General features: G+C 44.5%; 3 protein-coding genes, 3 long non-coding RNA genes and 1 pseudogene across 11 annotated transcripts; 6 read left to right on the plus strand and 1 right to left on the minus strand.

Annotated features, from left to right (window-relative positions):
• Positions 1–7,707: 7,707 nt before the first annotated feature.
• Positions 7,708–75,889, plus strand: kcnq3 (potassium voltage-gated channel, KQT-like subfamily, member 3). Its single transcript, XM_017310044.2, has 16 exons — positions 7,708–7,998; positions 8,220–8,653; positions 64,652–64,742; positions 64,878–65,004; positions 66,134–66,306; positions 66,686–66,859; positions 67,119–67,229; positions 67,506–67,601; positions 67,680–67,774; positions 67,879–67,905; positions 71,514–71,713; positions 71,793–71,898; positions 74,242–74,373; positions 74,459–74,554; positions 74,632–74,719; positions 74,962–75,889. The coding sequence occupies exons 2-16, from the start codon at positions 8,334–8,336 to the stop codon at positions 75,601–75,603; spliced, it is 2,478 nt and encodes an 825-aa protein (XP_017165533.1). The 5' UTR covers positions 7,708–7,998; positions 8,220–8,333; the 3' UTR covers positions 75,604–75,889.
• On the plus strand, positions 27,638–46,817 carry LOC145548151 (uncharacterized). The gene is made up of 3 exons (XR_014084443.1): positions 27,638–28,494; positions 29,198–32,870; positions 46,679–46,817. It is a non-coding gene; the product is annotated as an uncharacterized LOC145548151 (long non-coding RNA).
• LOC145548136 (tripartite motif-containing protein 16-like) lies at positions 39,805–43,857 on the plus strand (annotated as a pseudogene).
• On the minus strand, positions 47,450–49,357 carry LOC103480030 (uncharacterized). Its single transcript, XR_536030.3, has 2 exons — positions 48,881–49,357; positions 47,450–48,784 (listed from the first exon to the last, which is right to left on the minus strand). It is a non-coding gene; the product is annotated as an uncharacterized LOC103480030 (long non-coding RNA).
• Positions 62,422–63,440, plus strand: LOC103480031 (uncharacterized). The gene is made up of 2 exons (XR_536031.3): positions 62,422–63,265; positions 63,357–63,440. It is a non-coding gene; the product is annotated as an uncharacterized LOC103480031 (long non-coding RNA).
• An 11,119-nt stretch (positions 75,890–87,008) lies between the features above and the next one.
• On the plus strand, positions 87,009–103,057 carry hhla1 (HHLA1 neighbor of OC90). Its single transcript, XM_081598523.1, has 13 exons — positions 87,009–87,252; positions 87,344–87,478; positions 87,716–87,772; positions 88,930–89,331; positions 91,080–91,163; positions 91,306–91,540; positions 93,405–93,461; positions 93,625–93,701; positions 94,469–94,501; positions 95,394–96,422; positions 99,392–99,533; positions 101,811–101,893; positions 102,347–103,057. The coding sequence occupies exons 2-13, from the start codon at positions 87,388–87,390 to the stop codon at positions 102,388–102,390; spliced, it is 2,334 nt and encodes a 777-aa protein (XP_081454649.1). The 5' UTR covers positions 87,009–87,252; positions 87,344–87,387; the 3' UTR covers positions 102,391–103,057.
• Positions 103,058–110,626: 7,569 nt separating this feature from the next.
• Positions 110,627–135,785, plus strand: LOC145548056 (NACHT, LRR and PYD domains-containing protein 12-like). 6 transcript variants are annotated; one of them, XM_081598525.1, is made up of 11 exons: positions 110,627–111,165; positions 113,672–113,871; positions 115,047–115,125; positions 115,231–115,435; positions 116,262–118,011; positions 118,992–119,171; positions 120,132–120,305; positions 122,760–122,933; positions 125,395–125,568; positions 126,084–126,236; positions 126,734–127,396. In XM_081598525.1, exons 2-11 carry the CDS (start codon positions 113,744–113,746, stop codon positions 126,747–126,749), a joined length of 3,033 nt encoding a protein of 1,010 aa, XP_081454651.1. In that variant the 5' UTR covers positions 110,627–111,165; positions 113,672–113,743; the 3' UTR covers positions 126,750–127,396. The 6 variants fall into 6 exon arrangements, with proteins under 6 accessions (XP_081454651.1, XP_081454650.1, XP_081454653.1 ...); XM_081598524.1 differs by having other exon boundaries at positions 113,725–113,871; XM_081598527.1 differs by lacking the exon at positions 126,734–127,396 and adding an exon at positions 134,872–135,785 and having other exon boundaries at positions 110,628–111,165; positions 113,725–113,871.
• The last annotated feature ends 7,021 nt before the right edge of the window (positions 135,786–142,806 follow it).

The raw sequence follows: 142,806 nt of genomic DNA on the forward strand, positions 1-142,806 counted from the left end.
CTTCTGCAGAAGCTTTGTCATGAAATTCATATACGTTGTCTGTGGTTCTTTTATGTAGGTTCTAGGAAAATACCTATCAGCGACGCTTCCAGATCTGTAAATATTCCTCAGCGTTTGTTCAACTTCCTGTTTTATTCGCTGCCGTTTTCTTCCCTCCGTCTCTGTGAGGTGAATTATTCAACCTGCCTGGCTCCATCTCTGCGTCCTGAGCTGCAGCCAAAGACGGATGCAGAGTCGCGACGCGGGGTTTCCTCTGCAGCAGCGCCATCAGGAGCAACCAATCACAGGAGGAGTCTGACTCCTGCCTTTGTTTTTTATAAACGCTGCCACAGCAAAACGTCGGCAAACTTACAGGAAGCTCTGCTGTTGCAGCTAGCTTTAGCAGTTAGCCAATCATTCTGCATTTCAAAGTTTCAAGTTACACACAAAGCACATTAGCATGCTAATGTTCTGATTAGCATGCTAATGTCTTTATGCAAATAGTAGCATTAAGATGCTAGGGTTAACATTTTGATGCTAACACCACCGTTAGCATGCTAAGCTTTCACTAAAATATTTTAATGCTAATATTTTAAGGCTTGTGCAGAAATTAACACACTGGTTAATATTAATAGTCTGAAATCATGCAAAAACAAACGTTAGCACACAAACAGTCCATGCTAACAGTCCATGCTAATACTGCCTGTTTCCATGGTAACACAAAAATTAGCATACTGAAAGTAGCATTCTTTCCTAGCAGTTTGCTAATAGTCTGCTTTCATGCTAGCAAAAAACTTAGCACACTAACGGTAGCTGAAGCTAGCTCATGCTAGCATTGCAGGCCAACAGTAGCATTAATATTTCTAATGTAGGTTATGGAAATGTTGGCACAAAACCCAAAAGCAGAAAGTTCTCCTGTGGGTCAAATCATTTCCAGAGAGCAGCGGATATGAAAACTGAATTCATCCCCTCAGATTGAAGGAAGAGTTTCTGCATCCTGCGGCCGTCGTCTCTGGTTTCTGAAACTCTGAACCGGGCGAGCTGCAGGTTTTATCTCCAGCAATGATGACTGGACACCAAGCACGGCAGCATGTTTGCTCACTTCCAGCTGCACTTACTGTTAAACACTGAGAGCTGAGAAACGCCTGTGAAGAAAAAGATGGTTGTTGAAACTGGGAGAAAATGGAAAATCAATGTTGACCAATCCATAAACATTAGGACCGTCTGGAAGACGGGAAGACTGAGCAGCCGACCGCCGGCTGGAGAAAACGCTCTGAGAGCTGGAAGAGCCGAATACGTCCGACTCTTTTTGTTCATTATCCCGTCTCATTGCTGCTCCAGATGGTTTCTGGGCCTTTATGGTGCCGTTTCTTTGGGTTTTCTGTCTTCTACACCTCTGAGCTCTGAAATAACATGAAGAAATCGAGATCAATGACAGTGAAGGTGTGAAAATATTTGATCTGAAAGTCACGCTGACCCTCGCTGCTCTCCTGATCGAAGCGCTGAACCTTCTGGGTTCTGGTTCCAGGATGTTCTGAAGCTGCCGCTGCTCTGAGGTCACACGTTGATTCATGCCGCTCGGTGTGGATTGATGTTTCTGCTGAATCGGCAGACGCGATCCTGCGTCGGTCCTGCAGAAGACGACAGCTGGACTCATTTTTCAGTTTGATTCATGGCGGCTTTACGTCGATGTTGGGCTCCACCGTCGGACTGAGCAGGAAAATCCACCGATCAGCTGAAGGTCGAGACCAAATTAAATCTGTTTCTACCTTTTATTTATAATCTAGAATCAAATCTGCAAACCAAGAAAATATTTATTTATATTTGACGCATTGTTGAGCCTAAACCGTCCATCAGATTTAATTCATCTAATGTGATGAAACTTGTAAATCACAAATGGTTTGATGCTGTTTTCCATCTGAACGAATCACAAAGTGACAGATTAGACCAAATCTCTTGGTATCAAAAAAAGCAATAAACAAATACAGACAAACTGCGTTAAGTTAATGAAACATTATTTTTTTAAATACATTAAGCTTTATTTTGTCAATTGAAATTATTGACATTTTATGAGTTGGTTGATTACAATATTTTGCAGGTTATGTATAAAGCTCATAAAAGCTTATTACCTCTTAATATTCGTTAAGAGAGTAAGTAATTACAATCTTAAGGGTATAGAAATGTTTGTAAAGCCGAAATTAACACACTGGTTAATATTAATAGTCTGAAATCATGCAAAAACAAACGTTAGCACACAAACAGTCCATGCTAACAGTCCATGCTAATACTGCCTGTTTCCATGGTAACACAAAAATTAGCATACTGAAAGTAGCATTCTTTCCTAGCAGTTTGCTAATAGTCTGCTTTCATGCTAGCAAAAAACTTAGCACACTAACGGTAGCTGAAGATTCTAACGGTAGCTGAAGAAGCTAAGATTCGAACAAATTTGAAGGACCGATGTACATCAGTACAAGGTATAAGATTGTGGAATAATCTGGAAAGTGATTATAAAAATGCTGGCTCGATAGATATATTTAAGAGAATGATAAACGTTAAGTTGTTGAAGACATATACAATTGTATAATGTGCAATCATAACAATTGTTGCACAAGAAGGAGCTGATGTTTCTTTTTTTGTTATGTTTTATTAATTGAAAACTATCATTGTTTGAATTTGTTTATTTTGGAAAAAAGGGGCAGATATTAATAAGAATTTTATTCTTCTTCTGCTACCTTTCATTTTATTTGTGTTTTGTATATTCTTTTTTTTTTGGATGTGTAGCATCTGTTTTGTTTTAAATGAAATGAATAAATTCTATTAAAAAAAACAAAAAAAAAAAGTTAACCCAAACATAATACAAGAAATGTCATACATGCTAACTAGCCCACTAATTAGCCAGCTAGCATGTGTGAACCGTTGGCAGGAGTCTGGTTGTCTCCTCATTTCCAGTAGCATAAACAACCAGGCATCAAAAACCTGGACACAAACTAAGTCAACTAAACAATAGAGTTAAATCAGGATCTGCAGCAGGACTGGATCTGAACTGAAGGGTTCTAAAGCTAGCTTAACTCAGGCTAACAACTCGTTCTGAAGAATGCCAGATTAATTTTGGGCTTTTACCAGAGCGTGAACGGTAATATTCCCAAAATAATAAAGACGATACAACTTTAAGGAATCTCATTCGGTCTTGAATATGAGCCATCAACCTGCTGAGTCTTCCAGCTTTTATGTAAAAACCAAATCTGAACTTGCTTCAGTTAACCTCTCTCCCGTCCACAATGGGAGGATTTCCTCGCCGTCTCCTCCTCAGCCGGTCGTGTCGCTGAAGTTTCTCTCCGTCTTTGGGTCTTTTCACTCCGCGCTGTGAAAGTTGGATGAGCTGAATGAATAAAACATGGCGGCTGAGGAGTCGGCCATCATGCAGATGTAACGCAGCGCCTTCAATTATTCACCAGCTGATCTCTGACAAAGACCCAGGAAGGATTTTCCTGGGGAAACAGAACCTGCAGTCCAGCCAGCAGCAGCAGCATGATGGGAAAACATTCACTCAGATGAACTAAACACATTTTACTACAAAGATGCCTTTTGTCTCGTGGTTTGTTTTGGTTTATTTAGTGTTTGGTTGAAGTGAGGTCTGTCTTCTACAGCCACGAAATGCCAAAACAACAACATTATGATGGAAATTAAGCTAAAATTGAAATCATGCTTTTAGCATTTTGTTCTAGCAAACCTGCTGCTGTGGCATTTTGTTGTAGTTTTCAGCCTGAATACATAAGATTAAACCATTTTGGCTCGTTTTCCACACAGTTCTAAAATGTAGTTGTTGCATAACTAATGAACTGCATTTTAAACTTTAACTAAATAAATAAAAATTTGTTTTTAATTCTTATAAGGTTGGTTTGGGCTACTTAACCACTCAGAGTCACTTGAATTCAGTTTATTATTGTCAACTAAATAGTCACAAAGCATAACTTAGCATTTAGCAATCAAGTCACTCAGCTTTACAAAAAGGCCATTTAGCTTAACCTACTTTAGTAGCAGGTTCAGTTACGTTGCTTTAGCGACATTTTTAGCTTTGCTATTTGTTAGCTTAGCTTTGCGATTTGATCAACAAACTTTGTTGATCAATAACGCCATTTAGCTTAACCTACGTTAGTAGCAGGTTCAGTTATGTTGCTTTAGCGACATTTTTAGCTTTGCTATTTGTTAGCTTAGCTTTGCGATTTGATCAACAAACTTTGTTGATCAATAACGCCATTTAGCTTAACCTACGTTAGTAGCAGGTTCAGTTATGTTGCTTTAGCGACATTTTTAGCTTTGCTATTTGTTAGCTTAGCTTTGCGATTTGATCAACAAACTTTGTTGATCAATAACGCCATTTAGCTTAACCTACGTTAGTAGCAGGTTCAGTTACGTTGCTTTAGCGACATTTTTAGCTTTGCTATTTGTTAGCTTAGCTTTGCGATTTGATCAACAAACTTTGTTGATCAATAACGCCATTTAGCTTAACCTACGTTAGTAGCAGGTTCAGTTACGTTGCTTTAGCGACATTTTTAGCTTTGCTATTTGTTAGCTTAGCTTTGCAATTTGATCAACAAACTTTGTTGATCAATAACGCCATTTAGCTTAACCTACGTTAGTAGCAGCTTCAGTTACGTTGCTTTAGCGACATTTTTAGCTTTGCTATTTGTTAGCTTAGCTTTGCGATTTGATCAACAAACTTTGTTGATCAATAACGCCATTTAGCTTAACCTATATTAGCAACTTTGCCAGTTAGCATATTTTAGCAACCATGCATCTTGTAAAATTTGCCTGTAGTTATTCACACTTTAAGATCATTTGTTTAATTCCAACAATGAAATTAAGAATCAGTTGTTTAGCAGCTGCTTCCACTGAAGCTGATTCTGGTTAAAATTAGGCCGAATTTAGCCGTTGTCACGCGAGAAAGTCATAAAGAGCTCCTGAAGTACAAGCTATGATCTTTTAAAGGTTTTTTCCTGCTCAGGTTTCTGTGTGTGATCAGGGAGGATCTCTGAACGCTCCTGTCACTCCGATGTCCAGCTCAGCCTCACCACTCGGCCGTGAAAGCCTCAGGAGCGGCAGCAGAATAAAACTTTCAGAAACCTTCTGGCACAGGACAAAGGTGACGAGGCGAGAAGGCTGGAAGACCTGGGAAAACCCAGAGGGACTCCGGTTCAGATCCGGCTGGTTATGAAACACACAAATCACAAACGTCCTACAGGAAATGACATCAATAACAAAGTGAAAAAAACACAGAACACATGAGAAACACGCTTTAAACTGCTTCAAAATTAAAGTCTTTAAACATTTTGTAAGTTTAAGAAAAAACTTTGAGCCAAAAGTTTGGAAAGTTGGGAATTCAATGTAAACGTAATTTATCTTAAATATACAGTGACCTAATTACTAGCAATGATAACTTAGCTTTGCAGTATGCTAACTCGGCTAAGGTTAGCAAAACGGCTGCCTTGCCAAGTTAAACATCAGGCTAACGTAGCCTAGCTTAGCATAATGGTCAGTTTATCAAAAGGTCACTTTAACTTGTACAGTCAGTTGGTTTTATTTAGGCAGGCTAAACACACAGCTAGCTTAGCTTAGTTTTAATGTAGCTAGCTCAGCAATATGGTGACTCAGCAGCATTTTATCTTCACTCACACAAGTCTAGAAATGTTGTAACTTTGTTCAATTTGGAAAAATAATTACTTAACCTAGTTTGGCAGATTAATTGATTAAAAAAAGTGTCGCTTATTTAACATCTAAAATACGGAGTCTGGATTTTTCTAACAACATTAAAGCCTTTTTGTTTGACCAGGAAGTCTGACATCTTGTTGTTTTTTAAAAACCAGCTTTGAATTAAAAATGCATAAAACACAGTAATTAATAACCAGCCGCATGTTTTTCAGCGTCACATAATGTTTGTTTGCAGAGCACAAAAACATTTTCACTGGATATTTATACCGTTTAAAACTGCATGACGTTGGAATATAGCAACCTCAGTCCAGTTCAGGGATAACCCCAGATTATAACCCCGGATTATGATCCGTTTCATAAAAATGAGTTTTATTCATTATTGTGTGCTGACAAAAAAGTCTGCAGAAGATTTAATGTTCCAGTTATTTATCCAGACTCCAAAACGACACAAGAACCTGAAGGACGACTTTAGCAAGAGATTCGCTGCAGTAAAGTCTAAAAACAGCCCGACTCCAGCAGGAGGATTGATTTTTATGAGAAGCTATAAGAAGCAGCGCGGACTCTGGATCCCATCTGTCCCCGGGAGGCGATTCGTGACTCACCGGGTCGCCCAGAACCAGCAGAACCAGCACACAGCAAATCACTGCTGTTTCCACTGCGGTCCGGCCGCTTCGCATCCAGATAGTTAGTCAAATCCACCGACCGGCAGCGTTAAGCAGCTGCAGGGCAAACAGACGTCAAACCGGGTTTCTCTGCTCCTCCTGGCGCAGAAAACACTCACAAAACGTTTTCACCTCTTATTAGATGTGAAATAATAAAAATGGAACAAGATTTTTTAAATTATTAAGGAATCAGAACAAGATCTTACACCTTCCTGAAAAGTTTCAAATTATTCGTAAGCTAGTTTTGTTGTTTAATTTAAGATTTTTGTACCAGAAACCAGACAAAAATACTTGGTGAGATTTTGTGTTTTTACAGTGCAGAAGGACTTTCATCAAAACTAAAAGGTTTGAATGTTTGGTGCTGAACTGAAACTTCACGGCTGAGGAGTTTAACTTTAGCAATGTTTCCTTACAATTAAATCTTTTTTCAAAATAAATGTCATGTCTTGATCTTTTTTCAACAGTTTCTCCATAAAACCCCTGAATCAGCTGAAACATTAAAAATGACTCAAACTGTAATAAATACACGACATGAATGTAAAACACTGTATAGAAACCTTACTGTATCAGTTACTGAGGATTTTACTGTTGTAGACAAAAACATGAACCATCGTCGTTCATGTGGTCATTCTCTGCTGAAGCTTAAATGGAAACATGAAAAATAATAACTATAAAAGCAGCAGACATGAGGAATGACTCCATGATTCATGTGTTTATAAATGATTTGATCTGAACAGAAAAATTAAAGAACATCTGAAGATTTTCAGGATTTTTGGTTTAAACTAATGAAGTGATGAAGAGTCAAAGTTTGGAAATTATTTTTCAGCGTCGTTTTGGCGCCCCCTCCAGCACGGCGCCCCCTCCAGCCCGGCGCCCCCTCCAGCGACGGCGCCCCCTCCAGCGCGGCGCCCCCTCCAGCGACGGCGCCCCCTCCAGCCCGGCGCCCCCTCCAGCCCGGCGCCCCCTCCAGCCCGGCGCCCCCTCCAGCGCGGCGCCCCCTCCAGCCCGGCGCCCCCTCCAGCCCGGCGCCCCCTCCAGCCCGGCGCCCCCTCCAGCGCGGCGCCCTGCGGCCCGCAGGGTTCTGTGGGTTCTGTAGGTTCGGTGGGTTCTGTGGGTTCGGTGAAGTTCTGATTTCAGCTTCTGAGGATTTTCAGCTGTTTCTCACTAAACGGACCAACAGTCTGGTTTCTGTTTCATTATCTCCATTGTTATGTCAGGAATTTGCTGAAATTTGGTAAAATATAGAAATTCCCCTACAGATGTTTACACCAGAGCGCGCGCACACGCACGTCACAATGCGTAGCAGGTCCTCGGGAGCGCGCATCCACACACATGTCTGCTGACGCGCGTCTTTCTGAAGAGGAGGAGGAGAACCGCAGCGATCAAGGTGTGAGTCGCGCTTCCGCGCGGGTGCACGCACCTGTCAGTGCACGCGCACGTCACGTCGACGCCGGTGCTGATGAAGGCTGGCTCTCCCCTCCTCATCTTCTTCAGTTTCAGCATCGAGCTGCTTCACGCAGCATCTCCGCTCCGCTTCCTCCTGCCTCCGCCCTCCTCTTCCTCCTCCTGTCCCTCCGCGGTTCCGGTTCTGCAGGTGGATGGAGGCTGGCAGCCCGGAGGCGCGCACCATGCTCGGACTCGGCCGCTGGTAGGGCTCGGTGTTTGGATGGGGTGTTTCTGGGTTGGACTCGCCGTCTGGTTGCTGCTCATGTTTGTTTCCAGAGTTTCCTCCTCGCAGCAGCAGCAGCAGCAGGGCGTGTTTTACGCACAGCTCGGTTCTGGTTCCTGTTGGCTGCAGATGCCGATGCTTTCTCCTCCTCCTCCTCTTCCTCTCGTTTCTTCATCGTCCCTCTTCCCTCTGTCCTCCAGGCGCACCGCTGAGGACCTCCCCGCCCCCCGGAGACCTCCTCCCGGACTGACCCGCGGCTGAACACCGGGTCCGGACCATGGCATGCTGCCCTCACCGGCCCTCCAGCGCTGACCATGGGGCTCCGGTCCAGGACCGTCGCTAGCGGCTCCGAGGAGCAGAAGAAGACCTCCGGCGCTCCTCTTCCTCCTTCCGGGGACTTACTGGACCAAAGCGGCGGCGGAGGAGCGGACAAAGATGGGGCCCTGCTGCTTGTGGGCCGGGAGGACTTCAAGCGCGGCGCTCCGGGCATCAGCATCGGGCTGCTGGCCAAAACCCCCCTGAGCTGCAGCCGGCCGGCCAAGAGGAGCAACATCCGCAAGAGGAAGATCCAGAACCTGATCTACGACACGCTGGAGAGGCCGAGAGGATGGGCCCTGCTCTACCACGCGTTCGTGTGAGTAAATGCTGGGTCCGGGTCCGGGTCCGGTCCGGTTCGGCTGAGACCCGCTGGGCATGCAGGTGTTTGCTGATCATGTCACTCATCTGTTGGTGAGAAATGAGGCTGAAGAGGAGCCAGGCCGGGTTCTGGGAAACTTCTGACCCAGCAAACTACGGAACGGGACGAGGGCCACTGAAAAACAGACACAAATTAATTCTGACTTTAAACTTTTGAAGTCAGAATTCCGAGAGAAAATTCTGTTTTCCGGTGGCTCTGATCCACATCCGGTCCCTCCAGGATGCTGCGATGTTTTTCTGTGATTGGTGCGATGCTGCTAATCATATCGGAACCGCCGGTTGCAGGGAGAATGAAATGCATTTCTCCAGAAAACCCAGATTCCTACATGATCTCAGAAACCTTCCAGGAAAAACGTGGAAACTTCCAGAGCAGGATGTAAAGCAGCAACGTCAGATTATTGGTAACAAGTTTAATCTGATCAGCTGGTTGGATTAACTGGTCATCATTTCTCTAACTTTTCCCTCCTGCAGCATCTTTATCTCACGGTTCGTCTGGAAGTTCGGTTTTTACCTTTTGGTCAGCAGCTGAGATCCCAACTTCCTGGAGAGACGGAACTAAACACGATGTGAACTGGTTCTGGACCAGTCTGATCTGGTTCTGGACCAGTCTGAGCTGGTTCTGGACTAGTCTGAACTGGTTCAGGACCAGTCTGAACTGGTTCAGGACCAGTCTGAACTGGTTCAGGACTAGTCTGAACTGGTTCAGGACCAGTGTGAACTGGTTCTGGACCAGTGTGAACTGGCTCTGGACCAGTCTGAACTGGTTCAGGACCAGTCTGAACTGGTTCTGGACCAGTCTGATCTGGTTCTGGACCAGTCTGAGCTGGTTCTGGACTAGTCTGAACTGGTTCAGGACCAGTCTGAACTGGTTCAGGACCAGTCTGAACTGGTTCAGGACTAGTCTGAACTGGTTCAGGACCAGTGTGAACTGGTTCTGGACCAGTGTGAACTGGCTCTGGACCAGTCTGAACTGGTTCAGGACCAGTCTGAACTGGTTCAGGACCAGTCTGAACTGGTTCAGGACCAGTCTGAACTGGTTCAGGACCAGTCTGAACTGGTTCTGGACCAGTCTGAACTGGTTCTGGACCAGTCTGAACTGGTTCTGGACCAGTCTGAACTGGTCCTGGACCAGTCTGAACTGGTTCTGAACCAGTGTGAACTGGTCCTGGACCAGTCTGAACTGGTTCTGAACCAGTGTGAACTGGTTCTGGACCAATCTAAACTGGTTCAGGATCAGTCTGAACCGGTTCTGGATCAGTCTGAACTGGTTCTGAACCAGTGTGAACTGTTTCTGAACCAGTGTGAACTGGTTCTGGACCAATCTAAACTGGTTCAGGATCAGTCTGAACCGGTTCTGGATCAGTCTGAACTGGCTCTGGATCCGTCTGAACTGGTTCTGGACCAGTCTGAACTGGTTCTGAACCAGTCTGAACTGGTTCTGGACCAGTCTGAACTGGTTCTGGACCAGTCTGAACTGGTTCTGAACCAGTCTGAACTGGTTCTGGACCAGTCTGAACTGGTTCTGAACCAGTCTGAACTGGTTCTGAACCAGTCTGAACTGGTTCTGGACCAGTCTGAACTGGGTTAGTGGTGTTTGGATCTCTGGTTGGGCGGATTTTGGTTTTAAAAGTCAGTCAGAGGTTTGAAATGATGAAAATATCAGGAATCAAACTGGGTATTATGGTCGTCGCCATGGTGACCTGGATACCAGACGCTGTTTGTAAAATTAGTCAGAAACTAACGGCCATAATTTGGTTTTTTTGTGTTATAATAAGTCAAACAGCATATTTAGTTTGAAGATATTTTTATATTTAGTTTGTGTTTCGAGCCTCAAGTGAAATATTTACATAAAAGCTAAATATTTATTTTGAAACGGACATTTACTGATAAATGAATCAGTAACGTGTTAAAAATTTGGCCCCGTTTTTCTTCTCTGATGATGAAGAAAAATCTTTACGGAGAATCACCAAAGCATTCTGGGAGTTTCTGCGATCGCTGGACGATCCGCCTGTTAAACGTCTGCGTGTTGACCTTTGACCCCCGTCAGAGAACCGGTCTCAGCGCTCCGGTCTCTGACCGTCTGCCTGTCTGCGGTGAGGAGGAGCGTTCATCTGATCCGAACCCAAACCGACCCGTTTCCTCCTCACATCACTGGAATCACAGAAAAATTAAAAAGCCTTAAAATTCAGCTTTGATTTTATCTGTCAGAAACGGGCTGCACAGTGGCGCAGTTGGTAGAGCTGTTGCCTTGCAGCAAGAAGGTTCTGGGTTCGATTCCCGGCCCCGGTCTTTCTGCATGGAGTCTCCATGTTCTCCCTGTGCATGGTGGGTTTTCTCCAGGTACTCCGGTTTCCTCCCACAGTCCAAAAACATGACTGTCAGGTTAATTGGCATCTACAAATTGCCCCTAGGTGTGAGTGTGTGTGTGCATGGTTGTGTGTCTCTGTGTTGCCCTGCGACAGACTGGCTACCTGTCCAGGTGACCCCGCCTCTCGCCCGGTACACCAGCTGGAGAGGAACCAGCACCTCCTGACCCCACTGAGGGACAAGGGTGTAAGAAAATGGATGGATGGATGGAAACATTTGTTTCACTTTGATCGTTTCTCCGCTGCTTCACTTCGTCTCCACTGAGCAGTTTGACGCCACGTTAGTCTGATTTCGCTGCTTTCGTATGTTTTTCTTCTCCTTCAGGATTTTGTGTTTGGTCCAGGGTTGAGGAATCCCTCCGGTTTCCTGCTGCCTCCACCTGGAGCAGAAACCTGCATCACGTGGCTCTTGCCGTATCAAAGTGACCTCATGTGTTGGTTCTGGTGTGAAGTCCTCTCGCCGCCACAGGAAGCGGCGAGGCGCCGCTCCTTTTCCCGTCCCTGGGATTTAATCTGCACGCACTTTTATGGAGAAATCATAAAAATGCATCCAAACATTCACAGTTTTCTGAGCTTATTCATAAAATATGTTTTCTTAATTGCACATGAAGGCGTAAAGACTCAGGTCCATGCTGCATATTTCCTTCGTCTGTCCCACTGGGAGTACTGGGAGCTGTGGTCTGGACCGTGGCACTTTTTCAGTAAAAAGGAAGAAAATCCTCCTCAGATTTGGCTGTAAAACGTTGGTGATGCTGAAAACGTCCCACTAAACTCGGACATGTCGGAACATTAACCTGCAGCTGTTTTAGAAATGTGGATGTTAGCGTTAGCTGCTACGTGTTAGCATTGAGATGCTATTTCAGGCTTGAGCACTTCGCTGACAGGCTAACTGCTCTTAGCACAATAACAGCCTTTTCCAGCGTCCAATTAGATCGTTTTAGAAGCAGAAATTAAACCTGATTGGCTGAGAGAAGCAGCTTCGTCGTCCGTTGCTGCTGTTAGCGGATCTTCCTGGTGTTAATGTGAAAATGAACAAATAAAGTTGCACTGAATGGAGGAAAACACTGAAGGAAACGACACAGAAACCTCTGAAGACTCTGAGTGTAACTTCCTTCTTCATGAAATGGAAACTAAAATGGAGTTTTAGCGGCTGGAGGATTTGGCTAAAGTCATTTCTCCTGCTAGCGCTAGGCTAGCATGTTTGCTTTGGTTGTATTTACCCAGAATGCCCTGGGCTTTTAGCGGCTGGAGGATTTGGCTAAAGTCATTTCTCCTGCTAGCGCTAGGCTAGCATGTTTGCTTTGGTTGTATTTACCCAGAATGCCCTGGGCTTTTAGCGGCTGGAGGATTTGGCTAAAGTCATTTCTCCTGCTAGCGCTAGGCTAGCATGTTTGCTTTGGTTGTATTTACCCAGAATGCCCTGGGCTTTTAGCGGCTGGAGGATTTGGCTAAAGTAATTTCTCCTGCTAGCGCTAGGCTAGCATGTTTGCTTTGGTTGTATTTACCCAGAATGCCCTGGGCTTTTAGCGGCTGGAGGATTTGGCTAAAGTCATTTCTCATGCTAGAGCTAGGCTAGCATGTTTGCTTTGGTTGTATTTACCCAGAATGCCCTGGGCTTTTAGCGGCTGGAGGATTTGGCTAAAGTCATTTCTCCTGCTAGCGCTAGGCTAGCATGTTTGCTTTGGTTGTATTTACCCAGAATGCCCTGGGCTTTTAGCGGCTGGAGGATTTGGCTAAAGTAATTTCTCCTGCTAGCGCTAGGCTAGCATGTTTGCTTTGGTTGTATTTACCCAGAATGCCCTGGGCTTTTAGCGGCTGGAGGATTTGGCTAAAGTCATTTCTCATGCTAGAGCTAGGCTAGCATGTTTGCTTTGGTTGTATTTACCCAGAATGCCCTGGGCTTTTAGCGGCTGGAGGATTTGGCTAAAGTCATTTCTCCTGCTAGCGCTAGGCTAGCATGTTTGCTTTGGTTGTATTTACCCAGAATGCCCTGGGCTTTTAGCGGCTGGAGGATTTGGCTAAAGTCATTTCTCCTGCTAGCGCTAGGCTAGCATGTTTGCTTTGGTTGTATTTACCCAGAATGCCCTGGGCTTTTAGCGGCTGGAGGATTTGGCTAAAGTCATTTCTCCTGCTAGCGCTAGGCTAGCATGTTTGCTTTGGTTGTATTTACCCAGAATGCCCTGGGCTTTTAGCGGCTGGAGGATTTGGCTAAAGTCATTTCTCCTGCTAGCGCTAGGCTAGCATGTTTGCTTTGGTTGTATTTACCCAGAATGCCCTGGGCTTTTAGCGGCTGGAGGATTTGGCTAAAGTCATTTCTCATGCTAGCGCTAGGCTAGCATGTTTGCTTTGGTTGTATTTACCCAGAATGCCCTGGGCTTTTAGCGGCTGGAGGATTTGGCTAAAGTCATTTCTCCTGCTAGCGCTAGGCTAGCATGTTTGCTTTGGTTGTATTTACCCAGAATGCCCTGGGCTTTTAGCGGCTGGAGGATTTGGCTAAAGTCATTTCTCCTGCTAGCGCTAGGCTAGCATGTTTGCTTTGGTTGTATTTACCCAGAATGCCCTGGGCTTTTAGCGGCTGGAGGATTTGGCTAAAGTCATTTCTCCTGCTAGCGCTAGGCTAGCATGTTTGCTTTGGTTGTATTTACCCAGAATGCCCTGGGCTTTTAGCGGCTGGAGGATTGGCTAAAGTCATTTCTCCTGCTAGCGCTAGGCTAGCATGTTTGCTTTGGTTGTATTTACCCAGAATGCCCTGGGCTTTTAGCGGCTGGAGGATTTGGCTAAAGTCATTTCTCCTGCTAGCGCTAGGCTAGCATGTTTGCTTTGGTTGTATTTACCCAGAATGCCCTGGGCTTTTAGCGGCTGGAGGATTTGGCTAAAGTCATTTCTCCTGCTAGCGCTAGGCTAGCATGTTTGCTTTGGTTGTATTTACCCAGAATGCCCTGGGCTTTTAGCGGCTGGAGGATTTGGCTAAAGTCATTTCTCATGCTAGCGCTAGGCTAGCATGTTTGCTTTGGTTGTATTTACCCAGAATGCCCTGGGCTTTTAGCGGCTGGAGGATTTGGCTAAAGTCATTTCTCCTGCTAGCGCTAGGCTAGCATGTTTGCTTTGGTTGTATTTACCCAGAATGCCCTGGGCTTTTAGCGGCTGGAGGATTTGGCTAAAGTCATTTCTCCTGCTAGCGCTAGGCTAGCATGTTTGCTTTGGTTGTATTTACCCAGAATGCCCTGGGCTTTTAGCGGCTGGAGGATTTGGCTAAAGTCATTTCTCCTGCTAGCGCTAGGCTAGCATGTTTGCTTTGGTTGTATTTACCCAGAATGCCCTGGGCTTTGGTCCACTTCCTGCTTTTGGAGAGGACTGTGGTCCGCTTGGCGTTCACATATGAATTCAAACCGAAGCAGAGTTCACTTCACCGAACCCAGACCGAGGCGACTCACCAACCGAACCGGACCTTCTTGTCAACCGGACTGGAGTTGGATCAAAGCGGACTGAGCATGGCTGGTGGGAAGGAACGCCTGGTGAAGCTCCAGGGTTTCTCTGTGTTTCAGCAGAAAACGTCTCATTAAAGACGGTGAGAGACTCGAGCTCTGGATCCCGGGTCGTTCAGCAGAACCGGGTGTAAACCCGGACGGCCTCCAGCTGACCGGGTCCAGCGAGGAACCGGACCGCTGAGCGGCCGGTGGGATCAGGAGGGAACGAACGAACGGTGAGAAAAGAGCAGGACGATTGAATCTCCGTCTGAAACACCGCCGGCGGCTCCCTGAGGAGACGGCGCCGCCGCCGGAGCAGAGGATAGAAACCGGACCGGCCCGGTTCTGCTTCCTGCCGCGTTAGAGTCCAGAGCACCGGGGGGTTCATGGCGCTGACGACCTTTAACCCCAACTGTCATGGAGGCGTTTCTGCATGAAGGGTTTTATGCTGCCGTCCTCCAATCAGGATGCAGCAACCCATCAGAACCCGGAGATGTCAGGATTCTGGTTCTGATCCGCAGGAAACATCAACATCCAGGCCACTTATTGTGAATTATTCCCTTAAAGTGGAACTAATAGGAAAACTTCACAGTCTGCATGTGTCGGTTCCTCGTTTGGGTTTAAACCAAACATAAAAACACAACCAGCTTTTTTGACAATAAGTTAGTTTTGCTTTTTTGATGCCTGGAAAATGAACAGAGTTCCTCCCGTTACCTAGCAACAACATCTGAGTCCCACTCGTTACCTAGCAACCACATCTGAGTCCCACTCGTTACCTAGCAACCACATCTGAGTCCCACTCGTTACCTAGCAACCACTTCTGAGCTCCATTACATTTGGTCATCTGGTTCTCCTGCGTTCTGCGCTGTACAATGGCTGCTGGAAAAGACGAGCGTTTTGTTGTTGACTTATCAACCAGTTGAGAGTAAATTTGAAAATGTCACTGGGTAAATATGTGTTATTGGAAGACATTATTAAAAATATTGAAACATAATTTATAAAGACTTAAAAAACAAAAACAAACAGTTCTCAGCCTGGCGGAGGGGAAATCAAGCCTGGTGGCCCGCCAGGCTGATAAAACACTGAGGGAAGCCTGGAGGGTCAACAGCCTGAGCCAAACCGACGTCATCATCCTCTGGTCCAGCCATCAGAACCGACGGGTCTGGACAGAACCTGCGACCCGTCGGTTCTGGACTCCCAGCGGAGAAACGGATGTGATTAGTCTAAACGGCCACAACCACAGAGTCTGGACCCGACCCACAGCTGGTCAACAAACAGAGCTGCTCAGACAGAGACTGGATCAGAACCAGAACCAGGTTCATACCCCAAACCTAAAGCTGCAGGAGACCTCGAATCTGTGGAAGAAATGAAACGGAACCGTTTATGGATCAGTCCAGAACATCCGGGTCCGGTCGGGAAACAGAAACAGCTGTAATGTGTGTGTGTGTGTGTAGCAGTGTGTGTGTGTGTGTGGGTGTGTGTGGTGTGTGTGTAGCAGTGTGTGTGTGTGGTGTGTGTGTGTAGCAGTGTGTGTGTGGTGTGTGGGTGTGTGCTGTGTGGGTGTGTGTGTGTAGCAGTGTGTGTGTGTGGGTGTGTGTGGGTGTGTGTAGCAGTGTGTGTGTGTGGGTGTGTGTGGGTGTGTGTAGCAGTGTGTGTGTAGCAGTGTGTGTGTGTGGGTGTGTGTAGCAGTGTGTGTGTGTGTGTAGCAGTGTGTGTGTGTGTGTGTGTGTGGTGTGTGTGTGTGTGTGTGTGTATGTGTGTGGGTGTGTGTGTGGGTGTGTGTAGCAGTGTGTGTGTAGCAGTGTGTGTGTGGCAGTGTGTGTGTGTGTGTGTGTGTGTGTGTAGCAGTGTGTGTGTGTGTGTGTGTGTGTGTGTAGCAGTGTGTGTGTGTGTGTGTGTGTGTGTAGCAGTGTGTGTGTGTGTGTGTGTGTGTGTGTAGCAGTGTGTGTGTGTGTGTGTGTGTGTAGCAGTGTGTGTGTGTGTAGCAGTGTGTGTGTGTGTAGCAGTGTGTGTGTAGCAGTGTGTGTGTGTGTAGCAGTGTGTGTGTGTGTGTGTGTGTGTGTAGCAGTGTGTGTGTGTGTGTGTGTGTGTAGCAGTGTGTGTGTGTGTGTGTGTGTGTGTGTGTGTGTGTGTGTGGTGTGTGTGTGTGTGTGTGTGTGTGTGTAGCAGTGTGTGTGTGTGTAGCAGTGTGTGTGTGTGTGTGTGTGTGTGTGTAGCAGTGTGTGTGTGTGTGTGTGTGTGTGTGTGTAGCAGTGTGTGTGTGTGTAGCAGTGTGTGTGTGTGTGTGTGTGTGTGTGTGTGTGTGTAGCAGTGTGTATGTGTGTAGCAGTGTGTGTGTGTGTGTGTTCTCTCTGTTCACAGTTAATTAATTGTGATTAATTGATCACTAAATCACAATGAAGGAATCAAACTTTCCAGATCAGAATAAAAGACATTTTTGTAAAATCTGCTTTCATCAACAAAAGTCTTCAGTCTTTAATTAAGAGGCTGAAAAAACATTTGATCTGTAACTTTGTTACTAGTTTTAACTAGTTTTCATGCACTCATGCGTAGAAAAGCTCTAAAAATAAACCAGCCTGTTGAATGATTTCAACAATCTGATGACAGTAAATATGAAAAATCCCAGTAAATTAAAACAAATGACATGAGTTCTGTTTAACCATCAAATAAAACGGGGGCAAATATGAAACTCTGTGGAGCTAAAGGCTTTAATCGCCAACCGTACGGCTTTCTAAACATGTTTTCAGAGAGAAAAATCAGCTTTTCCTTCAGGATCAAAGCTGTCAGGGGAAAAAAGCTCACGGTGAGATCAAACCGATTCTGCTGACTCAGCATCCAGTCAGTCGGAACATTGGAGTCGTTCTGAGAAACGAGTGAATCCGTCGCTAACGAGCCGCTCGGCTTCCTGCTCCAGTTTTATCCTGCTGACGCTCAGAAAACACTAAAAACTACAAACATGGCAGAACGTGAACTCAGAGCAGAAGCAGCTTTATTTGGAGTTTTACATTAAATTTACGACGTTAAAACATTTATTTCCTAATTATCACATGGTGTAAGTTCATGGTCAGTGGAAATTGGTCGAAGGTTTTCTGCTTTTAAACATTTTGATCTTTCCCATCAGCAGCATTTCATTTCATCGCACCTGATTGCTATAAAAGTTCATTGGATCTGACCAGTCTGAACTCTGCCCGGCAACTGCTGATGCGTCGTTTCCTGAGAGGGGATCCCGGTGAGCTGAGCGGCTCAGATGGTGCCTGGGAGACGGGATGGGATTTATCACCCGGAAGACTCTCTGCTTGTCGGCCTGGTGCGTCTGGACGTCTGCAGGGGGTCAAAGGTCAGCAGCGATCTGCCACCAAAACTGCTGACGCCCCAGATCTCCAGTTTCCCTTTCACTCCCTCTGCTTTCACACACAAACACGCTCGCTCGCTCGCTCAGGCTCCAACCCGAGCCGGTTCTGCTCGCTCTCATCGCTGCGTTGCCATGGAAACCGGTATTTGGGTACCAGAGTGAAGAGTTTGGCTCTGACCTGAAACGAACCTCCTGCATCCAGTGGAAGATTTACAGTAAAAAAACAAACAAACAAACAAACAAACAAACAAACAAACGATGAGAGTCTGAAACGAACCCGGCGGGAAAGCGGGTCCAAACCGGGTTCATTTAGCCCGGACCAGAACCGGATCCAAACATTTTGAACTGTTTTTTAACTGGTTTCAGTTGCGAACGCCTGGGTGGACGTAGCCCCGCCTCCGAGGCGAAGCTCCGCCTCTGAGCTGCAGTAAAAGCGTCGCGATGCGACGGCTTCCTGGAGGCGGAGCTTCAGAAAGAGCAGGAGTTTTTAAAGACACAAGGCGTTGCATTACAAAGTCACATTTCTTTTAGATTTCATATGTAGCATTTTTATAGCAACTCAAGCTAACATAGTTTGTTGATTATGCTATAAAATGGCCGTTCATTGTAACCAGTGAACAGTGTGTGCAGCTCAAAGTGTGCATGCTAAAACAAATGTTTGAAGCTAACAACAGCCTTGCTAACTCTAAAGTTAGCATTCAGCTAACATTTTAAGGAGTCTATATTTCATAACTCATTAAACATTCCTGCATTCCCCAACATTGTTACAATGCTAACTACATTTAGGCTAACATCTTAATGCTAAGACAGCGTTAGCATGCTACGGGTAACATTTAAAGCTTTGTACAGACGATCTGAAGATCCACCAGCAGATTGGAGTTGCTAGTCAGATTTAGCTTCATCTTACAGGGTAACGTTAGAAACCTGCTCAGTGTTTGCTGGTCATATTTCCTTCACTTATCAGACTTTCTGTGCCAAACAAACCAAAGAGTGGAACCTTTGCTCTCCCCTCCACCTCCTCGTGTTTCTGTTTCCTTATCGCAGCTCGTTGAACCGCTTCTCCTCTTCAGTTTTTCTGCGCGTGTCATGCTGAAGTGCTGCGTGTGCATCGGGATCTGTGGGTGCAGAGTGACTAATGTTTTCTCCTGCTGTCAGAAACGAGCCGCTGCTGAAGTGCCCTTGAGCAGCTCATCCACGAGCAGCGGGTAAAAACTGCAACCATGTCGGTTAGTCACACTTTCAGTCAAACAGATTCTTTTATTCTGGTCCAGTAAATCCTGACCGAGTGAATCTGTTTGTTTTTTTTTCCAGAGAGTGAAATCAGATCTGAATAAAACAAAACTCACGTCTGACGGCTTTAACCCAGATTCGGTCCGTTTGTCTGGAAAGTCCGGTTCGTTTGGGGAGGTGTGAATGTGTAACTCCCACAGCAGAGCTACTGTTGACTGGTTTTACGTTTCCTTTGACCGTATTACTGCACAATTTAATATTTAGAAAATAAATGTGCCGAGTGTGAAGCGGCCGGGATGAGGCTCAGTGCCTCCAAATCCGAGGCCATGGTCTTGAGCCGGAAAAGGGTAGAGTGCCTCCTCCGGGTCAGGGGGGTCGTCCTGCCTCAAGTGGAGGAGTTTAAGTATCTGGGGATCTTGTTCACAAATGAGGGAAGAAGGGAGCGGGAGATCGACAGGCGGATTGGGGCAGCGTCTGCCGTGAAGCGGGCGCTGTACCGGTCCGTCGTGGTGAAGAGAGAGCTGAGCCAAAAAGCGAAGCTCTCGATTTACCGGTCGATCTACGTTCCCACCCTCATCTATGGTCATGAGCTTTGGGTCATGACTGAAAGAACGAGATCACGGGTACAAGCGGCCGAAATGGGTTTCTTCCTCCGCAGGGTGGCTGGGCTCTCCCTTAGAGAGAGAAGCTCGGTCATCCGGGAGGGACTCAGAGTAGAGCCGCTGCTCCTCCACGTCGAGAGGAGCCAGTTGAGGCTCCAGCATCTGGTCAGGATGGACGCCTCCCTGGTGAGGAGTTCAGGTCCCACCGGGAGGAGGGGAGACCCAGGACACGCTGGAGGGACGATGTCTCCACTGGCCTGGGAACGCCTTGGGATTCCTGGAGGAGCTGGAAGAGGCTGGGGAGGGAAGTCTGGGCCTCCTGAGGCTGCTGACCCCACGACCCGACCCCGGATAAGCGGAAGAAAATGGATGGATGGATGGATGGATGGATGGATGGATGGATGGATGGATGGATGGATGGATGGATGGATGGATGGATGGATGGATGGATGGATGGATGGATGGATGGATGGATGGATGGATGGATGGATAAATGTGCTGAAACACGGGAAATGAAACCAAACGTCATGTTTTCAGTAAAAGGTTTTAGGATGAGGTGGTTTTTGTCCGTATTGAGTTTGTTTTATCGGTTTATTTCATCACTTGATCAACAACCGGATGTTACTGCTGGGGGAAACAACAAAGAAGACGACAGGAAGTGGTTGGAGGATGATGTTTTTTAATGACTTATTATGCGAACAAAACTATTTTCTGTGTTTATTTTGACATTAGCAGAATATTGACAAAGTTTCGTTGGGACATTTCGGTCGACTGTTCTGACGGAGACGGGCAGAACCGGGTTGTACTGGTGGAAACGGGTCCAGTTATTCTGACTGCATGATGATGATGATGATGATGATGATGATGATGATGATGATTTCTCAGCTTCTTCCTCTCAGTGACTCGGATGGTTTACGGCTGCACAGATGCATGCTGGGAAGTGGGAGCTGCAGTTTTCAGAGACGTTACTCAGTTTTATTCTGCGTTGACGTCAGCGGAGGATTTTATTGAGCCATAAAGAAGGGATGAAGGATGGAGGGATGAAGGATGGAGGGATGAAGGATGGAGGGATGAAGGATGGAGGGATGAAGGATGGAGGGATGGAGGGATGAAGGATGGAGGGATGAAGGATGGAGGGATGAAGGACGGGTCCCGTTGGTCCTCAGGTCACTCAGAGACGCCCTCACACTTTTCTCTGCTGGTTTCCATGACGATATTTTCAGCCTTTCTGTCTGTTTTCACTCGTCTTGGTTTCGGTGTTTTATTATTTCAGCTTTTCTCTGCACAGCGTTTCCTCGTCTCTGTCTGCAGCTGCTTGGTGTTAATCTGAAGCTCTTTGTGTTTGTTGTTTTGATCATTTTGTGGTTATTTTTCTGAGAGATGGAGTTACTTTGAATATTTACTTTGTTTAGTTTTTTACACACCAACAGGAAAATACTCAGATTAAGTCAAGTCTTTCTGTTGGCTCAGCTTAGTGTTGATGTTTTGCAGAATCCGAGTCTCACTGGGAGCAAACATTAGGGTGATGGCAGGGAGGCTGTCCAGCCTTCAAATGTCTGAATCAGTGGAAACCTGCAGTTTGGTCACAGTAAACGTTTGATTGATTGAAACCCATCCATCCATTTTCTTACACCCTCGTCCCTTAATGGGGTCAGGAGGTGCTGGTTCATCTCCAGCTAACGTTCTGGGCGAGAGGCGGGGTCACCTGGACAGGTCGCCAGTCTGTCGTAGGGCAACACAGAGACACACAGGACACACAACCATGCACACACACACTCACACCTAGCGACAATTTGGAGAGGCCAGTTAACCTGACAGTCATGTGTTTGGACTGTGGGAGGAAACCGGAGTACCAGGAGAAAACCCACCATGCACAGGGAGAACATGGAGACTCCATGCAGAAAGACCGGGAATCGAACCCAGAACCTTCTTGCTGCAAGGCAACAGCTCTACCCACTGCACCACTGTGCAGCCCTTGATTGAAACCATTGATTGAAAATATAATCAATATTTTTAGTATTTCCAGTCAATCATCTTTTATTAATTATGTTTGAGAGAGAAACTTTACACTTAATGAAAATTAATTTAAATCTACCAAAGTTCAGAATAATAACTTTTTAAAACAACTTTTGGTCTTTATGTCTCCTAAATCCGGCTATCGAGTTTTTTTTTGTTCTGTCCTTCTGGACCTCCAGTTGGTCCCAGAACCTCCATTTGGACCCAGAACCTCCAGTTGGTCCCAGAACCTCCAGTTGGTCCCAGAACCTCCAGTTGGACCCAGAACCTCCAGGTGGTCCCAGAACCTCCAGGTGGACCCAGATTAGAAACACCTGAAGCTGAGCCTGTAGCCGTCAGGAGAAACCCAACATGGTTTAGATTAGCGGTTCTCAACGTGGGCGGCACCGCCCCCCAGGGGGCGTTCAGAGGACGGCAGGGGGCGCTGGCGGACATTTTTACAAAAGGGGGGCGCTGGGATGCCTTTGGGGGGCGTTTGGTCGAAGGTAAACTTTACATCTTAAATCCACAACAATACCAGTTTAGACTTTGAGCAACTTGGTAAAACTGTATTGTGTAACATTAAACCATGCTTGGCTGCAGCTGTATTGATGGCAGCTCTTCTTCTTCTATTCAGTGTTTGTAGCTTCATGGCTCCGCATCAGTTCAGCGTTACACCGGCTGATGACGCTGCTGGGATTCACTTTGTCTGGTATTTATGTAGCTACATATGTTTAGGTAGTTCTGTGATCATGTCAAAGCAGCAATTTATATTAAAAAGTGTTATATTTCCGTTTGAAAGCTGCCCGCTTCCATGGAAGGACAACCTAAAATCGCTCTTATAAACATATAATTACTAAAATCATGATACCCTCACTTTGTATCCCTTTGAAAAATGAACATATTTAAATAAAGAAATCCCTCCATGGGTGATACCTCGATAGAGAGCGTTCATTTTATAGCGTTAACACCGGTGCTGTAAGTGGTCCAGTATGAAACGGGGTGATAGAACAACACAGCACTTTTAAATTTCAATCATCAGAATGCAGAAATTGTTTCCGTTGTTTTAAAATGTTCATGTCAGTCTGCCTTTTCCCCATCGATATGTTTCCCGACCGCCCTGCACCTTAGGGGCTTAAAACAACAACAACAACAACAAAAAACCGCCGCGCACATCGCGCAAAACTCTGAAACAGGAGAAGCGGGCAAAACGGAGCCACGAACTAGATGTGAATTATGGCATAAAAACAGAGAATCCGACGCTGAACAGTGAAAAAAAAATCAACACATGATGTGAAACATATGACGATTAGGCGGCGCAGCAGGTGATGAGTGAAGATTACTGATGGTGAATAAACGATAAAGTAAATGTAGCAACAGGAAAGAAACTAAAGTGAACATGGCAATAAACCAAGAGAGGATAAAACTAATCAAAGGAAACTAAATTGAAATGAATGAAGAACAAAATGCAAGAATAAACTAAGAAACTAAAGTAAATACAGAGGAATAAACTGGTATGGCAAGACCTTTCGAGCAATAATTAATACAGAGACTGTATGGCAAGAATAAACACACTATTTCCAGATAAAAGGTAAAATAATCTTGTTGAAATGTCATGGGCAGGGGCTTCAGGTGGATGCGAAAACATAAATTGGCGCCCCCCCCCACCCCCATCCACGAAGGAGCGTAGAAACATACGCTCGCCTCCCCCCCAACCCCCCTCCTCCAGACGCCGATATATGTAGGGCAAAACTCGCTACATTTACCCCGTTATGTGCGCGAGGTGAAGGAGCGTAAGGTGCGCAAAGTGTACGGGAAAACATAATCGGTGCGCCGATTCAAAACATCTACGATAATGATAGTATTAATAATAAAATAATTGTCAGTGCAAAGTAACCTACAAATTCTTTGGTGGGGGGCGGAGAGGGACCTGGATAAAGGCTGGGGGGGCGCTGACCCGAAAAAGGTTGAGAAACACTGGTTTAGATGCTTCTGAAAACGTCGACCATGAGATTCATGAAGGTGTAAAATCCCAACCTGCAGCGTTTTGTTGCACCTGACAGGTGATTTAGTTTTGGGGCAGCCCTGAACTCTGCGGCTCGTGATCCGGATCGATGGCGGACCCAGAGGAGGATGCTCTTACTGGGAGGAGAAACCAGACCCAGTAAAGGGAAACCCACCACAATCCCACTGCAGCTGCTGTGTGCGTGTGTGTGCGTGCGTGCGTGCGTGTGTGTGTGTGTGTGTGTGTGTGTGTGTGTGTGTGTGTGTGTGTGTGTGTGTGTGTGTGTGTGTGTGTGTGTGTGTGTGTGATGCAGTGGGGGAACTAGGGAGAACTGAATCTTTCCCGTCTGTAATTTCAGTTTCTCGGCTTCCTGCAACATGGAGGGAATATTTAAATATTTCCTTCTTCCTGTAGTTTATTTAACAATTCATGAAATGTTTTCTGTTATTTCCGACATTTTGTCTGTTTTTAAATTACTTAACTTTAAGTCACAAAGCCAGAAAGTTTTCTATTGAATTCACTTTTGTGAATAAAAAAAACGTTGCAGAAGAAAATTATTTTAAATTATTTTCTAGAATAATTGAGAAAACCAAAGACAATATTATCCGAACGTAAAACAAAATCTTTATGAATATATTAATTACACACCAACACGCATCTGTTTAGTTTCTCTGTTTTATTTTCCGTGTCACGTTTGGACCTGATTGGACGTTTTATGGTCAGTTTGAGGTGAAACCTTCAGGTTTTGCTCCTGACGTGACGTCATGCTGGACATTAACCTGATTTGTGTTCGTTTGGTTCTGAGACGGTTCTGTTCGGGTCGGGCGGCCCGGCAGTAAAAACCCAACTGATTACCTCATTAGAGTCAGTGTGAGTCTCTGCAGACGGAGCTGGAAACCGTCTGAACGTGGACGTCAGCTTGGTCCAATCAGAACGCAGCGTCACCCTTCAAAGAAGGAGGGAGGAGAGAGGGAAGGAAGGAAGGAAGGAAGCAGGGAAGCAGCTTGTGGTTGTTTGTGTGGGAGCTTCTGAAACTGTCTGGTGGTAACAATGAATTTGCACTTAATTATCTGGCGCAGCTGTTTTCTCCTGCAGCTCAGCTTGTGTGTGTTGGCGCACATTAGTGGAGTAATTTCCCTGTTATGTTGGGGCGGAGTGTGTGTGTGTGTGGGGGGGCGGACTGTGTGTGTGTGTGTGTGGGGGGGGGGGGGGCGGAGTGTGTGTGTGTGTGGGGGGGGCGGACTGTGTGTGTGGGGGGGGGGCGGAGTGTGTGTGTGTGTGTGGGGGGGGGGCGGAGTGTGTGTGTGTGGGGGGGGGGCGGACTGTGTGTGTGTGTGGGGGGGGGGCGGAGTGTGTGTGTGTGTGTGTGGGGGGGGCGGACTGTGTGTGTGTGTGTGGGGGGGGGGGCGGAGTGTGTGTGTGTGTGGGGGGCGGACTGTGTGTGTGGGGGGGGCGGAGTGTGTGTGTGTGTGTGGGGGGGCGGACTGTGTGTGTGTGTGGGGGGGGCGGACTGTGTGTGTGTGGGGGGGGGCGGAGTGTGTGTGTGTGTGTGGGGGGGGCGGACTGTGTGTGTGTGGGGGGGGGCGGAGTGTGTGTGTGTGTGTGGGGGGGCGGACTGTGTGTGTGTGTGTGGGGGGGGGGGGGGGGCGGAGTGTGTGTGTGTGTGTGGGGGGGGCGGACTGTGTGTGTGTGGGGGGGGGGGGGCGGAGTGTGTGTGTGTGTGTGGGGGGGCGGACTGTGTGTGTGTGGGGGGGGGGGCGGAGTGTGTGTTGGGGGGGTCGGACTGTGTGTGTTTGGGGGAGCGGAGTGTGTGTGTGTGTGGTGTGCGTGGGGGGGCGGACTGTGTGTGTGTGTGTGTGTGGGGGAGTGTGTGGGGGGTGGGGGGGGGCGGAGTGTGTGCGTGTGTGTGTGGGGGGGGCGGAGTGTGTGTGTGTGGGGGGGGAGTGTGTGGGGGGGGCGGGGGGGGCGGAGTGTGTGTGTGTGTGTGTGGGGGGGCGGAGTGTGTGTGTGTGGGGGGGGAGTGTGTGGGGGGTGGGGGGGGCGGAGTGTGTGTGTGTGTGTGTGGGGGGGGCGGAGTGTGTGTGTGTGTGTGGGGGGGGCGGAGTGTGTGTGTGTGTGGGGGGGGAGTGTGTGGGGGGGGCGGAGTGTGTGGGGGGGCGGAGTGTGTGTGTGTGTGGGGGGGGGGAGTGTGTGGGGGGGGGGGGAGTGTGTGGGGGGGGCGGAGTGTGTGTGTGTGTGGGGGGGGGAGTGTGTGGGGGGGGGGCGGAGTGTGTGGGGGGGGCGGAGTGTGTGTGTGTGTTAAACACAAACCTTTTAATCCTGACAGAACAAAAACAGAATCAAAGCTTCGTCTCTTAATGGGCTGAATCTGTTTTGGTGAATATTTATAGTTTTATATTCAGGCACTTTTTGGCCACCCGCTGCTGGAAACGCTTCACTTTGGAGGTTTACATTAACGAAATGGGACCAAACAGGGACGACAAGGACACCATCCATCCATCCATCCATCCATCCATCCATCCATCCATCCATCCATCTGTCCGTCCATCTGTCCGTCCATCCATCCATCATCCATCCATCCATCCATCCATCGTCCATCCATCCATCCATCCATCCATCCATCCATCCATCCATCCATCTGTCCGTCCATCTGTCCGTCCATCCATCCATCATCCATCCATCCATCCATCGTCCATCCATCCATCCATCCATCCATCCATCCATCCATCCATCCATCCATCCATCCATCATCCATCCATCCATCCATCGTCCATCCATCCATCCATCCATCCATCCATCCATCCATCCATCCATCTGTCCGTCCATCTGTCCGTCCATCCATCCATCATCCATCCATCCATCCATCGTCCATCCATCCATCCATCCATCCATCCATCCATCCATCCATCCATCCATCCATCCATCCATCCATCCATCCATCCATCATCCATCCATCCATCCATCGTCCATCCATCCATCCATCCATCCATCCATCCATCCATCCATCCATCCATCTGTCCGTCCATCTGTCCGTCCATCCATCCATCATCCATCCATCCATCCATCCATCCATCCATCCATCCATCCATCGTCCGTCTCCAGTTTTGTGTCTCTAACTTTGGGTTTCTGTGTAGAACCATCAGAACTGTAATCTTCATTTATAATCTCAGAATGTTGATGTATTTTAGCTAAAGTCAGATTTTTAATCTGTAAAGTGATTAAAAGCCGATCTGCAGCGTTTTTGTTTGTTTTATTGGATCTTTTAGTTTCCTGCTGGTCTGTTTCTCCCGTTTGCCTCCAGAAACATTTTGTCCTTTAAGTCTGAAATAAATGATGAGCTCAGATGTGTTGGTGTCTGAAAGTCGTCTGGTTAAAGAAATGCGACAGATTTACGACAGATTTACGACCTCACAGCTGCAGCGTCTGCTTTATTTCATTCCAGATCATCTAAATACCCAACAGTAGTTCTGATTCTGGGTCTGGTTCTGGCTCTGGTTCTGGTTCTGGTTCTGGTTCTGGTTCTGGCTCTGGTTCTGGTTCTGGTTGTGATTCTGGCTCTGGTTCTGGTTCTAGTTCTGGCTCTGGTACTGGCTCTGGTTCTACTTCTGGCTCTGGTTCTACTTCTGGTTCTGGTTCTGGTTCTAGTTCTGGCTCTGGTTGTGGTTCTGGCTCTGGTTCTGGTTCTGGTTGTGATTCTGGCTCTGACTCTGGTTCTGGTTCTGGTTCTGGCTCTGGTTCTGGTTCTGGTTCTAGTTCTGGCTCTGGTTGTGGTTCTGGCTCTGGTTCTGGTTCTGGTTGTGATTCTGGCTCTGACTCTGGTTCTAGTTCTGGCTCTGGTTCTGGTTCTACTTCTGGCTCTGGTTCTACTTCTGGTTCTGGTTCTGGTTCTAGTTCTGGCTCTGGTTGTGGTTCTGGCTCTGGTTCTGGTTGTGATTCTGGCTCTGACTCTGGTTCTGGTTCTGGTTCTGGCTCTGGTTCTGGTTCTGGTTCTGGACCTAAATTGTCTTTGTGACATTCTGTCTAGATGTTACATGTAGTTGGGAAGATAAAAGTTTAGATTTTCTGATGATTTGTGGCTCCAGGATAAAATCATAACCGTAAACGATTCTGTTGAACAACGTGGGAATTCAAACCGAAGTCCAGTTCACTGTATGAAGCCTTAGCATGCTAACCCATGCTAACCCATGCTAACCCATGCTAACCTATGCTAACCCATGCTAACCTATGCTAACCCATGCTAACCCATGCTAACCTATGCTAACCCATGCTAACCCATGCTAACCCATTCTAACCTATGCTAACCCATGCTAACCTATGCTAACCCATGCTAACCTATGCTAACCCATGCTAACCTATGCTAACCCAGTCTAACCTATGGTAACCCATGCTAACCTATTATAACCCATGCTAACCCATGCTAACCTATGCTAACCTATGCTAACCCATGCTAACCCAACCCATCAGAACCAGGTTTCATTCAGTGGCTCTGAATCAAACAGATAAATATCTCCTGTCGTTGTTTCAGACTCTTCTGGGTAAACAGCGCCACCTGTCTGCTTGCTGCACCGCCTTTCATTCTCATAAAGTCCCTGAATATTAAAGTTCTGCTGCGTCTCTGCTGCCTCTGATCTGGACCCGAGTCCTGGTTCAGGCTCTGCTCTGTGGGTGTTTGCGGCTGCAGCATCGGATTGCAGATCTGTGCTGCAGCTGACAGAGCACTTAGCTGCAGTATGAACTCTGCTCTCATCATTTATTGATGCAGGTGTAGCGTAGTTGAATCTGCGTTGTGTCTTGTGAAAATAACAGCCAGACAACAGCTGAGCTGAAGGCACTTTTAATGCTCCTGCATCCAAACAGCAGAAAATAGCGGTCAAAACAGGCCTTTTCTGATCAGTGCTCCACAGCGCCTGTTTAACCATGAACAGTACAATTTTCAGCACATGGATGTAGCATTTTTATTAGCAATGTTTCATGAAGTATAAGAGCAGCTAAATGTCTGCCAACACGGTTCTAGCACTGTTTAGCAAGGTTTGAGTGCCCCAAAGCACATTATTTACAAAAACATATTACTTATACTTAAAATGCACTTATTAAACACAGAAAACAAAACTTCATACCTTCTCCCACGGAATCCGAACAGAAAGAGCGCGACGGAGAGCGTGGGAAAACCTTTCATGAACTATAATGGTATGACCCGTTAATTTTTCTCCTTAAACCCCGAATTAACACCCAAAACAACAATATATGAACTCCATATGTTCAATAGTAGAGAAAACAATTCACATTTTCATTGAGAACACACCACATTTAAATAGAAATAATAATTTTGAAACAGGAAGTTACCCGCTGTTTTGCAATGGATTTGCCGTCTTTTCAAAATAAAAGCTACCAGTGCTCATACGAGTTCCCACCGGAATAGCTTATCACTTGACAATCTAGTGTAACAACATCACACTGCTACACAGGGTTTTGCACCAGGAACCATTAGTCCTGCCCGTCCTGCACCGCGCCCCGGACCCTCCTGGCATAATGGAGCATCACTTCCAGTCTGCCCGGGTCTCACAGAGCAATAAATGCATCAATGAATCCACATTAAAACAAACGTACTGTGGTTCTGTTAGGACCAAACCGTGAAAGTTTCCTTTGCGTTTGGTGGAATCTCCTTTTATTCTGACGTTTCCCTCCTCAGCGCTCTGACCGTGGTTTGCTTCTGGCCCATTCCTCTGACAGAACTGGAGGAACTGGGTCGGGTTTCGGACTCGCACACCCCTCCAGCCCTCTGGAACCGAGATCAGGACTTTGTGACGGAGTCCAGACTGTTTAGGGTCATTTTCCTTTAAAAGACCCATTTCTGTCTAAAACACAAGTGGAAGAAATGTGGAGTTCTGATGTGTTTTTAACTCGATCCAACAGAACTCTGGACATTTCCTGGATCTCAGGAAACACATTTCTGTTTGACATCTAATTATACGTATAAAAAATTACCGTTAGGATGAATTTTTAGGCAACAGAAAGTCTTAAATAGTCGTCGTTGGTCTCGGTTTACAGCTTCTTGGTGTAAAATCCCTGCCGGTGCGTTCAGGTAAATCGGTTCTCATTATAAAACGGGATTAAAAACATTTTGATGGCGGCTCTGACTCTGTGCCTCGTTACACTTTGACTGATGTCGGTGTTGGCAGCAGTTTAAACATTAAGAGTTTATTAAGGCTGCCAGTAAATCCCCTAATTACTGTCGTTACTTATCAGTTTGCAAAAGACAATCAGCTGAGTTCAAAGTCCTTTTATATCAGTACGATTTTGACTTTAAAGGAATCTTTCATGTTGCTAACGGTCTTTTTATTTAACTTCTAAAGGGTCACGGTTGCTAATCTGAGTAAGAAAGAGGAATCTGGTCCGGATCCTGCGGTCGGCGCTCGGCTGCGGCTCAGACTCGCGTCGTAGCGCTGATGGAGAGAGGATCATCTGCTAACATTCCCCTCAAACTGAAACCAAATCACTGGCAGGGATTCAGACCCGCGTGGAGCCTGAAGGACGGGAGAGGACGCAGCTGGAGTCCGAGACGTTCAGAGATGCTGACGCGGCTTTTCTCCTCCTGAAGGCGACAGAAACCGTTTATTACGTCTGTCTCTTCCTTCGCTTCTGATCTGGAGAAACTTTTCAGCCAGTTGTTTCTGTGAAATGATTATCTCAACAGTTATTTCTACCAAAGGGATTCCAGTGGGGGGATGAGGGGGCTGCACAGTGGCGCAGTTGGTAGAGCTGTTGCCTTGCAGCAAGAAGGTTCTGGGTTCGATTCCCGGTCTTTCTGCATGGAGTCTCCATGTTCTCCCTGTGCATGGTGGGTTTTCTCCAGGTACTCCGGTTTCCTCCCACAGTCCACAAACATGACTGTCAGGTTAATTGGCCTCTCCAAATTGCCCCTAGGTGTGAGTGTGTGTGTGGATGGTTGTGTGTCTCTGTGTTGCCCTGCGACAGACTGGCGACCTGTCCAGGGTGACCCCGCCTCTCACCCGAAACGTTGGCTGGAGATGGGCACCAGCACCTCCCGACCCCACTGAGGGACAAGGGTGTAAAAAAATGGATGGATGGATTCCAGTGGTGAGCCAGAGGTGGCGCCATAAAGACCCGTCATTTCGTCTCTCTGAAGGTTTCATCCTGTAAACTTTGATCATTTTTCTGGTTCTGAGTTTCTGAGATGCTGGAGCTCAGCTGGACTCAGCTGGACTCCAAACAGCAACGTGAAGAGCAGAGACAAACATCAAGTCATGTCAAAGTAAAGGAATCAGATGATGGAGACCAAAGCTGTTCAGGTGGTTTTCCAGCTTCATCAAAGTTTATTTAGTAAATCTGGAAACACGTGAACATCAACCAGACGTTGCTACTGCCGTAAACCATGAAGAAGAAGACAGGAAGTGGTAGAAGGATGATGGTGCTGTGTGTTTTTGATGACATGGGATTTTAATTGTTTCTTATGTAATGGAACAATGCGATAGTAAATTTGTGTTTTATCTTTTTTGGCATTAGTGTAATATTGACACAGTTTTTCTCACGTTTGTAATGAAAATGCAGCTGGTGAGAATGTGGCTCTTTAAAAGTTTGTGTTTGGAAAGATGCAGTTTATTTAAACTGGAACCAGTTTGTGGTCATGAAAGTGCAACGATCCAGCAGCGGTTTGGCATTTGGACCAGTGAAGACCTGAAGTTCTGGCTGTTGAAGGGAAAAGGGGGAGTTGTCCCGTTTGGACTTACTGAATTCAGCTCCAGTTGCCATGATTGGGACAGAAAACCTGCAGGACTCATCGTCTCTGCAACCTGAAGACGCTGAATCAAGCATTTCAAACAGAAATAAAGTTTTACTTCAAATGTTTTACCTTTAATTAAACCCATGAAATATATCAAATCTACTCAGGAGCTTGAAAAAGATCAAACATTTTCATTTTTATTAAAATAAAGTTTCCTTTTACTTCAATTAAAAGCAGAGCCATCAGTGAGGCTGACTCTCCTGGTTCTCCTGATGATACTGGATGACGGATGAGCAGCTCTGAAAAGATCAGGCCGATAACTCCTCCTGCCTTAAAGGGATTATTTAAGGCTAATTAGATCTGGAAAACATTTGGGCCCTGGAACGTGCAGATGTTTTTCATAATGGACCCAGCAGAACTACATTAGACACTAAATAAAAACAGGACCACACCCGAACACCAGACCCGCTGCAGGATGGGCCACTTGGACGAATACACTGTAAACATTTAGGGTTTGTCTAAACAAAGATGATTTATTTTCAGTTTTTAGAAATGAGCTAATGCTAAACTAAAACCTTAAATGATTTAAATAGTACGGCAGAGACCAGTTTTCCATCCTGGCAGATCAAAAACTGAAAAAATATCTTTTTATTTCTATTCATTAAATGTATCTAAAATATTTGTGTGTTTCTGATAGTTGGACAAGCAGCAGGAGTTTCTAACTGCTCAGTGATTAACCAGAGAGCAGTGATCAGGCTTTAACTGGTTAATACAGATTTCTAGTTTTTTAAGGTCTGACTTTCTGATCCAGATGTTTTTTGTTAGGAACATATTTCAAAAACAAACATTTTTCATTTTGTTTAAAAGGACATTTTAAGCTGTTTGTGTAAATAAATAAAGCTACCCCTGATGTAAACATTTAAAACTCCATTCATTTTATAAGCGTGTAATAAAAACTATTGTTTAGCTCAGTATAAAAATGTATGATTTTTATACATTTTTATAAAAATCATACTTTGTTATGATCTATTTGTTAAGTCTATTAACAAATAGACTTTGTTAATAGTCTATTTGTCTATTAACAAATAGACTAAGTAGTTTCAGGTAACCTCAGCAAATAACAATATAGTTTTCTTTTGTTTGTTGTTATTGTTTTTGATTTGTTTATTTTTGATTTATTATTATTTGTTTATTTTTTGTTTAGTTTTAAAATCTGTGTAACGTTGTTAGCATCCCGATCCACACTTTTTTCCAGTAGATGGCGGTAATGCACATACAAACGTTGCTCGCGAACCGCCATAAAAAAAGAAGAAGAAGAACCTCAGCCAATCACGTGGTTGCCCCGCCCCCAGTTTGCGTTAGCAGCGTTGCTGTGATGAGAGAAGCTAGCTAACCTCGTAAGTTACCGAATCAGTTCATGAAACTAGCTTCTATGCGTTGATATTATGACATTAATCGGTGTTTTATTCTGAAAGCGTGACGTAAACAATGCGAGGAGTCTCTGTAATTGATGTAACAGCCAGTCGGCTGACGATAGGTTCCCTGCCTAGTCACGTGTTTTATTGGCGAGTTCACATCGACCTCGCGAACCCGTTAGCCGCTATGCTAGTTTAGACTATTGTTAACGCCATTGAGCTATGCTAAAACAGTTAGCATGTGGACTCCGTGAGTTACAGAGCAAAATGGACTGGGGAAAATCTATAATTACTCAGACTATGTGGCTAAAAGTAGTTTTGCACTGTTTTTTGTTTTATGAATTAGTAGTCATAGCTGTATTATCTGGATGATACTAATTCATATTGGTAAAATGTAATTTTAATAAATTGTACAACAGAAGTGAGTGAAATATGAGTAAAGTGCAGTTAACTTATGGTTTTACGTAAAGCATGAGTGTAATGTAGTTCTGACCTTATCCATAGGTCAGTTTTTTATATTGTTGAGATCTGGAGGACCAGAGATCTGAGAAGTGAGACTGGATCCACCAGGTTGAAGACTTTAGATCAGTGGTCCCCAAACTACGGTCCGCGGGCCGGATCCGGCCCCCTAAACAATACCAGAGAGCATTCAGATTTTTTTTTTCATATATTGTATTTTCCGGTTTATATGTGAATTTTTCTTCAACCACCAGGGGGCTCTGTAGCAGGAAGTGTGTCCTGTAAACTGTGGGTGTTTTGTTTTGCATGGCGCATTGCTGCCATCTGTTGGACTTTTAGGGAACTGCTTGACTTTTATGTTTAATCAGTACAATTGTTTGCTAGCGGCAGAGCAGATGAACACGTGTTTGTTATGAACGTCGCATTCCAGGTCGAATTCTTCGAAGCCTGTAAGTTGCAGCTTATACTTCAAAACGAGCCTTTATGAGGAATTCATATGTTAAAGTTACTTTCCCTCAATTGAATATAAACGTGTAACACTTTTTCTGTTACAAACTGACTCCGGCCCCCAACCAGAGAAGGGAATAGTTATGTGGCCCTCACAGGAACAAATTTGGGGACCCCTGCTTTAGATGCTCCATTCATGGATGGCGACCCGTTGGCCATTTGAACAGAACCTGTTGCCCACAGTGTGGTAGGACAATCTGCTCTGCATTCAGATCACTGGAAGAGGATTTACCAACCTTACATTTACAGACTGGCTTATAACAAGACAACTAAAGATTATTTTGGGTAAACGAGGTGCACACATTTCTTTTGTGTCTTTTGAATACAACATATTTGTAATACTGTGTGTTTTGTTGTAGTTGCTCATTCTCCAGGCTCCTGGCCGTCCTAAGAACTGGCCTCAAGCAAATGTATTATTTCCAGTATTTCACACTTCCTCTTATTCATGTTACCTGTTACTAAGTGATGTGTTACTGATTACATAACGCCATATTTGCCAGTCAGGCTGAGTCTCATAGCAGCAAAGTCCCACACAAGCACAAATCAAATGGTCAAAAAGCTAAAGATCACACCAGCATTATTTACGTCACAAAGTTTTCCATACGCTGCAGTCCTAATTTTTATGTCTACCAGGAGATGACGCAAGCTTCATAATGGAGCAGTTGCATTTATAAAAACCTGATTTGTTCTCCCTCAGTTTGATGATTGTGATTAGTTGTCCAGTCCTCTTTTGGTCCCGCTAAATGGTAGCTGGACTGACACGCAGAAATTAGCACTCTTTCATGCACCAGTATGCAGATTGGTGGGTAATTTGGCTTCAGCTGCTGTGGCGGCAAAAGACACATTGACATGTTCCAGGAGGGAAACAGGAATCAAACCCACAACTGTGAGACATTCTGCCCCCTAACAGAAGGCTAATGAAACTAGGGCTGTTGTAAACGATTATTTTAGTAATCGAGTAATCTATAGATTTTTCTTACGATTAATCGAGTAATCGGATAAAAACAATTATGAAATAAAATATTGGTAAATCTTCCATAACACCAGTGTTACTATCGGATATCAACATCAGTCTATTTTTTCCACCTTTGAGCTTCCCTACCAGTTTTGTAGACCGGGGGAGAAACACGGGATATTTACGGCTCCTCCGTTCAGAAACTCATCTACCAGCCATGTTCCGCCTCCCGTTTGTTCAGACCGGGATGATATAAGTTTATTGTGCGGTTCGTCCGTAAAGCTGCTCTTACCTGTAAGCATCAACCCTCAGCCGCCCGCCGTGTTCAGTCTCTCCGCTCACCTGTAGAAATCCTCCTCAGCTTCTTCCCGCCGTTCAACCAGCAGCTCCGGAGCAGAAAGGCTGCCGGACTCCCGGCATCGCGCCGGTCATTTTAAGGATGTTTATTGGTCCCACAAAAACGATGAAAACCCGGAATTATCACCAATCAGTAAAATCCCCGCGGGCCGAACTTGAAGATTGGACGTTATGCCGCTAACACGTAGCTTCCGTCAACAACTCAGAGGCGGAAGTCAGAGCTCCGCGCAACGCAAATAATGTTCCGGCTGAAACACGGTGCGCTAAATGATAAAACATAAACTAACGAAGCTTCGAGGCAGGAACATTTTCCTCGAGGGATTTTAATAATCGAGGTACTCGAATCACTCGAGGAATCGGTTCAGCCCTAAATGAAACCCAGCATGACCTTCTCCTAGCAGGGACAGAGAGGAGAGGCCTCCCTCCTTTCAGCCTGACAGACCTGCAGACTGTGTTCATAGTGGTGTGAAGACGCAGAGCCGCCTGACATTTTCCAGCCGTCCCTGGCTTCTGAATTATTGATCACAGGCTTCACATCTCTGTGTTTGTCCTCCTCAAACGCTCCATCGGTTGTCCACCCAGCTGCTGCTGCCGCCTGCCAATCAGCCTCTGCTCTGGTTTTATATGAACGTACAAGTCCAGGAGCAGAGGACTCCTCTGCTTTCATCCATATATACTAGATAAATGTCAGGGTGAGGCAGCAGTGAGACCTGCTTCTCTTTTGCTGCTGTTGTTCAGGACCGGTGTTTGAACCGTTTTCTCAGGGATGCGGTCGACTCTCTGCTCTTTTATCAGCCTCTTGTTGCTGTGCTCTCAGCTCCCCGCCACCAGCTGTCGGTTATTTCTGCTTCCACGTTCCTTTCTCGTCTCCCGCCAGCCTTTTATTTCTGCCTCTCGCCCCACTTTTTTTGTTTTTCCTCTTCCAAAGCCGCCGACTCACACACATCTACTGCTGGCAGCGTTTTTTTTACATCCTTTTTCTGTATTTTTTGGATTAGCTGGAACATGCTTGGTTTCACCGCATTAGCTAGCAAAGAAAAAGCCTTATGACTTTAGTTAGTGATTGCATTGGCATGAAGGTGAAAGCGATGGACCCAAGCAGATGTTTTCTGATATGAAGGAGCATTTGAACGCCTTTGCTGTCTGTTTTCGGTTTAGTTGCTGTTCATCTTTATCATTAATACATGAAATATAGCAACTTTTCTTAAAAGCCCTTTTACCAAGAACGAGTTTGATCTGTTAATTGTTTTGACCGGATTTATGGTCTAACATGCAGAAGACTCAACGTCTTAATTACACTGTGAGCGGCTCAGTTCAGACCCGTGGTTCACATCAGCACCACTGTTGCTTCCATGGACTGTGGAAAGACGATCCCAGTGGGAATATTCATGCAGAAGAAGAGTGGGAACCAGTTGGATGGGAGGCAGCTGCACTGAGGTCAAGGTCACGGCCAGAATGATCCCCATTAGTTTGACTGTTTGCTTCAGTTACTTTGGATCCCAGAGGAGGATGAAGATCAGCCCAGCAGAAAAGGAAAATCTGTGTTTTCCTTTAGATTTTGTTCCAAACATCAAACATGTGCAAAGGTGGTTCACATACAACAGAGCTGTGTTCTTTTGTTGGTGTTTGGTAATAAGTTTCTTCGGTCGACTCGCCACCCCGACTGTCTGCGAGGTTTGAGTACCTTTGATGTGGGGAACTCTGTGGAGAGGACTTCACACCTTAGCTTGCTTCGTTGCACTTCAGCTCTGTTTTTGGAAGTGGACTGGTCAATGCCACGCAGGTACAGTAGCTGCCCACCAGAGCGATGTCACTAGAAGCTGCTGAAGGTAAGCCGAGCAGCTCGCCAGCTCGTTTCTTCCACAGCTGCTGGAGAAGGATTAGGGAGACGGAGGCCCCATCCTGGAGCCAGGCCTGGGGTTCAGACTGGGGTTAGCTGGGCCCCATCCTGGAGCCAGGCCTGGGGTTCAGACTGGGGTTAGCTGGGCCCCATCCTGGAGCCAGGCCTGGGTTCGGACGGGGGTTAGCTGGGCCCCATCCTGGAGCCAGGCCTGGGTTCAGACGGGGGTTAGCTGGGCCCCATCCTGGAGCCAGGCTTGGGTTCAGACTGGGGTTAGCTGGACCCCATCCTGGAGCCAGGCCTGGGTTCAGACGGGGGTTACCTGGGCCCCATCCTGGAGCCAGACCTGGGTTTGTACGGGGGTTAGCTGGGCCCCATCCTGGAGCCAGGCTTGGGTTCAGACTGGGGTTAGCTGGACCCCATCCTGGAGCCAGGCCTGGGTTCAGACGGGGGTTACCTGGGCCCCATCCTGGACCCAGACCTGGGTTTGTACGGGGGTTAGCTGGGCCCCATCCTGGAGCCAGGCTTGGGTTCAGACGGGGGTTAGCTGGGCCCCATCCTGGAGCCAGACCTGGGTTTGGACGGGGGTTAGCTGGGCCCCATCCTGGAGCCAGGCCTGGGTTCAGACTGGGGTTACCTGGGCCCCATCCTGGAGCCAGACCTGGGTTTGTACGGGGGTTAGCTGGGCCCCATCCTGGAGCCAGGCCTGGGTTCAGACTGGGGTTAGCTGGGCCCCATCCTGGAGCCAGACCTGGGTTTGGACGGGGGGCTGGGCCCCATCCTGGAGCCAGGCCTGGGTTCGGAGGAGGGGCAGGGCCCCATCCTGGAGCCAGGCCTGGGTTCAGACTGGGGTTACCTGGGCCCCATCCTGGAGCCAGACCTGGGTTTGTACGGGGGTTAGCTGGGCCCCATCCTGGAGCCAGGCCTGGGTTCGGAGGAGGGGCTGGGCCCCATCCTGGAGCCAGGCCTGGGTACAGCGCCCGGTGTTTGAGCCTCGAGTCCTGGGGCTCAGCTGAGCTCAGCCTCAGCAGCGTTACCCCTCTGGGAAACGCTAAGGTTGGATGTGATGTGAGAATCTGGTGCCAGTCAAGGATGGACGCCTCGACTTCCTGATTCCTGCATCAGGAGGTTTATTATCCAGCCAATCACAGCCCAGGTAAGACGTAACGGAGGATTGTCAGACTCGGTTCACCTTCAGTGGAAGAGCTCAGGTGTTTTCTGTACTCTAAATGTAAATCAGTCATCAACACGAGTAAAAAGACCTCAAGTGTCCTGACTCCAGTAATTGTTTTCTTTTGTAGCTTTACGTCTTTGGAAACGGAAAACTTGAGTTTTTCCATCTCTGCAGATTCAAGTCGCCATGTAGAAACCAGCTCAGGTCTTCATCGGCAGTGTTTCAGCTTTGTTCTCCCCGAGCTGAAGCACCTGTGAACGGCTGATACGGCCGTCTCCTTCTCTTCCTGGTTCACCACCAGTCCCACCACCGCTGTGATTTGGACCAGTTCCAGTGGCCATTGTACACAACCACCTCATTTCAGCCTGAAATCTGCAATGTTTGGTCTTTAAAGCGATCAGAGCACCTTGTTGCTGTAAAAGCGTTAAACAGAACCGTGACCCGATGTTTTCCCCTGAGACGACACCGGTTTGCTGACTGCATCAGTGCCTGCCTATATTTAGCAGGTTGGTGGGTGTGAGGGCTCAGATCAAGATGTGTGTGTGTGTGTGTGTGTTTGTCTGTAATGAGTGTGTTTTGTGCTTCAGCAACAACACGATGACACAGCCGACTCCCAGTTGCTAGGCAACCACAGCTAAAACACTCGGCAGCGTTTGCTGCAGCAGGTTGCAGAGGATCACTGTAGATCCTGGACAACAACAGTTTGTTTCACACTCACATTATCTGTAGACGTGGGGTTTAATGACACAGCATGACGCTGCAGGTTTGCCGTCCGCAGAGACTCCCAACTGTTCCTCAAGCAGAGAATCGGAGGAGGAAACGGAAAACAATACATTTTAAAATCTGAACGATGACATCGTAGTTCAAAATAAAGATTTGAGGCCCGTAATATGAAACATGTTCAGTCAGAAAGAAACTGAAAAACAAAACGTTACTGAGAGAAAAGGCAACTTTGAATGAAGTCAACTGTTTGTTTCTGGAGAGCTCTGTTTCGGCTCCAAACTTTGACTAGGCCATTGTAACACCATTTTATTTTCTTTTGTAAATCTGCTGTTGGAGTCAGTCCAGTTGGTGAAAAAGTTTGGGTCAGGTTTCTGGAATACTTCAGCATTCAGAGGAAATCCTGGTTGCTTCGTTCACGTTCAGTCTGAATGGACCTTACCACAGGGCCCGCCTTTCATTGGCTAATGCCCATTTTACGTCACAGCGCAGCTATCACGTGGGTTGCCGGCTCACAAACTCATGCTAATGTACATTGTGGACTACCAGACCGACAGAAAGTTTTTGCGTCAGGACTCAGGGGGAGGGGGGGGGGGAATGGTTCTCCGTCAGTGGGGTATCTGTACACATCCATTATGAAAACCTTTTAGCCAATAGCCAAGTACAGCATAATGGCAGTACCGATACAACTTCTACATCCTGAAGCCTGTCTGTTACAGCCTTACGTTAGCTGAACAGATCAATATGCAATGTGTACCGTATCTGACATACATTAAAGATTTTATTTCACCTGAAAAGGCTTTTTACTAAACTGTAATCGTGTTAGTCACACTAGCTTTTACTAAACTGTAATCGTGTTAGCCATGCTAACTTGCTAACTTTTACTAAACTGTAATCGTGTTAGCCACGCTAGCACCGAGTACCGTGTATCAGGCGTAGGCACATTCGAACCATCAAAGCCATGAATGTCCGACTTACCCAGCCTTGTAAGAACAACAGCCATCAGTGATCTTATCCACAGCTATATTTATGCTGAGGGTCTGAGGATCTGCTGTTTTCCTCATCGACTGGTAGCATTTAGCTGCAACTCGCACAACGTTAGAGGCATCGCGTGGCTCAAACATCTTGATGTCGTCCAAAAAAGATGACATGAACTTGTTGGTTCCATTGTCGTGGCTGATATTTTGTGAAAATCCGGCAGAAATGCTAAACTAATCGACTCAGAAATACTCTGCAGAGTCAGTCGAAACGAAAAATCCCATAGAAGCTATTAGCTCTGCGAGGAGGTTAATGTGAGACATGAAGTCACGTGGGACTTTCGAGGGGCGTTTCTGGGTGGAGCTTGGTAAGGTCCATATGACCCGTTTCCGATCTTTTCACCCAAAACCCAATCGGATTCGTGCCTCTTCCACTTCTGTAATTAAATCCGATGCGCATCTATAAGCGCCTGCAGTCCGGCAGCCATGTTGCATTTTATCCGACATGCGTCATAATTTGGTACCAGAAGAGGCCAAAGGCAGTAAATCTGGACGAAGCAATGGCCGTGATGATACTGTCGTTGGTGAATAACTTTAAAACCGATCTATAGATCGATCAGAGCGCTGCTGTGTGACGTCTACATTCTTCTTCTGTGCTTTGGGGTCGTAAATCATTCGTACCCCAGACGGATTGCAGTGGCATTTTATTAGTGGTACAAAATATCTGATTTCAGCCAAATATAAATCTGAACTGAGCATCAGGACCTGCTGTGTGAACGTAGCCTTATTGAGTCCGAAGTACCCAGTGGCTGCAGGACAAGCCCACATCACCTGCCCTCCTCCACCATGCTCACCAGCTGGTATGACGGGTTTCTGCTAATCTGCTGGTTCTTCTCAACCCAGGCTTTCTCCTTGAACATTTCCAAACTGCCATACTGGCTCAGCTTCATTAATCGACACCGAGTCGCTGGATATCCTGGTGATCCGGTAATCAGGGCCTTCAGCCAACAGCACCTGGCTGCTGCTTCCTGTCTGAAATCCAGTGGAAACAGCAGGTTGAATTTAGCTGTTTAACTGTAACAGAGGGAAATGTCTTCAAACGTATCTAATGGAAACAACAACAAAATATAGATCTATTTCCTCTCTGTTTCCACCTTTTCAGAGTGGGAACTTGGGTAGCTTTACCTTAATCTGTCATTTATCATTTTCTGCATAGTTTTTACAGAAGGGTGTTAATGGAATGGACCTTTAATTTCCTGGATTTGTATAAATATTCCCCAGGTTTTGGGATTTGTGCCACTACTTCCTCTTTCCAACTTTTAGCCAGTGTTCCACATTCCCATGCTTTATCATGCAGATCCAATAAGATGGACTTTGGATATTCACCAAGTTCTCTTCCCATTATATAAGAGAGCTTATCATTTCCTGGAGTTGACATATTAACTTGCCTCAGGGCATGTCTTTGAGAAATACATATCAGTTACATTATCTTATCTCTGTATTATCTTCTAATTTCATAATAAGGTTTGAACTCGACCTTCCATTATTCACTAATCTTATTTGTAGTTTGTTGTTTTGGACAGAAAACTTGTGAAGATGGTTAATCTTTAAACCCCATCACTTTGAGCCTTCCTCTTCCTGGAGTCAAAGTCTGATATTCCTCCGTCTTCTTTCTGCTCAAACACACCTTGAAGCTGGGAGGAGCCAACACCTGCTGAAGCTGAAAGCTGATTGGCTGCAGCCTTTATGCACTGACGTGATTGGTAGATCAGAGCTCGACCGTGTTTTTGGTCAGAGGAACTGAAACTCACACAGTCACTGTGACTGAGAGCAGAAATGGCGCAGAATCAGATGGACCAAGAAACTTTCTCCTGTTCGATCTGTTTGGATCTACTGAAGGATCCGGTGACGATTCCCTGTGGACACAGCTACTGTATGAACTGTATTAAATCCCACTGGGATAAAGAGGATCAGAAAGGAATATACAGCTGTCCTCAATGCAGGGAGACATTCACACTGAGGCCTGTTTTAAAGAGGAGCACCATGCTAGCAGCTTTAGTGGAGCAGCTGAAGAAGACTGGACTCCAAGCTGCTCCTGCTGATCACCGCTATGCTGGACCTGAAGACGTGGCCTGTGATTTCTGCACTGGGAGAAAACTGAAGGCCATCAAGTCCTGTTTAGTCTGTTTGGCCTCTTACTGTGGGGAACACCTTCAGCCTCACCTTAATGTCCCTCGACTAAAGAATCACAAGCTGGTGGAGCCGTCCAAGAACCTCCAGGAGAACATCTGCTCTACGCATGATGAGGTGATGAAGATGTTCTGCCGGACCGCTCAGAAGTGTATCTGTGCTTTTTGTTTACTGGAGGAACATCAAGGGCACAACACAGTGTCAGCTGCAGCAGAAAGGACTGAGAGGCAGAGAGAGCTGGAGGAGAGACGAGGAAACATCCAGCAGAGAATCCAGGACAGAGAGAAAGATGTGAAGCTGCTTCAACAGGAGGTGGAGGCCATCAATCACTCTGCTGATAAAACAGTGGAGGACAGTGAGAAGATCTTCACTGAGCTGATCCGTCTCCTCCAGAAAAGAAGCTCTGATGTGAAGCAGCAGATCAGATCCCAGCAGGAAACTGAAGTGAGTCGAGTCAAAGATGTTCAGGAGAAGCTGGAGCAGGAGATCAGTGAGCTGAAGAGGAAAGACGCTGAGCTGGAGCAGCTCTCACACACAGAGGATCACAACCAGTTTCTCCTCAACTACCCCTCACTGCCAGCACTCAGGGAGTCGACACACTCATCCAGCATCAACATCCGTCCTCTGAGACACTTTGAGGACGTGACAGCAGCTGTGTCAGAGCTCAGAGACAAACTACAGGACGTCCTGAGAGACTCATGGACAAACATCTCACTGATGGTCACTGAGGTGGATGTTCTACTGTCAGGACCAGAACCAGAACCAAAGACCAGAGATGGATTCTTAAAGTATTCATGTGAAATCAACCTGGATCCAAACACAGCACACACAATGCTGGTTCTATCAGGGGGGAACAGGAAGGTTACAGCGATGGGTCAACCTCAGTCTTATCCAAGTCATCCAGACAGATTCACTGATTATCGTCAGGTTCTGAGTTAGAGAGTCTGACTGGACGTTGTTACTGGGAGGTGGAGAGGAGCGGGTCATGGGTTTTTCTAGCAGTAGCATATAAGAACATCAACAGATCAGGAGGTGGGACTGAATGTGGATTTGGAGGTAATGACAAATCCTGGGCTTTAAATTGTTACTCAGATGGTTATCAATTTGGTCACAACGACATCTGGACCTCCATCTCAGGTCCAGTTTCCTCCAGAGTCGGAGTGTACCTGGACCACAGAGCAGGTATTCTGTCCTTCTACAGCGTCTCTGAATCCATGACTCTGATCCACAGAGTCCAGACCAGATTCACTGAGCCGCTACTGGCTGGAGTTTGGTTTCGCTGGACTGGAGACGCTGCAGAGTTCTGTAAACCCAAATAGATTTTCTCTCTGATTGTTGGTCAGGGTTCATTGTTCTTCTCTGCTCTGCTAGTTTTTATTTTTCTGGTTTAAATGTCGTCGTCTGCGCTCATAAATTAAATCACTTCAATTTTATATAACCCTGAAACATTTCTCCACATGAAAATCTAAACTTCTCTGCTGTTGTGTCTTTTTTCAAGAAACTGAAACAAACAACTTAGAACTGATGCTGTTTTCTATCAAACACTTTGGATGTAGATCAGAAAAATAAATATTTGCTGGTCGTTCTCTGTGGCTTTTTTCACTTGAATAAATCAAGTTTATTTGCATAACACATTTCAGCAACACGTGAAAACCAAACAATTACAAACACAACATATAGTCAATAGTTGTGAAAGATAACAGACATTACATTTGGTCAACTGTCAGTTAAAATCATCGATACTCATCAAGTGATGGTCAATGTTCCAGATCTTGTTGATCACAAGCAGCTCTGGGTTTTAGTCAGGACTTAAAGGAACTCAGAGTTTCGGCTGCTTTCCATTTATCTTGAGGTTTGTTCCAGATCTGTGGTGCATAGAAGCTGAATGCTGCGTCTCCATGTTTGGTTCTGGTTATGGAGAGGCATAGCAGACCAGAACCAGAACCAAAGACCTGGGAGGTCTGGCAGGTTGATACACCAGCAGATCTTTTATGTAATTTGGTGCGAAGCCGTTTATAAACCACCAGCAGTATTTTAAAGTCTCTTCTCTCAGAGTAAGAACTTTAAACCTGGAGATGTGATCCGTCTTCCTGGTTTTAGTCAGAACGGCAGCAGCAGCGTGTTGGATCACCTGCAGATGTCTGAGTGCTACTTTTAGGCAGACTTGTAAAGACACCTTCAGGAATCAATGCATCCATCCATCCATCCATTTTCTTCCGCGTATCCGGGGTCGGGTCTCGGGGGCAGCAGCTTCAGAAGGGAGGCCCAGACTTCCCTCTTCCAGCTCCTCCAGGAACCCCAAGGCGTTCCCAGGCCAGCCAAGAGACATAATCCCTCCAGCGTGTCCTGGGTCTCCCCTCCTCCCGGTGGGACCTGATCTCCTCACCAGGGAGGCGTCCAGGAGGCATCCTGACCAGATGCCCGAGCCTCAGCTGGCTCCTCTCGACGTGGAGGAGCAGCGGCTCTACTCTGAGTCCCTCCCGGATGACCGAGCTTCTCTCTCTAAGGGAGAGCCCAGCCACCCTGCGGAGGAAACCCATTTCGGCCGCTTGTACCCGTGACCTCGTTCTTTCGGTCATGACCCAAAGCTCATGACCATAGATGAGGGTGGGAACGTAGAACGACCGGTAAATCGAGAGCTTCGCTTTTTGGCTCAGCTCTCTCTTCACCACGACGGACCGGTACAGCGCCCGCTTCACGACAGACGCTGCCCCAATCCGCCTGTCGATCTCCCGCTCCCTTCATCCCTCATTCGTGAAATTGTGGAATCAATGCAACTAAAGATAAATGTTTCTAGATCTTGCTGAAACGTTGGTGTTTCAATCCTGGAAATGTTCTCCAGGTGATAGGAGGCCGAGTTTGTAACTGATTGTAAATGAGACGGTGTGGAAATCAGGACTGTTGTCTGAGTGGAACAACAGGTTTACTTTCACAAGTGGAGCGATGCGGCTTTCACTTATACATGTAAAACCATCAGAAATGGCGTTGGGTTTAATTCAAACGTAATGGACGGAAAGAGAGGTGGGGAAAAGGTTTAAAGAGGAAGAAGGAGATGAAAGTAAAGGAGAGAGAGAAGTAGAATGCAACACCCAGACATCTGCTCCTAAAAGTAAATACAAAAGCAGAAAGTTGTCCCGCTCTGACCTGCAGAGGTCAGTGGCAGCCTTTCAAGTTGATCTTTGACCCTGAAAACCTTCCAGTTTTTCTCTGCACTGCGGCTGAAGTCCTGCTGAGTAATTAGTTGAAACCAACAACCTTGGTTAATTAAAGGTTTCTCAGAAAGTCTCTGTCCACGTCAGAGCTGTGATGTGGCCTCAGGATGAGGATCCTCCGGTTGAAATGGCTCCCAGCCAGACTTTGATCATCCTGTGGAAACCGACGCGTCGCCGTTTCACTGCTTTACATATTAAAGAGGATTTCAGGGCATAAAGGATCATTATTGGGCTGATTCCAGCTGGATAAAGTTAAAGCCAGATTAAATCAGAGTTTGAATAAAATGAGATGTAATAGTGTGTCTCAAAGTCACCCTGCGAAACCTGCGATTTTAACTGCTAGAGGAGAAAAGGAGGAGCGGATTTGGAGGAGGGCAGGACTTCTGGCGAGGAGACGCAGACTCTGAGCCAGCAGAAGGATCTCCGGATTAATTAGCACCGGACCTCGGGCGGTTCCCGAGCCAAAGCTGCTGGTTCTGGAAGTTAGCAGTTTGATCCAAACGTTGAGCTCCTTCGTCTGCCCGCTCACTTTCCTGGAAAGAAAACGTGGATTTTTAACAAACGGACGACTAAAGGTGTGTTCACACGGGAGGGAGATTTAAAAATGTGATCGGTTTTTTCCAAACATAGAAAAACAGATCAGGATTTAGAATAACTGTCAGGTTTTCTCTGCTCAGTTTGCATAAATCCAGCAATGTGGGCAGCGCCTCCCATGACGGCTGCAGCCTTCCACACCTCATGTCTCTTGTTCTTTGAACAGGCGGTGCTGCTGTCGGTTCCCCCACTGGGAGCCTAAAAGGGATTCTAGTTCTAACTTCTGGACTATTTGAGTAGAAACGGTTCTGAAGGAGACACTGAGCACAACTTCCAAACATAAATGGAGTAGCATCAGATTTTAGTGGTTGGAGGATTTCTCTTTTGTCTTTGGCAAAAAAATCACGACCCATTTCGTCCGCTAGCGCTAGGCTAACGTGTTTGTTTTGGTTGTATTTACCCAGAATGCCCTGTACTGTAGTCCACTTCCTGCTTTTGGAGCGGTCTCTGACTGAACCAGAGTTCGTTTGAGCTGAACCCAGATTGAGGTTCGTAGGAGGACCAGAGTTCGATGACTCCTTCACACCTCCCCAAACGAACCGGACTTTCTAGGCAACCGGACTGGAGTTGGGTTAAAGCGGACTGAACTGGACTGAACTGGGAATGCGGCTTACAGCATCGATTAACTAAACCCTGATGGAAAAGTGGCTATGAAACAAGTTTATATGACTTTCAGTTACTAATTTCACATCTTCATCTTTTCCATCACAGTTTTGGTCGTTTTGTTCCAACCTTTTCTGGATGTTTTGTTTTCTCTGTTAAAGGATTTAAAAATAATTTTCTATTATTCCCTCTGCATCTGCAGAATGACGTGTGTTTTATCCGAATCCAGTGACTGATATCCATCGCTATGATGATGTCATTCACCGTTATAATGACGAATGAACGGTTGCAGCTCTTCTGTAATTTTATCTTCTCATAATGCCTCATATTCATAAGAACCAACTGGCCAAATGTGGATCCAGCACCATCAGTGGAGTCACACAAGGTTTAAGAAAATATTAGATCTAATGAGATTCATCACCAGTTTGAAAAAAAAAGGAAGAAAACTTGACGGTAATTAAATAGCTGTATGTTTTTTGTTGCTCTGTTTTCAGACAGACATGTGATTTAGCATTAAAAATAACTTGTTGTATTTTTAGGTTGCTATTCACCAAGAACTGGAGACATTTCAGCATTTTTCTGCTTGTTCTGCCCGTTTTCCCGTCACCAGTCAGAGCTGGTCATCCTGAAAGGAGGATCTCTGTCAGAAGCGAACTCCCGTCTCCGGTTGGTCTGTCCCTGTGGGACTCGGACCAGCTCAGCATGTCGCACCGATAGCTGTGGAAGCGTTTTCCTAGACGGGAGGAGAAGCAGCAGAAGCTGCCGGTGGCGTCACGCCGACTGTCCCTCTGAGGCTTCAAGCTGCCAAAACGTGGCCCAGATAATGAGCGTTTATCTCAAACTGTCCTGAAATGTCTCCTTTAAATAGGCGGCAAAACCTGCAGAGTCTCGATGAGGAGACAGAAAAACATTCACACGCACAAGTTGGAGCAGAAAACATGAGTTTACCTCAGAAATAAGAACACTGATGGAGTTAATTACATGCAATTATACTTTTAATATGAAAACACGGGTAGTGTTTTATTTTTACAGTGTGTGAAATATTAGCTCATTACTGGGACTGTTTAGCAGCACGTCTTCATCAGCTGTGTTTACCTGCAGCGTGAGACCAAATATATTCAGATTTAATCTGAATTATACTAAATATTATTTTTCTGTCTCACATATTTGGGATGTTATTTAGATTTTGGAGCATCATCCACAGCACAAATGGGGAAATATTACTGTGAAATATTAAATAATATAGAATTCACCTCCAGATCTGCTGTTTTTACTGGTAAACTGACTAAATGTGTTGTTTAGGGTTGTAGCTCCATGTTTCCGTGCAGAGGAAGCGTGACAGGCTGATGGCCGCCCTCACTACTGATTCAGGACACAGCAGAGTGGAGTCGGCATGAAACTCTCCAACAACACAGAAGAAAGTCTCTAGATTTGTTGCTGGTTGCTTTTTTGGTTAAAAGTCAGTAGGTGGGTCTGGAAAGTCGTCGAGTTGGAAACGGTTCTTTTGTCTTGACCTCCTTCCACTCAGCTCCACACTTGGCCACGCCTCTCAGGCTGTCACACGTCCATATCTGGTTCTGACCTGGTGAAGTTGGACCCAGACGGTTTGGCTCAGTGTTTGGGTTTTCCTTGGTGATCATCTCGTCTCCAGATGTTCTGCAGCTCACGCCGGACCGAACAGGGCCGGCTGAGTGCAGCCTGTGTGCAGGGAGATTATAAAAGAGGTTGAAACTTTTCTGTAAGACAGATAGAAAGTCTGATTAATGTTAATGACGTGGGATTAATGTGCCGAACTTTGTGCTGTTCTGGTTTTTGTAATGATGTCGAGTCTGAGAAGTTCTTCAGCCGTGTTGCTTCTGGCAGTGATTTATTTGACCGCTTGCAGCTTCAGCACCTCGGCAGTGATGCTTCTGGTGTCATGTGACTTTAATGTGTCTTTTTACCCGGATTATCCTCATTTACCTCCGATCCATCCGTTTCTCTGTTCCCTCTTGTCGGGGTTGCAGAGGAGCAACTTGTACGTAACTTGTTGCATGTTGTGTTTTCATGTTATTTAGCTTCAGTCGCATAAAATTTACTAAATCTGCCAAAAAGCCACGACTAAACACAGAAGCTGCTTCTGCACTGAATCCCTCCAAACGCTGAGACCTGAGACACTCCGACCCGGAGATCCGACCAGCAGGATCAGCCGAAGACGATCAATCCAGGTGACAGGAAGTCAATTTAACAAGCTCCTCCAGCGCTGCACCGTAAGACCTCCGTCTCTCTGCTGCGGCTCGTTTACAGCTCAAGTAATGATCCGGCGACGCTGCGCATAGAAAAACTAAACGTTGCCTCTCTGAGGCATAATGAGCGGCGCTGCTGCAGCCTCCGTGGTTCTGCAGGTGCAATAAAGTCAGCTTACCGTGTGAAATACGGCCTGCAGCAGGAGACCTGCAGGGCAGCTTAAATAGTCCAATGACTCAGACCCTGACAGCTTTAAAGGCTCTGGATGCGACGCCGCGTCCCAGTGGATGTTCAGCCTGACCAGGACAGAAACGCGGCGCTGCTGAGACGGTTCTGCTCCTGCAGGACCGGGTGGACCCAGGAAACAACCTCAGAACAGCAGCAGCAGCAGCTCTGGGATCCAGGAGACATGAGGAACCGATGGAGAACGCTAAAATGTGCTTAGAAATGTGGATGCTGACGTTAGCATTAGCTGCTACATGTTAGCTGCTATAGAAATGCTATGTTAGCCTTTGGCTAACTCCTTTTAGCACAACGTGAGCACAACGGTAGAGTTTTCCTTCACATCGGTTCAGAATCAGAAATTAATCCTCATTAGGCCGAAAGAAGCGGCGTCATCGTCCATCACTGCCTGTGCGTCAGATTTATGGGCGTACCAGAAACATGAATACGAAGGTTCCACTTGGGAAAAATGCAATTAACTGCGTTAAAACGTCAACACATATAAAATCTGATATTAATGGAAACGAATGCGTTAAAGTCCTAACTCTAAACATGGAAACATGAACTTTAGTGATCTTAATCTGTCTAATGGCTTCAAGTCAGTATATCTGTCAAAAATTGAGACAATAACCTGAAGAAATGACTCTGATTACGTTGATCTGACAAGAACTGAAGTAAAAACCTAATTTTAGTCGATGTAGAGTTGGTTTTGTGAAGGCTTTTAAATCACTTGAAGTTCTGTTGGATTTGGACGATGTGATTAGAGATAGTAAAGGGATGTAAATACAATACTTGTTTCTGAAATCTAATGACACATAATCTTCTCTCAGCATCGCCTTCAGTCGTTTTCGGCGTTGGGTCGAGGAGTTTCATCCTCTGGGGTTCAGATTCACCTGAAAGAATCACTTTACATCTGGATCCCTGCTGGTAATCGAAGGAAAATAATCCTGCAGGACAGCAGAGTAAGAAACGTAGCCGAGTCGTTGACCTCCATGTTTATAAAGTAGCAGAAAAATAAAACTGGGGACTCTGACGGCAGAGCGCAGCATCAGGAGAATTCATGCTGAACGTCTGCTTCCTCTCCTCTGATGGCCGTTTCCACTCGCTGCAAGCTGAGCAGATCCAAAATATGACTGCGTGATGGGAGGAAGGAGGGCCGAAAGGTTTCCAGTCGCCATGGAAACTAAAATGCCAAACGCAGCAGTGCGTCGCTCCGAGGTAGAGATGGAGGAGGAAAAAATAACAAAACGGCCTGATTACATGTTGCACAACAAGTCATCGTCAGGGGGGATTTAATGGTGATGCAGCAACTTAACAAGCTGAGGAGAGAAACGGACCAGTGGTCCCAGTGATGGAGGAATGGTGGCTCTGACAGGAAATTCCTTTTATTTCAATGTGACGTCATCGCCTCGGGTTGTTTACATTGCCATAGCAACCATGTTTCCATCCGACTGCCATGCAGATTTTAAGTATATATCTGAAATTAGTCGTGTTTCCATCTACTGGGTTTGGAGCGAATCGGCCAGGATATGAAAAGCGTGACGTCATCGGATGATGACGCTACGCATGGCTGCAGTAAACAGGAAGTGGAGGTTGAAACCTGGCATGGACCAAGTCTTAGAAAAACAGTTTTCCCCTGTGAGCCGGAGGTTGGACCTCTGCTGAGGCACAGACCCACCAGCAGGGGGAGCGTTGGCTACGTCACAGACCCACCAGCAGGGGGAGCGTTGGCTACGTCACAGACCCACCAGCAGGGGGAGCGTTTGCTACGTCACAGACCCACCAGCAGGGGGAGCGTTTGCTACGTCACAGACCCACCAGCAGGGGGAGCGTTTGCTACGTCACAGACCCACCAGCAGGGGGAGCGTTTGCTACGTCACAGACCCACCAGCAGGGGAGCGTTTGCTACGTCACAGACCCACCAGCAGGGGGAGCGTTTGCTACGTCACAGACCCACCAGCAGGGGGAGCGTTTGCTACGTCACAGACCCACCAGCAGGGGGAGCGTTTGCTACGTCACAGACCCACCAGCAGGGGGAGCGTTTGCTACGTCACAGACCCACCAGCAGGGGGAGCGTTTGCTACGTCACAGACCCACCAGCAGGGGGAGCGTTTGCTACGTCACAGACCCACCAGCAGGGGGAGCGTTTGCTACGTCACAGACCCACCAGCAGGGGGAGCGTTTGCTACGTCACAGACCCACCAGCAGGGGGAGCGTTTGCTACGTCACAGACCCACCAGCAGGGGGAGCGTTTGCTACGTCACAGACCCACCAGCAGGGGAGCGTTTGCTACGTCACAGACCCACCAGCAGGGGGAGCGTTTGCTACGTCACAGACCCACCAGCAGGGGGAGCGTTTGCTACGTCACAGACCCACCAGCAGGGGGAGCGTTTGCTACGTCACAGACCCACCAGCAGGGGGAGCGTTTGCTACGTCACAGACCCACCAGCAGGGGGAGCGTTGGCTACGTCACAGACCCACCAGCAGGGGGAGCGTTGGCTATGTCACAGACCCACCACCAGGGGGAGCGTTTGCTACGTCACAGACCCACCAGCAGGGGGAGCGTTTGCTACGTCACAGACCCACCAGCAGGGGGAGCGTTTGCTACGTCACAGACCCACCAGCAGGGGGAGCGTTTGCTACGTCACAGACCCACCAGCAGGGGGAGCGTTTGCTACGTCACAGACCCACCAGCAGGGGGAGCGTTTGCTACGTCACAGACCCACCAGCAGGGGGAGCGTTTGCTCATTGGGTGTTTCCCTTTTAGTAGTTTAACTTTTTCCGAAAAGTCAAATCTCAGCTCAAGGCAGAGTAAAATCTTTTTTGTTAAATTGAGGAAATTGTTTTTAATTTTTCTGTTTCAACTTTTTCTAATGCGGTTCTTCAAAATGCAAATAAAAAAGCAATGTGAACACGGCTAATGATCACCATTTTAATAAGTTCTTCCCAGTTAGAGGACAAAATGCTTCCACCCAGTCCCAACATCATGATCCCTCCTCCACCATGCTTTGGAGTTGTTTGTACTGATATGGTGTTTGGTTTGCTGTCCATTATGGCCAAACAAATTAAATTATTTTTCTTGTTTTGTAAACAGATCTGGCAGCCATCTTGTTTTTAGAGAGAAGCAGCATTGCCCTTCAAACAGCCTTACTGGTTCAGTGTTTCACTAACTGACCTTTCATGACCTTTGACCTGCTACCTGTGGTCTCTAGAGGCTGTGAGGTTTAGTGGTTTATTATTTCTTGGTTTCTGGCTGCACAGTGGTGCAGTTGGTAGAGCTGTTGCCTTGCAGCAAGAAGGTTCTGGGTTCGATTCCCGGTCTTTCTGCATGGAGTCTCCATGTTCTCCCTGTGCATGGTGGGTTTTCTCCTGCTACTCCGGTTTCCTCCCACAGTCCAAAAAACATGACTGTCAGGTTAATTGGTCTCTCTAAATTGCCCCTAGGTGTGAGTGTGTGTGTGCATGGTTGTGTGTCTCTGTGTTGCCCTGCGACAGACTGGTGACCTGTCCAGGTGACCCCACCTCTCGCCCGGTACGGCAGCTGGAGAGGCACCAGCAACCCTCCCGACCCCACTGAGGGACAAGGGTGTAAGAAAATGGATGGATATTTCTTGGTTGTATTAATCTGCAGTGAAATCCTGCATGTCAGAGGAAACATCCAGTGACCTGATTCCTGCAGACGGAGCTCGTCTGTTGGACCTGTTGGACGTCTCCATGTCCTCACAGTCCCGCTCTGTCCTCGTCACATCACTGACACCCCGAGCTGACACACTCGTGTCGACTGACTCCAAGAATCTCCTGCAGTTGAGACGCGACACTCTGAGATCTCAGATCTGTCTGCATCCGAGCAAATTTAATCAACCGGCATTAAAATTCAGGAAACACATTAATGTTGTTTATGACATTCATATAAAAACGTTTGTACATTTATTGATGAATAAAAAGCGACCAGACATTTTTTTTTACCTCTCAGAAACAGAGGATTTGATCTCTACGGATTCGGGTGGAGCTGTAATGCAGAACCGAAGCAGCTAATGAAACTCGTCTTTCTGCTGTTCCTCACAGAGGAGGAACTGGAGACGAAACCCACAGAAACATGAAGCCGTCTGCCGGCGAGCAGCTGCGACTTCAGGCTAATTAATCAGAGGAGGATCAGAGGAAAACTCCTCGCTCTGCTGGGACCGACTCATTTACACCATTAAATATCAAACTTTTTAGGTGTTTAGACTCAAACAGCGATTAAACTTCCTCCTTTGATTCAGACATGTTGATGCTTAAAGATCCGTCCACTTGCTGCACCAGGCTGTAAATAAGTGACCCCCGGGGCGTAAAAACATCTGAGCATCATGAAGATGACCAGCTGGGAGACGTGACCTTCAGAGCCTCGTTATTCATTTCTAATTCATATATTAACATATTCAAGGTCAGTTGTGGCTTCGCATGTAGGAGCAGGTTTATGAATCTGATGGTCGGAAACAACAGGAACCGTTCAAGCTTTGATTTATGGAACAACATTTGTGGAAAAAAACTGCAAATGCAGCAACAAACATTCACAAAATGGAGCCTTTGTTGGGGTTGGATGGGATTCGTTTGTTGGATCTGTCTGGATTTATGTTCCCAGGCAGCAGAATGAGATGAAAAGCATAAAAAGCATCATAACTAATCCCAGGATTTATGCTGCCAATAAACTGCTCTGCTTTATAAATCATGAATCCAAATCTTCAACATTCATCTGAGGAGGCGTCACAGCAGTCGTCATGTTTCTGTCTCTCCTTGAAAACGCCCAGCAGAACCAGAACATCCAGTAGAACTGGAGTTTTCCATCCTGGATCTCCGAGCAGAGAAACAGGCTGAGCTTTAACTTGGTGGAGCCTCGGTGCTGCTGACGTCACCGCCGGCGCTCCCTGCGGAGAACAAGACTCCTGCATTAGGAGGCGAAGCTCTCCGACGCGTCTGATCCGAGATAACGGTTCTGGGCGCTGCATCGTTAATGGACCACACGTCTAATCTAATCCAGGTTCAAGCATCGTTTACAGGATCCAAACAGATGCTGGTGGAGTTCAGGGTTCGGCTGAAGGATCATGAATGATGCAGAACACGTTTGAATTTTCACCACAGCGACTCCGTTCTGTAAGCTGGCGGAGACACGGATGGAGGTCGACATCGGCCAGCCGACCTTTCAGAAAAATATTTTAGGGAAACTTGGTGACTCGTTCTCACAAACGTGGTTCTCCAGAATCAGGAACAACAACAGCTGCATGTTTGTTCATGCAGGGAAGGAAACTGATGGGTCCAGGACTTATAGAAGATCCTGGTTTAGAAACGTCCTCAAAGAAACAAACTATCCTGAGTTCTGAAGTCTAGGCCAGAGGTTCTGAGCCGGAACCTTTTGTGTTTGCGTGTTTCTGGTACGCCTGCAAATCTGGCGCACAAGTAACATCCGCTAACGGCTAGCGGCTCACTGGAGGTTAATTTCAACATTTCCTGACCCGGTTTGATGCAGATCCACTTGTTAAAACATTTAGATTATTGCTCAACAACACATCTGTCTCACGTGAGTGAAATGTTCTCTAATGGTTCCTGTTTTGAAGAGGAACGCCTCTGTTCCACATGATGCTTTTAGCCCAGGTAAACAGGAAGTCACATCTCACTAATGAATCCTTTTTCTTTACGCCTGGTCCCTAGTGGGGTCAGGGGGCTGCTGGTGTCTCCAGACGTTTCGGGCGAGAGACGGGGTCACCCTAATTAAATGTTTAAAGAATAAATTCAGTTTAATTTGTGAATTATTTGTCTGAAGAGATTTTTTTTGTCAATAAATAAATTTAGTTTTATTATTTTCATTGTGAGATCTTGTTGCTCCGGTAACAGACGGACATTTTGTCATGAGTTTGATGCTTTTCCAACCTGTTGGTTGTCATTACCAACTGGAACCAATAAAAAAATCACAAAAATGAAAAAAACCTGTGTGGAAAAACAGTTTGAGTTTTCAGTTTATTCTTCATCAGTGTTGCTGCTGGTTCCCAGTGTTGGTGCTGGTTCCCAGTTTTGCTGCTGGTTCCCAGTGTTGCTGCTGGTTCCCTGTGTTGCTGCTGGTTTCCAGTGTTGCTGCTGGTTCCCTGTGTTGCTGCTGGTTCCCAGTGTTGCTGCTGGTTCCCTGTGTTGCTGCTGGTTCCCAGTGTTGGTGCTGGTTTCCAGTGTTGCTGCTGGTTCCCTGTGTTGCTGCTGGTTTCCAGTGTTGCTGCTGGTTCCCAGTGTTGCTGCTGGTTCCCAGTGTTGCTGCTGGTTCCCAGTGTTGGTGCTGGTTCCCAGTGTTGCTGCTGGTTCCCAGTGTTGGTGCTGGTTCCCAGTGTTGCTGCTGGTTCCCAGTGTTGCTGCTGGTTCCCAGTGTTGCTGCTGGTTCCCAGTGTTGCTGCTGGTTCCCAGTGTTGCTGCTGGTTCCCAGTGTTGCTGCTGGTTCCCAGTGTTGCTGCTGGTTCCCAGTGTTGCTGCTGGTTCCCAGTGTTGCTGCTGGTTTCCAGTGTTGCTGCTGGTTCCCAGTGTTGCTGCTGGTTCCCAGTGTTGCTGCTGGTTCCCAGTGTTGCTGCTGGTTCCCAGTGTTGCTGCTGGTTCCCAGTGTTGCTGCTGGTTCCCAGTGTTGCTGCTGGTTCCCAGTGTTGCTGCTGGTTCCCAGTGTTGCTGCTGGTTCCCAGTGTTGCTGCTGTTGATAGCTTGAAGCTTTAATCATCAGGGTTTAGTATCATGATGTTCTCTAATCGTTTCCTTTTGTACTTTTATGTCATAAAGTCTCCTTGACGTGAGGATGACATCATCTGATCAGTCGGCCTTTTGTTGATTCTGTCTGAGGATTTTCCGTTTACTCGCTCTGAAAGGCGTCCAATCACGTCGCGCCGCTCGCTGTGCGTCTCGTCTGCCACGCGCTCGTCGCCATGGAGACTCCCGACAGCGGAGGCAAAGCCGGTGTTCCCTGGCAGCAGGGAGGGAGACGAGCAGGTGTCGCCATGGTGATGGGGAGCGGGAGGGATGCTCCGGTGAGCAGCTGTTGCCATGGAGACGCAGAAAGCATCTCGTGTGCAGGAGCAGAGAGGATGGAGTGATGCTGCAGCTCGTTGAGCTCAGAGAGGAAACGGGAAGCTGAGAAACGCTGACGTGACCTTTGACCCGGAGCAGCTGAGAGATTTCAGAGAACCAGGACGACTTCCTTCACCTGAGAGGTTTTCAGTTTCATCAAACCTAAACGCACAAAAGTAAAACACCATCTTTATTTATCAGGTTTTATTCTTTTTTAAATATTTATTTGCTTGAATTGGCCACTTTCACGTCTAGACCAACAGACAGCAGGTGGCGCTGTTAGCAAACCTTAATAATAATAATACTGACAATAAAAGCCTGTAAAGTTTTAATCACCAACATGTTTTCATTAAAAATGCCTGGAATATTGAAGATAATCGCCTTTTAGAGCCTCCGTGTGTTTAATTGCTGCTGTTGGTTTAAACGGTAAAACCAGTTTGTTTACTGCTACAACAAGGCGGATTGATTTATGACTGGGGACCAAAACGGTCAATACTGAGTGGACAGCAGGTAATCATCCGCTGCACTGGGAGGATCCTGGATCTGGTTGTTTCTGGTCGTCGCCATGCCGAACCGAGACCTTCAGCTCTGGGCAGTGGCGCAACTACACATTATTCAGGTAGATGCGAAAACATCATCGACGCCCCCCCCCCACCCCCACCCCTACAGACGGGGTTTTGGCGCCCCCTCTGGTGCTGCGCCCCTATGCGTTGCATACCCTGCATACCCACTTTTTGCCCCACTGGCTCTGGGTTTGGGTCCAGTTTACGTAACAAACTGTCTGGAGGTTTTTCTGCAGGTAAATTCAGACAACAGGAAAGCTAACCTTTTAGTTTTCACGAATAGGAAAAGGTTTGCATTGTTTTGGTAATAAACCTGGGAGTTTAATTACACAGCAGACAACCAGACCTTGTATTTAACCCTTGACCCATAGCTACTCTGCTAGCACCCTGTTAAAACCCAACGCTAAAGTATTCAGAGGACTAAACTACTAGCATCCTGAAAGGGCCCCATACGGAGCTTCTTGGGACCCATAATTACCCAGTGATGCTCCAAAGGTATAGCATAAAAAACCCACTGATACTCAGTAGTTACACCATGAACTGTGTAGAAAGTTTTATGAGTTACAACAAAATGTAATTTCCATTTGGGGTCAATAAGGTATTTTAAATTGACTGTAAGATGCTATAAAGTGATTAGCTTCTCTACATCACTCTGGAAAGAATAAAGCATTAAGAAGGATAAGTAAATACTGTTGAATGCCAAAACATACCAAATACTCTCCACTCAACAAAACCCCAACTTTCTCAACGCTCCGTTTCCATGGAGACTCACTAATCTGAGGCACCTGAAGTTCCCCTTCCTGTGATTTTACAGCCTCCTGTTCATTTTCACTCAGGTCTCTAAAATACCTCCTCACTGATTGTATTGTGTCGAGCCGCTGCTCCTCCACGTCGAGAGGAGCCAGTTGAGGCTCGGGCATCTGGTCAGGATGCCTCCTGGACGCCTCCCTGGTGAGGAGTTCAGGTCCCACCGGGAGGAGGGGAGACCCAGGACACCTGGAGGGACGATGTCTCTCTATGGCCTGGGAACGCCTTGGGGTTCCTGGAGGAGCTGGAAGAGGCTGGGGAGGGAAGTCTGGGCCTCCTGAGGCTGCTGACCCCACGACCCGACCCGGATAGATAGATGGATAGATGGATGGATGGATGGATGGATGGATGGATGGATGGATGAATTCATGGATGGATGGATGGATGGATGGATGGATGGATGGATGGATGGATGGATGGATGGATGGATGGATGGATGGATGGATGGATGGATGGATGGATGGATGGATGGATGGATGAATTCATGGATGGATGGATGGATGGATTGATGGATGGATGGATGGATGGATGGATGGATGGATGGATGGATGGATGGATGGATGGATGGATGGATGGATGGATGGATGGATGAATTCATGGATGGATGGATGGATGAATTCATGGATGGATGGATGGATGGATTCATGGATGGATGGATTCATGGATGGATGGATGGATGGATGGATGGATGGATGGATGGATGGATGGATGGATGGATTCATGGATGGATGGATGGATGGATGGATTCATGGATGGATGGATGGATGGATGGATTCATGGATGGATGGATGGATGGATGGATGGATGGATGGATTCATGGATGGATGGATGGATGGATTCATGGATGGATGGATTCATGGATGGATGGATGGATGGATGGATGGATGGATGGATGAATTCATGGATGGATGGATGGATGGATGGATTCATGGATGGATGGATGGATGGATTCATGGATGGATGGATGGATGGATGGATGGATGGATTCATGGATGGATGGATGGATTCATGGATGGATGGATGGTTGTATTGAAATATTTTCTGACTGTTGGAGCTCAGATATTTCTACGGTACCCGTAAGTGAAACCAGAAGCTCTTTTAAGTTCAGGGTAATAAAACTCCTCTGGTACCTGATAATTGCCCCCTGCACACCCTGTAAGTCGATTCTTATCATCCTAAGTATTTCATTGACTTGTCGACTTTGGCTTAATCTGCATATCACAAAGAAATAAATCTACAAAAACCTGTCAGTAATCTGTAAAACCCTTACTCTGAAGTGGCCGTTTTAATCTCATTAGTACCTGGTAATCACTCTATAAGCTTTCTGTAGGTACAGCCAATAACTACCGTGTTGCCCTATAATTATCCGTATACATCATTTAAGGGTCCCACAGGTATCACTTTACCCTCCAAATGCCCTGTAGCTTACCTGTAAAAACTCAACTGCCCATAATTATCTCTGGTGTCTCTCAATCCCTTTGGTCTCTGGTGATTTACTCCATCAGTGGTTCCCAGAATCGGACCTGGAGGCCCGGCATCCTGCGTGTTTTCTCCCCCTGGGGGTAGAAACAACCTCCTCAGCAGGTCGATGTTCTTCTGAGGCCTCTAATGATCCATCGTTGGATCCAGGTGCGTCAAACCAGGGACAGAACTAAACCATGCAGGCCCTCCAGGACCCACTTTGGGTAAAGCCACCCCAATTTTACCCCATAATTATTCTCCAAATATCCCATAAGTCAGCCCGAGGTGCCTGGTACCAACCAGGTTCCAGTTCCACAGTTGTGGCTCTTGGGCAAGGCACTCAACCCCAAATGGTTTTCCAATCTTCAATTTGGTTCAAGTGTGAACACTGAGCGGTCTGGTAGGTTAACCAGCCAGTCAGTGAGATTAGGAAGTACAGTTAGCATTGAACTAATCATGTCTTAATCCAGCCGATCCCTGCAGGTTCCCTGCAGCATAAAGCGGACAGTGGGATGCATAGGCTGCTGCACTAGAGGAAGTAATGGTGGATAAATTGTTTATACTCTGCATTTTATGTATTTAGCAGCTGTTTGTGCATTTAAATGATATGACGAGTAACAGAGGCCCCTTCACTTCCTGGGGCTCCCGTCATGTGTCTGCAGGTAACGATACCCTGTAAGAGCCTTCAACAATTAGCACAAGTGCATCCTTTATATCGTAAAAAGATTTCATGTCTTTACTGTACAGCTTGCAGTAAAGGGGATTTTCTGCTTCTCAGTTTCTGCAGCCAGTTATCCTATAACAGAGGCTTTGGGTGGAAATTATTTCTCAATTGCTAATTGTAAAAGAGGCATTAAGTCGTCCAGAGTCGAATCACATCACTGCGTCCAGGAGTCCCACTTCTCCCTGTTGACCTTTTAGTCTTTGGAGAGCCTGAATGCTGCTGCAGACTAAATGAGCTGCTGAATGTGACAAAGCAAACCCGTTTCCGTCAGCCCAGACGGAGGGACAAGGCGACAGACGTCAGAGTCAGTGAGGCGAGAGCAGTCCTCGTGCTAATGAACAGCTCTGCTGGACGCCTGACACTGATTGCTGACACCTCCTCCTGCCAAGCCAGTAATGGCTGCCTCGGCCTCGAGGGCACTCAGGTGACAAATCCCAGCCTTTGGCAGGCCAGCCCATCGGAAACTCGGCCCGGACGAGAGCTCGGTGCTGAATAACGCAGCTGGGAACTGTTGAAGGTACAAACTGTACATAGAGTCTCATCTAAATGTGTGATTATGGCACAAAAACAGCTGAAAACCTGCAAAGCGACACGAGCTGAAGCGTCTGAAGCGTCTGAGAAAAGAAAGGGCGGACGACATGGGAACCCTGAACCTAGATGATGGCCTCCTCTGATAGGTGTTTAATGATTCATGTGAAACTCTCAGCCTCACTCAGCAGCATCACGTTATAATTATCCTCAACTGTGGTGGTTTTGCTAATAGTGAAGCTAACAGGCACCATCCCACCTCCAGCTCTCTTCATGCTTCCAAATAGATTTTCTTGCGACGTTGGAAGCAGAATTTCGGCTCTGATTTTCCTTCCTGACCTCCTCCTTGCGTCATTAATGCTTGATAGCTTCACATTCACTCTAATTTTCCGCTCTCGCTCTCAGGCAGCTGGTCGCGTGTTGCTCTCTCTCTCTCTCTATAAGTTGCTGCTTGGAAACCGGGTCACCCCGTCTGATTCGTCCCTCCTGTAAACACCGACAGACTCGGATCCTTTTACCCAGTGATTTTTCATCATAACGTCGTCGGTTCTGTTAATAACTTCAGAGTTGGGCAGACGAACTCGGCCGATTGATGGATGAGCTGCGAGTCGGAGGAGCGCCGATGATTGATGAGCGGCGGACGCCCTTTAGGAGTGATTGATCAGGCTGAACGTCCTCAGTAACGGAGGTGAAACTCTGTTTCTGGAGTCTGCTGGTTAAATCCGCATCCATTTCTCTGAAGCAACAATTCAAACGCGTCAGTGACGGTCCTGCCTGTCTTAAATCACTTTGAGACAACTCCACATGTAAAACCAGGGGTCAGAGGTCAGTCTGCGGGCTGGCTTCTCCTGCAGAGGTAACAAGGGGAAGTAAGTGTTGATGGATCTGCAGAGGCTCTACTGAAAGCCTCTCAGTGTTTGGATTTTAAAAAAGACCTTTTAATGTTTGAGGAGCTGCTGTTTCCACGATGTTTAGACACAAAACATCTGGATACGTTTAGAAAATAACGATACTAGAGATGGGATAGTTCGACAGTTAGAAAAACAATTATTTTCTACCAAAATAATCTCAGGAAATTTCTAGAAAAACCAAGAACATGTCTGAGTTTGAAAGGTTGAAAATGTGCCACAAAAAACTCTAATTTTGAGATTAAAGTCAAATTTTGTAGAAAAAAAGACAAAGATTAGAAAAAAACCTGGAAGTCTTTGAAAAGTTGCAAATTTGCAAGAAAAAATTTGGAAACAAAAGTGGAAAACTTTCCACTTTTCAAACTCAGAACATCTCCATGCTTTTTCCTCTTAAAGATTTCTGAAGTTTATTGCAAAAAGTTTTTTCGTGCAAATTCTTGATTTTTCAAACTCAGAAATGTCCAAGTTTTTTTCTGGAGCGGATGATTTGTCTCACCAACCAGATCAGTTTCATTTCCACCTCAGCCTCAATGTAAGGAAATCTATTCCAGCCTGAAATGAAGGATTCGATGTCAGTGAGTCACGTATCATCAGAAACTTTACAAATACGGAATAAGTCAGAGAAGAACAGATTTTACATTGGATGCCATCTTCCATGGTCTCTTTCCGTGTCTGAGGATCTTCTGGTTTGTGACTCGGCAGCATTTTTCTCATAGTTGCGCGTCGGTGAAGCCAGCAGCTGCTGAGCTGCATCACTTCCTGGTTCGTCCAGCCGCTGAGTGAAGCCGTCCTGCTGCAGGGTCAGCAGATCTCAGGCCAGAGTGAGAATACGAGGAACGGCGGCTTCTGCTGGCTTCGCTTCAAACAGCTGCAAATCCAACCTGAAGTCCAACCTCTGACCAGAGGCAAACTGACCACTAGGGGGCGTTTTCTGTGGAAAAGTAACCAGAGAAACGCAATTAAAGGATAATAATTTCTAAATGTTTTGACAAAATATCCACAACATCATAAATCTTTGCGCTCTGGGCTGTTAAAAGCAGTAAATGTAGAACTACGTGAAGGCTGTGGGCTTGTTGGGGTTTTTAATCGTGTCAGTTTAGCAGCCAGAGTTGCTGATGAAGCAGAAGTTTGGTTGTTTTTCCCAGCGTGTCAGAGCCGATATAAAAACTCTAATAAAGGTCACACTCTTTAACTTCTGTCTGCTCCTTTCTCTCCACTATTTGCATATATCTGAGGGATTTATCCGTCAGAAATGCAGAGTCTACACTCACTGTACTGAATCTCAGCCATAAATTGTTTGTTAGGAATCCTCCTGGGACCCATCTGGGCCGGGGAGCCCCATCAGAACCGGGCCGATGGGCCCATCTCAGAGCTGAACACGCTGAGGATCAACCGAGGGATCTGTGATCATAAATAGACAAAATTAGATAATATTTTACATTAATAATAAAACAGCTGAAACCCTGAGAGCCTTTAAATCTCAACTTAAAACCCACCTGGTTACAGTTGCTTATGGCTAAATTAGGGTTAGAGTGCAGGTTTTGATGTCTTCCATGTTTTTATGTCTTTAATGTTTTTAATTTCTTCTTATTTCTTTTCGACGTTTTAATGATGTAATGTTTTTATTTTTATTTTGTTTTTTTATTTTTTTAAATCTCTCTTTCTCACTGATTATTTCTGTTTTTATTTTAATGATGTAAAGCACGTTGAAATGCCTTGCTGCTGAAATGTGCTATACAAATAAAATTTGATTGATTGATTGATATTTCATCCTCATTGATTCATTATTTCATTTTAGCGTAACAGCTGAGTTTAAGTTTAGCTTTTTTCATATGATCTCTGTTTAGTTTATTATATGTTGGCTAATGTGGAGGTTTAGTTTAACTACGTTTACATCATCTCAGCTTATTTCATTTCTTTGCTGAATTTAACTTAATGTAGTTTGATTCATCATTTGTCTTTCAAGTTTTAAGTGTCTTTGCTTTATTTACTGACAGATTCAGAAATCTTGCTGATCTTTGTTGAGGCAGTGAACTGAGACTCTTGGACTTTTTGTCTCTGTGTAACCTGGTTGTAATTCTCTTTTATTATAATTACACAAAATGTCTTCTTTTGGTTATTTGTCTTGTTCCTTATCTTACTGAAACACCTCTGTCATTGTTTTAACCGTGTTATTTTAAGATCGGAAGCCCCTCCCTTTTATTTCTTCTTCTGTGGTATTGTCTTTAAATTGTTTGCGCCCCTTAGCCCCGCCCCTTTTGACATGTTGTCCTGCGGGAGAGGTGCGTGCTTTTCATTTTTCCATCTAAATACATTCAGGTTATTTATAGATCTATTAAGTTAATTTTTGTTTTATACTTTTGTTTGGTGTAGGACTTGGAGCGGGCAGCCTATAACACGGTTGTTTTGTCTGTATTTTCGTCAGAAATAAACCGAGAATCATCCGCTTGAAAGAAACTGTGTCACGGTCCATTCACTCAAAAACCAGCACAACGCAGAAAAGGATCCGGTTACACTTGCTGGGATGAAAAACATTCGTTCCTCGTCTGTTGTCTCAGAGACGGACAGGAAGTGTGTCCCTCTGAGCTTCCGTCCTCAGAGGGACACACTTCCCTCTGAGCCTGGCGGAGTGAGGCTCCGCCAGGCTCAGTGAGGCTCCGCCAGGCTCAGTGAGGCCGTTTCTCTGCAGGACGGCCCAGATTGAAATCACAGCCCAGATGGGATCCTGCGCTGCGTTTGTTCGTCCAGCAGGAAGGTGATGAAGGAGCCTCGGCGTTACTCTCACAGTCTGGGTTGGTTCTGCTCACGGCGGCAGCTGCTTGAGATGCAAACAAACAACCCCGGGAGGATTTTGTTAATCATTTTAACATTTTGGATCTGGATCAGACACATCAGTTCCTGTTATCGTTCACTGGCTGTTTGGGAAATGGTTCCTCCGGTTTTAGATGCTGGGAAGCTGGAAACATTTTTGCTCTTATTTACTTTTGGACGGCTGTTACGATTAACTTTTTAGCATTTCACACAGCAACAATCTTCAGTCAGAGGTATTAAGATTTGTTGTGAGCCTGACTGCTACAGGAGATCCCTCCTTCCCTCAGCATCACCATCTGCCCATATTTAACTTCCCTTTGGGATAAATGAGAAGTTTTTTATTAATTTGGTAAAATATTCTGTTATTTGACCCGAATCATAAAACTGTTCTTGTTTCCATCATTAATCCCCAGGAAGGCTTTGCTTGTTTTTCACTGCATGTTTTTATTCATTTAGTTGTTTTTGCTGCTTGTGCCTCTCATTAAACCATTAAATAAATTCGGTTCAGGCTGATCTTTGCTGGTTAAACTGGAAAACCTGCAGTCGGGTCACGTCGTCCTCGTCTCTCTGATGGATGTTTGGTGCCTTAAATTGATCGTCCTGCTCGGATCTCAGTTTGAGGAACAGGTCGGTTTTATTTATTGGTGTTTTTACAGCTGACGCCAGGGGGCAGCAACGTGCAGAATCTGCACCGTTTGATTGTTTTGTCTTGAGAGGAAACGGTGCCCTCTGGCGGCGGCAGCTGAATTCTTGCTGTTTTTCTGCTGATTTATCCTCCAGATAATTTGTAATTTCTCGAACCGTTTTGTTGTCTGATCAGTTTTTTCTGAGCTGCTGTTTGTTTCTTTTCTCTGCAGGTTTCTGATCGTTCTGGGATGTTTGATTCTGGCCATACTGACCACATTCAGGGAACATGAGAAGGATTCTGCACACTGGCTGGTCATACTGGTGAGAGCGACTCCGTCTCTCCACAGAAAACACACACACACACACACACACACACACACACACACACACACACACACACACACACACACACACACACACACACACACACAGTGAGCGAGCCTGTTTCCTCTGCAGGAAACGTTTGCCATCTTCATATTCGGAGCAGAGTTTGCACTGAGGATCTGGGCGGCTGGTTGCTGCTGTCGCTACAAAGGATGGAGGGGGAGGCTGAAGTTTGCCCGCAAACCGCTGTGCATTCTGGGTAAGCAGGGAGAATCATAAATATGTTAATGCTTACAGATAAAATTAAAGGCTCAGGAAGTCATTTATAAAGCTGAAAGAAACACAATGATGATTATTTCAGAGAAAAGGCTGAAAACATTCGTGCAGGCAGAGTGAGTCAGGCTGACAGGAGCTTTGTCAGCTGCCCTGAACAAACCAGCAGCTTTTCAGAATAAATTTCCAGTAATTGGCCAGAAATCCTCCCTGGAAGAGGCTGTCCTTCACTCTCTGTGGCAGTCAGGACGCCTGGAGCTGCTGGAGGCATCAAACATCCTCAGTTTGTCCAGATTTAGAGCTGCTTGCTTCAGCCTGAAGACGCCTGATTGGTCCGTCCTCGGTGAGCTGGCAGCTGAAACCAGGAGACGATAACGACCAGGACTTCCTCTGGGTTCCATCGTTTATTATTAAAGATCAAATTGCTCAGGAAAAAAAGAGTTTAAATTAAATTTGATCATTTTTCTTTCTGTTTATTAGAGAAAATAAGATAAAAATACTAATAGCTTTTTCACTCCTTTTTAGTTTAATAGTAACATTAAAGTCTCAAAAATCAGGATGGAAAGCATCGAGCTCAGCTGAGCCTTCAGAGACACATAAAGACGACTTCAAAGTCAGCCTTCTGTCACCTGAAGAACATTTCCAGGATGAATGTTTTAAACTACTTTATCGGCTCTGAAATTCACCAGAGAGTTTAAGAAAGCTAAACTAAAAAACGATATAAAACCAAACCGGTGGGGTTGTTTTTATCCACCAGAGTCTCACCTGGTACCTTCCAGGTAAACGAGGTGGTGAGATCCGATGCTTCTCTCCTCCATTCAGAGAGCGGCTTTCCTTTCTGGGACATGGCAGCAGGATCCTTCATCATTTTAACACTTCTGTCAGCTGTGTTTAGGATTTATCTGAGACTTAAATGAGAAGCTCTGCAGACTTCAGCGGCTCTTTCCTCAAGAGGAGCTGTGAATAGAAGAGTGAATTAATCAAACTAAATCAGTTTTTTATGTCAGGTCCTCTCAGTGATTAACATCTCTTGAAAACTTGTCTCTTTTCCCCCAACAAAGGCGTGTTGGGGTCAAACTCATTAGCTCTCAGAAACTCTGGTCCTTCTGCTGCAGACATCTTCGTGCTGATCGCCTCGGTGCCGGTGGTGGCGGTGCGTAACCAGGGCAACGTGTTGGCCACGTCGCTGCGCAGCCTGCGCTTCCTGCAGATCCTGCGCATGCTGCGCATGGACCGGAGAGGCGGCACGTGGAAACTGCTGGGCTCGGCCATCTACGCTCACAGTAAGGTACGACCGACGAGAGAAAACATGTCTGGAAACAGAAAAAACAATAAAGTAGCTCCCAGGGATTACAGAAAGACAGAATTTAAAATATTTGTACCATTTTTCATTGGTTAGATCCATCTTATTCACTAAAACTGACTAAAAAGTCCTAAAGTGAAGTAGAGACAGAAAGAACGTAATGTTTACAGAGTTAATCCTGTCATTGAGTTATTGATCCACATGCTAATCTCTGCTGTCTGCCTCTGTGCATCATTATGGATCCTAAAGACGCACAGAGAGGATTTAATCAGGTTAAAACCGTCAGTGAGAAGCAGAACGTGTTGATGTCTGAGCAGCCTGGTGCAGGTCTACAGGTTTCACGGCTCTGCTGGTGTTTCTGCAGGAGCTGATCACGGCCTGGTACATCGGCTTTCTGTCTCTGATCCTGGCGTCCTTCCTGGTCTACCTGGTGGAGAAAGACGACGGCTCGGTCAACGTGTCTGACCAGGAGAACCCCACGGCGCAGACCCAGCAGCAGGACTTCGACACGTACGCCGACGCGCTGTGGTGGGGGCTGGTACGTTCACCGCTGCTGAAATAACTCTGTTGGCTTCATTTCATGTAAGAAACCTGGATTCCCCTTATAAACATGTCAATGGGAACAGCTTTGATATGATATGACAGAGTTTCTCTCCACAGTAGAAATAACCTGAGTGAAGCTTTGGTTTTCTCCTCATTAAATCCGTCGTCCTTCCAGATCCTGACGCCTGTGGATCGGCTCTGTGACCTGTTCAGGTGGTGGAGTTCAGGTTTCTGTTTTTGTTTCTCTCCTGCAGATCACGCTGACCACCATCGGATACGGAGACAAAACCCCGAAGACCTGGGCTGGGAGGCTGCTGGCCGGCACGTTCGCTCTGATCGGAGTTTCCTTCTTCGCTTTGCCTGCTGTGAGTCATGATCGTTAGCTGCTGCGATGCACGGCTGCAGGTATGAAGGTGATACTGACAGCAGGTCAATGTGAAAGACTTACATCAACAATTAAAGAAAAGGAACAAAAGCTTAGCGAAAAACCAGGTTAATGAATCAAATCCTCACTGTTACTGACTGAAACTAATCCAGTACAAAACAGGAATCAGACCTTAAAGCCCGTTCGGACCGATGAGATCAGCCGTTCTGTTATTTTATTAATGCGGCCTGAACTGTTGCTCTGGTTCCGGCTGCAGGGGATTCTGGGTTCTGGTTTGGCTCTGAAGGTCCAGGAGCAGCACAGACAGAAGCACTTTGAGAAGCGGCGCCACCCGGCCGCCGGACTCATCCAGGTCAGATCCGACCCAAACGTGTCCGTCTGGTTCTGTGTGTGACACCAGAATCCTGAAGCTGTTCTGTGTTGAACCCAGTCGGCCTGGCGGTATTACTCCACCAACCCCATCAGGGAGGATCTGATTGCCACCTGGAGGTTCTATGAAACCATCATCTCTCTTCCCTGCTTCAGGTACGAGACGAGGCTCCGTCTGTTCAGCCTTTATCAAGACTTCCAGGTTTTCCAGATAAATCTCACAGGTTTCTGTTTATCTCCTGACTTTCTCTGTCTGACAGGAAGGACACCTTGGAGGCCATGGTCAGGTGGGTCTCCTGCAGAGACACTGTGCCTACAGTAAAGACTTTAATTAGGCCACCAGCTGAAGAGAGAAAATAATTAACATTTCCTAAAATATCCCACTCAGCCAGGCTTTAAATAGCTTCGTATTTTAATCCATGACTCGGATATTGAACAGCCACTCATTCTGTCTCTCTGACTTTAACATCAAGCTGAGGACTTTTTGAAAACTTATTAGTGCGTCCGTCCGTTAGTCCTGCCTGAATGATGAGTTCAGGTTCATTAATTAAAGATGGTTTAGCTTCATCAGCTCAGAGACAGTAATGAGTTTCTGCAGCCCATCAAAATGTCACTGAAAATATTTGAAAATCAAAAATGCTTTTAATCTTTAAATCACTTTCAGTCTCTGACACGTTCAGATTTACTGTTGAATCTTATTTCTTCTTGTTCTGAACTCGTCTGAGTCGCTGCATGGTAATTAGCATTTATTATCAGTTGATTTTCTGATAAATACCAATAAATCGATCAGTGATAGGCCTGTCACAATAATACATTTTGCTGAGCGATTAATTGTCTAAAAAATTATTGTGATAAACAATAATGTTGTTTCAAGACCTTTTGACACTGATTTAATGGAAATGACTAATAATGCATGCGATTTCCTGATAGATGCACTTTATTTTGAAAAGAACACAGAACACTGGAACTGATAAACTAAAACAAAACAACCAAAAACAAAAATAAAATGGATTCTCAGTCTCCCTTATCGAAAACGTACTTGAATAAAAACTAATCAACATAAAGTGAAAGTGGAAATAAATACTGCATTCAACCAAAAGAGTGCAGATTATGAAGTCTGTATATTATATTGCCCTTCAGTAATCACTAGATTTAAATAGAGAAGATGAGCACATCCTTCTACCTAATGCAGTAGTTCACACTACACCATTTTCCCCTTATGACAATCTTAGACAGTTGGCCGATCTAACCGATCATCCTGTAGTGATTTAGATCATCGTGGTCGCTCTTATCTAAATCAGGGGTTTTCCGTTAGCGCTGAATGTGACAGGTAGCCAATCAGAAAGCGCGGATTCTCCTCCGTGCTTTCTGAGGAGTAATTATGGAGGGGAATCCCAAACAGCTGACACGGCGCAACCTGAAGTCCAGCTGACATCGGAGATGATATGTGGAAACAACATTAATGTTTATTCAACGTTTCCTGCAAATAATATAGAAATGACAAGGGGAGGAGTTGGAGCCAAATTGCTAGCGCAGCTTAAGTTTTCAGCTGTTCTTCGTTAACGTGACATAAATGGGTTATAATGATTTTCATTCAGTCAGGACTTTACGCTGAGCCACATGAATCACAGGTAGATTCTAGTAAAGCATTGATTAATGCCTGGTTTTAAAATGAGTTAACTGAACTTGCAGCTATTATTTTGTGCAAATGTGGCTGGACACCACACGGCACGACGAACCCGATCGAACCTGATCGAACCCGATCGAACCTGATCGAACCGTTATACCTGGGATTTCTGTCGGCTAATGTGTCTCAGGTTTAGAAAATGGGCCGACAGCTCGTGTAATGTGCGCTGGACATTAGACTAAGGAAATGAGGAAGGGAGGGTCAGTGGAGAGACCGGAGCTCAGCCTTTTTTCATTCAGTGTCATCAAGAGAAAGAAAAAAGGCTGGAAGGGACGATAAAGCCGATAATTAAATGAGGTCGATAAGTTTAATTTATCGTGCGATTAATTGATTTATCGTTTATCGCCACAGGCCTATCGGTGAGTTTTGGTTTTAAAGTCGAGTCCGTCTCGTTCCTCAGCTGTCGCCTGCGTCTCATGGCTTCATTTATTCTCTCAGCTCCTCGTTAAACAATCAGATGTTTTTCATTTTCTATCACATTGCTGGGAAAATCCTGCATGAGCAGAGAAACTGTAAAAACATGATCCTGAACAAAGACCCAGAGACGGATCTGGGTCGGACCTCATCTGGTTGCTTTGAGGGAGGAGGTGGAAACCACAGCGGCGCTTTGTGCTCTTTGTGAGTTTTTGCTTTTCTCAACAGTTTGGTGGCTAATCTGGGATCTTTTCCCTGCAATGTGAACAGAAAATGAGTTTGGCTGCTTGCTGCCAGCAGATCCTTTCAGATCTTCTCCATTCTGGTTTATTGTGATCTCTTTTATCTCTATGAAGTTCAATCTTGTTGTTGGAAATAAGCACCACAGCTCTGAGCTGAAAACTTTGGGCCTTCGACTATCTGGGCTTGTTGTGTCGCCTCGTTTAGAGAGATCTGGGGATAATCACAACCCATTTTCTACTCTTTATTCGCCGAGGAGCGTTCAGAAAGAAGATTCCCTCTTCCTTTAAAGCGCTGCCTTTCTGCCGCCTCTCAGCGCTGTAATCTGCCGGCCCTATTCTGCCCTGAGGCCACATAGAGGCTCATATTGTTTCCGCTGTGGGAGCAAAGTCGCTGAGAGCGCTCCACGTTTCAGAGGCCTCGTTTGGGCCGCCGCCGGCTCCGGTTACTGCCCCACCTCCCCGCCTCTTCTCAGGGACACAGGAGTCTTATTTTACCCAGAAAGCTGCGTCTTTGTGCTGCCAGATATTGTCACAAGACCAATCTCCTTGGGTTCTTGGCCGCTTCTTGCAGAACCTGAAGAAACCCTGAGGATGTAAAGATGCTTCAGTTTGAGACGCAGGAATCCTGACGTGGTGCAGGTTAATCTAAAACCATGATAAATGGAACATGGACCAACATGTATTATGTTTGATGATGGAAACAAAATGTAATGTTTGACACTCAGTTTGTGTTTTTATGATGCTGAAAGATGTTATATAAATAAATTTGATTGATCGATTGAAAGGATGTCATGGAAAAGTTCAATATTTTTGTCCATTTCAGATTTAATTAATTGTTGTTAAATCGAGAGCTTCGCCAAAAAGCGAAGCTCTCGATTTACCGGTCGATCTACGTTCCCACCCTCATCTATGGTCATGAGCTTTGGGTCATGACCGAAAGAACGAGATCACGGGTACAAGCGGCCGAAATGGGTTTCCTCCTCCGCAGGGTGGCTGGGCTCTCCCTTAGAGAGAGAAGCTCGGTCATCCAGGAGGGACTCAGAGTAGAGCCGCTGCTCCTCCACGTCGAGAGGAGCCAGTTGAGGCTCGGGCATCTGGTCAGGATGCCTCCTGGACGCCTCCCTGGTGAGGTGTTCCGGGCACGTCCCACCGGGAGGAGGGGAGACCCAGGACACGCTGGAGGGATTACGTCTCTCTATGGCCTGGGAACGCCTTGGGATTCCCCCGGAGGAGCTGGAAGAAGTGGCTGGGGAGGGAAGTCTGGGCCTCCCTTCTGAAGCTGCTGCCCCCGCGACCCGACCCCGGATAAGAGGAAGAAAATGGATGGATGGATGGAAAACATTACACAAGAAAATATTTTGGCAGATTTTGCCTCAGCTGGTGAAATCCTACATGGTTCTTTAATATTTACTACAAATGTCTGAATATGTTCTTCTAGTTCTAGTCCTGCCCCGTTTCTCCCATTTCTGCTCTTCATAAAGCAGCTTATTATAGCCTGCATGACACACGATGTTAACGGTTTGATGCCCTGCTCCTTTCCTCTCCACTTCAGTCAGAAAGTGAGTTTGCTGGAACGCGTTCGCAACTCCAACGCCAGGCCGTCGTTGGGGATGGTCAGGAAGCCGACGGTCAACGCCGAGTCCATCGAGGAGAGCCCCTCCAAGGAGCCCAAACCCGCCGGCTTCAGTAACCGCGAACGCTTCCGGACCGCCTTCCGGATGAAGGCCTACACGCTGCGGCAGAGCTCTGAAGGTCAGAGCGCCACCCACAGGAGGACGACTCCGCCAGCGCTCAGTTTGCTGCTGGTGACTGCATGGTGTTTGTCTTCCAGATACTGGAGGCCTTGCAGACCCAGTCTTGGAGGACCGGGGCTTCCCGCCAGAGATCCTCCTGGAGGAGATGATCCCGACACTGAAACTGGTCATCAGGGCCGTCAGGTCCGGAGTAATCTTTCTCACTTTCCAGTGATCCTGAACTTTGAGCTTGAATCTGTTAAACAGTCATCCAAAGTCTAGAGAGAGAAAACCTGAAAAGCTCTTTGCCTCGTCTCCACTGAGCGGTACAGCATGGTTTGGTACGATACTTTATGTCCAGTGGAGAATGTTTCCACCACCAGTTGAACTTTGATTGGGCGGGTTGAGTTAAACCCAAACACCTAATGCTGCGTCAAGCATGAAGAAAACCATTTCCTCTCCCAATCAAAGGACTGTGTTGTAGCTCCGCCCATATTCCCACAGGCCTACAACCGAAGGGTCTCCAGGAATGGAGTGGTACGGATGGTTGTATGGGCCGCTTACAGACAAGGTTACATACCACAGCACACTCAGTGGAAACGACATTAGAGACCAGTGATCAGAGCCACTTCAGAAGATAACAGGAAGGTCTGATGGATTGGAAAGAAATTACAGAGTCATCCGTCCGTCTCATCTCTGGTTATTCTCTAACGGTCAGCGGTGAGAGGTGAGGGACAACCTGGACGGGTCACCAGTCCATCACAGGACACAATCCTGGACTCACCCATAGCTGAAGACAATTTACACACACCAGTTAACAAAACATTGAATGTCTTTGGTCTCTCAGGGGAAATATCCAGAGAGAGACCATCATGTCCAGAGAGAACATGTACAGAAAGACCCGGAGCCGGATCATAAAAGTGCTTAACGACCAGAGTCTGTAGAAAACACCGACTGTTTTAACCTGATCAAATGAGCAGGGGATTTGTGTTTCATAGAGATTAGGGTCATAACATGCTCTGCCCTGCATGTCACAGGTTTCCCTTCTGCCTTCAGAAGCTCTGAAACCCTGGATGATTCTCTTACTGTTCTGAAACTGAACTTTGTTTTAGTCTCTTCGCTCTGTCCTGTCTTGGCAGGTTGCAATAATCAGGCAGTTTTATATCAGCAGTTAAAATGTTTCTTTTTATCAAAACCTTTTTGGTGAGCGAGTTAAAGGCCTTCATGTGTTTTAGGGCAAACTGCTCTCAGCTCCACATGTGTCCATGTAATTGGTCTTCAGGTTCACCATGTGTGCTCAGTGTGACCTTTCTTTCAGCAATACAAAGCTGGATGTGTTGACATCAGTGATGTAAATCATGTTAACAGCCTCCTGGAGCATCTATAGGCCACACAGCTGCCATAATGCAGGAACTCAACCTGTGAGTTGAGTGATTAACCCTGTGAAAGTACTTCTTCCTCCCTCCCCATTATGCTGCGGCTGAATGGCTCCCTGAAAGGGGAACTCAGACATGAAGGGTTTTGGTTTCACCGGAGCTCCTGCAGCAGCCGAGGACTCTGGGAAGAGCTGAAGATAACAGCTCAGTGGGTGGCAACAGGTCTCAAAGACCTGATGGACGATGAGATTGGACTCAAGTAGGGAAAGTGTTAACGCCAAAGGAGGCGGGGTACAGTTCGCCTGAAATGAGCGGCTAGAGAAAGAAGCTCCTGTCAGGTTCAGTAAAAGGCATTTTGCCGGGTTGGACTTGGATCTAAGCCCGTGTTTCTCAGTCCCAGTCCTCAGGGAACGCTGCCCTGCATGTGGTAGGTGTGGCCTTTCTGCCACTCACCTGACTGCAGTAGGTGGATGATTAGCAGTAGATCTTCATGCAGAGGAGGTCATGCAGTCATTGGAATCAGCTGAACAGAGACACATCTAAAGTATGCAGGGCAGTGGCCCCTAGGACAGAAACACCATTCTAGACCAAACTGGAGGCTGTGCTCAGAGAGTGACTATGTTGGAGCTCCGACAGATTCGTCTGAACTCTGAGCTCAGTCTTTAACTGATATGGATCTGATGTGGATCTTGACCAAAGAAAGAGACGTTCTAGTATCTGGGATGACGTCTGTACGGTAAAGAACTGAGATCCAGAAGTTTGGTAGTTTTTAGTCGTTTGGTGTTTCAGACATCTGATGCCTCTTTGACATCTTCTCCTGGTGGTTTTGGGGCAGAGGGGCAGTGACCCATCCCCCCAAGCAGCCAACCCAGGGCAGACATCCAGCCTGCGTCCTACAGCTCAGCATTGTAAAACATCAGTGTTAGGTTTGTTGGCCACTGAGTTGCCCTTAGCATTACCCTGTGATGGATCCCTGACCTGTCCAGGGTGTACAACCCTTTGTGCCCAATGACCGTTGGAGATAGAAATCAGTCCCCACAATGGACGGATGTCCTGAGGTTTTTATGACTCGTCTGCCTCGTTTGGACAGTGTAGTTGATTAAACTCCAGGAAGTTGCAAAGCTTCAACAGATGCAGTTATGAAATCATGATCTTGGACTTTCTTTCACAGGATCATGCAATTTCTCTTGAACAAAAAGAGGTTTAAGGAAACTCTGAGGCCTTACGATGTCAAAGATGTGATTGAGCAGTACTCTGCCGGACATCTGGACATGCTCTGCAGAATTAAATACCTCCAGACAAGGTGAGCAGACACCACACAGATGTGGAGGGGTAAATCTAGCTAAATGCCTCATCTGTGCCGTTCTCAACATGTTCCTTCTCTAAAGGATCGACATGATTCTTGCCCCTGGACCTCCCCTCACCCCAAAAAGCAAGAAGCCTCAGAAAACACCCTTTAACTACCCATCCAGCCAGTCACCCAGGTACTGCGACACCATTCTGCATGTCCAAGCGTGTCATGGCGGCTCCATCTTCATGTTCGTGTTTCTCTTTGTTTCAGGCATGAGTCCTACTTAGCCAAAGCCTCGTCCATGCCAGACACTGAAGACCAAAGCATGATGGGTAGATTTGTGAGGGTGGAGAGGCAGGTGAGAGTTCAAATTGAAAACAGAATACTGCTCATGTGCCAAAGCGAAGACAGTAGTTTGCTTTGGAAAGAAACAATAGTTCAAGTTCATGAAAACCTTTAAATCCATGAATTTCTTCTCTGTGAAATGAGGAATAAAACGCATTTCTGTTCAGAACCTGGAGAGGCGGCTGACCGTGTCCTTCATGGTTCTGAGCTTCGGTCACTTTCCTGAGCTCATGGACGGATGTGTCTCTGTCTCAGGTGGAGGACATGGAGAAGAAGCTGGACTTCCTGGTGGATATGCACATCCAGCACACCGAGCACCTGCAGGTGGACTCGGCCGGCGACGCCCGGATGACCGTGGAGGCCTGCGACCAGACGGCGAACGGTGAGATCCGCCGGGTTTTCCTTAACTACTCCGAGGTGTTCCCTCAGATGTCATACCAGGTGCCTGTCAGCAAAGCCAATTCGGCCTGCAGCAGAGGGCGAGGCGGCAGGCAGGGGGTCGGGTTGGCAGGCGGCGCCATCCCCACGTATACGGAGCGGCCGACCGTGTTGCCCATCAGCTCCTTGCAGGACTTGTCGGCGGGGCGGTGCAGGACCACAGGGGGCCGGGGGGGCGACTCGCCGCTCTCGCTCCTGTCGGTGAACCACGAGGAGCTGGAGCGCTCGCCCAGCGGGTTCAGCATCTCCGGGGAGCGGGAGGGCGAGGCGGGGTTGGACCTGTCGATGGGGGCGGCGGTGGCGGCCGGGGAGGCCAGCTGGACGAGAACCAGGCCGAGCTACTTGGCCGAGGGCGAGACGGACACGGACACGGACCCCTTCACGCCCAGCGGGGGCGCCCTGCCCCTCTCCTCCACCGGCGAGGGGTTCGGGGACGCAGAGTGGAACACGCCGCCCTGAAACACGACGTCGCCTCGACTCTGAGACCTTAAATCCAACCCATGCCTGTAAAACCCAGAACGCTGGGTCAAAGCCACACCTTTGGGCCGAAGGTGGATCTAATCCGCCTCGTTGCTGCGCGTTCTGAACGACCCGCCGTCGACCTGCAGAGACCACCGCGGTCCAGACGGCGTCCAGGCAATGAGTCCGCCCCAACGGCAAAACAAAAAAAGGGAAAGCAGACCGTTTGTAAAAAAAAAAACTCTGTACAGCGCACTCTTCAATTTAGCTAAAAAAAAGAACATTATACATAATATATACACCAAAAGCTTTACTGCTGCAAAGCCAACCGCACTGCATGTGACGCATGCGACTTTAGTGTAGACACTGCAAATTTCAGGATATATCAGGAAAAAGAACAGAGATTGAATGGAACATAAACCTGCTATGCCATTTTGTAACACTTATTTTTTATATGAAGACATCCTTGTTTCTGCATGGTTTGCATGATGCTGCACCATTCCTGGGGTGACCATTAGGGGGCGACACTGGAACCAAAAGTCTCCTGTCTGTTCTTGTTCCCCACCAACCGTCTGTCTCCATGTTTGATCCAAACTTCTTTGTTTTTGCTGGAATCATCTCAGATTTACAAACTTACAGTCAGAAAATATTTGAAACACTAAATTTCTGATGCTCTGCTGGCACATGAATTCAGGGATCTGAACCGTCTCTCATCTCATAAAACATTCAGCATAATGTTATATGTATAATACAAAAGACCCCTTTGCTTTTCCCATGTTTACCCAGATTTAGTGTAGTTTTCTTAGAAATAAAAAGACCCATTAAACAGTTATTATGGAAAAGTGAAAACATATTGAACTATTTTGTAAAGTTGTAGTAAAAGTTCAACCATAACAGGTTTGTACGTTTTCACTGATTCGCTAAAGCTCTGGTGATAATTCATCTCCGTGGACGACAGCGGTGGAACTCTATTAAAGTTTTAATTGAGTTAATTACAGAGTCTTTAATTAATTAATTATTTAATTTAAAACCGTATATTGGCAACAAATTCTCTTGAAAACTTATTTTTACTATTGAATAAATACAAATATGAGCTCAACAACTAAGATATTTATAGGTTTTAATCTGTTATTTAGTTTCTTAAACCATCAGATTGGAGCAAAATTTTATTCTGTCCAGGACTGTGGATGCTAACATTAGCATTAGCTACTACATGTTTAGCATTGAGATGCTATTTTAGGCTAGCTTAGCCTCCCTGATATGCTAACAACTCCTTTTAGCACAACAGTCTTTTCCAGCATCCAATCAGGTGATTTATACAGAAATTAACCCCGGAGGGCCGAGAAGCTGCTTCGTCGTCCATCGCTGCTGTTAGCGGATGCAGCTAGCCGCGGATGCAGCTAGCCGCGGATGCAGCTAACAGCGGATGCAGCTAACAGCGGATGCAGCTAGCCGCGGATGCAGCTAACAGCGGATGCAGCTAACAGCGGATGCAGCTAGCCGCGGATGCAGCTAGCCGCGGATGCAGCTAACAGCGGATGCAGCTAGCCGCGGATGCAGCTAACAGCGGATGCAGCTAGCCGCGGATGCAGCTAACAGCGGATGCAGCTAACAGCGGATGCAGCTAGCCGCGGATGCAGCTAACAGCGGATGCAGCTAGCCGCGGATGCAGCTCACAGCGGATGCAGCTAGCCGCGGATGCAGCTAGCCGCGGATGCAGCTAACAGCGGATGCAGCTAGCCGCGGATGCAGCTAACAGCGGATGCAGCTAGCCGCGGATGCAGCTAGCCGCGGATGCAGCTCCTGCATCAGATTTACAGACCAGAAACATGCAAACCTTTGTATGTAGAAAAAAATTAGATTAATTAGGTTAAAATGTGTGGCACGTTTCTCAGTGCAGAACAGAGCAGAAAGTCATGAAGGTGAAGTGGCTGGAGACGGATATAAACATGTAGAAAAGCTCTAAGAACCACCAGGTTCCTCCTGGACCCAGAACCCTGGAAAACCTGAAGCTTCACAGGCGTCATAAGAAACTTTGGGAAGTAAAAAAAACATTTAAAAAAACTTTAAATTATGGGGCTGTGTGTAAATCCCAGATTTCTGACATTTTAAAGGATCAGAAAACTTCATAATGTAAAAATAATTTTGAAATAAAAAAAAATAACTCACACCCAGAACCTGCTCTTTATAAACTTCAATGTAGCGTCTTCAAGTTTCTCAGCTGAGATTTATTCAAAACTTTCCCCAAAATGACCCAAACAGAGAAATATAATCAATTCTAATTTATTTTGGATTGTCTGAATAATTTATTACTGTCTCAGTTTATGCTTGATTTATAGGAGTGTTGCGCCGTAAACCTATTTCTGAGACGTAAACAGCTTTAAAATCTGAAGGTTTTTAAAAGTTTTCTACATTAGTTGATGTTAATGTTGCCGTTTTGGACTCTGAGGTTTTTCTTGCTAAAGACAAAAATATAAATTTTAGAACATTTTGACTAAAGTTTACTGGGATTTTCTGATGGAGCAACACAACGTAGGAAAAGTTTCAGTTTTCTATAATAAATAATCAAGTCATTAAATTGTAAAAAGTGAAATTAATCCTGTAACAGCTGCATAAAGTTGAAATTTCACTGCGATTAGCTGGTGCATGTTTTAAAACTTAATTCTTTACTATTTTTACTATCAATGAAAATAATGTACTTATTAAGAAAGTAATTAAATCTGCTGCTAATCTTTTTTATATATTTTGAAAAGTTAAACAGTAAACTTATTATATGATAAAATAAATGGATATTTAGCTTTGTTATGTTTGAATTGCTCTAAAATGGTTTAAAATTATATAAATATATGCCAGGCCTTAATAAATCTAGTGTAGGAAATGTTATCTATCCTACTTTGCAATAAGACATTTATGTAAACTTAAAGTTTCTTAATTGTATTTAAATCTTGTTCTATTTGTCATTTTGAAATCTGGGTGTTATGAAACATTTCGAGGCCTGAACTGCTTTTCCTACTTTGCCTGTAGAATCACAGATTGTGACGTAAAACCTGAAAATCTTCATCTGAAGACTTGAATTATCAGCTGTTATCACATGTAGAAGCAGATAAAACCACACCGAGCCTCCGCTCTGATTTTATTACTCTACTATAAACTCTATTTAACAATCTTACTCTGTAGACGGTTTCATATTTTTGAAGCGCTGCAGATCTGCTGTATATTTTTAAAAGAAAATGTAGATTTAATAGGAAAAGCAGAACTCATTGGAGGCGAATTCAAACTTCTTGTTGGTCTGTTTTTTAATCAGCCGTAAGAAGATGTTTCCTCAGTTCGTTCAGCTGTCAAGAATAACTTATAGGGAATAGTTTGAATTTAATGGGGTTGTGTGGAGTAGCTATAAGTAGTCAGTATTTTACCTACTAGACTGGACTCAGTGAAATCTCAGTGACTTGTTAAGGACATTAGTTAGTGTGAAGGTAGTGAATATAGCTGATAATTGCTGTCACGCTAACAGAAAAACCAACTCTCAAAACTAATTTTCAAGATAATAATTGAGCTAACTCTAAAGCTAACAGGCTAACGGTTGATCTAACAGTCCCATCTTCACCATGGGCCATTTGTTGGTCAGAAAACCTTTATGATTTGCTTGTTGTGCTCAGGGACCAGACTCACTGCTACTAGCAATACAAGCTAATGTATTTTATGCATTTACAGACTAAAGATTATGCTGACAAACACATTTTATTCAGCAGGATATGTCACTGATTTTAATAAAAAAATAAACAGAAGAATGAAAACTTTTGCCTGTTGCACCAAAACCTCTGACTTCACAGTTTAGACTGAATTTGGATTTCTCATTCATTTCAAACTTGGACTCCGATTTTTATTTCTGAATAAAAATCAACAAATGAAATTCAGAGTAAGTGTCAAACAGAACAGCTTTAATTCAGGCTAATGATTCGGTTTGCTCTGAAGCTACAGGCAAGGTCAAGCTCAGCTAGCATGGTGCTAAGTGTTGAGCTAACAGTTGATTTATAGCCTTATAAATTTGCTTTTAAATAATCTGCAATGCTAACAGGGCATTAGCAGGGCAGTGTTTAATGTCTAATGTTTAACTACTGACCTCAGTGTTATAAGCAAGACAACTGTGAAGCTAATGGCAAATCCACAGCTGTCAAGCTAACAAGCAAAATATATGTCAAGCTAGCAGTTGGGCTAACAGACATGCAGTCAGATTGACCGCCTGCCAGCTTTATTTCCAAGTTAACATTTGCTGTAACTGTGGAATTGGTAACAGCTAAGCTAATCTTGCAGCTAGCTATGAAACAAACAGATAACATTTAACTTTACAGTTGTGTTCTGCTAACTTTAAAACAAAGCTAGATGTTAGCACGTAAATCTAAATCTTTCGAGTACCAAGGTAAAGTCCTCACATTCATTTTTTGATCCTAAGTTATTTTAGGTTGGGAGTTTTGGACCAAGATACTTTTAGCAGCTCTTATAAATAAAGTCAGGTTAGTAACAGAGAATTGGCTGAAGGTACTGATAAGATACTGACTTCTCATAGATACCCCAGACAAACCCAGTGGTAGAAATTCAAACGGTCCCTTTAAACTCCCTGTTGCTGCATCAGTCAGAGGCGACTCCAGTGAAATGGGCAAGACGTTCGACTATCTGCTTAATCTGCTGCACAACAAACATAATCTGTTCCTCTAAGCCACTTATTTAAAACAAAATGTTGTAGGATTAGTTGCACAGACGGGATAATCTAGTAATCTGTATCCCTGTAGAGATTCATTCATTCATCCATTCATTCATTGTGCCTCAAGCTCCGTCCAGAATGATTCAGTCATTCAGGATTTAATGTTTCAGACGCTTCACCTCACAGTTTATGAGTTTAAAATCTGGTTTCTGTAAATCCGGTTCAGACGTTTCCGCTGTTTTCGGCTCATGTAAAGTTTTTACTGTTTCTCTGCTTTTCCTTCCTGTTCCGGTTTAAATGTTTTGATATTTTTTTGTTCATTGTTGTTCTTTCAAATGTTTTGCACAACAATATCTTTGCCTTTAGTTTATAAAGCATCTTTAAGTGCATGCTGCACTTTTTTCTTCCACCTGAAACTCGACGTGTGGCTTCCTTTCAAATTGACTGACATCAAAACACTGTAAAAATGTATTTTTTTAATTAGAGAAAATGTCTTCCATGACGGGAAACAAACTGCAAAGAGAATAATGCTACCAGAATTATAAAATACCAATTCTCTTTATTACACCTGCTGAAAACGTCCAGTAATATTTTATATTCAGTAAAAGAAAATGCTAGCATTACTTTTTGCAGTGAAAAATTGTCACTTTAATTTATTCTCACTTGAATTAAATTGATTTTATTTCGTCAGAAACTTTTGTCCATTTTTTTTGCTTTATTTTATTGTCTTTTCATTTTATCTGAAACATCTTCTAGAGAAGCAAAAAGTCATAAATTCAAATAAATTAGTACAAACTACCTGTTGTATTTTTAATACATTTAGTAAAAGTTTGTCAGATTAAATTAAATTCTCTTAAATCAGATCAAACTCAGGTAGATACTTTAATTATTTCTATTGGCTAAAAGCCTCAATAATGATAATATTTCATCCAAATTTTAACTGGTAAAAAATAAAAAAAAATCTATAATCTGTAATTTATTTCCGTTTGGATGTTTTCAAATCAAATATTTTCTGTTCATTTTGCTTTAATGTGAAGTTTTTCCCTCGTCATTCATGATGTTTTCAAATGTTTTAAATATTTAAACCGATTTAAGGATAAAAATGTCTGAATCCAGGTTCAGTTTCTTCCTGTTTGTTTCTTTGCTGATTAATTGTAATTTGGTTTTTTTGTATTTTGCGACTTTCTGACTGAACATCAGAACTGGATCAATACATTTTATTGATTGGTTTTTAATTTTTCCTCCAAAGTTTCCATTTAAACAGTTGAATTGTTTTCTAGTTTAATTACTCCAGACTTTCTGTCCTCACAGATTGTTTCTGTTTGTAATGAGGGAAAATAATTTTTTCATTTCTGTTTAATTTTTATTGATGAACATGTTGAACTGGGATTGGTTTTCAGTCTGCGGTGGAAACGCTGCACAGTTTTTACATTTTCCACAGAACAAACTCGTTATATTTCCTGGTTCCAACACCTGCATCGTTCTGCTGATGAATGAGTGAAAATGAAACACCTGGACTCACCGACACGGTTCAGACGGAAAACATGCTGCTCACATGTTCTGTTTTTGCAGGAGAATGAAAGTCGTCCCACTTTAACGGATAATTTAGAAAGACCAACCACGACGACGTCAAACTGTTTCATCGCGCATCAGAGTCTCTCTGTGTTGATAATTGTGAATGAAACGGAGCACTTTATGGCGCCATGTAGTTCAGAAGGCAATACGGCTGGATGGTTTCATGAATGTTTGTTTCCACGGCGATCGGCGCCTCCTGCACTCCACCTGTAACGTTACTGGACGTTTTGATTGCTACTGATTATTTGTGCCTTGGCCTTTTGCAGTTATGATTTTATCTCATGCTTTTCTCACTGAGGCCGTCAAACTCCGAACGCAAAACTGTCTGCGCCGTCTGGGCAGAGCGACGGGACTCTGTCCCCTCATGAGGACGTTAGAGACGTTGACAGGACTCTGTCCCCTCATGAGGACGTTAGAGACGTTGACAGGACTCTGTCTTCATATGAGGACATTAGAAACGTCGACGGGACTCTGTCCCCTCATACGGACGTTAGAGACGTTGACAGGACTCTGTCTTCATATGAGGACATTAGAGACGTCAACGGGACTCTCTCTTCATATGAGGATGTAGACTGGACTCTGTCCCCATATGAGGACGTTAGAGATGTCAACAGCACTCTGTCCCCGCCTGAGGACGTTAGAAACGTCGACGGGACTCTGTCCCCTCATGAGGACGTTAGAGACGTTGACAGGACTCTGTCTTCATATGAGGACATTAGAGACGTCGACAGGACTCTGTCCACACCTGAGGACGTTAGAGACGTCGACGGGACTCTGTCCCCTCATAAGGACGTTAGAGACATTGACGGTACTCTGTCCCCTCATGAGAACATTAGAGACGTCAACGGGACTCTTGTCTTCATATGAGGATGTAGACTGGACTCTGTCCCCATATGGGGACGTTAGAGACGTCAACAGCACCCTGTCCCCGCCTGAGGATGTTAGAAACGTCTACGGGACTCTGTCCCCTCATGAGGACGTTAGAGACGTTGACAGGACTCTGTCTCCTCATGAGGACGTTAGAGGTGTTGACAGGACTCTGTCTTCATATGAGGACGTTAGAGACGTTGATGGGACTCTGTCCTCTCATGAGGACGTTAGAGACGTCGACGGGACTCTGTCCCTTCATGAGGACGATAGAGACGTTGACGGGACTCTGTCCCTTCATGAGGACAATAGAGATGTCAGCGGGACACTGTCCCCTCATGAGGACGTTAGAGACGTCGACAGAACTCTGTCCCTTCATGAGGACGATAGAGATGTCAGCGGGACTCTGTCCCCTCATGAGGACATCAGAGACATCGACGGGACTCTGTCCCCACATGAGGACGTTAGAGACGTCCTGAAGGCTCCGTCTTCTTTCTCAGGCAGGTTTGTGTCAGGAAAAGTCTGCAGCTTCTTACAGAAACATTTTTATTAAGTTTAATTTAAGGAACGTTTTTACACTAGTGGCCTTCAGAGCTCTGCATCATTTCATTTATTTCTCATTTCGGTTTGGAAAAAAACCTAAAGTTGCTGTTTTGATTCTGTCCTGAACCACTTTGGATATGTTGTTTTTATTATATAATATGCAAATGTATTCTTACTTGATTTCTTTTTTATTTTGTGTTTTCAATTGCACCAGTTATTAATAAAGTAATAAACTGAAAACTGTCTTGAGTCGTTTTACTTCTTAATATTTGGAAACTTTGTTTTTGCTCCCATTAAACTCCCAGGAAACTTGCAGGTTATTTTTATAAAACTTTTCTAAACTGTTCTTGTTGTTCTGGTTTTATAAATATGATCTAATCTTTAAAAGTTAATAATCTGGGATTTTCTCTAAAGTTCAGGTTTTCAGTTAAAATATTAAATATGGAGGAAAATGTTTGATTGTTGGATTTGGTGAAAGTAAAACTTGGACTTTTGAAACAATCATTTAGTTTCTGTGATGCTGCTTTTTAAATTCAACATATTAAAACTACTGAAGTATTTTCTCCAGGTTTGTGACTTTTGACTCAGACTGAACAGAACCACCACAGTTCTGATCCGGTTTTAATTGTTTTGTTTTGTGGAGGTTTTATTGGTTGGATTGTTGTTTTTATTGATGTTTGTGTCTTTTATTTCATAAATACGGCAGCTGAAGATTCATTTACTGGAATTGGCAGAAAATCTGGATCATCGTTAATATTCACCTTCTGCCCAGCAGCAGCTCAGTAACGTTACTTAACGTCTGTAATGTTATTTAATGTCTGTAACGTTATTTAATGTCTGTAACGTTATTTAATGTCTGTAACGTTATTTAATGTCTGTAACGTTATTTAATGTCTGTAATGTTATTTAATGTCTGTAATGTTATTTAATGTCTGTAACGTTATTTAATGTCTGTAATGTTATTTAATGTCTGTAACGTTATTTAATGTCTGTAATGTTATTTAATGTCTGTAACGTTATTTAATGTCTGTAATGTTATTTAATGTCTGTAACGTTATTTAATGTCTGTAATGTTATTTAATGTCTGTAATGTTATTTAATGTCTGTAACGTTATTTAATGTCTGTAATGTTATTTAATGTCTGTAACGTTATTTAATGTCTGTAATGTTATTTAATGTTATTTAACGTCTGTAACGTTACCACATGTTTGCTCAGCAGGAACCAGAGAATCGTTTTGGTCTCGTTTTGGGTTATTTCCTGCCAGACGTCTCGGTTCCCTGCCTGGTTCCTCCTGAACGATCCGACATGAAACCCGGGTGTAAATTTCTAGCTTTCACCTACTAATTTTCTCCGGTTTCTACCAACTCTTTATCAATAATCCTAATAATAGTGTCGCTCCCAAATGTAAGTCGTTAATTCAGATTCTTCAAAGAGGCAGTCATGGTTATTGGCAGGAAGATCTCCTGTAGCAGTCTGTATTACAGTGGTTCTGAAGAAGCCTCTGGCTGAAGACGCTCTGTGTTTTGACATCCTGAACAAGCACAGGGCCACAGTGGGGAGAAACGTTCCGGTTGAACAGGAATCAAACCTCCAGCAGTTCGGATCATTTTATGATTTTATGAAGCGTTTCGGATCAGTTGAAGGTTCTGGAGAAAATGTTTTTATTGCTAAATAAAATCCTGCAGCAGCTGACTGCAGCCCGGCTTTCTGAGCTGGGCTGCAGCAGCAGCAGCTGGGCTGCAGCAGCAGCAGCTGGGCTTCAGCAGCAGCTGGACTGCAGCAGCAGCAGCTGGGCTGCAGCAGCAGCTGGACTGCAGCAGCAGCTGGACTGCAGCAGCAGTCAGACTTCAGGAGCAGCTGGGCTTCAGCAGCAGCAGCTGGGCTGCAGCAGCAGCTGGACTGCAGCAGCAGCAGCTGGGCTGCAGCAGCAGCTGGACTGCAGCAGCAGTCAGACTTCAGGAGCAGCTGGGCTGCAGCAGCAGCTGGGCTTCAGCAGCAGCAGCTGGGCTTCAGCAGCAGCAGCTGGGCTGCAGCAGCAGCAGCTGGGCTGCAGCAGCAGCAGCTGGGCTGCAGCAGTAGCAGCTGGGCTGCTGCAGCAGCAGCTGGGCTGCTGCAGCAGCAGCTGGGCTGCAGCAGCAGCAGCTGGGCTGCAGCAGTAGCAGCTGGGCTGCAGCAGCAGCAGCTGGGCTGCAGCAGCAGCAGCTGGGCTGCAGCAGCAGTCAGACTTCAGGAGCAGCTGGGCTGCAGCAGCAGTCAGACTTCAGGAGCAGCTGGGCTGCAGCAGCAGCTGGGCTTCAGCAGCAGCAGCTGGGCTGCAGCAGCAGTCAGACTTCAGGAGCAGCTGGGCTTCAGCAGCAGCAGCTGGGCTGCAGCAGCAGCTGGACTGCAGCAGCAGCAGCTGGGCTGCAGCAGCAGATGGACTGCAGCAGCAGCTGGACTGCAGCAGCAGTCAGACTTCAGGAGCAGCTGGGCTGCAGCAGCAGCTGGGCTTCAGCAGCAGCAGCTGGGCTGCAGCAGTAGCAGCTGGGCTGCAGCAGCAGCAGCTGGGCTGCAGCAGCAGTCAGACTTCAGGAGCAGCTGGGCTTCAGCAGCAGCAGCTGGGCTGCAGCAGCAGCTGGACTGCAGCAGCAGCAGCTGGGCTGCAGCAGCAGATGGACTGCAGCAGCAGCTGGACTGCAGCAGCAGTCAGACTTCAGGAGCAGCTGGGCTGCAGCAGCAGCTGGGCTTCAGCAGCAGCAGCTGGGCTGCAGCAGCAGCTGGACTGCAGCAGCAGTCAGACTTCAGGAGCAGCTGGGCTGCAGCAGCAGCTGGGCTTCAGCAGCAGCAGCTGGGCTTCAGCAGCAGCAGCTGGGCTTCAGCAGCAGCAGCAGCAGCTGGACTGCAGCAGCAGTCAGACTTTAGGAGCAGCTGGGCTGCAGCAGCAGCTGGGCTTCAGCAGCAGCAGCTGGGCTTCAGCAGCAGCAGCTGGGCTTCAGCAGCAGCAGCTGGGCTTCAGCAGCAGCAGCTGGGCTGCAGCAGCAGCAGCTGGGCTGCAGCAGTAGCAGCTGGGCTGCTGCAGCAGCAGCTGGGCTGCAGCAGCAGCAGCTGGGCTGCAGCAGTAGCAGCTGGGCTGCAGCAGCAGCAGCTGGGCTGCAGCAGCAGCAGCTGGGCTGCAGCAGCAGTCAGACTTCAGGAGCAGCTGGGCTGCAGCAGCAGCTGGGCTTCAGCAGCAGCAGCTGGGCTTCAGCAGCAGCAGCTGGGCTGCAGCAGTAGCAGCTGGGCTGCAGCAGCAGCAGCTGGGCTGCAGCAGCAGTCAGACTTCAGGAGCAGCTGGGCTGCAGCAGCAGCCGGGCTGCAGGAACCGTCCAGAACTTTAAACTGGTTCTTGGTTTCATTCTTTTTCTGCTGGTGGAAAATATCAGCTTCTTCATTTGGAAACATTTGTTTTTCCTTCTCCAAATCGACCAGAGTGTGAAAACGTCTGGACACATTTCCTGTCAGGTTAACTTCTGGACTTTGACTACACCACTCCAAGATAACTGTCCTGGTGAAACCAGAACTTTGACTAGGACTCACAGTGATGCTGCAGATTTTCAGTTTTCCATTAAACCTGAAGGTTTCGGATAAAAACTTGATCTTCCTCCTCCTCACTGGACATTAAAGTAAATGAAATAATCCTGTGTTCCTCAGCGTTGGTTCACGACACTGACCAGCAGAGGGAGCAATGTCTTGCTCCCTCTGCTGGTCAGTGTCGTGAACTGCAGCCTTTCTGCAGTTTTCCCTGGAGGCCTGGTGTTTCTTACAGCGAGCTGCTGCTGCAGGTGGTGAAGGATCTGAATTATTCTGAACTCTCCAAGCCGCCGGCCGGCTGCCAGCAGCTGCTGCTCAGAGGGGAGAAAATGGCCTAGTTGAATCCTCTGACCGCCGGTGTGTGTGTGTGACTCTGAGAAAGTTTGACGGTTTCATTCTGCACGGCTGAAACGCGGTCAGATCTCCTCCTTTACAGAGATTCTGCTGAGGGTTGAGAAGTTTCTGCTGGATTTTAAGGTTTTCTTTTCCTGCTCGTGTTGCTGCAGCCGCCGTGTTGCTGCAGCCGCCGTGTGGGACGCTCTGCAGCATCATGGCAGCTCTCAGGAGGTTTCTGCTGCTTCATCGCCTCCGGTTAATCACCTGCGTCTCTGCAGCTTCTCTCCTCATCCTCTTCAGCCGAGGTTGGTCCATCAAAACTTCTGATACTTATTTAAAAATAATAAAATCGTGTTTTAGTGAATGTTCACTTTCTATCTGTGCGGGAAAAAAACTGTTTTTAGAATATTTATGCATGAATGTAACGGCAGAAAATAATTAGAACTATAACGCTCTGGTTGTAGTTCTCATGTTTTCTGAATCCCATCTGTAAAAAACTTGTATAAATCTTTATAAAAGCTGTAAACTTTGTTTCTGAACAGATTTCAGCAGCAGGATGAAAGACGAGCGACACAAGAGAGACTTTAATAATTTCTCAGGTATTTTTTCTCTTTCAAAAACACTTTATTACAAATTTCTGCTGATAAATTTCTAACTTTAGACACAAATTAGTAAATAAATTATAATAACTGACCATCACAAAATGAGCAATACTGTCATGTAATGAAAAATAAACTTTATATTTCTTTCAGTTTTCATTAATGTTTCTGTAAAATATTAAATTAAGGTCAGAAAACGGATGAAGCTCAAAGTTTCCTGATGGATGAGAAGAACTTTCTAGAACTTACAGGATTATAAAACACTTTTACAAACTGTTTCTGAACTCTGGAGTTTTTCTGCACAACTTAACGGACATATTATGGGATGTAGAAGGTTCTGCAGGACACTTTCCACAATCTGGATACTTTCCCAGAACGTTTTGCAGAACTTTCTGATTGTTTGCATGGATTCACACAGATTGTTTTCTGTAAACTACAGAAACCTGAAGGTCAGAACGACGACGGCGCTGCTCTGGATTTATTGGATGTTTTCCAGATTTCACAACGTACAGCTGATTTTCAAGGCACTTCAAAGGTTTTCTAGAACATACACAGTAAAAATGCCGGAGTTAAATTAACACCCAAAAGTGTCTGTATGTGTCCAAGTCAGCTGGTGTTAAATTTAACGATACAGAGAGTCACGTTAACATTTACAACGGTGTTAGTGTTAAAATATATTAAAAGTAACACCAGTGTAGTGTTGATCGTAAAACATAATATGGTGTCAAAAAGTAAATAATTGATCCACAAGGTGTCAATATCAATCAAATCCAGTGGAAAATATTCAAAACAATACACAGAAATGAAAAGTTTAACTTTAATTAAACCCATTTCAGAATTAGAGATCAATGTTAATTTAACAAAAAAATGGGTGTCAATCTTTTAACACTTTTAAAAGTGTTACTTTAACACCTGCTGACTTGGACACATATCGACACTTCTGGGTGTTAATTCAACACCAACATTTTTACTGTGTACATTGTGTTTTCCTGAAAGTTTAGACTCTTTCCCAGAACAAGCAGATAAAACAACCTTAAGACGAAGACTTGGCTGAACACGTCCTGTTGTCTGAGTTGTTTTCATCATCTAAGATAATTTGATTTCTGCTCCATGTCTGTGTCGATGATTCATCTCCATCTCTCTGCTTCACCTCCCAGAAATCCCAGCAGAGAGCGCCGCCATCGACCCCACCGCCATCGACCCCACCGCCATCGACCCCACCGCCATCGACCCCACCGCCATCGACCCCACCGCCATCGACCCCACCGCCATCGACCCCACCGCCATCGACCCCACCGCCATCGACCCCACCGCCATCGACCCCACCGCCATCGACCTCACCGCCATCGACCTCACCGCCATCGACCCCACCGCCATCGACCCCACCGCCATCGACCCCACCGCCATCGACCCCACCGCCATCGACCCCACCGCCATCGACCTCACCGCCATCGACCTCACCGCCATCGACCTCACCGCCATCGACCCCACCGCCATCGACCTCACCGCCATCGACCTCACGCCGCTGGTCAACACGCTGATCAACTCCAGCCAATCAGGTACGTCGTGGCAGCATCATCACCGCTCCGCCGCTCTGGATCTGTCTCCATCCTTCAGACGCCACTTTGACGGCAGGAGAAGCTTAAAGAAACGTAGATGTTGGTGTGAAACATGGAATCCAGTCAGGTTGAGCTCGGGACAAACCAGTCTGTCCGTCTGATGAAATCCTGACAGACTGGATGCGGCTCTGATGGAGGAAATTAGATTCTAACCTTCATATCTGAATAAAATGTCTGAATAAAATATTCCTCACTGTCTGACGTTAAATCAGACCAAAGATTTATTCTTCTAGGTTTGTGAATTATTGAAACTGGAACATTTTTAGAGATTTTTTTTGCTACACTTCTTTGAATTTAAATATTTATCTGGTCAGCATCAGGGATAATTGACCTTTGACCTGAAGGACTTGGGTCAAACCTTCAGGTCAGACTGTTTTGGGTCTGAACCGTGAGCAGGAGCCACACCTGCAGCGCACGGCCCTCCGGTTTGATAAAATAAATCAGCATGTGAGGATCTTCCTCTGGACGTGTTTCCAGATGCCTGGCAGCATTTCTCTGTTCAGACTGTAGGACATGATGTCCAACCATCACCTGCTGAGGATGGAGACGCGTCACGGTGCAAATGGGCAGGTGGAGCCAAAGAGCCAGAAGCTGCTGAAGCTGCTGAAGATGAAACTGAAGCTGATGAAGCTGAAACTGGTGAAGCTGAAACTGGTGAAGCTGAAACTGGTGAAGATGAAGCTGGTGAAGATGAAACTGAAGCTGATGAAGCTGAAACTGGTGAAGCTGAAACTGGTGAAGCTGAAACTGGTGAAGATGAAGCTGGTGAAGATGAAACTGGTGAAGCTGAAACTGGTGAAGATGAAGCTGGTGAAGATGAAACTGGTGAAGCTGAAACTGGTGAAGATGAAGCTGGTGAAGATGAAACTGAAGCTGCTGAAGATGAAGCTGATGAAGCTGAAACTGGTGAAGCTGAAACTGGTGAAGATGAAGCTGGTGAAGCTGAAACTGGTGAAGCTGAAACTGGTGAAGATGAAGCTGGTGAAGATGAAACTGAAGCTGATGAAGCTGAAACTGGTGAAGCTGAAACTGGTGAAGCTGAAACTGGTGAAGATGAAGCTGGTGAAGATGAAACTGGTGAAGCTGAAACTGGTGAAGATGAAGCTGGTGAAGATGAAACTGAAGCTGCTGAAGATGAAGCTGATGAAGCTGAAACTGGTGAAGCTGAAGCTGGTGAAGATGAAGCTGGTGAAGCCGAAACTGATGAAGATGAAACTGGTGAAGCTGAAACTGATGAAGATGAAGCTGGTGAAGATGAAACTGAAGCTGCTGAAGATGAAGCTGATGAAGCTGAAACTGGTGAAGATGAAACTGATGAAGATGAAGCTGATGAAGATGAAACTGATGAAGATGAAACTGATGAAGATGAAACTGGTGAAGCTGAAACTGATGAAGCTGATCATCATCCTGTCCTGAAAAGCCGCTGAGGACGAAGGAATCGTTTCTCTAGATCTGGACGTCAAACTCTTTTCCCTCTGAACCAACATCATGAATGTCCTCACAGGTTTGGCCAGAACGCTGATAAAATATGAATTAATCCTTAATGATTTCAGTTTTCAGTCCCTCCAGGTCTTCATGAGTTTAGAGCTGCTTCATGTGATGTGAAATGCGTGTCTTCATGCGTGTTGTTGTGTTTAGTGAAGGTTCTGGTTGCGCTGACCGGCCCGGTGGTGCTGAATGTGTTGCAGGCTCCCGCCAGCTCTTCTCCCTGCTCAGCGTCTCGTCCTACAGCGCTCTGGACCTGCACAAACTCACCCTGCTGGTTTACAACAGTAAATACCATCACGTTTATCAGGCCTGCAGGTGCAAACACTGCCACCTGGTGGAGCCAGTGTGCTACAGCTGCAGTCACATCATTTCATCTTGGTGATGAAGCTAATATTTAATAAAGCATTTCTCTTTGCTGTGTTTTAGTCTCCAGTTTGAAGAGCGTAGAAAGCGGTCTGTTCAGGAGGCGGTTCTGCTACTGCGTCACCAACGACACCAACGACCTGACCGGTGAGAACCCGGCTCCTCCGACCCAAACCTGCAGCTCTTCTCCTCATCAGAACCTTTTCTTCCTAAGATTTCACCGCCATCCTTCTGGACGTGATGGGAAACTCAACCAGCTTCCTGCAGGAGCTGTTCAAGTCGTCCTCCATCCTGTCAGGTGTGAGCAGGACGCCTCAGATTAAACACACTGAGATTAAACAACTCAGATTAAACACACTCAGATTAAACACATTCAGATTAAACACACTCAAATTAAACACTCATTAAACACACTCAGATTAAACACCCTCAGATTAAACAACTCAGATTAAACACCCTCAGATTAAACAGCTCAGATTAAACACACTCAGATTAAACAGCTCAGATTAAACAGATCAGATTAAACACTCAGATTAAAAAGATCAGATTAAACACTCAGATTAAACACTCAGATTAAACACACTCAAATTAAACACACTCAGATTAAACTGCTCAGATTAAACACATTCAGATTAAACACATTCAGATTAAACACATTAAGATTAAACACTCATTAAACACACTCAGATTAAACACCCTCAGATTAAACAACTCAGATTAAACACTCAGATTAAACAGATCAGATTACAAGTACTTTTTATTTGTTTATTAGGACGTTTTTCTACTTTGTGTAAAATTTCTGCACTTTCTTCCCACTGAAGACTCAGACATCTTTAACTTTTTATTAAAGTTTAATAAAAAATTTTTTTATTGAATTTGAAAAAATAAACTTTGCAGGATTTTGTTGTTATTATTCAGTTACTCGGGACTTGAATAGACTTTTTAACAAATACGTTTTTACTCCTCAGTAATTTCTTCTGTTACTTTTAGAGTAAACATATGTTGAAGTTAAACCCAAACAACCCAACAACTGCAGTGAAGGTTTCATGTAACATGCAGTGAGTTTTTTCCAGCTGTAGTTTGTCCAGTATTTTTCTGAATCGTTCTGGTTCTGCCTGGTTCTGGTTCTGCCTGGTTGGAGGGTTTTTGAGCGTGATGGACCTTGGGCCCGTTTCCTCCTGAGGGAGAGCTGAACCAGAGGACATGTTGGTTTGAACTGGTTTGAACCGGTTTGAACTGGTTTGAACTGGTTTGAACTGGTTTGAACAGGTTTGAACTGGTTTGAACCGGTTTGAACTGGTTTGAACAAGTTTGAACTGGGTTGAACCGGTTTGAACTGGGTTGAACCGGTTTGAACTGGGTTGAACTGGTTTGAACTGGGTTGAACCGGTTTGAACTGGGTTGAATCGGTTTGAACTGGGTTGAACTGGTTTGAACCGGTCTGAACTGTTTTGAACTGGTTTAAACCGGTTTGAATCGGTTTGAACTGGTGTGAACAGTTTTGAACTGGTTTAAACCGGTTTGAACCGGTTTGAATCGGTTTGAACTGGTTTAAACTGGTTTGAATCGGGTTGAACTGGTGTGAACTGGTTTGAATCGGTTTGAACTGGTGTGATCTGGTTTGAACTGGTGTGAACTGGTCTGAAATGGTTTGAACTGGGTTGAACTGCTTTAAACTGGTTTGTACTGGTTTGAACCAGCTTGAACTGGGTTGAACTGGTTTGAACTGGGTTGAACTGGTTTGAACTGGGTTGAACTGGTTTGAACCGGTTTGAGCCCGTTTGAACTGGTTTGAACAGGTTTGAACTGGGTTGAACCGGTTTGAACCGGGTCCGTCTGCAGGCCCAGACAGGAGGAAACGTCTGCAGGACAGGAGCTGCAGACGAGACGGTTCAGTCCAAGGAAAACATCCAGGACAAATTCAAGCTCTGCAGAAAAACAGAGCAAATATGTTTAATTTAATGATCAATGAGGAGGGAAGAGCTGATCAAATGTTTCCTCCAACGATCCAGGAATAATTTCCTGGTCGATGATCTGAGGATGATCAGCTTCAGCTGCAGAATATTGATTGATCGGTTTAATCTGGAGCGACTTTGAGGCCATTAAAGTTCAGCGTTCAGCTCTGACTGGGAGCTTTAACCTGTTTAATGTTTGTGTCTCAGTCAGCCAGAGGAACAACTCCGACTGCATCTACATCTGTGTGATGGCGGGGAAGACGGGTAGGTAAAGATCTGCAGCGTGCGGCGACTTCAGCCCAGGATCATAATCCGTCATGTTTCCCCCCTCAGAGTCGTTAAGAAAGAAAAAACATTTTAGTTTCTGTGAAGGAGGAGAATGTTCCCGGAGCCGTTTGTCTGATTGAAGTGCGTTTTGTCCAGGCAGAGAGCTGAGCGGCTTCTGGGACGACGGCTCCGTCACGCCGCTCTTCAACCAGACGATCGTTGAAGGACCAAACAGAGGTTTGTTTAATCTGCTGGGAGATTTAATCCAGAGACTGGAAATAAACTCTGATGCACTAATTATTAACTAAATCAACCTGCTGTTTGGTTCAAACTTAACCGTTTGAAGCAGAGATGATTCTCAAGACCAAGATTTATATTATTTGCTTTTTTAGGAAGAGACTTAAAATTTATTTTTAAAAAAAGAAAAGAAAAAAAAGAAACTTCCCAAATAAACAAGAATTTAATGTTTGGGTTATGGGTTAAAATCAGTTTAGTTTGCTTTTCATATTCCTGAAGGTTTGAATAAATTGTAAAATTAAAAGAACAAATATGGAAAAATCTGCATTTCTAAATTTGTTTATGTTTTATTTACTGAAGTGAATCAAATATTTTAAATAGTTTTACAGAAAAAACTTGTTTTATGTAAAAAAAACTTGAACTGTGTGATTAAAACTGTAAACTTATTATTAATGTAATATAATGTACATTTACTTTGTTTTCTTAGCCAAACCGGCTAACGTAGCATCATGCTAGCTTCTGACGCTGCCAGGTTTAGCTAACGCTAACAGACAGAAATTCAAACGTTTGTTTTCAGATTTATTTCTATAAAATTTAAACTTATTTCTGTTTGATATTAATAATTTTTTGGTCTTTTTCATGCAGCAGTTTCTTCTGTCATGTTTTCACACATAACCTAGCAAACAATAGCAGCTTCATTTCAGTGTATTTTATATCAAACAGGAACATTAACATCTGACCTTTGACCTTTCTGTCTTTTCTTAAAGTGGCCAACATCTCCTCCATTCGACTTCCTGTTGGTGAGCGGACTGCGTCTTAAAAACCAGATTATTCAGCTCTAATCCAGGTGTTAATCTGAACCTCAGGTCAGGTTCCTGATCCTCCAGGTTCTGGTTTGGTTCATTTCACTTTTCAAAAAAGTCCAAATCTGTTTCTCAATAAATCTCCATTATTTGGTTTAAGCTCAGTGGCATCTGCACATTTCACAGCTTTGATTCCTTCACTGCTGTAAAGAATTGGTGACAAAACGCAGCCCTGCGGGACACCAGAGATTAAAACCAGATTATTAGATTTAAATCCATAAAAGCAGGTGTAAAATCCATAAATTGTAAGAAAACTTGTTGCCTTTACACAAACTAGTTTATTCTTTTCAGAGCATAAAGTTCAAAATCACAAAGACAAAACTAACTAACATGTAGCCTACAGCAGGAGATGTGAAAATAAGTCAATAATTAGTGAATATTGATAAAACATACTTGCTTGTGTCGCTCTGTCAGTTAAAAATGGGATAAATGTCTGATAAGTGAAACTATCTGCCAAGTTAGTTTTGTCTTATTTCACATTTTCTGAGATATTTACACAATAAACTAGACAAAAATCCTTTATTAGGATTTTGTTTTGCAGTGTAGCAGGTCATTTCCTGAAACTTTCATGGAAACTACAAAGTATTATCCTGGAAGTTAATATTTGGATTATAAAGTACTTTTACTGGTTGCTCTTAAGGAACATAACGACTCTTTCCCAAAACTTAATGATCATTTCCTGGAAGTTATGAAGTAACAGTTCTGATCAGAGTACAGCCGGGTCCACAAAGGCACTGAAAAGTAATTATTGGTCTTTTAACTTTCACGTTATGCGTCTTTAATCTTAAATTTGAGGCAGAAATCGTTTCATTGCTCATGTTTCCTCCAGCTTCGCCACATCTGAGCAGAACATCGTCAACAACGTTAAAGGTCACGACCTCCGTGGAGGTCACACCGACGTCCTCCAGGCCTCCAGGCTTCACTGCAGGACGTCCATCAACTGAGACGCCAAACATCAGGACGAGTCAAAGTGTCTCAACTCCACAGATCAGGACAGCAGGAGCAGCAGAGGCGACATCAGCTGGAACCACGAGACGACCGACCAGCAGCGCTGCTGCAGCTCCGCCTGCAGCCGCAGCCACATCTGCAGCTGCAGGCACAGCCACAGCTCCAGCTCCAGCTCTGCATGCGGACACAGCCCGACCTCCTGCAGCCACATTTGCAGCCGCAGGCGTAACCGCAGCTCCAGCTCCAGCTCTGCCTGCAGCCACAGCCCGACCTCCTGCAGCCACATTTGCAGCCGCAGGCATAACCGCAGCTCCAGCTCTGCCTGAGGTCACAGCCCGACCTCCTGCAGCCGCATCTGCAGCTGCAGGCGGAGCCACAGGCGTAGCCACAGCCGCAGCTCCAGCTCCAGCTCTGCATGCGGTCACAGCCCGACCTCCTGCAGCCGCATCTGCAGCTGCAGGCGGAGCCACAGGCGTAGCCACAGCCGCAGCTCCAGCTCCAGCTCTGCATGCGGTCACAGCCCGACCTCCTGCAGCCACATCTGCAGCTGCAGGCACAGCCACAGGTGTAACCGCAGCCTCAGCTCCAGCTCCGCCTGCATTCACAGCCCAACTTCCTGCAGCCGCAGGCATAACCGCAGCTCCAGCTCTGCCTGCAGCCACAGCCCGACCTCCTGCAGCCACATTTGCAGCCGCAATCACAGCCGCAGCCATAAACGCAACCGCAGCTCCAGCTCCGCCTGCAGCCACAGCCGCCCTGAAATCACCTGACAGCCTGGTGGATACGAGCATTTCTCCAACATCTCCTCTACAAACGACCTTCACTGGACCTTCAACCCTCCGACCTGCAGAGACGACGCCAAGCAGCAGAGATACAACATCTGACCGGGCTGGAGAAACGGAGAGACCAGGTAAACACTGACCAGGTAAACACTGAGCAGGTAAACACTGACCAGGTAAACACTGACCAGGTAAACACTGACTAGGTAAACACTGACCAGGTAAACACTGACCAGGTAAACACTGACCAGGTAAACACTGACTAGATAAACACTGACCAGGTAAACACTGACCAGGTAAACACTGACTAGATAAACACTGACCAGGTAAACACTGACCAGGTAAACACTGACCAGGTAAACACTGACCAGGTAAACACTGACCAGGTTTCTGAGGAGGAAGCCGATCAGCTGCAGCTGTTTTATGATGGGAGGAAGTTCTTAAAATCAAACATTTTAAAGCTAAAAGGTCACTGAGTTGGAACTAAATACTTAGTTTTCATGCTAAATATTTATTTTCCAAACTAAACGAGTAGGTCTGAGCTAAATATTCAGCTAATATTAAAATGTTTCTCACAAAAATAATCGATGGATGGATGAACAGTCATAAAAGTCTTAAACCTGCATATTAGCTAAATATTTAGCTTGGACATAAATATTTAGTTTCTAACCCAGAATGGAATAGTTAGCTCAGCTGCTAAATATTAGATTAAAAAATAAAGATTTAGTTTTTAAAGTAAACATTTACTCTGATTTAAACATTTAGTTGAGAACTAAATGTCTCCTTTTCAAACTAAATATTTAGCTTCCTGACTAAATGTCTCATTGAAATATTTAGTTTCTGACATGATGAAAATGTGACTTTGGAAAATGAAACCCACATTTTTCTTTATAACAGGTTAAATAAACCAGGTTTTAATTTTTAAAGATTCATAACCTGTTGGATTTCCAGGCAGCTGAAAATGTTTCCTGATTTATTTCCATTTCATGTTTTTCCTCCAAATCAGAGCAAAAACTAACGTTTCACCTCTTCAGCATCTTCACTGCTGGAATAACGAGGAACTTGTTCTGCAGTGACTTCGTCTCCTCTGACGTAAAACAAACACTAAATACGTTTTATTTGTCACATTGAGACAAAACAGACTCATGACTCTGACTGATATGAGGCATCGTCATGCTGCTGTCCGGTACCGCTCGGCCCGCTCGACCCGAACGGAGCAGCACCAGAACCGTCCGCCAGTCATTTCTGGGCTCATCGACGGCGTCTGATTCAGTTTGAGGCTGACGGAGGGGGGTGGAGGGGGGGTGGAGGTGCTGCAGATGGAGGAGGCAGAGCCGGAGACGGTCGCCATGGCAACAGGAGGTGCAGCCCTTCTCTATGGAGGAGATTTAACACAGAACAGCATCAACACTTAAAGAGGAATAATTAATAAATATCTGCATTTTTTTTAGCTTTACATAAATACCAATTGTTTATTTTAATTTTAAGGATTTTGTGGTTTTTTTAATGCCAATTTTTCTTTGAAATCTGTTTTTTGTTTTATTTATCAAGGTAATTTATTTTAAAAATTCACTCTAAAGTTATCTTTGTTTTTTTTTTAATATATTTAAAAGACAAAAGATTTAAAATGTTAAATCTGGAGTTCAGGGTGAATCTTGGCTTTGTCCGCAGTTCTCACCTGAACCACTAGATGGCGGTAACGTCACACCGTCCAGCTTCCCTTCATCACCGTGACTTTTGCCTAGCAACAGGCGGAGCTGCAGCAGCCTGCGCAGTTTGTCTTTAGTTTGCAGTAAAATGAGCTTTTAGCTGCGCAAGTTGCTGCGGGCAGAAAACACGAACCACGATCTGATGATCGATCGGCTCCGATCAGCTGGGAGGGAAAACTGAGAGGGTTGATCAGATCAGATCTGATCAGATCAGATCAGAACTGATCTGATCTGATCTGGGGAATAGATGCAGGTCAGGTTTATATTCATGTTGATTCCTTTGTCAAAGGTTTGATGATGGAGCAAAATGACAGAAACACATGAACATGTTCAGAGGAATCACAGGAACTGGTTCACCAGCGGGAGGTGATTCAGTCCTTTGGTTCAGGTGTGTTGAACCTCCACAAGCTGCTGGAGGGAGAAAAATTAGTTCATTTCCACCAAATAATCTCTGAAGTTTTCTCGGAAGAAAAAAGGAATTTCTGAGTTTGAATTTTTTTTTTAATTTTAAGATTAATCTCAGAAATGTTTTAGGAATAAAAACATTAAACGAGTTTGAGTTTGAAAAGTTACAAATTTTCTAGAAAAACTTTGAAATAAAAAAAAAATTCAAGAATGTTTTTAGTTTTTCTTGAGTAAATTTGTGAGATTAATCTCAAAACTTCAGATTTTGTTTTCTAGAAAACGTTTCTGCGTCATTAATGTGTGTCAGTGGTTCCATCAGGCAGTGACCAAAGCGCCTGACGGCCGGTGAGAACAGAGGGAGGCTGAGCAGAGGAAGCCTTGGATCAGCATCACGATCCAAAGCAAACAAGTCAGAAAGTTAAAAATAAACCAAGGTTTTGGTGTGGCCTAGTCAAAGTCATGGCTTTAAGCTGGAGTGAAAAGATCTAAAGCAAACTGTTTTTGTCCTAATCTGCTCCAATGTACCTGAATAAAAACTTTTCTGCAAACCAGAGGGTCAAAATTTCTCCACAGATTTAAAGATTCATCTATAATTAAAGATTTATCCATAATTAGTGGATAAAAAAATTTAAAATAATTTACTGAGTTAATCTTCACCTACATTTGATCTGAATCGGCTCCTTCCTGCAGTGTGAGCTTCTAAATGTCTCATTAGTTTTGTTTAAATCTGTTTTATGCTAATGAGCAGCGGTTGCTCCTCTAACGGATTAACGACGTTTGTAACCAAGAATCTCCTGATTTGAATTTAAACGTCGATGCAGCAGGAAACGTTTTCCTCCCAGAGATTAATTATGTTTGCTCGGATTTCACCTTTTGCTTGTTGGTTTCTAATCTGTAATCAGGCAGCAGATAGAGACGCAGACCTCAGGGACTGTGGATGTACTGAGTCTCTGACTGAAGTGACCTTTGACCCTGTCTCTCGAGAGGCTGTCTCTGGAGGAGGCCGGAGCCTGGCAGCGAAGCGGAGACGCTCGGCGAGCTGAAGCTGCAGCCCTGCGTCCTGGAGCTCTGCCGGTTCTTCTCCCAGTGCCTCTGCAGGCCGCTGAGCCGGACGACGCGCTCCAAAAGGTTTACACACGTCACTCCGCCGCCGCCCCCTTCTGGCCAGGCTGCTGAATTACCCATCATTGGTTCAGATTGAAACTCAAACACTGAGGGGAAGGTCTAAGGATAAAAACTGTTTTTGGTTTGCGACTAAAAGCAGTTTTTACAGATATTCTGGAGTCGTTGCAGCTGGTTGAGCAACAGGAATAATAATCCCAACAAGGGAACCATAATCTGAGATAAACACACAGAACGTGTTTATTGGCTGGTCAGGAGAAACGGAGAAAGATTGACTGAAACGTTTCCAAAACCAGACTGATTGTCTCAGGTGGAGGTCGGAACGTAGGCAGACCGGGAACTGGAGAACTTTGGGTCAGTTTTCCTCCAGAAAAGAGTTTGATGGTTTGGTCTGGTTTGGTTTGGTCTGGTTTGGTTTGGTCTGGTTTAGTCTGGTTTGGTCTGGTTTGGTTTGGTTTGGTTTAGTCTGGTTTAGTCTGGTTTGGTTTAGTCTGGTTTAGTCTGGTTTGGTTTGGTTTGATCTGTTTTTGTCTGATCTGGTCTGGTTTGGTTTGGTCTGGTTTAGTCTGGTTTGGTCTGGTCTGGTTTGGTCTGGTTTAGTCTGGTTTGGTTTAGTCTGGTTTAGTCTGGTTTGGTCTGGTTTGGTCTGGTTTAGTCTGGTTTGGTTTAGTCTGGTTTAGTCTGGTTTGGTCTGGTTTAGTCTGTTTTGGTTTAGTCTGGTTTGGTCTGGTTTGGTTTGGTTTGGTCTGGTCTGGTTTGATCTGTTTTTGTCTGATCTGGTCTGGTTTGGTTTGGTCTGGTTTAGTCTGGTTTGGTCTGGTTTGGTTTGGTTTGGTTTAGTCTGGTTTGGTTTGGTTTGGTTTGGTCTGGTTTGGTTTGGTTTGGTCTGGTTTAGTCTGGTTTGGTCTGGTTTGGTTTGGTCTGGTCTGGTTTGATCTGTTTTTGTCTGATCTGGTCTGGTTTGGTTTGGTCTGGTTTAGTCTGGTTTGGTCTGGTTTGGTTTGGTTTAGTCTGGTTTGGTTTGGTTTGGTTTGGTCTGGTTTGGTCTGGTTTGGTCTGGTCTGGTTTGATCTGTTTTTGTCTGATCTGGTCTGGTTTGGTCTGGTTTGGTTTGGTCTGGTTTGGTCTGGTTTGGTCTGGTTTGGTCTGGTTTGGTTTGATCTGTTTTTGTCTGATCTGGTCTGGTTTGGTTTGGTCTGGTTTGGTCTGGTTTGGTTTGGTCTGGTCTGGTTTGATCTGTTTTTGTCTGATCTGGTCTGGTTTGGTTTGGTCTGGTTTGGTTTGGTTTGGTTTGGTTTGGTTTGGTTTGGTTTGGTTTAGTCTGGTTTGGTTTGGTTTGGTCTGGTTTGGTTTGATCTGTTTTTGTCTGATCTGGTCTGGTTTGGTCTGGTTTGGTTTGGTCTGGTTTAGTTTGGTCTGCTGTGGTCTGGTTTGATCCGTTTTTGTCTGGTCTGGTTTGGTTTGGTCTGGTTTAGTCTGGTTTGGTTTGGTCTGGTTTGGTTTGGTTTGGTCTGGTCTGGTTTGGTCTGGTTTGGTTTGGTTTGGTCTGGTTTGGTTTGGTTTGGTCTGGTTTGGTCTGGTTTGGTCTGGTTTGGTTTGGTCTGGTTTGATCTGTTTTTGTCTGATCTGGTCTGGTTTGGTTTGGTCTGGTTTAGTCTGGTTTGGTTTGGTCTGGTTTAGTCTGGTTTGGTTTGGTCTGGTTTGGTCTGGTTTAGTCTGGTTTGGTTTGGTCTGGTTTGGTCTGGTTTAGTCTGGTTTGGTCTGGTTTGGTCTGGTCTGGTTTGATCTGTTTTTGTCTGATCTGGTCTGGTTTGGTCTAGTTTGGTTTAATCTGGTTTAGTTTGGTCTGCTGTGGTCTGGTTTGGTCTGGTTTGGTTTGGTAAATCATATGATCATCTTCTTGCTGTGGGTCGGCTCGACTTGGATCAGAACTTCATTCTGGGTCGTTGTTGACTTTAACTGTTCGAGAAGCTTTGATCGCCACCTGCTGGACCTGGAGGGTTTTCCACTGGGAGGAAACCTTCAGGTAGATCCAGAACTCTCTGGATGTACCCGTTACCATGGCGACCCAAACTGATAAACTGGTTTAGGAGAAACTGGAGATGCAACCAGGCTGGTGTCACAGTGAGGGGAGGAAAAGGTCTGACTTCAGCTCTCCTGAAGTCACTGAAAGTCGTTTCTGATTTTCAGTGACTTCCTCATGTTTTCATCCCCGTCGTTCTTCACTTTCCACCAAGATGAATGTTTTATTTCTGAGTGTTTTATTTCTGTTTGCTCTGACAGATACTGTGACGACAGCTTCCTGTGGTACGAGGAGCACACCTTCGAGGTGTGCCGACGAGTCAAGAGAGTTTCCTTCTCCAGAAGTAAGTGACTGTAGATCCTAACCCCATCCCATGTCAGTTCATTAGACATTATTGCTAATCATTTAATATTTCATAACATCAAAACAGGATATAACTGTTGGTTTGTGGAGTTTTTTGTTTGTCTTTTATATTTGAATGGAAACGATGTAAATCCATCTGTAAAAAGTGTCAAATAAATAAAGTTACATCTACAGAGAGTCCCTTTAAGTGAAAACCTCTTAGGGGGTTTTCTCATTAAGCGCTAATGAACTCCGCCGAATCAGTGGTGTTACTATGGCAACCGGGATCTTCATTAAACGTTTAGGATCAAAGTTTCTCTTGGTCTTTGACGCAGCAGAAGGGGGTTTTCCAGGTCGGCTCTGGTCCATCATGGTGTTTCCGTCGGTTCCTGCTCTGAAGTTCTTCCTCTGGGGTCGGGTTCCCGGCTCTGACCTTCTCGGTTCTCCTCCTCAGATCTGAAGCAGAGATGCTTGTCTAAGATGTGCAACAAACTGTGACCCGACAGGAAGCGGCGGAAACAAAGAGCCGCTCATCTTCCAACAACAGCTGGAAGCTGCTGGCGATTCACAAAACGTGCAGTTTGCACCTTTTATCTGGATATTAATCACTAATCCGCCATGCAAAATGTATATAAAGTTTATTTAAGAGAAGAAGCTAGTTTTAAGACATTAGTCTGTATCGGTTGCCTCTGTTTACAGTTTGCTTTAGTCCGACCTTTAATCCATGTGACTTTTAACTATTTGATTTGTTCTTCATGTTTAAAAAGTTAAATGGCTGTTTAATGTCATGAAGAAGAAAAATGATGAATAATCTCAGTTTTTTACTCTTAATCTGATGAACATCCTGCATAATTCAGTTGGAAAACAAACAAATTTCAGAAGAAAATTCAGTTTCTGTTGAGGATTTGAAGTGTGAGCGTCTCATCTATGCAGGTTCATCAGATCCAATGTTTTCAGAGGATTTTACCCATAAAAGACAGAAACAAGCAGAGAAACTGTCTCCAGCAGCAGGAAGCCGGAGATCTCAGCACTTTAAAACCTTCCAGATCCATAACCTGGTTTCTGACGTCAGGAAGTCGCTGTGATAATCAGGCTTTTAATTCATGAAATATTCTTGTTTAGTAACATTTCTACAGTCTTATTAAAGTATTTAACATATTTCAAACTGTTTGATCGGCTTTTTTTTAAAAAGATTTCCATGAAGTTGGAACATTTTTCATGTTTTATGAGGCCAGAACTCTGTGGCTCTTTGTCCAGTTTGGGAATTTAAGGCTTTATTTATTCAGGAAGCAGAGCTGGTAGCAAGTTTTTAAGGTTTTCATCTCGAAAGGAGTAAAATTATTCCTGGACACGTCGAGGGAAGTGAGGAACAAATCTGGATCTTAACTGTTTTCTAGAAGGAGCAGCAATATTCCCATAGAGCTGTTTGCCAATCAGTTCATCCTTATTTATGGGTGAAAACGTCCTTCGGGCCTCTGGGATTCTGAGATTCAGACCTGATGATGGATCCAAACTTTCCTTCGTTTTCATCCAGCAGCTCTGAGGGAATCGTTGGCACTAAAAGTTCATTATTTCTCTCATCCACTAAACATTTATTTTTGCCTGTTTCCATAGATTGAGTTAAATAAATGATAAATGTAAATAAAGCCGTTTTGATGTTGGAGACGTTTCTACTTTGGATCTTAGAAACGGGTCAGATTTTCATGAAAAGCCTTCAGATGTTCTGTCTCACCTGGATCTTCTCACCTGTCCGACTCAAAGCTTCGGTATCGGCCTGCTGCTCCGGCCCTTCCCTCCTTCCTGTTTGCACTCATTGATCCGAACTCCCTGGAGGATCAGATGAGACCCGTTTGATCCTCCCGGGTCACAGATCCAGAACCCTGCTGGACAAAGGCGGCTCTGTGGATCCCCCTGCTGGACCCCGCCTGCATTTATAAAAAACATACCTGAGCGGGAACCGGACCTCTGCTCAGGTGTCACCGGGTAGCCGGTAAGAGCTGGGGGCTCCTTCCTCCTCCTCCTCCTCCTCCTCCTCCTCCTCCTCCTCCTCCTCCTCCTCCTCCTCCTCCTCCTGCTCCTCCAGAAGCTGAGGGAACACAGAACCTGACCCACTTTGGCTGGAGGCAGCAGAGCGAAGGAACAAACTCCAATGTCTGCAGCTGGAACACAAACAAGCTAAAACCTTACAGTTTGTTTGACAGATGCATTAAATGGATGTTAATATTGTTGTTTTCCTGCTAAATAAACACGTTCTGTGAATATTCAGGCTGATATTTAACATTAGGCTGGTTTTTAGCTGAAGGAGGTTCCTGCAGATCCTCTGGATGCTTCTGTCCTTGGATTCATGTGGAGGTCGGCTGAAAACAGGCAGACGAGGTCGAGTCGGAGCAGCTGGAAGAAAACAAACCAATGAACTACAGGAGAACTTCAGGGTGAAGGTAGAAGACGTCCCCAGAAGTCTGGAGTTTATTCTTCCTCATGTTGGATGTTGACTCTGGGACCAAATCCTGGAGGCCGACCCATTTAGAGTCGATCAGTTTGTTCATTTTTGGAAACCTTTCTCTGGGTTTTCAGTTGAACTGTTTCAGTTTCTCGCCAAATTGCTCCCTGATTGCCAGAAAAGTTGCTCTTTGGTTCCATTTTTGATCCTTTAAAGCTCTTAGCTTTTCTTGGAGACGGTCAGGAGAAACGGCTCCACCAGGCCTCCGCTCTCCGTCCAGGTCCTTCTGTTCCAGTCAGTCATGGTTTCTTTACTTTCTTCACCTGCTGCCATTGTTGAGGAAGCTCTGGGCTGGTGGCAATATGATTTTATTGGAGTTTACTACATGAAAAATCCCTCAAAGTCTAAACATGAATTTTTTTAAATTCTTCTAAACACGTCTAAGTTTAGTTTGTGTTTGATTTTGGACATCTCAGTTTAAATCAGCTTATTTTCTCTTGTTTAGATGTAAAATCTGGATTAAATCACACAGTGCAGGGCTGTGCATGCAGGTCCAGCTCAACCTCAGCAGTCATCACTCCTCCACCACCGTGTTTGGCTGTTGGTTTCAGACGTTTGTGCTGAAATGTCCAAAATACAAACTGGTCAGATCGTTTCATGATTAGCATTTAGCATGCTAACAGGCTGTCGTATAATCTAGTTTGATAAACTGGAGCGGTAAAGCCTCAGCAGGCCGCTGTCTCCATTAACACGGAGGGAGGCTCAGGCTCTTCAGCTGACATTAGAGATAAAGTGTAGCAGCGATAGGCAATCTTATCGCTTCCCGCTGCAGGTGAAACCCAGCCGGCTCTGTGAAGCATCAACAACCCACTTGTTGGTGCGGTGGAGCAGAGCCACAGGTGGGCCGAGCGGTTTGGAGCCATTAACCGCTGATGCAGCGGGCGCTGAAGGTCTTGTCTGGCGCAGCAGCAATAATCATTATGGTGATGGAGGTGATTTATGGAGCTGGTGTGAGATGCTGGAGTAAATGCAGGTCTCTGTTACAGCAGCTGCGATGTTCCCCTCCTCCTCCCTGATGGCTGTGATAAAGCCGACTATAATCTGCTGCCTTCATGTTCTCTCTGCACCAAATAAAAACATTACAGGAAACTTCACCTAAACAAACTGCAGCAGGAATTTATGCAAAACTGAACAACAATCAAACTGAAACATGGTGGAAATCTGAATCACTTCCTGAAGCGAAAACCAGGCTGGTAGCAGTGCAGAAACAAATCCGATCCTGTGGAGGGTGAAATATGTTGGAGTAGATGTGACGACATGGAGGGTATCGGCATAGTCCAATTTAATGCTTTAGTGTTTTTGATACGACGTTTTATTATTAGCTTCTGCTACATGCTGTGTTGGTAGCATTTTAGCATTAGCTTCTGCTACATGCTGTATTGGTAGCATTTTAGCATTAGCTTCTGCTACGTGTTGTATTGGTGGCCTTTTAGCATTAGCTTCTGCTACATGCTGTTTTGGTAGCATTTTAGTTTTAACTTCTGCTACATGCTGTATTGGTAGCATTTTAGCATTAGCTTCTGCTACATGCTGTATTGCTAGCATTTTAGCATTAGCTTCTGCTACATGCTGTGACATGCTGTATTGGTAGCATTTTAGCTTTAACTTCTGCTACATGCTGTATTGATAGCCTTTTAGCATTAGCGTCTGCTACATGCTGTATTGGTAGCATTTTAGCATTAGCTTCTGCTACATGCTGTGTTGCTAGCATTTTAGCATTAGCTTCTGCTACATGCTGTATTGGTAGCATTTTAGCTTTAACTTCTGCTACATGCTGTATTGATAGCCTTTTAGCATTAGCTTCTGCTACGTGCTGTATTGGTAGCATTTTAGCATTAGCTTTGTCTGAATATCATGTTTGTATAGCATTTTAGCATTAACTTCTACAAAATACCTTGTTATTCTAGCACTTGAAGTGTTATGGATTCATTATTTATCGACATCAGCGGATGTGACGGTGTTTGGGGTCAGAGTTGGTGGCTGTGGGGTCACCATAAGCTAACAGTCGGAAGGCGCCGCCTTAAAGGGCCGGTGCAGAGTGGATCGCTGCTAGGAATCTGTCATTTTTCTCCAATAAAAGCTTTATAGTTTTCATCTGGAGGATTCCTCCATCTGTTCTGGTTTTATTGTGGCTCTAATGTTTTTCCAATCAGATTTTCTCTGCAGGATCTCATCATGTTTCTGCTGTGGCTCTTCATGCTGCTTCCTGCAGCGAGTTTCACCCAATCACTGAGCTCTAGGCTGGCTGCTCCCTCTCTGCCCTCATGCTTTCCTTTATTTGTGTAATTACACTAATCACACAATGATTAATCAATTAACTGCTGATGTGTTAAATGTTGCATGCATGAATTAAATCTCCTCTTGTTTCTGCAGCGCTCTCCGGTTCTCCGGTTCTCCGGTCAGCTCCGTGTTCTGTCCGGACCCAGAGGGCAGCAGCCGAGACGCAGGTCATGTAATTGGTGAGAAACATCCTTTATTATCGTTGTTTGATTTTTTATCTGGAACAATAAACTCCAGGCATGTTAACGGTCACCACACAAGCTGCTTGAATTAATCCTAACGAACGAGTGGAGCTGAAGGTTCATTGGGTTGAGAGGATGAATCAACGAGCCGAACCGGATCACAGCCTGCAGAGAGGAACGTTTCCTTCAGGGACTTTCATCTTTACGTTAATTACTTTAATTAGCTGTTATTTACTAAAAGCAAAAAAACTATTTAAACAGAAAGAAGCACATTTTCTCTCTCTTTTGGAGAATCTTTAATTTAGAAACAACCTCAACAATTATTGGCACCGTGTGAAACTTAATAACCATCAGAGTAAATTAATGTTTTAGAAAATGTTCTGTTAACTCGTTTGGATCGTTATTCTGCTGAATAATGACTTATTTTCAGTTTTTCTGTCTTATTTAAAATCTGAACTTAACCAGTCTGATGAGGCAGAGCAACTGTCCCACAGCATCACTCCTCCTCCACCGTCCTGAACAACGTGCTTCACAGCAGACCCACCCGGAGAGTTTGATGCTGAAAAGCCTCAGTGGACGTTTGCCTGTTTTCTGTGGAATGTTTTCCCAAATTATTCGCAGAAAATCAACCTATTTTTTTCCACAGAGCAGATCTAAAACATTCGGAGGAAAATGCAGCCTGGGAAGCTTAAATACTTTAGTTTAATGTTTAATGACACATTATTGGTTGGTGTTTACAAAGCAGCCAATCCAGAGGCTGCTTTTATTTTCCTTTCTGCTGATTGGCTGATGCCAGTTTGAAGATCTCACATCATATTTATGATCCAGACAATCAGAAAGTCGTAGATTACTCACTTAAAAGTTTGAGACATTTTTCTCTGTCTAATTTTACAAACTACAAATATTGATTTATGTATTTGTATTACAAGAAGTCAGATTAGATTCCAACCATTAGATGGCAGCACATTGCTAGAAATATGATACTCAGTATGTGTAGAATATGCATCACTGGGCATCTGTGGAAAATAACACACCTCTGTGGCTGTTTGAGAAAAAACACAATAAACGTAGAGGAGGTAAAGTGAAACAGCCTCAGAGCATGATGCTGCCATCGCCGTGCTTTAGCTGGGAGGGTTCTTAGGCTAGAAAAGCTCCATCTGACCTTTAACCTCTACTCTTGGTGGGTGGCTGCAGATTTCTGGTCACTGGATGCTGATGTTTGACTGGTTTGACTGGTGCTCCAGATGTTCATGCATTTTTTATGTATTAGTTTCTGAACTTGAGTAAATCTAAAATTCTCCTTCTGGGTTTGATGCTGCTGGTTCAAATTCTGCTTCTGTTAATTGGGTTCTGGTTTCTGCAGCAAGTTGACTCATTTTCTCATCTTCCTCCTCTCTTCCTGATCCGGGTCGGAGTCCGGTCAGCGGCTGGGATCTGTCATTAGTGTGGTTCTCGTTTCAGATTGGCTCGGCGGCGCCGTGGCGGAGGCTGACGTCGTCGTCAACGGAGCAGGTGAGGCTGAGAGGACGGAGCCTCCACTCGTCCCTGGACGGTGCGTCATGTTTGGAGAGGGTCAGACCGCAGGAAGCAGCTGATTCACACCTCAGCCAATTAAAACAACGACCTCCTGACGTCTCATCCTGCAGCTTCCTGCCCACGTTCATCTGGGAGGAGAAAAATCATTGATTCACAGAGCAGAGTGTCTAAATTTAGCTGCAGGAAGAGGCTGAGCTGCTGTCAGACTGAGTTGAAGTGGAGGTCGTTAAAGTGGAGATGTCAACTTCACAGAGAAAAGTTAGTGGAGCCTGCTGGAGGTCTTCAAGGCTTCAGTCGGAGTTTTTCTCTTTGACGCAGGCGTTCCGCAGGAAGCCTCAGTTTGAACCGACCAGAACACGACGATTGTTCCACCTCTGAAGGACGAGCCCAGCTTAAAATCCTGCTAACGTCCAGCTGCTGGCTGGTTTCCTGCCTGGACTCTAACCGACCTCATCCCTCCTTTTCCAGATGTTCTCACAGCGGCAGAGCGGCTGTCCAACGCCGTCCGCAGGTCAACAGGATCCACAGGAAAAATACTCACTTTACCATTCTGAATAATACTAATAAACTTTAATTCTGTTTAATTGTGAGGATTTTAGAGGAAATAAATAGTTTTAACTTCAGTAACAGAAAATAATCGCAGTTTAGCATCACTTTCTTTGTGTATTATTCATATTTAACCATAATATATTATGGATAAATAATACAGTGTATTAATTGGTTAATAATATTGTTATAGGAAAATTTATTGAATGTATTAATAAAAGGAAATGATAAAAATAACCAAGCCAACTTTATAAATATTAAACAGCAAAACTGACCAAAGTGTTGAACAAACATCATATAAAATAGACGAACTTTAGATTATTGATTACCTTCCTGAGCTGAGCTGCAGGTTTCTATGGCAACTGGACCAGAGCACACTATATGAAAATATATATGCCATTTTTAATCTTGGTTCTTTATCAAACCTACTTTCTGACTTTTATATCCTCTGAACCATCAGAACCGGACCGGGCGATGATCGGTGCTGTGAAAACCCAAACCGATCCGGCTGGGCTGGACGGGGAATTCATCACCGGGCCACCAGAACCAGCCGTCCTCCGGACCGGTCCTGGTACAACCGGAGAGGAACGGCACCGTGCTGCGACCTTTGCAGACATAACATGAGCAACAGAAACGGATTTTAACTGAAAATGTTTCTCCTGCTTCTCTGAAGCCGAATCTGTTTTCTAAAAGACGCAGAAAACTGAAAATATGAAACTGAAGTTTAAATGTTTTCCTGCAGAGCAGTGGGAGGAACAGGCAGCAGAGGGAAACCAAGCAGAGCTGAAACACCAGAGTTTGATCTCTAATGGTAATGTTAAAATCTGTCTTTTAGTTATTTGATCTCTTTCCTGAGCTGCTAATTATTCCGTTTGGAGCTGATGGTCCCACAGCTTTCATGGCACCACAATCATTTCTCTGCCCACTGAGTGACTCACTTGGCTCAGACGTTTCCAATCTCTGCATCCACAAGCCTGAAAGAGGCGGCAGAAGAAGAAGTGGAGTGGGAGGACCGAGCTGGAGGTCAGATGACCCACAGTCCTGCACAAATCAGCCCCAGGAGCCCAATGAGCCCCAGGAGCCCAATGAACCCCAGGAGCCAAATCAGCCCCAGGAGCCCCGGTGAGCCAGAGAAACATGGAAACCAGTCTGTTTAATGCAGATATTATGTTTCCTGATTCTAACAAGGTTCATGTTGCTTTTTTATAATCCACATGTTACATTTATGCAGCTTTTATGTAGTTTATGTTAGAATGTATTTATTACAGATCATTAAAGTTTTTCTAGATCCTCCTGATTGAGTCAGGAATGTAAAGTGGTTAAACTGAACCAGAATCTGATCTGTTTCGGTTTTAGTTTTAATAAAAAGCTGAAAGCAGCTCAGGATTCTTCCTCCTGTTCTCCTGCAGGAGGGGTGGAAGTTTAGATTTTCTGAGTTTATTGAGGAGGAAAAGTTTCTCCTTTCCTCACCAGGTGGGAGATGCCAACGATTTATCTCCGTTTCCTCACCATGTTTAGGAGGCTGGTGAAATCCACAACAATTGTCTTTGTTTTGTTGGTGTTAAGAACCGGATCGTCACCTGGTTTGATGTCAGACTGATGAGCAGTGATTGGTCTGAAGTGTGAAAGGGGCGGGGCTAAGCTCACCGCCCAGAGGAGCGCCGCTGCTCAGATCCAGTCCAGTTGGTCCCAAACGGGCCGCCGTCGCCACGGAGCCCTGCTGGGTTCATTATGGGATGGATCAGACAGCAACGCAGACTCCTGCTGCTGGCGCCTCATGTTTAGCTGAACTGCGACAGACTGGCGACCTGTCTGACTGGTCTGACTGGAACCAACAGGTTTCGTCATCAAACCTGTTCAGAATGATCGGGTTGCTGTGGAAACCAGATTTGCTGCAGAGCTGCTGCATCACCTGCTGCTCCCAGTTAGCCTCAGCAACTGGAATTGGCTGGTTCTGGTGGAGTTTTGTTTAATGTGTCTAAAACACGTCACAGATATTTAACTAACATTCCAGAAAATATCACCCTGTGGATAAACAACATCATGGCTCCATGAAGCTAAATATGTCCTGAATGTTACTGAATGTCCTTGAACGCATCATGGCTGGTAGAGAAACTCAGGTGACTTCCTGTAAATAAAGAAGGGAGGGGTTTATGTTTGACAGGTAGCAGGAAGAGAAGAGAAGCTCTGAAGAACGAGTGAATTCAATCAAGTCTATCAGAGTTGAAGGTAAAATCACTTTTTACTAAAACTTCACTGCAGCTCAGTGAGTTTTTCTCTCTCTGAAGAGAAAAGAGTCAGAACTGTTTGATTCTCTGACAGATTTTTGTTCCAGAGTAACTTCCTGTCCCTGCAGCTGTTTACAGCGTTTGGTGTCAGCAGCAATAAATGTGTTTCTAATGATTGTTTCTGGTTCTGTGGCGACCAAAGTTACTCTGATATTTGTTAAAACAAAGGTTACTGTGAGGTTTCGGTTCCAACTGAACCATAAAACTTATCAGTGAACAGAGTCAGAACATGAACGGACATGTTTGTAGTTCTTTACGTCTGAGATCATGAGGCGGTTAGATATTATGTTGCTGCTCTTGTTCTACACTTTGTTTCAGATGATAAAACTAAAATCAGACAAACATAACTTTCTTCCACAGAAAACCTTTTCAAATAATGACGTCAGTTCTTAAGAGAAGAAGCCGTTCTTACCAACCTGGTGATATGTGGACATATTATTTCCTTGCTAAATCATAAATTCACTTTAATTAACCAAAGTTAACTGATCACTTTCTGCTGCATATAACATGTTTAAATGCAGCTTAATTTTATTAATGTTATAAAGTTCAACCTTTTTTGTGACGCTGGAGTCATAAATTCAACATGTAAACGTTTTTTGGCGGATTGATGGATCAAATATTTATATCAGCTGAAGAAACATTAATCTTAATCCAAAATGTTCAACAACATAAACAGGCTTCATTTGTATCTTCTTGTTGTTGCCATTAGAGAATCCAAGTTTCTAATCAGACCTCCTGGCAGAAATGATGCAGCAATAGTGAAATGTCTCTTGGGAACCTTTTGCTCCTGCTTTGACACTTATAAATAATTTTTATTAACTTGTTTTTCAGCTTTAAGGAAATGCGGTCAGAACGTTCCAGCAGCTTCAGCCTCTCAGATCCAAACTGCTGAAGTGCAGCTGGTTCTGGGTTAACTGGTCCAGTTTGTTTCCTCTGACGTGGCAACAAGCCGCTGTGGTCAGGACCAACATTCACTGCTTCAAAGGAAATGTTCACTCCTTCATTCACTACATCTGACCTCAGTCTGGGTTTTTCTACAGACCTGGAACCGGATCCAGTTCTGACCTGAAAACGGCATCATGGAGGAGTGGACAAGTCAAAGTTATCAAGTTTATTAGCAAAAGACATTACAGCAACAGGGCAGTTTAAAGTTTTATATAATAAATGAAAAAGCAACATTACAGTGGAAAAATAAAGAGATGAAAAGTTATAATCCAGAACAAAGTAAATTTATTTTTTCAGTTATTGTAAATCAAACCCATAAACAGGCTAAAGGTTTTTAGTCTAGATTTGAAGGATGTCAGTTTTACAGTTTTCTGGAGGTTTGATCCAGATTTGTGGTACATATAAGCTGAATGCTGCTTCTCTATGATTGGTTCTGGTTCTGGATGTAGAGCAGAACCAGAACCAGAAGATCTGAGGGGTCTAGATGGTTGGTACAGCAACAACAGATCTTTAATGTGTTGTGGTGCTAAACCGTTCAGTGATTTATGAACTAACATCAGTATTTTAAAGTCTATTCTCTGAGCTACAGGGAGCCAGTGCAGGGACTTTAAAACTGGTGTTATGTCTCTATCTTCCTGGTTTTAGTCAGAACTCCAGCAGCAGCATCTGGATCAGCTGCAGATGTTTGATTTGTTGGACAGACCTGTGAAGACGCTGTTGCAGTAATCAATATGGCTAAAGATAAACGCATGGATGAGTTTCGCTAGATCTCGCTGAGACATCAGTCCTCTAATCCTGGAGATGTTCTTCAGGTGATAGAAGGCCGACTTTGTGACTGTCTTAATGTGGCTCTGAAAGTTCAGGTCAGAGTCCATCACCACTCCCAGGTTTTGGGCTGATCGCTGGTTTTTAGTTGTAATAACTGAAACTGTGCATTGATTCTAGATCTATAACTCTAGATCTGTAACTCTAGATTGCTCCTCCTTAGGCCCAAAGATAATTACTTCAGTTTTGTTTTTGTTCAGCTGGAGAAAGTTTTGGCATATCCACACATTGATCTGTTCTAAGCATATGTTCAGTGATTGGATGGGGTCAAAGGTCACCTGGTGACATCATAATGTAGAGCTATGTATCATTTAGTCATGGTAAGTAATCTGATTACTTTGTTGTAGCCTGACTTAGCAGGAACACAGATGTTAGATAGGATTGAACCTTGTGGTAGAACACAGGTGACTTCTGTCCTTTCCAATGAGAAGTTACCTGTTGAAATCCCTGTTCTGTAGTCAGACTGGAACCAGTAAAGTACTGGTGATTTCTACTGGTTCATGTTTTCTTGTTTTGTTTTTGGCAGAAGCTTCTTGTTTCTGTTTGAAAGACCGAGAAGTTTGATGTCACAATTCCAGACAAAACCTTTAAGAGACGTTTAGTTTCTGAGGTTGAGCTGGAATCAGGTTCCTCTGATCCTCTGAACTCCTGATGGGAACCAGCTTTCTGCTTCACAGGACACTTACTGGACCTGGACCACTGGACTGACTGGTTCTGGTTTCTTTCTCAGGCTGACTGAAGTCCAGAAGATGGAAGATCTGCATCGAAAGAAGGACGGAGCAAAATTGTCAGGACCCATCAGTCCGTCTGTGAGGAGTGACCAGTCCAAAGGAGACAATCCATTCTTCAGTACTGAACCTGGACCATCAGAACCAGAGTAAGAAACCAGTTTCTATCTGATTCATGTGACTCTGCAGAGCAGGACTGGTTCTAGGCATGGATACATGAGGAGACAGGCAGAAAAGTAAAGGAGGCTTTATTATGCGTCCATTTTCTGTTCCATGATATTTATTAACATTGATGACTAGTGATTGATTCATGGGATAAACTTTGTCCAACTCCACAACAAAACTCAACCCTAAAACCTTGAAATTAAAAAGTTTCTTCATAAACTTTTTATTTTCTTGTTAAATCCAAGATTTAACAAACAACATAACATTTATCTACTTGGATTGTGATTATGCAGTTATGCATCTTAAGCTAATTTGAACCTAAATGAACATAAAAACACATTTCTTTCAAACAGTAATAACAGACAGACTAAAGCAGAAGGTTTTTAAACTCAAAGCTTCAAAAGTCTTTCTTACCTCCTGTTTTCTACTTTCTCTTTGCTTCAGTGCTCAGTGTGACATCAGGCAGGATGAATGATCTTAAAGATTCACTGAATGTTGGCTGTGGTTGGTTACCCAGCATTGGCTCAGGTGATGCACAGTAGCTTTATTACAGGAGACACACCTGATGGAGAACGAACACAAAAAATGAGAAGGGAGAGGGCAGGTCAGACATTTTCTGTTTCATTTGGAAAAGGGAGGGGCAGCAATTTTACTCAAAATATGGATATTGTTGGAAGTTGAAAAAGAGGTAAAGGATAAAGATGGAAGATATGTAATGATTGTAGATATGACAATTTCAGTAATAAATGTAAATGAGGAGAAGGACAGTTTCCTGAAACAAATAGTAAAAATAATAACTAATGATGGAAAAGGAATGATACTGATGGGGGGAGACTTTAATACGGTTTAAAATAATATATTAGTTAGATACCCTTCTGATTATGGGCCACAGACAACGAAATCCAGAATGCTAAATAATATTACTAAAGAGCTTGGTCTTATTGATGCTTGGAGAAATATCAACCCCAAGAAGAGAGACGACACATTTTATCCACACAAAAGCTACTCTAGAATAGATTATCTATACAAATCTCAGCCACATATACATAAGGTATTAAAATGTAACATAGAAAATACAACTATAAGTGGCCATGGACCTATAAGTGTTTCTCTGTGTGGACAGACAGATTCTGGTTCATTTGTCCTGGTTCCTCCACAGAGAGGATCTGCAGAGCTCAGAGGTTCCCACTGATCCGTCTGTCCAGCAGCACCAAACACAGCTGGACTCCATATTTATGGTCTGTACATCGGTTCTGTTCAGTCTGTAGACCAGAGGACTGTCAGTCTGTCCAACATGGACCTGATGTTCAGATCTAGTCTGATATCTTCTCATTCTGTTCCAGCTGCTGGAGGAAAACATTGTCACATTTGTGAAGAACGAGCTGAAGAAGATCCAACAGGTTCTGAGTCAAGATGACCCAGAATCCTCAGAGGGCCAGAGTGAGGATGAAGAGCAGAGGAGGAGCAGCAGACAGGCGGTGATGAAGATCACCCTGAACTTCCTGAGGAAGATGAAGCAGGAGGAGCTGGCTGACCGTCTGCAGAGCAGTAAGAGGATTTCTACAATAATTCTGCTATTATGTTGAATAATTAAAACATGATTACATGTGAAAATGAATTCAACTGAAATCAAACAAGAGAAATGAACAAATACAGAAAATCTTAATCAGTCACATGAGCTCAATGACGTTCTGGATTCAGCAGCTTTTTTTATTTAAACATCACCTGTGGTGACTGGTTGCTGCTCATGAAATATAAACTTTGAGAACTTTATATTTACTGTAAAATACAGTAAAAAACAAACATGGCAGCAATGAACAAGATAAAAACCCATTTTAGTATTAATTCCTGCACCCAGTACATAAAAATGTTCCATTCAGCTACAGATGAAGAACCTTCAGAAACACACAGACAGCTACCAAATTCACACTGTGATGCAGTAGCGCCAACATTGAGGGCCAGTAAATGATAAACTGCTGCTGATCTGCATGACATGAACTCTCCGACTGTCTACCGTCCATCTACATGCATCCAAACAGAAGAGGTGGCTAGAAGGTCTCCTTGTTGAACTGAGCTGCAGGCATTTGATGCAGATCAAGTTGAAAAAGTTCTTGGCAAGGTTTTTATACAGTTTTTCCTGTTTATCCCTAAACAACCAACTATCAAAGTGTCTTCTGAATCCTTCTGCTTAGGGCAGAACCTGGATTTCTACTGGAAGTTAGGTTTGTAAAGAGTAAACAGGATAGTGGAGAGAACAGTTCCCTGGCTTGACCCAGTGCTGCATAATATTGTGTCCCAGTTTGCTATTTTCATTGGTCACTCTCCCCAGCTACAGTGGCCTGTCCAGACCTTACAGTGTGTTGTCTCCATGCAGGGACTCGAGCTGGAAAATGTCAATGGAAACTCAAGTTAAACTTGAAGAAGAAGTTCCAGAGTCTCTTTGAAGGCGTCGCTGAACCTGGAAATCAAACCTTTCTGAACCAGATCTACACAGAGCTCCACATCACAGAGGGGTTAACTAGAGAGGTCAACCAGGAACATGAGGTCAGACGGATTGAAACAGCATCCAGGAAACAAGAAACAATCAGAAGAGAAGACATCTTTAAACCTGGAAGTGATCAACCAATCAGAACAGTGATGACCATGGGAGTGGCTGGCATTGGGAAAACACTGTTAACACAGAAGTTCACTCTGGACTGGGCTGAAGGCAGAACCAACCAGAACATCCAGTTTATATTTCCATTCACTTTCAGAGAGCTGAATGTACTGAAAGAAGAAAAGTTCAGCTTGGTGGAACTGATTCATCACTTCTTTACTGAAACCAAAGGAATCTGCAGCTTTGAACACTTCCAGGTTCTGTTCATCTTTGATGGTCTGGATGAAAGTCGACTTCCTCTGGACTTTGATGATAATCTGATCCTGACTGATGCTACAGAGTCCAGCTCAGTGGATGTTCTGCTGACAAACCTCATCAGGGGGAAACTGCTTCCCTCTGCTCTCCTCTGGATAACCACACGACCTGCAGCAGCCAATCAGATCCCTGCTGAGTGTGTTGGCATGGTAACAGAGGTCAGAGGGTTCACTGACCCCCAGAAGGAGGAGTACTTCAGGAAGAGATTCAGAGATGATGAGGAGAAGGCCAGCAGGATCATCTCCCACATCCAGAAATCAAAAAGTCTCCACATCATGTGTCACATCCCAGTTTTCTGCTGGATCACTGCTAAAGTTCTGGAGGATGTGATGAAGACCAGAGAGGGAGGAGAGCTGCCCAAGACCCTGACTGAGATGTACATAGAGTTCCTGCTGGTTCAGTTCACAATCAAGGAGGAAAAGTTTGATGGACGACGAAAGACAAAAAATATCTGGAGTCCAGAGAACAAGAAGCTGATTGAGTCTCTAGGAAGTCTGGCTTTAGATCAGCTGCTGGAGGGAAACCTGATCTTCTATGACAAAGATCTTGATAAGTGTGGCATCGACATCAAAGATGCTGCGTTGTTCTCAGGAGTTTTCACTGAGATGTTTAAAAAGGAGAGAGGAACGCGCAACATCTCCGTCTACTCCTTTGTTCATCTGAGCATCCAGGAGTTTCTGGCTGCCGTCTACATGCTCCACTGCTTCACCAGCAGGAGGTCAGAGGTGATCCAGACGTTCCTGGGAGAAAAATACAATGAAACATCTCTAGATGAGTTCATGAAGAAAGTCATGGAGAAATCCCTCAGCAGTAAAAATGGCCACCTGGACCTGTTTGTCCGCTTCCTTCATGGACTCACTGTGGAGTCCAACCAGAGACTTTTAGAAGATCTGCTGGGTCAGACAGAGAACCGTCCAGAAACCATCCAGAGAATCATCACCAACCTGAAGGAGATGAACACTGATAGAATCTCTCCTGACAGAAGCATCAACATCTTCTACTGTCTGGTGGAGATGAACGACGTCTCATTTTATCAGGAGATCCAACGGCTGCTGGAATCAAGGAAGGAGCTCTCAGTGACTAATTGTTCAGCTCTGGCCTTCATGCTGCAGATGTCAGAGGTTCTGGATGAGTTGGACTTGGAGAAGTACAACACATCTCCAGATGGACGACAGAGACTGGTTCCAGCTGTGAGGAACTGCAGAAAGGCTCGGTGAGTCCAGATGTTTTCATTGTGTGAATGCTGATTCAGCACTATTGTCCTCCTGTTTCTTCTTCTTTCTTCAAGTTGATTCTGGATGTTTTTGGCCTTTAACCACTTCCTTCATCCTCTGGATGATTTCAGCCATTCAAACATCTAAACATTCAGTTCATCCAGGACAGCTGCAGCTTCTGGTTTTTAGACATTTTGATCATTTAAAAATATTTAACTTTTTATCAGTTTTCAGGTTGAAATGAATAGAAAACCCTGAACTCTAGAAAATGTCTATTTTCTCTAAGATCCAATCATCCAGAGAGACTTTTTAAACTTTAAACTCCTCTTCACTCATTGAGCTGCTGCTCCATAATTCACCTTTTAGGATCTTTGACTGCTTTTATAAAATAATTGTTTAGATTTGATGGAAAGTTGAACCATTAAAATAAACCATTGCATTAATTATAAACTTTGTGAACAGTGTTGATCTTCTTCATCCTGTCATCATCCTCACCTCTTCCTCCTCCAACTAGTTTCCTCCGAGTTTGTAACTGGGACCAAAATGTGGTGATTGTTGTCTGGTTCCAGAAAAAGTCCTGGTTTCTGTCAGATCCTCCCAAAGCTCTGAGAAATCATCATCTCCTCTCCATCATCTCCATTAGTTTTCTTCATCCAGCTCAGTCAGCCTCTTCATCAGCTGCTGCAGCTCCTTTGAGGCTCTGATGCTGCAGAGAAACTGAACTTTCCTTCACAGATGATAGAAGATCTTCAACATCTGACTGAGCTGAAGGTCTGAGGACATGAAGCCTGGACCAGAACCAGAACCTGGACTTTAGTCAGGAACTGCACAGACTCTCTGTCGGGTCAAACTCAGTAAACTGAAGATCAGATGTTGATCAGATGATGACATCATGATGACATCACTGTTATCATATTTAGTTTGTTTATGATCCAGATTGATTTCATTAGAACTGAATTTATTTCTTCTCTCATCACAGACTTGGTGGCTGTTTGATCCAAAAGGCTGAATGTGAAGTTGTGGCTTCAGCTCTGAAGTCCAACCCAGATCTGACTGAACTGGAAATAAATGAGATCTACATAAATGGAGGTGGAGACTCTGATATGAAGAATGTGTCTGAGATCCTGGAGAGTTCAGTCAGTAAAGTGAAGAATCTGAGGTTTGTTTTCTCTATTTATACAATAAAATCATTCATTGATACTTTAATCCTTAGTTTAATTAATAATTTTGTTGTAATATTTAAAATCAATATTTTTAAATGTCAGATTCTAATTTCAAACAGTTTTACCTTATAAATAAATAATTTCCTTATTTCAGACTTTGAGATTATTGAACTTTGTTTTTCAGTTTTTAAAATGTTTCTGACTGATGAACAAACTGAGTAAAATAATTCAAATGAAGTTAATTAATGATGGAGATGTTTCAGTTTGGTTGGTAAAGATTCAGATGGTTTTATTTCTGATTCTCATCTTTACATCCAGAATGAAATGTTGATCCTCCAGTCGAGCCACAAACACTGACCAGTTCAAACCATCATTAATGAAACATCTAAGAAGTGACTGATTGTAGAAAAGCAAATCTAGATGAACTGAATGACAGTGAGGTTTGCAGCAGCAGGTTCCTCACTTTGTCCTGAAGCTGTGGTTCTGTTGGGCCGGGTCAGAGAGGAACCGTCCTCTTCAGTCTGACAGCTGTCAGTCGGTTGGAGCCTCGTCTCTGTGATGAAGCTTCATCAGGTCACGTCTCCTGAGGAAATAATGGCCTCCATTGGCTTTCAGCAGCTTTAAGAAGAACCCAAAGCCATTCATGAATAAACTGAGTGGTTCTGATCCGGTTACCAAGTCGGGTCTCCAGCTGATGATCAGAACCAGCAGAAATAGCTCACCTCATCCAGGCTGCTGCTCAGAGAAAACTTTGAGTTTCTTTGTTGATCAAATGTTCTGGTTCTGCTGGTTTGGACTCTTTAACCCAGTTTGACTGGATCAGATGTTAGAATCAGTTCATCAAGTTTCTTTTACATTCAGGGAAATTAATTTTCTACATTTTATTATTTATTTGTTCATATTTCAGTTTTAACTGCATCCTGTTGGCTTCAGCTCATCTTTTATTCTTTATTCAGATTGTGGAGCTGCAGTTTGTCAGAGACCAGCTGGACGTCTCTGTTCTCAGCTCTGAAGTCCAACCCGACCCATCTGACAGTACTGGACCTGAGCGAAACCAACCTGGAAGGTTCTGGACTGAAGGAGCTCTGTGGTTTTCTACAGACTGAAGGCTGCAGACTGGAAACATTGAGGTTTGTAATTATATAATTATTGATATTTCAGTGAATAATTATCTATAATTGATCATAAATCAAAGTTCATATCTTCTGATCTAATAAATATTTTCTGAGTTTGTTCCTGGATCCAGAGTTTAATTTAGTCCCTCTGTGTAACTGAGTTGGACCTGCTGATCTGAGGTCAGAACAGGACAGCATTCGGACCCCCAGTGTGTAGAAATCCCCCTCAGGTCAAGCAGGTCAAAGGTCAGATCAAAAACAGAGAGAATTAAAATCTCCCTTTATTGAAGTTCCTCAAATCCCACACTTAGTTTTAAATATTCTGCTATTAGTTCAGTGGTTCCCAAACATTTTCTGCCCCCCTGTCCTGCCCCTGGGGGGGGATCGACTTTTTTGGGAGCAAAATGAATGTAAGTAGCTGAACATAGACGACAACATCGGTAGCCTACAGGCTACTTGTTAAGCTAAAGGTGCTGTATTGATATTAGCTAATCATCTTTTAGCTAACATTACCTGCATCCAACAGCTTCACTCAACTCAGTCGGTTAGTTTGGGGGAAAAACTGTAAAAAGTTCTTTGCGTTTTGCTGCCATGATTCTAACACACCTGTTCTAACACAGCCAGGTCTCCTTCAGGTGTAAACCCAGCGTCGTAGCGCTCATGTTGCGTTTAAAGGCGGCTCAGAAAAACAGGTTACGACATGTTAACAACGGATGAAACAGTTTTAACTGCTGATAAAAGTGACAGAGGACACAGATATGGGAAGTGTGGAAGCCCCTACTGTATCAGATTAACAGAGGAATAACAGAGAGTTGGTCATTCTAAGGTAAAAACCCAGCGCGTACAGCGTTCAAGATTTTTCATCCAGACGGCCGCGCCCCCCTGCAATGGCATGGCACCCCCCCCCAGGGGGCGCGCCCCACAGTTTGGGAACCTCTGTATTAGTTGATAATCATCCAGTCCAGGTTTAAAGAGTCCAGGTGTTTTAATGATTAACTAGAGCAGATTAAAGATGCTGGTTGTAGTGAAACATTAGGTGGAATCGCCCTTTATCCATTTCCTGAATCGGAAGCGTCAATCAGAAACCAACTTCAGCTTCGTCTGAAAAAATCCAGACCACTGAGTTTTTCTCTGAGCTCAACAGACTGCAGGTTCTTCAGGACATGAGTATTCTGGTCCAGACATCAGAACCTGCAAAGACTGCAGCACATGAATCTGGACCAGGTGTGTTAGGAGAGGTTCTGCACATGCTCAGACTAAAGGTTCACAGTCTGACAGAGATGGACAGAGAAAGTCGACCAACTCTGGATGAAATGGTTCCTAGAAACAGGGAAGCTTTCTGGGGACTTGACCACCTGCTCATATGGAGCTGCAGCTCATGCAGGAGTTTTATGTTGGCAGGAAGCAAAACAACATGGAAGCAAGTGATGAGTTTCCATTTTAGTGTCAATTCCACTGATGGAGCAAATTACAAGTCAGTCGTCCTCCAAACCACTGAGAGCAGCTTCCAGAGGAAATCTGAGTTTGTTCTGACAGTCAGACTCTATCAGGATGACCAGTCTTCTGGCAGAGTTCCTGGACATGAAGGAGACAGAAATAATATAAAGATCATTCATTAACAGTGCTGCAGTAAATACTGACTTTGTGAAGGTTATGGTGTTAAAGTCATTTAGTTCAAACATCTTGATTCAGCTCTTATTTTGTAGGACAGGAAATGAGATCTTACCTTTGTAAAGCTTTGTGTGCAACAAGCTTCAGCAGTTCACTGAAATCATTCTCATGTGGTTCACCTGGAAAATACATTTAAAAATGACTCGTCTTCACAATCAGGTTGTTCTTTATGATAATATTCCCATTTCTGCAGCGTCTCTGATGAAGGATTCAGAACTGGAACTAAATGACCCACATCAATCTGACGGAGAAAAGGATCAATATTTTCTAGTTGATGGTTCAGAAACTGAATCACCACAAAATGAGAAAATGATCAACTTTCAGAATCTGAGCTGTAATGGATGTTGTAAAACACTGAATTAGACGGATTGAAATAAACTGTTTACATCTGTAATACTTGGCAATGAGCTGCAGTTAAAATACAACCAGCAAGAAAAACATCATTAATAGATTAATGAAGAAAAACTGGAGACATAAAATATCTGATGATAAATGATGGTACAGAGCAGTCAGCTGATGCAGAGCCTGTAAGGAAACATGGAGAGAGAAAAAACACCCGACTGAGTTTAAGATCCTGAGAAACCTTTAGAAAAACTTTGAGTTTCTTTGTTGATCAAATGTTCTGGTTCTGCTGGTTTGGACTCTTTAACCCAGTTTGACTGGATCAGATGTTAGAATCAGTTCATCAAGTTTCTTTTACATTCAGGGAAATTAATTTTCTACATTTTATTTATTTGTTCATATTTCAGTTTTAACTGCATCCTGTTGGCTTCAGCTCATCTTTTATTCTTTATTCAGATTGATGAACTGCAGTTTGTCAGAGATCAGATGGACGTCTCTGTTCTCAGCTCTGAAGTCCAACCCGACCCATCTGACATATCTGGACCTGAGCGAAACCAACCTGGAAGGTTCTGGACTGAAGGAGCTCTGTGGTTTTCTACAGACTGAAGGCTGCAGACTGAAAATACTGACGTATGTAATTATATAATTATTGATATTTCAGTGAATAATTATCTATAATTGATCATAAATCAAAGTTCATATCTTCTGATCTAATAAATATTTTCTGAGTTTGTTCCTGGATCCAGAGTTTAATTTAGTCCCTCTGTGTAACTGAGTTGGACCTGCTGATCTGAGGTCAGAACAGGACAGCATTCGGACCCGAGTGTGTAGAAATCCCCCTCAGGTCAAGCAGGTCAAAGGTCAGATCAAAAACAGAGAGAATTAAAATCTCCCTTCATTGAAGTTCCTCAAATCCCACTTAGTTTTAAATATTCTGCTATTAGTTCAGTGGTTCCCAAACATTTTCTGCCCCCCCTGTCCTGCCCCTGGGGGGGGATCAAGTTTTTTGGGAGCAAAATGAATGTAAGTAGCTGAACATAGACGACAACATCGGTAGCCTACAGGCTACTTGTTAAGCTAAAGGTGCTGTATTGATATGAGCTAATCATCTTTTAGCTAACATTACCTGCATCCAACAGCTTCACTCAACTCAGTCGGTTAGTTTGGGGGAAAAACTGTAAAAAGTTCTTTGCGGTTTGCTGCCATGATTCTAACACACCTGTTCTAACACAGCCAGGTCTCCTTCAGGTGTAAACCCAGCGTCAAAGTGCTCATGTTGCGTTTAAAGGCGGCTCAGAAAAACAGGTTACGACATGTTAACAACGGATGAAACAGTTTTAACTGCTGATAAAAGTGACAGAGGACACAGATATGGGAAGTGTGGAAGCTCCTACTGTATCAGATTAACAGAGGAATAACAGAGAGTTGGTCATTCTAAGGTAAAAACCCAGCGCATACAGCGTTCAGGTTTTTTTGTTTTTTTCATCCAGAGGCTTACCGCGCCCCCCTGTAATGGCACGGCGGCCCCCTAGGGGGCGCGCCCCACAGTTTGGGAACCTCCTTATTAGTTGATAATTATCCAGTCCAGGTTTAAAGAGTCCAGGTGTTTTAATGATTAACTAGAGCAGATTAAAGATGCTGGTTGTAGTGAAACATTAGGTGGAATCGCCCTTTATCCATTTCCTGAATCGGAAGCGTCAATCAGAAACCAACTTCAGCTTCGTCTGAAAAAATCCAGACCACTGAGTTTTTCTCTGAGCTCAACAGACTGCAGGTTCTTCAGGACATGAGTATTCTGGTCCAGACATCAGAACCTGCAAAGACTGCAGCACATGAATCTGGACCAGGTGTGTTAGGAGAGGTTCTGCACATGCTCAGACTAAAGGTTCACAGTCTGACAGAGATGGACAGAGAAAGTCGACCAACTCTGGATGAAATGGTTCCTAGAAACAGGGAAGCTTTCTGGGGACTTGACCGCCTGCTCATATGGAGCTGCAGCTCATGCAGGAGTTTTATGTTGGCAGGAAGCAAAACAACATGGAAGCAAGTGATGAGTTTCCATTTTAGTGTCAATTCCACTGATGGAGCAAATTACAAGTCAGTCGTCCTCCAAACCACTGAGAGCAGCTTCCAGAGGAAATCTGAGTTTGTTCTGACAGTCAGACTCTATCAGGATGACCAGTCTTCTGGCAGAGTTCCTGGACATGAAGGAGACAGAAATAATATAAAGATCATTCATTAACAGTCCTGCAGTAAATACTGACTTTGTGAAGGTTATGGTGTTAAAGTCATTTAGTTCAAACATCTTGATTCAGCTCTTATTTTGTAGGACAGGAAATGAGATCATACCTTTGTAAAGCTTTGTGTGCAACAAGCTTCAGCAGTTCACTGAAATCATTCTCATGTGTTCACCTGGAAAATAGATTTAAAAATGACTCGTCTTCACAATCAGGTTGTTCTTTATGATAATATTCCCATTTCTGCAGCGTCTCTGATGAAGGATTCAGAACTGGAACTAAATGACCCACATCAATCTGACGGAGAAAAGGATCAATATTTTCTAGTTGATGGTTCAGAAACTGAATCACCACAAAATGAGAAAATGATCAACTTTCAGAATCTGAGCTGTAATGGATGTTGTAAAACACTGAATTAGACGGATTGAAATAAACTGTTTACATCTGTCATACTTGGCAATGAGCTGCAGTTAAAATACAACCAGCAAGAAAAACATCATTAATAGATTAATGAAGAAAAACTGGAGACATAAAATATCTGATGATAAATGATGGTACAGAGCAGTCAGCTGATACAGAGCCTGTAAGGAAACATGGAGAGAGAAAAAACACCCGACTGAGTTTAAGATCCTGAGAAACTTTTAGAAAAACTTTGAGTTTCTTTGTTGATCAAATGTTCTGGTTCTGCTGGTTTGGACTCTTTAACCCAGTTTGACTGGATCAGATGTTAGAATCAGTTCATCAAGTTTCTTTTACATTCAGGGAAATTAATTTTCTACATTTTATTTATTTGTTCATATTTCAGTTTTAACTGCATCCTGTTGGCTTCAGCTCATCTTTTATTCTTTATTCAGATTCATGAAATGCAGTTTGTCAGAGACCAGCTGGACGTCTCTGTTCTCAGTTCTGAAGTCCAACCCGACCCATCTGACAGAACTGGACCTGAGCGAAACCAACCTGGAAGGTTCTGGACTGAAGGAGCTCTGTGGTTTTCTACAGACTGAAGGCTGCAGACTGGAAACATTGAGGTTTGTAATTATATAATTATTGATATTTCAGTGAATAATTATCTATAATTGATCATAAATCAAAGTTCATATCTTCTGATCTAATAAATATTTTCTGAGTTTGTTCCTGGTTCCAGAGTTTAATTTAGTCCCTCTGAGTTGGACCTGCTGATCTGAGGTCAGAACAGGACAGCATTCGGACCCCCAGTGTGTAGAAATCCCCCTCAGGTCAAGCAGGTCAAAGGTCATTCAACCCAGTCTAGAAAAGTGAATTCCTGGAATCTGACAGGAACAAATCAATAATCAATGATTGATGCTTCAACACTTTGATCAGAACCTGGAATGATTTTACTGACTAAAATCCTCCAACACATCATGACCCAGTACCAGGTTCTGGTTCTGGTTCTGAAGTCAGCAGGTCTTTATTGAAGCAGCAGCTTGTTGGCTTTAATATTCATGAGAATCTTTAACTGGTTCTGTTGGACTGGTTCACCTGCATCCTGTTGGCTTCAGCTCATCTTTTATTCTTTATTCAGGTTGATCAGCTGCAGGTTGTCAAAGATCAGCTGTGATTTTCTGGCCTCAGCTCTGAAGTCCAACAGCCTCCGTCTGACACAACTGGACCTGAGATTCAACAACCTGAAGGATTCAGATGTTCAGCAGCTGAAGGATCTTGTAGAGACTTTATGGTAAGTAAATGTTTGTAGTGAGTCCAGCTGCTGTCAGCATATTGAGCTAAACCCAGTTAGCATCAGAGCAAAGCTCCAGTGTTCCCAGTAAAGCTGCAGCTTCTCAGTGGGAGGAGAATGGTTCAGGCTTCCTGATTGGACACAGAGACAGCAACCAGCCAATCAGAGGAGCAGCAGCTTGCTGTGTTCCTGTGTTGGTGTGAAGATGAGTGTTTTTGCTGTGTCCATGTCTCCAGGACGTCCAGCTGGACTCCAGCGTCCAGCATGTCTAGAGACAGTGGTCCTCATTCATCAAACTGTGGCAGCAGCAGATCTGATCTCAGATCTGCTTGTTCTCTCAGTTCAACAGGAAACAAGTGATCAGGTTCATCTTGGTCACAGCTCTGAGATCAGTCTGACTGCAGCCTGGAAACCGTCTACAGGATGTGCTGCGTCACTGACTGCTGCAGGAGAGAGGCTGGAAACACTCACTGATCTGATCCTTCTTCTCTCTGCAGGTTCGGATCTCTGTAAAGTAGAGAACGGTCTCTGTGTCCTGCTGATCCTCAGAGGTTGAAGCTGCAGCCGTTTGAGTCTAAAGAGACTCTGACTGGATCCCGATGATGACCTCTGACCTCCAAGATTTTCCTCCCGTTTATTTTCTCACGTCTGTCATTTAGTGTCTGATATTGTTTGTCTCTGTGGATCAATAAAGATCCGATTCAAACTGGGCTCCATTTAGAGGCTTCATGGAGTTTTGATCTGAACTGGATTCAACTGGAAAGTTGATCTTTTTTCTCTCTGGTTCATTTTCATCCTGGAACCAGAAATGGTCTGAGATGGAAACATGGGAATCATTTCAGTTCAGCTCTGAATCATGAAAGACATTCAAACCTCTTTTCTCTGCTGCTTCTTCTTCTGCTGACAGGAAAATGTTCCTCAAAGCTCCACAGATAAAAAGATGCTCTACTGGAAACTGCAGAGAAACTTGAGCTTCCATCACAGAAACCAGTTGAACCAGTTTAGAACTGGATGTCCCACAGGAACTCTGATCTTAGAGCAGTTTTCAGGAACATCCAGCATTTATCTGGACATTATTTTAATATACTGTATATATTGTTATTTTGTTATAGTCATTCTGAAAATCTGTAAATAATGAAGTTTTGCATCATATTCATTGATCCTCTGCTTTAATATCCTCAGTCTGTTTTGGTTTTTACTTTCTTAACTCCATGTTTCATGTTTTGAGTTTTCTAGAGAACTTTAGTAATCTATATTTCACATCAGGCTCTTTACTGAGATTCACTGATTTATTCAGACCTCAGAGAATCACTGGGATAATGTGCTGATCTGTTCATATTTGATTTTCATATTTATTCTAATGTAATGTGGGTTATTTGGTTACTTTCACTTTCTCAGTCCTGAACCCCGAGAACAAAAACTTAAATAACTCGCCAGGATCACTCACAAGTTTGGCCTGATCATTTCTTTGTGCAAACTTGCCCCAGAAGCTATTACGACACAGTTTAGCTACTTGTCTTTTAGCCGGATTCACCTCAATTTTGTTCGCATCCAGCCAAATGCCTTGATTGAGTTTATAATTTTTCACATATTTCAACTTGCTCTCCTGATCCACCGCTTCAGACGGATAACCACTGGCTTCCTGTTTCCCCTTCAGAAAGGTGTGATTGTATCCTTTGAAGATTGTGTTACTGCTTCTGTCAAAATGCCAGACCTCAGTGATTTTTCCAACACGATATCCACATTGCAATGCCTTTTGAAACTCCACAGTCACCCAAACACCTGTCAGAGCCCGTTCCTCATCCTCATGGGCGCAGGAACCTGTTTGGTTTTAATTTCTGCACATGTGCGACAGAGTGAAAACTAACTTACTCCGAGATGTCTTGTAGGGCAGAACAGGAAAAAACAGACCCCACGGGGGATAAACGGTGGCTCTGATGAACCCAAAATAGTTGTTGGGATCATCAAAATCTTTGTAAATAATGGTCGGATGGCCTAGCGGATATGCAAATGCGGAGTTTACGTACGGGTAGAGACGTGAAATCCACATAATGCACAGACTCACCCGGCCCCGCTGTGTACCTCAGCTTGAGAGCACAAGTCCGGCCACCGTACAGAGCTTTTCAAGGGGACAAAGTTTCTGGGGCAGCAAATTTTTTCAGGAATCTGATCACCCCCGGATGAGACTTCTTCATCTCATTCCATTCATGCTCCCACAGAACCTCGGCTTGAACACCATAAACGGTTTGCAGAATCTTAGATCTTTCAATCGTGGCTGCATGAATTTTCTCGAATGGTACTTTCTCAAAGGACATGTTTCTGTGGGTTGGAAACACTGTGGAAATCCGTGATACAAACAGCCATTGAAGGACATCACTGTGGGTAAACCATCAATTACTGCAAAACCGTCCACGAAATAGGGTCTGATTTTTTGTTCACCCGTGTTCAATGTGTGCTCAATGTGCATGTTCCTACTGCTCATGTTCCATTCTAGCCACTGGATGGATCCATTAGAGAAAGTTTAGGACCCGCGCCTGTAGTCTACAACTGATGGGATGGCCAAACTTTTTTCTGGAAGAAAATTGGTCAGAAAAACTTGCATACATGTAGAAGCGATTGTCATGCTTTTGAAGGGGTCCACATTTGTCTCCTTAAAGAACTCTTCTCTAAATTTAACACAGCCCCGAAAAAGAATGTCCACATCATTTTTACAATAATGGAGAGATTCTTTCTGAAAGTCAAAAATGCCTTTTGAGACTTCTCTGTACCAATCGGTAATTTTCTGCCGCTCACCAGGAGTCATAAGCTTGATGCCGTAACAATCTAAAGGAGGAAACTCCCCCACGTAGTTGAGACACTGTTCTGAGGAAAACAGATGGGGGAAGTAACCCTAATGCTTTCGGCATGGCACTCAGTTTCATAGTTAGAAATGACAGGCTGTCAATAAATTTTAACTTGTAGTCAGGGTCTGTAAAACAACGCACTTTCCCTCCCTGCATGATTAGATATGGTTTTATACCCAACTGCACCATAGCCTGAAGGACTAGATAACTGTCATTACCCCATGCGTTGTGTGCGATGAAGGTGTAACCCTTGTACGGCGGTCTTCTGAAATGCAGAAGAAATTGTTGCGCGCAACCCAAACCGTAAGCATGCCATTCAACACCTTTTACTGTTTTGGAACAGACTAGAAACGGAATATGCACACCGCTCTGATCAAAATAGCTTTCAAAATCGTGGAACACGAGTTTGTCATGAAGTTTGTCATCGGTAGTACCGGTCTGAATGTAGCACAGATGATCGTTTAGAGTTACGTCTGTACCAGGTGGTAGATTTTTTTCTCCGCAGATCCCACATTTTGAATTGCATACATGTAAGGTTTTCTCCTTTGTCATGAGGATGTGATATAACCTTTTACATTTAGAACAAAATTTGATCATCTCGCATTCACTCACAAGCATTTCAGCGCGAGGTCTGTTGCGAGGTTCTTTGTGTCTATCATAACATGTTAAGTTTTGACATTCTATTACAATCTTTACACGATACTGGATTGTACTGCAAATGTGTACAGCTGTAGCTGCAGCAGACACCACAGTAACCCTGACAGTGATGAGTGTTAGCATCATTGTAACCGTTGTAACGAAATTTGCAAATGTACTTTGAGCCGGTAAAACCTGTGAGATTCTTAATCCCAAAATAATGTTTTTGATGGAGTAGGAGAAAGCAAGGATTTGTTCGGTTTTGAAAATCTGTCTCAAATTTAGACAAAACACCATTCTTTGAGGTTCGATGAAACACCACAATTTTTCTTTGTACAATCTTTTCAAACTTGTTAATATCGCTGAATGTAACCAGTGTCTGTTCAGATAAACATGCCTGTTGCTGCCACTGTCTAGCCTGCACAAGAGATTGTTTATCTGTGAATTCCGGATGAGTGACATGTGCGAGACATATTGCAAAGCGCAACTGATTACCGGTATTTTGTACAATATACAAATTATACCTTTTCTTACGAATCAATTCACAATCCAATGTTTTTTCAGCCTTGCGTTTTGTACCTCCTGTGGGATTCTTGACTATCTGAAGAACCAGCTCTAAGTTACTTTCTGAAGGCAGCTCTGAGTTGGATTGAACCAGGTAATTTAAAAATTCCTCAAATGCTGGTAGGATTGCATCATCATCAGTAACAGAAACAGTTACATGATGAGAAAATAATCCCCCACTAACTCTAACTGTACCAGATCATTACGTGCAGCCATTGACCCTGCAGCATCAGCCAGATCAATTAAAACATTCATAACTGTGGTGTAGAATTGAGCAATGTCAGGTACGGTACGAGTTGGAGGCGGGATTGATAACGGTCTCCTTATTTCAATGTTATTGAAACGTTGGCGTTCAGCCCTCTGATTTTGGTTTAGACCACCTCCTTGCTGCTGTGCTTGATCAACTGCTGCAGTTGAAAACCCGGGATGTGAATCTGTGTTTTGAAAAGCTTCGTCCAACCTAAGTGAAGCAGTGGGCGAGGGAGTGGGTGAGGCACCTCCTTGCTGCTGTGCTTGATCAGCTGCTGCAGATTATAACCCCGGGTGTGAATCTGTATTTTGAAAAGCTTCGTCCAACCTAAATGAAGCAGTGGGTGAGGCGACTGGTGAGTTTTGTGGGGAAAGACAATTATTTAATCCGTGAAGTGCATTTCTTAATTTGTCTGAAATATTCAGAGACTTCGGATTGGTTTAAAATAGGTGATCTTGGAGGGCTAAAAGCAGGGTTCTGTGAAATGTTATCGTTATTCTCTGCAGTATTCAATGTTGAAGCAAATGTTTGCAAAATCTGATTTACATTAGCAATTTGTTGTGAATAATCTGTCTGAGGTTCTGGATTTTGAAAAGATTAATTGAATACAAATGAACCAGCGGGTGAGGCGACAGGTGAGTTTTGTGGAGAAAGACAATTATTTAAGCTGTGAAATGCATCGTTAATTTGTCTGAAATATTCTGAGACTTCAGAATGGTTTAAAATAGGTAATCTTTGTGGGCTAAAAGCTGGGCTCTGTGAAATGTTATTATTTTCCACAGTATTCAGTGTTGAAGCAGATGATTGCAGATTCTGAATTACATTAACAATTTGTTGTGAATAATCTGTCTGAGATTCTGGATTTTGAAAAGCTTCATTTAATTCAACTCTACCTTCTTGGTCATCCATACTTCACAGAGTTATAAGAGACAGATCAAACATGAATCATTTCTCAATCAACTTTGCATCAGAGTAAACATTGTCGACCAGAATTTTGCTTGCTTGTAGAAGTAACTTAGCTCTCGCACTCATAGAGCGGTAGAATGTTGAACTTCGTTTTCTGGACCCAGCACGTTTCTCCAGAAGCCCCAGGGATTCGGTAATAAATAAATAAATAACCAGGAATAAATTTCTACCAGCTGTGAAATGTGATTTTAGTTGATAAAATCAAATAATATACCTGTAATCAATCCATCCAATAAGATGGCTCTGGCTTGCAGATTGTGTGTTCTCCTCTTACGAAGTATTGCTCGGACTTTGGAAGCTGTGAAATATGATGAACGTATGTTAAGATTTCATTCACATCCCTACAGTCTATGGTGAAATAGAGGGACAAATTGAAATGTCTTCCTAGTGTTGTATGTATTCTGACGAAATGTCCTGGTAAATCAGATTTACCAGGACACACACACACACACACACACACACGCAGGCACTCGCAGCAAAGCCCAAACAATAAAACTTACCCGGGTGAGGAGAAATGGAAGGCCTCTCTGGTTGCGGTTCTGGTTCTGCTTCAGGTCCTCCTCCTTGTTCCGGGTCCGTTGTAGTTTCTTGCCATGGTGAGGGAGGAGGAGCGATGCCAACGGCATCAACTCTCTGACTAGGGAGTACGAACCCGTCTTTGGAGTCAGATGAGATGTAAATTACAGAATCTTCATTACAGGCTAAAGCTGATAAAAGATGATAAAAGAAATATGTAGTTAGAAAACCAGTTTCATGGTCAGTTCAAATAGGCTATTTAAAAAAAACAACAAAAACTTTGTATTCCCGTATGGATGTTGGTTGATTTTTGATCAGGAACTGTTCTGAAACTAGTAGCTGTCACTTCTACATTCATCAGCTGTGATGATCCATTAGGATCAGAGACATGTCTTCTTTTTTTAGACAGTGATAAACGATTTCTTTTGTAGTTATAGCTGGTTATCTATAAGAAAATACATACACAGTAAATGTTTATTAATATATATATATAAAAATATCTTGCTGTGGTGGAGAATGACCAAGCTAAGATCCTGTGGGACTTCCAGATCCAGACAGACAAGATGGTAATGGCGAACCAACCGGACATTGTGGTGGTGGATAAAGAACAGAGGAAAGCCGTTGTGGTGGATGTAGCAATACCAAGTGATTACAACATCAGGAAAAAGGAGCATGAGAAATTGGAGAAATACCAGGGCCTCAGGGAGGAACTGGAAAAGACCTGGAAGGTGAAGACCACAGTGGTGCCTGTGGTCATCGGGGCCCTCGGGGCAGACAGTCACCCCCAAACTGGAGCAGTGGCTCAAACAGATCCCAGGAACAACATCAGACATCTCAGTCCAGAAATGTGCAGTTCTAGGCACAGCCAAGATACTGCGCAGAACCCTCAAGCTCCCAGGCCTCTGGTAGAGGACCCGAGCTCAGAGGATGAAACAGACCACCCACGGAGGGTGAGAAGGGAATTTTATTATTTATAAATATCTTGCTGAGATGACGCATCTTTTTAAAGAAGTCAGTGTGTCGGTGAATCTGCTGGTTTTTCTTTCAGAAGGATTGCCTGAGGCAATCATCAACGGTTGGGTTGCAGGGTCAGAGGCCAACCCCTCTTACCATGCTATAGAATTAACAGGTTTCTCATGTTCTGTTAAAGATGATGCAGCAGTTATTTGCTGTCCGACACCAAATAACGCACCGTAAGCTAAATATTTACAGTAAAACAGTTAAACTGTTGTTTTCATTCAGAGGTTTCTACCCACTCTTATGCAGGGACACACACACACACACGCAAATACTTTGCTGTGCTGGACAGAGGTCAGTCCCTCTTACCATGCTATAAGTCTGTTGTTCAACACACCAAATAATGCATCGTAAGCTAAATATTTGCAGTAAAACAGTTAAAGTGTTGTTTTCCTTCATAGGTATCCCTCATACCTAGCAATAGGTCTGTTGTTCAACATCAAATATCAATTAATCCTTCGAACTCCGATTAAAATTTGACTGAAGGGTATCGGAGGTCACAGGGTCACAAACGTTCTATGGGAGGAGGGGAGGAGGTCAGAAAGTTTCCATAGGGGAAGGTCAGGAGGTCACAAATGTCCTATGGGGGGAGGGGGTAATTAAAGGGGGCGGGCTTTGATAACGTTTAATCCATCAAACTCAGATTAAAATTTGACAGAAGGTGGTCCATATAGTCTCTCTTATAATTATTGATATTTCAGTGAATAATTATCTATAATTGATCATAAATCAAAGTTCATATCTTCTGATCTAATAAATATTTTCTGAGTTTGTTCCTGGATCCAGAGTTTAATTTAGTCCCTCTGTGTAACTGAGTTGGACCTGCTGATCTGAGGTCAGAACAGGACAGCATTCGGACCCCCAGTGTGTAGAAATCCCCCTCAGGTCAAGCAGGTCAAAGGTCATTCAACCCAGTCTAGAAAAGTGAATTCCTGGAATCTGACAGGAACAAATCAATAATCAATGATTGATGCTTCAACACTTTGATCAGAACCTGGAATGATTTTACTGACTAAAATCCTCCAACACAACATGATCCAGTACCAGGTTCTGGTTCTGGTTCTGAAGTCTGCAGGTCTTTATTGAAGCAGCAGCTTGTTGGCTTTAATACTCATGAGAATCTTTAACTGGTTCTGTTGGACTGGTTCACCTGCATCCTGTTGGCTTCAGCTCATCTTTTATTCTTTATTCAGGTTGAGGAGCTGCAGGTTGTCAAAGATCAGCTGTGATTTTCTGGCCTCAGCTCTGAAGTCCAACAGCCTCCGTCTGACAGAACTGGACCTGCAATACAACGACCTGAAGGATTCAAATGTTCAGCAGCTGAAGGATCTTGTAGAGACTTTAGAGTAAGTAAATGTTTGTAGTGAGTCCAGCTGCTGTCAGCTTATTGAGCTAAACCCAGTTAGCATCAGAGCAAAGCTCCAGTGTTCCCAGTAAAGCTGCAGCTTCTCAGTGGGAGGAGAATGGTTCAGGTTTCCTGATTGGACACAGAGACGGCAACCAGCCAATCAGAGGAGCAGCAGCTTGCTGTGTTCCTGTGTTGGTGTGAAGATGAGTGTTGTTGCTGTGTCCATGTCTCCAGGACGTCCAGCTGGACTCCAGCGTCCAGCATGTCTAGAGACAGTGGTCCTCATTCATCAAACTGTGGCAGCAGCAGATCTGATCTCAGATCTGCTTGTTCTCTCAGTTCAACAGGAAACAACTGATCAGGTTCATCTTGGTCACAGCTCTGAGATCAGTCTGACTGCAGCCTGGAAACCGTCTACTGGATGTGCTGCGTCACTGACTGCTGCAGGAGAGAGGCTGGAAACACTCACTGATCTGATCCTTCTTCTCTCTGCAGGTTCTGATCTCTGTAAAGTAGAGAACGGTCTCTGTGTCCTGCTGATCCTCAGAGGTTGAAGCTGCAGCAGTTTGAGTCTAAAGAGACTCTGACTGGATCCTGATGATGACCTCTGACCTCCAAGATTTTCCTCCCGTTTATTTTCTCACGTCTGTCATTTAGTGTCTGATATTGTTTGTCTCTGTGGATCAATAAAGATCCGATTCAAACTGGGCTCCATTTAGAGGCTTCATGGAGTTTTGATCTGAACTGGATTCAACTGGAAAGTTGATCTTTTTTCTCTCTGGTTCATTTTCATCCTGGAACCAGAAATGGTCTGAGATGGAAACATGGGAATCATTTCAGTTCAGCTCTGAATCATGAAAGACATTCAAACCTCTTTTCTCTGCTGCTTCTTCTTCTGCTGACAGGAAAATGTTCCTCAAAGCTCCACAGATAAAAAGATGCTCTACTGGAAACTGCAGAGAAACTTGAGCTTCCATCACAGAAACCAGTTGAACCAGTTTAGAACTGGATGTCCCACAGGAACTCTGATCTTAGAGCAGTTTTCAGGAACATCCAGCATTTATCTGGACATTATTTTAATATACTGTATATATTGTTATTTTGTTATAGTCATTCTCACAATCTGTAAATAATGAAGTTTAGCATCATATTCATTGATCCTCTGCTTTAATATCCTCAGTCTGTTTTGGTTTTTACTTTCTTAACTCCATGTTTCATGTTTTGAGTTTTCTAGAGAACTTTAGGACTCGATGTGTCGCATCAGGCTCTTTACTGAGATTCACTGATTCATTCAGACCTCAGAGAATCACTGGGATAATGTGCTGATCGGTTCATGTTTGATTTTCATATTGATTCTAATGTAATGTGGGCTGCTGTCTGTTTAATGAGCAATAAAGTTTTTAACAACATTCTGTTCAGCAAATTGTTTACGAAACTGCAGGAGCTGGTGAGAAAAATCAGAACCCAGAAGAGGATTATGATCCCATCAGGTTCACTGAATGCATGTAGGAAGTTTTTTCTGTTCTGGAACATTTTTAACCTGGAAGCTGCAACGTGTGAACTTTGACCCCACAGGCTGCGTCGTCCTCTGAGCTCAACCGGTTCCTTTCTTAAAGTTAGACGTTGTAAAATTGGACCTAAAGATGATGTGACTTTCAGTTTAATGCTTTTATAAGAAGTGCAGGTTGCTTTCCTTGGACTTTCCTGCTATGAACCAGAACCAGAACTCCAGCAGTTCAGCAGAAGCTCTTAAAGAAAATCCAGACTGCTTTATGTCTGGTAGTTTCTCCTGGTCAAACTCCACAGGTTGGTTCCTGGAACCCAGTTCTCTTTCAGGAAGCAAAATGTCTCAGAACCTCCATCGGTGCTTTAATAAGTCATGAAGGTTCTGAAGATGTTAGCAGGAGGTTCTGATGTCGTCCAGGTTCTGAATCGTCGTGTCACAGTGTGTCTGTGATGAAACCACAGCAGAGTTCATGGCTGCAGCGACCTTCAACCACAGCCTGCCATCACAGCGCCGCCGGGCCGCGGCGGAACCGGCCCGGTCCAGTGAGGAGAGCAAACCCAGCCAGTCTGAGGAGCCCGAGACGAGTTCTGCTCAGTGTTCAGACAGGTGAGATACGGAGAACCTCAGGGCCGACGGCTCGGGTCCATTTCCTTTTCTACATTCTGTTCCACCTCAACCTTCTTGTAGATCCAGTTAAAGGGATTTTCTAATGTTTTATTAGTGGAACCGGGTCCTGAGAAGAACCGACAACCAGCTAGTGCTTCATCTGCAGTCGGCCAGAAAATCTCCTTTATTAAATCTTAAACATTTTTACTGTTGGAATAAATAAAACTACATTTTTTTAGTGTGTAGCTCCAAAACAACTTTATTTCTACAGAAGAAATGTTAATATTTAATTAAAATGTCTGTTCGCAGTGATCAAAGTTCTGATGTAATGAATGAAGAGACGCCGACTCCTGCTGGACCATCGAGAGCCGAGACCAAAGAGCTGCAGACGGTCAGCGGGGGTCAGAACCAAGACCGACAACAGGCGGAAAGACCGGGAGAGGAAGAGGAGGAGGAAGAAAACTAAACCAACCACGTTGCAACTCAAATACTTGAAACATTTTATTTGAATCTCTCCAACATTACATTTCAACACATTCTGAGACATTATCGTAACGCCGAGGCTCTGCTGCAGCTCAGGTTCAGGAAGTGACATCATACAAGCCAATCATCCACAGTGTTTAAGTTCAGGTTAGTGAGTCCAGAACAAAAACCCGACATTTCCTGAACCTGCAGGAAGAGCTGAGCCTTGGCGCCACCTAGTGGTCATAAATCACTGATTAACAACTGAGCGTCGGCGTTTTTATCTTTGAAGGTGAACAGAGACGAGACATTTCTCTAAAACTGGCACAAGAACACAGACTGCTGCACCACAGACGAATGAAACGACAAGGTTTCGCTGTTGCCGTGGAAACGAGCGGCTCCATCCTGGGCCGTCCCACAGGAAGGCCGGTCTGCCGTCTGACCACCAGCTGAGCATCAAAACATTTCCATTCGTACCGTTGTGCCGTTTTTGTGCCTCAGAACCGTTTTAACCGCGATCCGTTTGGGTTTGAAATGACAGAGCTGGTCTCTCCTCCACTCAGCCGCTAATACTGACAAACGTTCATGTGCAAAAAGCAAGGAGTGGTCCAAACCCGGAGGTCTGGTGGCGGGTTTCTGTGCTGGTCAACTGATCTCAGTGTGACATGATTTCATGACCAAACTATTTGGTGAAAAAAGGTTTAGATCTAAAGAAAAACAACTTTCTATAACGGCTCATTTTCACCAGAATAATTTCTTTTTTTTTTCCAAAACATTTTTATTAGTTTTATGTTTTCACAAGTAAAAACAATAGATCATACAGTGTACTGCTTATAACCTTACATCGGTGTGCCAAGAGAAACAAAAACAACAAGAAAAACGAAACAAAAAAAAAACAAAAAACAAAAGGGGAAGCCATCGTACAATGTTACATTTATGTAATATCATGTATCCAATAGACATGTTTAAAGCCTGATAACATAAACATAGCTAGCCGGGAGGTAAGAGAAAGGAAAAGAAAAATGCCTAATGATACAAAGGGAGGGTGTCCTTTAGTTAAGACCTGGTGAAACCTTCCACTTCATAGGATTCTGACCTCTCATCACAAGTTGCGTCAACTCTTTAGGTAGATAGCTAAGCACAGGAGACCACATATCAAGGAAATGTTTTTCATTACCCTTAAGAACTGCACTAATCCTTTCATGAGGGAGGACCCTAAATATTTCTCTGTACCACTGTGTGACAGTTGGTGGCTTATCCTTAATCCAATTAATTAAAATGCATCTTCTACCCAGAAGCAATAATTTGTCACAAAGCTTGAAGTGTGATTGTGTCAGAGTGACTGATTTTGAAGGGAGGCCAAGAAGAAACAGACCTGGGTCACATCTGATCTTTACATGAAACACGTCACTCAGCTCTTTAGAAATTGCACCCCAGAATATTTTAATCAGTTTGCATTGCCAGAAATAATGGTAGTATGTTCCAACCTCTCTTCCACATTTGGTACATAGGGGAGAAAGCTGCCGATCCATCTTATTCAGTATAAACGGTGTTATATGTAAGCGATGTAAAATTTTATACTGTGTCTCTCTGAGCGTATTACATATAAAAGTTGAATTAACTACATTAATGGCTTCTTGCCAGTCATCCTCAATGTATACTGTATCAAGATCTTCCTCCCATTTCCGCGCAATGTCCCCAGCACCACCTGGGCTGAGAGAGTAAAGCACTGCATAGAAAGCAGAAATAAAATGCCTAAGTTTTTTCCGGTCAACAAGGAATTTCTCAATCTCATTGTGTGTGACCAAGCCAGAAGGGGAGAGCCGCAAAGAACCAATGAAATGGCGAATTTGAAGAAAACCAAAAAAGTCTTCTTTAGGAATACCAAATTTTAACTGTAATTGTTGAAATGTCATAAGTACATTCTCTGTAAACAGATCTCCGATCACTCTCACTCCTCTGCTATGCCACAAGTCAAAAATGTTGGGCTTAAGGCCTGGGATAAAGTCCTGGTTTCTTATGAGAGGTGTCAGGAGTGAGGAGCAGAGGCCACCTCCTGCGTGGTTCCAAATCCTCTGCCACACTCTAATTGTGTTGTAAATAATTGGATTATGTTTAATATCTCTTGATAACTTCTTCCTATCTCCAGTGGTGAGGCTCCACAAAGAAGCAGGCTGAGAGGCCCACGAATCAAGGCAAGAGTTTGAGTTAAGATGAGCCTGTAACCACTCCCACAGATAACGAGCATGGCAAGCCCAGTTGTAATAGTAGATGTTTGGCAAAGCCAAGCCACCTCTGTCAACAGGAAGCTGTAAAACCTTGATTTTCTGTCGAGGTCTCTTGCCATGCCAAATGAATCTGGAGAATGCTCTCTCTATATCCGTAGTGACTTTTTTGGATAGCCAAAGAGGTAACATTTGGAGGGGATATAAAAGCCGTGGAAAAATGTTCATTTTAATTAAACTTATACGCCCCATAAATGATAAGGGAAGGTCATGCCACCTTTCTAAGTCCCTTCTTATTTTACTAACTATTGGAGAGAAATTAAGCTTCCATAGTTCTGACAGGTTAGGGGACACCTTAATTCCCAGGTAAGTGAAGCCATGTTGGGAACATCTCAGGGAACACCTAGAGGGTAGGTCCTGTACAGTAGCAATACCTAATGGCATTGCTTCTGATTTATCAAAATTGATTTTATACCCTGAAAAGGAACCAAACTCATAAATAGTGGATAAGATAGCTGGTATTGAGATGTCAGGTTTTGTTACAAATAACAGAATATCGTCTGCATATAACGCTATTTTATGGATTTTACCATCAATCATCACACCATGCACATTTTGTTGTGACCTAATAACCACTGCTAGGGGCTCCAGTGCAAGAGCGAACAGAAGCGGGGATAGAGGACAACCCTGTCGAGTTCCCCTGTGTATTCTGAAAGATGGAGATTGAACACCATTCGTCATGACACAGGCTGATGGGGAACTGTAAAGTATCTTAATCCATTTCAGAAAATCACCCCCTATCCCGAATCTCTCCAAAACATTGAACAGGTACTTCCATTCAATCCTGTCAAATGCCTTTTCAGCATCTAAAGATACAGAAAAAGCTCTACAGTTCGTTTGGCTTGCGTACTGAATTACATTAAGTAATCTCCTCATATTTATGAAGGAGAAGCGATTCTGTATGAATCCAGTCTGATCTGGGTTTATTAAGAAAATCAGCAGCTTCTCCAGTCTCATTGCAAGTAATTTAGAGAGCAGCTTACTATCTACCCCGATAAGGCTAATAGGTCTATATGAGCCACAGATGTCTGGTGGTTTATCTTTTTTGAGGATGAGGTTGATGTTTGCCAGGTTAAGAGTTGGTGGCAAACTTCCGCACTCAAACGAGTGCATAAACATGTCAGTAAGTGGTCCTACCACCAGGTGGCTTAGTTTCTTATAGAATTCTGGACAGAAACCGTCGGGTCCAGGAGCTTTTCCACCCTTAAGGGAGGCGATGGCTTCTCTGACTTCTATCTGAGAGATTGGAGCACCTAAGAGTTCTTGTTGTTCATCTGTCAGGCGAGGTAGAGCCGCGCCACTTAAGAATTCCGTTATTTTAACATCGGATGAACTGCATTCAGATGAATAAAGTTTTTGATAGAATTCCCTCATAACCCTATTAATGTCTGTCGTTTTATGATGTCTGTCCTGGTTGTTGTCTTGTAGTGATGAAATTGTGTTTGCTTCCATTCTGCCTTTTGTTAGCCTTGATAGTAGCCGACCCGGTTTGTTCCCTGACTGATATAATCTGTGTTTAGCAAAGAAAATGGTTGATTCTGCTTGTTTTGTTAGTAATTGATTTAAAGCTGAGCGAGCTGCTTCTAGTTTCTTAGACAGTGCTCTAGAGGGTGTATTTTTAAATTGTAACTCTGTTTGTTGTACTATTCTTTCTAAGTGTAATTGTTCTTTGATGGCAGCTTTTTTCTGAGCTGTGGTATATGAAATGACACATCCCCTAATAAAAGCTTTAGCTGTCTCCCAGAGTAACGAAGGGTTGATATCTGGGGTCTTATTAGTATCCATGAAGAAATTCCATTGATCTGTAATGTAGTCAACAAAAGATGGGTAGCTCAGTAAAGAGGGATTCATCCTCCAGTAGCGAGAAGCAGGGTCAGCATAAGGGGGGTTAATACATAAAATAACAGGAGAGTGATCAGAGATTGTACATGTTCTGATTGAACAGTTTCTAACTCGATCCAAAACCATTCTTGAAGATAAGAAGAAATCAATCCGAGAGAACGTTTGATGGGGTTGAGAAAAAAAAGTATAATCTCTCTCCCTAGGGTTAGTGACTCTCCAGGTGTCATACAGTTCTAAGTCTTGGCAAAACTCTTGTAATCTCAGACTTTTCTTGAAGTTGTAGTAGACCTAGGAGGAGACTGGTCAACGTCTGGGTCGTGAATACAATTAAAATCCCCCCCACTACTATGTACGGTGTGTGTACTGAAGCAATGTCCGACAGCAGTTTTGGGAAGAAAGTAGCCTCATATATATTTGGGCCATATATGCAACCTATTAGGATGTGTTCTCCATAAAGATAACCTGAGATAAGAACATATCGACCATCATTGTCGCTCATAGTTTTCTCCAAAGTAAAGGGAAGACTCCGGTGAATTAATATGGCAACTCCTCTACTCTTAGAGTTATGTGATGAGTAAAACACCTGGCCCACCCAATTCCTCCTCAGTTTAAGGTGCTCATTGTCAGTTAAGTGGGTTTCTGACAATAGTGCTATTTTTGTGTTTTCCTTTTTCAAGAATGTTAGGATCTTTTGTCTTTTTATCACATTATTTATTCCCTTAACATTAAGGGAGACTATTTTGAGATCACTCATAATAAAGTTGACGATAGTTTTATCATCTGTGAGAGAGTGTTACAATAACAGTATACCTCCATGAATTTATGAAAAGTAATTGAAAAAAACGGCAGTTTTCTGACATGAAAAACAGGTAACTTACGTTGTACGTTGGCATAAACAATAAGGAGAAGAAAAAAAAACACATGAACGAAAAAACGGCCATCCCCAAACGATGGCCCCAACAACCCCCACCCGCCGCCCCCGTTTCCCCTGTGCGGTTCTAGACCGCCAACCGTAGCAACAAAATGAAAACCGGGGCACCTGAGCCCGAGAAGAGTCGCCGCCGAGAAAAGAAGATCAGACATCCTCCCTAAAGCTAAGCTCCCCCCACCCCATCCCGAGCCACAACAATTTAAACGTGTTGGTGATAAATCCCAGCAACCAGCATGTTTCATAATAAATCTTGTCCATCCATGTGAGGCACAAGGTAAACAAAAATCCGAGTTGTAGAACATCTGTCCAAGAATTAGCCACATACCTTAACAACAGAATTCTGCACCGAAGAGAAAAGGAAAGAAAAAGCAGAGCATCAGCCCCCAGGCAAGGGACCAACGCGTGTATTCAACCAAGCCATAGGATGGTCTCAGTTCATTTCGTCCAGGAAAGCAAGTGCATCCTTGGGTGATCGAAACGAACGGGTTTTCCCTTCGTGCGTAAAAGACAGGACAGCCGGATATCGCATGGAGAATCTCACCTCCTTCATGATAAGAAGTTCACACACCCCATTAAACGCACGGCGCATCTCCTTGACAGCAGCGGTCATATCCTGTCTGATGAAGACCGTTTGGCCTTCGTATGTGAGCGGAGCCTGCTTCCTTGCAGCTGTCAGGATCCTGGATGTATCTCTGGAGTCAGGTCAGGTCTCGGCGGTCCAAGACTCCGATGAGCCCGGTCGATCTTAATGACGCCCCGCTTAGACTCCAAGCCGAGAAGAGTAGGGAGCCATCTCT

Source organism: Poecilia reticulata, chromosome 17 (assembly GCF_904066995.2).
Source record: "Poecilia reticulata chromosome 17, P_reticulata-male-v2, whole genome shotgun sequence".
Taxonomy (NCBI): Eukaryota; Metazoa; Chordata; class Actinopteri; order Cyprinodontiformes; family Poeciliidae; genus Poecilia; species Poecilia reticulata.

Coding starts and splice junctions, on each gene's coding strand:
- kcnq3 (XM_017310044.2), top strand. CDS start 8,334: ATGGGGCTCCGGTCCAGGACCGTCGCTAGCGGCTCCGAGGAGCAGAAG. Junction 66,307..66,685: donor CCATCTACGCTCACAGTAAG/GTACGACCGACG, acceptor GTGTTTCTGCAG/GAGCTGATCACGGCCTGGTA. Junction 67,230..67,505: donor CCTTCTTCGCTTTGCCTGCT/GTGAGTCATGAT, acceptor TTCCGGCTGCAG/GGGATTCTGGGTTCTGGTTT.
- LOC145548056 (XM_081598525.1), top strand. CDS start 113,744: ATGGAAGATCTGCATCGAAAGAAGGACGGAGCAAAATTGTCAGGACCC. Junction 115,126..115,230: donor AGCTGGACTCCATATTTATG/GTCTGTACATCG, acceptor ATTCTGTTCCAG/CTGCTGGAGGAAAACATTGT. Junction 119,172..120,131: donor AGTAAAGTGAAGAATCTGAG/GTTTGTTTTCTC, acceptor TTCTTTATTCAG/ATTGTGGAGCTGCAGTTTGT.
- hhla1 (XM_081598523.1), top strand. CDS start 87,388: ATGGCAGCTCTCAGGAGGTTTCTGCTGCTTCATCGCCTCCGGTTAATC. Junction 91,164..91,305: donor CACCCTGCTGGTTTACAACA/GTAAATACCATC, acceptor GCTGTGTTTTAG/TCTCCAGTTTGAAGAGCGTA. Junction 91,541..93,404: donor GTCGTCCTCCATCCTGTCAG/GTGTGAGCAGGA, acceptor TTTGTGTCTCAG/TCAGCCAGAGGAACAACTCC.